The 135,620-nt window shown below is 40.0% G+C and overlaps 6 protein-coding genes and 1 non-coding gene across 9 annotated transcripts; 2 read left to right on the forward strand and 5 right to left on the reverse strand.

Moving 5' to 3' along the window:
* Nucleotides 1–6,596: 6,596 nt before the first annotated feature.
* On the reverse strand, nucleotides 6,597–66,392 carry LOC108880681 (protein phosphatase 1 regulatory subunit 29). The gene is made up of 4 exons (XM_018672313.2): nucleotides 66,281–66,392; nucleotides 48,652–48,883; nucleotides 12,836–13,526; nucleotides 6,597–12,457 (listed from the first exon to the last, which is right to left on the reverse strand). Exons 3-4 carry the CDS (start codon nucleotides 13,175–13,177, stop codon nucleotides 9,938–9,940), a joined length of 2,862 nt encoding a protein of 953 aa, XP_018527829.1. The 5' UTR covers nucleotides 13,178–13,526; nucleotides 48,652–48,883; nucleotides 66,281–66,392; the 3' UTR covers nucleotides 6,597–9,937.
* Nucleotides 66,393–72,856: 6,464 nt separating this feature from the next.
* Nucleotides 72,857–89,526, reverse strand: LOC108879161 (adhesion G protein-coupled receptor E2-like). Its single transcript, XM_051074067.1, has 14 exons — nucleotides 89,246–89,526; nucleotides 88,667–88,733; nucleotides 88,486–88,577; nucleotides 87,990–88,149; nucleotides 87,769–87,834; nucleotides 76,597–76,759; nucleotides 76,390–76,503; nucleotides 76,111–76,286; nucleotides 75,814–76,023; nucleotides 75,522–75,725; nucleotides 75,087–75,328; nucleotides 73,732–73,788; nucleotides 73,238–73,397; nucleotides 72,857–72,937 (listed from the first exon to the last, which is right to left on the reverse strand). The coding sequence occupies exons 1-14, from the start codon at nucleotides 89,470–89,472 to the stop codon at nucleotides 72,857–72,859; spliced, it is 2,019 nt and encodes a 672-aa protein (XP_050930024.1). The 5' UTR covers nucleotides 89,473–89,526.
* Nucleotides 89,527–89,608: 82 nt separating this feature from the next.
* Nucleotides 89,609–90,469, reverse strand: LOC127143023 (adhesion G protein-coupled receptor E3-like). The gene is made up of 3 exons (XM_051074068.1): nucleotides 90,239–90,469; nucleotides 89,926–90,138; nucleotides 89,609–89,821 (listed from the first exon to the last, which is right to left on the reverse strand). The coding sequence occupies exons 1-3, from the start codon at nucleotides 90,428–90,430 to the stop codon at nucleotides 89,609–89,611; spliced, it is 618 nt and encodes a 205-aa protein (XP_050930025.1). The 5' UTR covers nucleotides 90,431–90,469.
* Nucleotides 90,470–97,939: 7,470 nt separating this feature from the next.
* Nucleotides 97,940–98,022, forward strand: trnal-cag (transfer RNA leucine (anticodon CAG)). The gene has a single exon. It is a non-coding gene; the product is annotated as a tRNA-Leu (tRNA).
* A 435-nt stretch (nucleotides 98,023–98,457) lies between these two features.
* gtf2f1 (general transcription factor IIF, polypeptide 1) lies at nucleotides 98,458–103,236 on the forward strand. Of its 3 annotated transcripts, none has more exons than XM_018672344.2 (14): nucleotides 98,458–98,548; nucleotides 99,107–99,181; nucleotides 99,425–99,471; nucleotides 99,858–99,930; nucleotides 100,019–100,212; nucleotides 100,327–100,497; nucleotides 100,606–100,814; nucleotides 100,965–101,115; nucleotides 101,230–101,285; nucleotides 101,387–101,518; nucleotides 101,627–101,697; nucleotides 102,004–102,145; nucleotides 102,310–102,448; nucleotides 102,632–103,236. In XM_018672344.2, the coding sequence occupies exons 2-14, from the start codon at nucleotides 99,170–99,172 to the stop codon at nucleotides 102,834–102,836; spliced, it is 1,602 nt and encodes a 533-aa protein (XP_018527860.1). In that variant the 5' UTR covers nucleotides 98,458–98,548; nucleotides 99,107–99,169; the 3' UTR covers nucleotides 102,837–103,236. The 3 variants fall into 3 exon arrangements, with proteins under 3 accessions (XP_018527860.1, XP_018527841.1, XP_018527850.1); XM_018672325.2 differs by having other exon boundaries at nucleotides 98,504–98,753; XM_018672334.2 differs by having other exon boundaries at nucleotides 98,505–98,655.
* A 136-nt stretch (nucleotides 103,237–103,372) lies between these two features.
* On the reverse strand, nucleotides 103,373–108,269 carry LOC108880705 (GDP-L-fucose synthase). Its single transcript, XM_051073896.1, has 10 exons — nucleotides 107,371–108,269; nucleotides 106,829–106,943; nucleotides 106,524–106,652; nucleotides 106,152–106,225; nucleotides 105,233–105,366; nucleotides 105,054–105,118; nucleotides 104,844–104,910; nucleotides 104,622–104,701; nucleotides 104,344–104,443; nucleotides 103,373–104,001 (listed from the first exon to the last, which is right to left on the reverse strand). The coding sequence occupies exons 1-10, from the start codon at nucleotides 107,523–107,525 to the stop codon at nucleotides 103,946–103,948; spliced, it is 975 nt and encodes a 324-aa protein (XP_050929853.1). The 5' UTR covers nucleotides 107,526–108,269; the 3' UTR covers nucleotides 103,373–103,945.
* A 470-nt stretch (nucleotides 108,270–108,739) lies between these two features.
* On the reverse strand, nucleotides 108,740–110,755 carry alkbh7 (alkB homolog 7). The gene is made up of 4 exons (XM_018672376.2): nucleotides 110,362–110,755; nucleotides 109,448–109,621; nucleotides 109,129–109,253; nucleotides 108,740–108,918 (listed from the first exon to the last, which is right to left on the reverse strand). Exons 1-4 carry the CDS (start codon nucleotides 110,632–110,634, stop codon nucleotides 108,798–108,800), a joined length of 693 nt encoding a protein of 230 aa, XP_018527892.1. The 5' UTR covers nucleotides 110,635–110,755; the 3' UTR covers nucleotides 108,740–108,797.
* Nucleotides 110,756–135,620: the final 24,865 nt, after the last annotated feature.

A 135,620-nucleotide genomic window follows, 5' to 3' on the forward strand; every position in this document is an offset into this window, starting at 1 on the left:
CATGATGTTTTATTTCCAGAGTGCTGAGTAACTTTTTCCCAAGGCTTTTTCACTTAAAATTATCTCATGCAGTGTGTCTGTGCACCAGGAAAAAAAAATCACCCTGAGCAAATAGTTTAGCAGTGTTATGTTATTATCCTCATTATCTTGTAATTTTTTGCTTATCTGGATTTAGTTAAATATGGCATTGTTTAGTTCACTGCTATTAGCTAAATGTATGGATAAAGATTATGGATGTCCTTTTAATCCTAAACATCTCTTTAAACTCATTCAACCTTCACCCTCCTATTTTTGTGTTTCCTGCCTTTGTGCATCAAATTTTGCAGCCACATAACACCAACAGTTCCTCTGTTCTGCGTTCAGCGTGTCCAACCAGCATGCTGAATGCTACCAGCAAAGCCCAGATGCCCGTCCCTCTTTGCCTTCAGGTTCAGAACTCCCTAGTTTGTTCTCTGTCCTCCTACTCATTAAATTTGTATGTTCAGCAAAGCGTTTGCTCACACTAGACTTAAATATCTGGCTCTCTATGGAGCCGTGACTGCAGTGGACGTGTTTGTCGTTTTCATGAGTCATCAACTTTTGATTTTTTTTTTCCACCTCTGAGTACCCATCTGTGCTTGTGTACCAGGGCCCTCGAAACACTGAGAGGTTTTAATGGAGAGTATAAGTGGCCTGCGGTGTGTGTGTGTGTGTGTGCATGTGCGTGTGTGTTGGTAAAGGAAATCCCACAATCTTTTCCCATAGACCGTTCAGGTGCTTTGCAACCTGTAGTGCATGAGTAATTGAATTACAGGAGCCAACAAAAGGATAGAGTAACAAATATTCTATGTAATAATATTCTATATACACTAGACACCAGCAGACACACACATTGCTACATGTCCTGGTGAATCAAAGAGACTTTGCACATGTTTTTCATTTTTAATTACAAATTTATTGCAAATATAGAAATAGATCTTTTGTACAGAAATCGCAAAGGGAAAAAATGTCAATATCAGCAACAAATAATTAAAGAAAGCAAAAAGCCAAGTTTTGTTCCCATCATCCAAACCTTTGTTTGGTCTTTCCCTTTTGGTCTCTAAACATGAACAAGTGTGGAGCTGAAACCAGAGGGGAGAGTCACATTAGATTTGAATAGAATTGAACCATGGGACTTTAGTTAGATACAATGATGGCCCTTTTCAGCTCTCGCCTTTTGAGACCAAAAGACCTCCTGATACTGGTCGACCTGGCAAGAGCCATCTCTTGACACAAATGTTACATTCATGTCCAAATAGGAGCTAAAATCATCTAGTATTAATGTGAAAATTTGTTTTTGGCCTTTGGCCTTAGGGAACACACAGATGGTGGTTATACTTCAGCACTTCAGTAATTATACTGTTCATTAAGATAGTTGTGTTACACTGGGCAGGATCACGGAAATACTGTTTTTTTTTGTTTGTTTGTTTTTGTTATTTTGGTTTTTTTTTTTTGTTTTTAAGGGAGTATTTGCACTGTTAATACCTGATTTCAGCTGGTACAACCAAGAAGACAGTGAAATGCCTGTACTCCCAGTTCCTTAACAGTGTTAAGGGGGGGGTATGTCACAGGAAAACACATTGTATATCATAAAACTGCACAGTACTTTCATACATATGTCCTGTAGCTTTCTGGCATGTTATAATGTGCAGTGACATGTGGAAGGTTGTATCTCTAGGCTCAAAGAATCAGAAATTACTGACTGAGAGGATTTTGATACCGCTAATCCTTTTTGAATAATAGAGTTCTGCATCTCTTTGATATCACATGATTCTGCATCATGTGTTACTTGCGGGCAAACATAAACGTCAAATCCCTCTCGTGCTGCAAGGCCAAAACATTATTAGGTTTTGAACTGATCAATCCACCGACATTTAATTTCCTCAATGAGTTGAGAATGGCTCCTCTTCCCTGCCCTCTCCCTGCGAACTGACCATTTTTGGAAGCAGCTGAGTTTTCAATCTCTGGCACTGACAAGGCCAATCATTCTGGCTCTGGGAGTACCACAGCATTGGACTGTGTGTTCAGAATAGTAATGGACGCCCCAGCCTCTGCTCTCTGTGAGCAGAGAAAACATCAATGTTGATCAGAAAGATGGGCTTCTGACACCGAACGACGTCTGCTCTCACTTTTGGAAAGTGTTACCGCTCTTGAGCTGAGGTTAGAGAAATGAAAACTCTGAGTTACAGATTAGCCTCTAGTGCCAATAAAGAACTGCTTTATCTGATTACAGTGCAATTTTACCCAATTAAAACCTAACTCTACAAACTGGCTGCTTAATATAGCATAGCCATGTTGACAAACTGAGGAGCAGACTTAGCCCAGAGATTAATGCATGTCATTTACTCATTCTTATTGACACAGGGAGGTTTTAGCAAAGGCTGCACCACAGAATAGGGTATATATCTCAATTGTAGAGTCTTATATTACACTACAGAATCTAAACATGGCCTTGACCTATGACTCTTGTCATTTCATGGACTCTAATGTAATAACTAATTAAGGAGGAGAGGTGTAGTAGGTGTAGCCAGATAAAATGTACACCGGTCTATGCCTCCTTTAAAGGCTCTACTCTGTCCATCTGAACCATTTACACTTAATTTAATTGTCATCAAGGTAGTTTTAACCCAAAATTTATCTCCTCCCGAGTATTACTGTTTCTCCCTGTGGTCATACTCATTCATTTGAATTTTATTTCTCTAAAACAGATGAATATCTGATGTTGTTAAGTGCTATGGAATATAAATGTTCATCTTTTGATTATTTTCATAATAGCAAGGACTTTGACTTTAGAGGAAACATATAGTTTAAGCTTCTACATTCGTGCAGCTACTCACTCTGAATCAAGTCGAAGATACAGTCTTTTCTGTGCACACAAAAGGCTATTCAGCAGAATACTGAGTGTATAATAAACTGGCGTATGATAAAAGACTGATTTACAGCTGTCTGGACATAAGGTGAATTCAATTAACTAACTTGGATAGAAAACCAGCAGGCTCTGAGAGCAGAGGATGAGGAATGAAAATCACTGATTTAGCTAACAGCCAGTGGGCTGAGGCTGAGGGAGAAGCTGCTGATGCTGCATTGATTTGCCAGTGACTTCTAAGTGATGGATTGGGATTAGATTAAGACCATTAGATGATCTCACAGTGCATGAGCGTGCGTCACTTCAGCACTCTCTTCTTTGAAAATGTCTTTAACTGGAAAAACTTGTATGAACTTTTTCCCATAAAGGAGAGTTAATTAAGAGAAAATACAACCACAGACTGTGACAAGGCCCCACCTTAAGCCAAAGATAATAGCTTTTGCATGTCTGCTGTGGAGAATAATCTTTATAATGGGGAACAATAGAGTGCAGTTCAGTTTCTTATAACAGATGGATGTAAACAGACATTTTTACCCCCCTCTTTGCACTGCACACTCAAACCAGCCTGTGGCTAAAAGAGTAGCAATGGTAACTGCAGTGTCAGTATACAGTATAATGCAATCACCCAAATGAAAACCAATAGGTAAGAATGTAAATATAAAACGTCACAGAATTAAAAAACGGCTAAAACCTAAATGTTCAAATAAAAGGTACTTGACAATGCTGTATTTCAGCCCCTACAGTTTTTGTTTTCAATGTACGTCCACTCATTGTACACAACAATATATTTTTGTCTCTCAAAAAATACAGGGAATCATGCAAATATAACAACTTTTCTTTTATGTAGTACACTATGTTAAGCTTTCTCTGTTCTTAAACCTTTATAACATATATCATTGCAAGTACTAAAAGTCAGTCCCTTGATTCCCAATAACCACTCCCCCCCCCCTCCCCCCCTCAAAAGACCCAAAAGCAAAATAAACAAAGACAAACAGCCAACTGAAAATAGAGAAACACACAGACATATCAAGAGATCAGGCTGAGTATAAAACATCCATAGAAGCATTTTTTAACCTTAGCATTTTTTTTTTTTACTTTTATCTAGTGTACAAAATTCACAGATATTTCACAGATTCTTTAAGTCCTTTGTCCATCTTTGGAAACTAAAACTTGCAGAGTTAATGCATATTGTGTAAGTGTAAATAAACATACAGTATTCTGTATATATCTTTTTTGTGAAAAAGGTGTTGTCATGAAAAACAGGGTCCACTCAAGTTGCAATTCTTAGCCCACTGTAGCTTACTTCAGGTTTTCAAATGCTCTTCTGCTCAGAAAACCTATTATTTAGGTTTTAAATTCTTTTCCAGCTCAAAAAAGCTGACCAAGAAATTCAAAATCAGTCCCCGTGCAGACTACATGCATGTAGCTCACAGCTCATAGCTGGATTTATTAATTTATTATTTTATGTACCAGCACGGTTGTCCAATGAGATGTAAAAACATTTGAGATGAACATGTGTTGTCTGCTACATTCTGATGAAGAGTTTTAGTTGTCAGTGAACAACCTAAACAACATAAACAAACAAGGCTATTAATTTAGAGATTTTCTTTTTTCTCTCTTTCTTGTTTTTTTTTTTTTTTTTTACTCTTTTGCAGAGCGCTTGGCAGTCAGAAAGGAAGCGTTGGCAGTGCTCAGCCTGTCAGAGCTGCCTCATAAAGTGTGAAGAGTGACCGAGAAATCAGTCACACCACAATGATATTTCATTTGTCTCAACTGAAGTCCCTTTTTCATACTTTAGATAAATACAAATTCACATTAGAGCAACATAATAAATGGCATGCATTTAATTTTCATCACGTAAACCCTTCTGTGGCTATCATGAGGGGACACGCAGTATAGTTTTCCATTTATCAAATTTGGCACATTATACACACACAGGCTAATCTCCCCCACAGTAAGCTAATGGACATAATAGACTATTAGACAAAGGGTCTAAAGATGCCAAATGAAAGGATTTGCAACCCACTGTTAGTGCTAATACCTGACTGTCACCTGCCTTAAAACTGAATGGAAATGAAGCGATCCTCCTTAAGGCTTTAAAGGAGGTGCTACGTTCAGTTGCAAGAAGTTTTTGAATAGTCTGTAAGAACTGTTCCCACAATACACTTCTGTTATGTGACCACATGTGTGTTTATGCTTAGTTTTGAAGCAGTGTGCTGATTCGTGCATGGTATGTTTTAGAGTAGCCATGCTTCCACATCTCTTTTAAAATCTCAAACGTCTGCCCGCATTCAGCCAAAAAAAAAAAGAAAAAAGGGAAAAAAAAAACCTCTCTTCTCTTTGAAGACTTTGCCCATTACCTGCCTTTCAGGAAGAGAGTCAGTTTAGTCAGACTCAGTGACTCATTCTGACTCACTTTATTACGTTCCATTTTTGGTGTCTACTCTTGTTGCGTGTATGTGTGTTTGGGGAGGGGAGGAGAGGGAGAAAAAAATTTCACTGAAGTATGCCACATAATCAACAAAAAAGAATGACTTGTGTGAAGGAGTCAACACGGGTTATTCGACTCTGGTTTGGTTATTCTGCCTGGTTTCCTGTGTATTACTTTAATTTCTTCAATAATGCAACATTATCCAGTTCTTAACCACTCCATCAATCCACTTTGCTCTTTAGTAATAAATGTATATAAATAAAGAATGACAAGAGAATTACACTGATGTTTGTGTATTGGTAATTAGCATTAGTATTGCATTCTCAGATTGCTTCGAATGATGATGATCACTCATTTAAGCAACATCTCACTTTTTCTGAGAGTGCTTCAAGGACATGGGTAAAAAGTTCACTGTGTCATGGAAGGACTGAAACTTTATACTATCGTCTTTACTAATGGAACCATTTAACTCCTTTAGTAATTTAGAAACTGATTAGACATAAATCCACACCCCATTTTGAGCTTTGATTCATTATTTAAGAAACTAGAGTTCAGTTTAATTGGGCCAGGCTTTAAATACAAGACGGCATCAAAGGATTAACACGTTGGAAAGTTAAAGCGTCTGTGATTTCCAGGGGTATACAGAGATAGGGGAAGCAAACCGAGCCAGCCTCCTACAAAAGGATTAAACATTAATAACACATTAGATGGCTTTCTCACGTCTGGCTTTCCTGTGGCTCTGAGACAAACAACAGGGATGGTGCTACAAAAAGGACCATCGATCTCTGAGCGAGCCACCCTCCAGGGGGTTCAATGAGGATATAAGCTGACGATGAAGAGAGTTTTTTTTTTTTTTTTTTTTGGTTGATGCCAAAACAAAACAAGCAAAAAAAAGTATAATGACATTGCTAATGTTTTGAGGAATATTTGTGGTCCTGCTTAGGTTGAGTTGGCTATTACCGAAGAGTGTATTCTGTTTAATTGAAAGCTTCAATCCTGTGGTATGACAATTGTGGATGTAAACTGTATCCTCAATTCTCCAACAACCACCATAGAAAAGTGAATATTAAATTAAATTAAATAAATGATATTAATTTGGCTACACGGCCAATTAACACAACTGCATGATCTAAACTACCAATTATTCCTGAGGAGAACAGACAATAATAAACAACCAAGGTTTACTTGGGAGTGCAGTGCTCATCATTTAAAAAAAAAAAACCAAACAACAAAAACAAAAAAAACATTTACTATCTTTTGTTTTTACTTGTACCTGTTTTTACTGCTATTTGAAAATTGTTTTCAGATTGGCACTCTTGCTCGTCAAATCTGAATTTTGTGTAAACTTGTCTTCATTTCAATTTTACATGACTCTCTTGTGTTTAATTTGGCAGCAGGCTTTCAAGTAATTAATAATGATGAGAAACACAATATCTACTCCAACTTCAGCAACAGCAACTGAGCTTCAGCGAAAACACTGTTTATATATCATTTGAAAGATTGGCACTTCTGACACCAGCGATGAAAATGTTCTCAGTTGGGTCAGTAACTCTGTGTCATTGTGAAAGAGTCACTCAAACATCTGTGTGAATGAAATTTGAGCAGAAGAGCACTTGAACATACATCTGTCCCCCTGAAAATCTATTTCCTGAAAAATACATTAGTGTGTTAAATGTGTTAATTAAAATAGAAAATGTATGAATTAAATGTCTTCCATGAAAATGGTAATAATCAGGACTTTCTGTCACATTATATTGTATATTATATATACTGCAACTGAAATGAGCAATCCTGATATTACTGAACTTGCTGTTACATTTATCCTCATTGTCCATTTCTGTAAACGTGTTATGGCAGTTGAGGACCTGGGGAGTTTAACACATGAGTTCCTTCTGTGGGATTAGGTACTTTTACAACGTACCAGAAAGAAAATCCTTTCCTCTGATTTGGTAAAAGTCTGAGTCGATCACAGTAACAAGTTCTTTTGGAAACATTGTTATCCCAGATAACAGGAGATCAGCAGGAGACTAAAAATTCCCAAGACCGTATGTTCATCATATGGTGCTTTATAAAATAAAGAAGGCGGATGAAGTGGTGCATCCCAGATACGTTATTATTAAAAGATGACAGCGAGGCCCTTGATCTTATGTGGTCCAGTCAATAGCAAACACTCACAGCACAACATTGACTCCAAGGGATATGACCTCTGACCCAGACTGTATGCAAACATCTTAATAAAACAGGAGGGGAAAGAGACAGAGATCAATGTTTCATGAAAACAAACTGGGTGGAAGGACTACACAGATCAATGTGGAGATATCATAACACACCACCCCACCCTTTTAACATTTGCATACTCATCCCTGTTCAACACGCATTTTTTGAGAGGATGCTGAAAATCAATAGTTCAAAAAAAGCAAAGAAAAAAAGAATAAAAACAGTGTTGATATGTGCTATACAGACACAAATCCAGCCTGCAACAAAGGCAATTTCTAACTTTTCTAATTTAACAGAGCAGGTTGTGTTCAGTATCCTGCTCATACCAAACCTATATCCCACTGGACCTGTGGGAGCAGGAAGGGTGGGCCATCATAGCAAACAAGTGAGGATAAAAAGAGAGATAAAAACTTTCCTGAAATTAAACTTGTCCCCATAACTTATTTTTTGTTGAATATAGCCATGAACAAAAGTGTGGAGCAAGGACCACTGATTCTGATTTTCACATTATAAGGGTAGAATGTCTCAGATTGTGTACGTTGGCTGACAATGCGTAAATTTAACAGCTACACAGCACTTTGGATAAGCAGGATGCCTTTTATCAGAATGACAGGCAATGACACTATCATCTTAGAAAATCACAAGAAGATCATTTAAATAGAAAAGGCCAGGTGGATGGATAATACTACACACGAATGGGGATTAGATCATGACTGTGTTAGCAAGAGGCACTACACCACTGTCATATATCTGAGCTTCACGTTCATGTGATGTATGTCTGGGAAAACACATTGAACATTGTTGATATTTCTACATTTGTCCATGCCATTAATAATCTAGTATTGTTTAGACTCAGACAACCAGCCACTGGGCAAGATATTGACAACTATTAATTTGAGTCAATTTGGGCATATACAATATAATTTGATAAGACATGCCAACACCCATTTACACTGACCACTGTGCACTACACAGCCACACACAATCATGAGGCGTAAAGTGCAAGCAAACATGCCTGTCACAAATTGGCTAATAAAGTTATCAATAGACAACAAGGATATTCATTTCCAGAACAGAACAGACACGTTGGCAGTAATTAGAAGTGTCCTTTCCCTCTGTGCCTCATTCAGTTTTTAATGTTTGAGAAAGGATTTGGAATGTACTGTGGTGCTCACATTAAAAGATGCGAAGAGATTTCCCCATAACCTGTTTGTAATCTGCTTTACATTCACACATTCACAGTGGCTGCAGAAATTATTTATATCATCGCTTATCTTATCTTTTTTTCTTTCAAACCCCCTCTCACTTTCAATTTCTTTTGGTCTCTGTCACATATGGGACACACCTCTGATGGCTTTATGTAAGGGGATTGTGTGAGCTCATCTGTCACTTAGTTAAATGCCCCTATTGCACACTATCAGATAAGGAGCATATAATTACCATCATAAAGGGAACATTATTTTGCCCTCTGTACTACTCAAATTACACTCTCAGTTTTGATCATTACTCGGGCAAATGCTGTTTAGGACAGTTTGGGACATCTGCTGGACAACATTCTTTACATCACTCAATGAACCATGCAAGAGTGTAAGTCGGAAAGATGTCTTAAACACCTCAGGGTGCAATCACAGCACTATTTTAGGGTAAGGTTCCACTTTAATCTCTCTCTCATGATTTCATTATGCTGCAGGACTTTCGAGCCCACTTGTCTGTGTTTTCATTGTTCATTTGCTCATTTCTTTCCAATTTCTCCTTTCTTTCTATTGAAATGCAAATACCTCAGCTGCATTACAGATCTCGTGGAAGAGAGATAGGGCCTGCATTTGGAAAATCTCCTCACTGATCAGCATGTTGACACATATAACAGAGCACATTTCCCATCCCAGCATAGTCTATCTTCACATATCCAAGTACACACTGCAGAATGATACAGCACCCAATGCAAAATAAGGAACATCTTGGATCACACAAGCTTAAAGTGAAGGGTATCAAGATTTACCTTCTGTGATTACCCACAGATGAAAACATGGCACTGGTAAAGACGGTCCATAGGATCACAAAATGTGATCACTCAAAGAGAACTAAATTACACAGTTGGCATTTGCTCCCTGTGCTATAAATAAAACCTACAAATACTAAATGAGAATGATCCAGAAATGGGGCTACAATGAAGTGTAAAATAAAACACCATAATTACTCTCATATCCCAGGCACAGTTTCACAGTCCTTGCTCTTAGCACAATATTCTATACACCTAGCATGCCAAAAAAAACCCAAAGGCAAAATTTTGTCCTACATTTTTCTCCCCATGAACTTCAAATTGTTTCTCTGGCCCATAGGCCTATCAGGAAAAGAAGTATTCAAACTCATTTTTTTCCCCATAATGCTTAACTTTGGTCCCACAGTCACAGCTTCTGCTGTGCTGACACACCCTTCCAATAATCAAGGATGTCATGCAGGTCCTCGCCTTTGGCGAACTGCACCTTTTTTCGAAGGGCGTTTCCAGCCGTCACATAACAGGCCTCATCTCGCTGACCTTTCCGGTAGGGACGAAAGCGCTCCCAGATCCGCAGTGAGCTCTCTGAGGAGTACTCTGGGCTGGAGGAGTAGCCAGAGTAACTGGAATGGTGGCGGGCAGGTGAAAGCTGGGAGTAAGATGCTGCATCCCTGCGTGAGCGCGTCAGGGGCTTTAAGAAGGAAACCCTCTGGGCTGGGGAGCCTTGGTGGGAGCCTTCATAGTAGAGAGCTGGGACAGAGTGGCGGTGCTCCGAGCAGTGGTAGTCCTGCTGCACCTCCAGCTGCTGCTGCTGCTGCTGCTGCTGTTGTATTTGTTGCTGTTGATGGTAATGGTGTGGCTTCTGGCTGTCCTGATGTTGGGCACCAACACCACCACTGTCGCAACCACCACCACCCCCTCCACCACAGCTCCCACTCCCCACTAAAGGCAGCCTCTCTAGGGGCTCCCCACAGCCCACGGGACTGGCCCTGTCTGGGTACTGCTGCTGTTGTGGATTACAGCCATCTGGGCTCCTTGGCTCTGGAACATCCAGGCTATACACCCTAGCTCCTCCACGTTCCCTGTCCCGACCCATGGAACCACAAGAGGTGGTGCTGCACTGCTTCTTTACAGCATTTACAATAACTACAGCTGCATCTGCACTCATTTGCCGCTGAATAGGACGTACAGCAGTGGCTGGTGGAGGGGGCCTGTATGGGGGAGAGACGACAAAACCACCACCACTGATCCCTGGGCGCTCAGAGAGTGGGGCATTCAATGCAGGGAGTGGGGGTGGAGGGGGTATTTTGTTGGGAGCAATGACTTGGCAAGTCTCTGTCATCCCTTGGGAGAGTGGGATTAAGCCACGAGTAAGGGAAGATGCACTGGTGGGGGGAGGGGAGGTGGGATTGGATGAGGCTGTAGGGTTAGTAGAGGCCCCAGAAGCAGCAACTGCTGCTGCATCTAATTTAAGTGCATCAATGCAGTTGTTAATAATCTGGTTAACCTTGTCTACCTCCATGGCAATGGTGGAAATCTCTGATGCAGAGCCATGTCCATCATCATCTGAGTCATCCCCAACATCAGTTCCATCATCGTCCCTTAAGTCTTCTCCCCTCATCCCTACATGCCCTCCATCTCCCACCCTCTCCATACCTGCCCCTCCAGTTCTGACATCCATATAGTTTCCTTTACTCGTAGCCATGGCCTCTGAAAAGGCAGTGGCCATCTTTTCCACTTGTGGGATTGAAGAAAGTCTGGAGGAGCTGGTGTTGGCTGAGTGGAGCATTCCCGAGCTAGAGGATGTGGACATGGGAAGTTTGCCTCCATGATGATGCTGATACTGGTGATGTTCTCTGGACTGCTCCTGAAGCTTATGGACTGCTGATGGATCATTTGCCACTGCTGCAGCCACCTCTGGTCCATAGCGCATTTCCAGTATTGTTTTCTTGACACAGATGGATTTCTTCTTCTCATCATGCATCCGTTTCTTTCGTAGACAATAGTAGACAAAGCCCAAAACTATGAGCATGCCAAAAAGGCAGCCAACGATGGTCATTATGTAATGGGTAGTGGTGGAAGGTGTGGGAAGCATGTCATCTTGATTTTGAGCCCGAGTGGAAAACTGGAGGCAGGTGTGATTGTAACGTTGAGAGTTGCGGATGGATCCTACACAGAAAGTGTAATTGTTGTGTGGCTTGAGCTTGTTGAGGGTGATCATCTCCTTCTTGTTCTTCAAATTCATGACATCAGACACAAATGTGTTGTTGTATTGTGTTAGAATATACATTTTGCTGTAGGGCCTTGGAATCTGCACAAGGAGAGAGGCTGATGACAAAGAGACATGATGGAGCTTGATGCTGGGAACGACGAGCTCAGTAGAGGATGAAGAGGTGGTGGGCTGGTGGTATGGCCCCACACCACCAAACATCTCTGGTCCGATCCCAGAAGGACCATCCAGATCTGGTGGGAGAGAGGTCATTCCTGGAATCATCACTCCATCTCGGCAGTGATGGTACAAAATGTTTTTGGCATTCCGACCAGCATGGCCAGCAGCAATAGGACTCAGTAAGGGGAAACCAAACATCTCCCGGGGCGTCTCACACTGGAGGCGGTCATAGGTGTGTGTGACATTGTTGAAGGACTCCAACCAAGTTAGAAAGCTGTAAAGATCACAGCCACAATGAAATGGATTTGCTGCCAGTTCACACACCATCAGCCGACTGAGAACTGTGAATGTGGATGGATCGATGCGGGCAAGTTTGTTGGATGACAGGTCAATGCTGCTGAGGCTGGGGCACTCCCAGAATGCATTGCTGGCAATAACCTCAATGAGGTTGTGCTGGAGGAAGAGGCATTGCATGCGACCGAGCCCTCTCATCATACCCTCAGTTAAATTTGTCAACTTGTTGTAGCCCAGTTGTAGAACCTGAGGAAAACACAAAAGAAGAAGAATGCCTTTAACTATTGTTTTTCTTATCTATTATTAGTACAGTTATCTTTATGTAAAAACTGAGTTTACTGAAAAAAAAAGATAATGAAGCACACTATCCATCACTCATAATAGAATTTAATGAATAGCATTCAGCAGAACTGTCCCACACAATTTTAAAATAAAATAAATTCCACTGAAATGTAGTTCAATGGCATATTAAAAATTAACCATGTCATTTTCTGAAAGTACCTTTCCAAAATAAGTCTTATTCATGCTGTGACCCAACTGAAAGTGCTAGTCTCAAACTGAGTTCTAATGCAAGTAATGTTCTTGTGTTAAGATCAAAGCTTTTATCATCCATTTCCCCATTACCTGTAGGTTGGCTTGTCCTGCAAAGGCTCCATCCTCAATATAGCTGATTTCGTTCTTGGTGAGATTGAGGTCAGTCAGGTTGGTGAAGCGGTACATGGAGCTAAAGAGCACAGCTTTCAGCTTGTTCTCATTCAATCTCAAGTCATGGACCGTGTTGTTGATGTGCTGGGGGATAGTCTCGTACGGTGGCTGGTTCTGACTGCAGATAGCCAGCCACACATAGCCTTTGTCCCCCTCAATGAGCCAACAGTCCCCGTTTACCGTGCTGGGAAAATGAGAGAAGAATAGGAGAGAGGGAAGAATAAGAAGAAGAAGAGTGGAGGTGGTAGAAGCACCCTGCATGATGCCGAAGAGAATAAATGAGGAGGAGGAGAAGCTATGATTGTTAGGGAGAGAGACTCAGGGGCAGGCAGGAGAGGAGGTTGTGTTTGAGGGAGAAAGGGAAGCAACAAAGGTTGCTAGGAGGGACTGCCAAAGAGGAGAAGGGTCCGGGTTGGGTGCTTAAAAGGGGGTGAAGGCTTCACAATGCCAGTCACAGCTTTATGGCCATCATGGTGATTAGCAGGGGACCCATGTTATGTCATATCTTGTTGGGCTGCAATGTGGGGTAACGCAGCTTGTCCTCATACTCTCTCTGTAGACTTGAGCTGTGAGTGACTCAAATGGATAGACCCTTGGAATAATGGAGAATCTGTGGAGGAGATTAAAAAAAAAGAACAAAGAACCATCAGAAAAAAGCTAAAGTGATATAATGTGATAGATAATATACAAGACAAATTTTGATTACTTACTTTTTACATTATTTTTGTTACATATAGATATTATATTGCATTCACTTATATATTTTATATATTTCACGCCTATATTGCCTGTATTTTTGAACAAACATACTGAAGAATGGCAATAAACAATCTTGAATGATGAATTTAAATAAATTGTAAAGGGTAAATATATTCACTATATACTCCACCATATTCCTGTAACATTTTGTCTCTGAATTATTCTATCCACTGACCACCTGCAGGCATCCCAAAATCAATCTCAATTTTCCTTGGGGCTTGTACCACATCTTTTTCTTCAGCTGGTCTTCTCTCTCATGTTAAAATATGCATGTCACATTGCCCCAGCAGGTCCCCTTTTAGCCTACTGAATCTGCACTTAGTCATTCCCTCTTGGTCCCCCACCTTGTAAGACTATGAGGTCATCAGGCTTTGTACGTCTGCCAATCTTTCCTAAATCCTCAAAGGGATGTTTTTTTTAAACACAAAGTGCAGCATTAATCACCCAAATGCTGACAACACATTGTCTCCACAGAGATTCCTTGTTATGACACTATCCTGCCAAAACTTAAGCTCTCTATCCCATCTGCATGTCATTTGAATAGCAGTCAAGCGTTTACATAAGGAGAGGATTAGCTGCCTGTTGCATCATGACAGGCATTGTCCTCTTGCCGGCTCAGCAGCTGGCAAAAACATACTTATAATTACACACACATTACACAAACATGGACACTAAAATAGACACATGGCCTCAGACAAATAAGTGCACGAGTAGACATACACATTCAAACACACACATCTTCATATAAGAAGAGAATGTATGCATTTGCACAGGTACTACAGTCATACAAGTTAAAGCTGTCAAAATGGACTCTGAACAACACACTAATGGTATGCTGTCTATGATTCTGCACAATACTTCGTCCAGCTACGACTTTTGTCCCACATCTCTGTCTTACACTCTCTTGATTTCCATCATCATTCCATGAAAACAACAAACAGAGTCTCTCTCTCTCTTTCTTACTTGTGCTCCAAATTCAGACTTCTCTCTAATTCCGACAGAGAATTGAACTCATTCCAGTCTATTCCAGTCCAAGCTCCCTGGAGGTGCCAGCAGAGAATCAGGTCCATCCTATTTTTTAATCTATTTACTACTGCAGAAAACTTGGAATACCTGAAGCATGTGTGAAATGGTACATTATCATGCAGATCTAATGACCTTAGGCACCTGCTGGGTTCCCTATCTTTTGTTATTAGGCATCAACAGGGCAAAAGGAAATACGACAAATGTAATTTTTAATGCTAGTGTTTGATAGTTTGATATAACAGATAGCTATAACAAACAACAAAGACAAAGCTGCATCAATGTAGACAAATAGACAGCTAGAAAAGGTGTGAATGCACCCACAAATCACAAAGGATGCATTAGGTTTCAGGCAGTCAAGTGACCCTCACAAGTAGTCAGTGATCTGTTTGATTTTATTTGAGTCCAATTTTGTCCTTGAATGTACTAAAAGAACCACTTAGCCAACTTTCTGGTAGCACAACAAACATCCCAATCAAATAGTTGTTCTCTTTTTAGCTGATAAGAGCAGTCGCGGTGGAAATAACATCAGCCTAAACAGTTGAGCAAAGAGCTCTGTGACCTCTGTAAACTCTAATCAATCAAAATGGGACCCTGACACAATCTGACTGGACGTGTCTTACTACCAGACTGGTCTGAGCTAATAAACTCACAGGACTCACAGTATAATATGTGTTAAAAGAGGGCGATCTGCCAATGATACCAAGCCAGCATCTGACAGATTTCCAGGTGTTCATTTTCATGGCATACTACTACGTGTTGCACTGTCACTCTTGTGTTATTCATATGAACATAATTTTATGTTGCTCTAGCATCTTACTCCAGTCTATTTCCCTCAAAATGTGCCCAGATCAAATAGAATTATGTCATAAATTTAGATTCAATCATTTTGGTTTGCAATAATTAATAATAAAATAAAAGTTGCTAGTACAGTTTTGACTGACGTATTCAGGAAATATTTACCCCAACACCTGCATGTACTACCACAACATATTATACACAGCATATTCTTCTTTTTATCTATTCCACTGCTCCTGTAGTAAGCTCTGTTCAGCCCTTCACTGTGCATGTATTGTGACAGTCTCTTGCAATTGATTGTCTTGCTCGTTCTCTCTCATCTGAGGTTTATCCCCTCCACATGAGGCATGATCTAATTTGGTGCTCCACATAGTGAAACCCAGAGGGTTCGCAAGAGGGAAGCAGGAAGCACAGTAGGTCTGCATGTGTGCGCGTTTAGGGATATGATTACATAATTTGGAATATGGGACATGCAGAACACCTGTCTCAAAGGGAAAGAGCATGACTCATAACACTGATCCACTTGTAAGTATGAAAATGTGGGACGAATGATAAAACTTTTTCCTGCATTGCCACAGACTGCTGCTGTGCGCCCAGCATACACAGTTTGCAGATTCTTTTCACAGCAGTCCATTTATTTATTTATTTTTTACCTGCACTTGTGGAGCAACTACAGTCATCTAATCTCAGTAGGTCACAGCAGCAGAAACATTTTAAATCTAGGAAACTAACAGGTGAACAGGTGGTGCAAGGGTAGCTGCAGGTGCTTGACTGTCCTACTTATACTTTTTCCAGAAAAACATCTGGTAACACAAATTCTCCTTCAAAAGCCTCATCTTGTAGCTGAATTACTACCATGTATCACAGAGAGTATACAAATGGAGTTACTAATTGAACATCATTCCCTGGCACACCTTAACCAGTGACTGTAAGTAGGGTTTATAAACTGAAGCAGTCCTGGACCCAAACCAAGTGCATTTGTGCTATCTATCTGCTCTGGAACTTAAAAATATATTTAAAATGCATTTGTCTACATCATTTCAACAATTAAAAGAGTGAGTAAGGGGTGCATTTTCTATTAGGTTGCTTGTGTAAAACTGTCTGAAAATCTACCTGGCCTATTAGAATAGCAAAAGCAAGTCTCTGTGATTGTTCTACATTTAATAAATGTAGCATACTCCATTTTCCCAAACATACACAAGAATAGTTTTCTTTCATCTTTTTGAAGAAAAACTGATTTTTGAATATTCACTGTTTAAATCCTTGTATTTTTGTAATGTAAGTGCACACACAGAGACACACATACACACACATACACATAGAGACATACACCTGCTATATCACAATTCATCAGGCCCATCCCCTCATGTAATACAGATCTGGGTTACTCAATATACAAGCTCATATTGATCCTCATTGTTGCCACGGAAACACACTTATGATTGACAGCGCCAATTAAGCCTAATGCTAACAGAATAGGATGTTGTTGGCATTTTCATCAAATCAGTGAGTCTCTTCCGCTTCATTAGCCACGATGATGAAACTCGCTTCCCTGAATTCTAATGGCATCCAATGAGCATTGACTGTGACAGGTGTTGGAATTGGAGAGGGTCCATATCTCCTCTATTACCAACGTGACTCTTGGAGCTCAGCCACTGTCAGTCCAAATGTAAATTTATTTACCGGGACCCCTTGTGCTGCTGGCTGCATATGATGCTGTCATTCTGAATCGTGTCACCTGTGAATTACAGTATGCACCCACTGAACTGACATGTCAAAACAAAGAGAGGCAGATTTATGCACATAAAAGTGCAAGGCAAATTTGTGCTGTACCTTTCATTCAATTTGTGCTCACAATCTGCGTGTAATTAGTGAAGTCCCTGATCCATTCAGGGAGCAGCTCATTACATGATCGGACAAGGAGCATCTGCCTCTCTCAGAGTGAAGAAGAGCACTAAAGATTTATCCCTGACCAGGAAGGTCAGAGAGGAAACCAAATTGTAGCATTAATTAATTAATAAAGTAATGGCATTGTATTACATTTGCAGTACTATGGGCTAAATATTAATAATAATGATCATTCATGAGCAGGGTTGTGAATGTGGTCATGCAGTTTGGTTTTTATAACTGATGCTCATGACAGACTTAATTCCAAGAGGACTCTTATTTTTGAGTTATACAACATAATGACAAAACAAATTTTCTAAAACATGTTTTACAAATTGTCTGACTGACTGCATATCTGTACAGGTTCTTTGGGAAATGTGAATTCATGCTTTCTTGGTGAGTGTTCACACTGCATACAGCACAATGACATTTCCCCAGGCACTAGCAGCCTCAACATTCCAGTGTTTTCCTCTTGCTGGTGTTTGATTTAAAAATAACAAAATATGAAAAAATAAACACAGGCAGAGTACTATAACTAATGAATGAGAAAGGAGGGATGTGAAAGCTTAACACCTGTTGCTAAATGAGGGAAACCAATTGAAATAAATTGCTTGCTAACTCTCAAATCCACTGACAATGACAATAAAATATCTGTCGACGTTAGAATAGTTGGTGATCAATGCCCCAATCCTGTGATTATTTTGGCTGCTGCTGAGAATTCTGACTGATTCCACTTTCCGCTCTGTTTTGATGCCCCTGCGCCCAATCAAAACAACCATTCTCACAAAACTGTCACTGAATATGATACACTACAGAGGGAGATTTTCTGTTGAACGTATGGTTTCTATAGTGATCATGTTTTGCCCAAACCTGTTTTTTTCCAAGGGGATACTGATTGACCTTTCACAGTTTCACTTTCTCCATCATAATGCTAGAGGCTGAATGTATTCAGTTCATTTCACCATGAGTCAGAAGGCCTTAGACAGACTTAAAAGGCTGATTTAAAGTGGGTGCACCTAGGAATTCAAGTGCTGAGTTCAAGCAAAGGTAATAAAAAAGGAGAATAAAAACTAAACAGTACAGTATGGCCATGGGAATATGTCTATGGGCAAACAGTTATTGAAACAAATATATTCTTAGTGTGTTTCCACAAGACTAAACCTATCGCTTCTTTCTTTAATCAGCTGAAGTTGAAAAGGGTTTTGAACCGACAACCCATCTGGGTATCCTCAGGCTGATGTCATGACCTTGAATTAATCCTATTTTTATTCACTACAGTGAGGTCACTATGGTAACTGTTACGCCAGAGTGGAACGATGAGGTGTTTAGGTAATGGCTCAGTGATTTTCATGACAGAAGAAGAATACAGTACGCTGTAGCTGTCAATCACCCGTCTGCCACTGACACACATGCGCTCACACACTCACAAATTCATTCTATCTAACCCCTGCTATCAATTATCTGTAGGCGCAAAGCTATCAAGCTGCTCAGTACTTTGCTATGTTTCCTTAGATTCTGTTTTTAGGAACACTCCAGTCTAGCATAGCATAATGAAAGATAAAAATAGTTGGTAGCACACATGCAGAAACACACATAGAAACACAAAGTCACACACACACTCACAACCCTCCATGAACCTGAGTAGGAGGGAGAAGAAAGGGACAGCTGTTGCAGGAGTAAAGTGAAGGACTTGGATTACCCGCAACAAAACCGCGGGTCATACTGTAGGAGGCTGTGTGTGTGTTTGCTGTGACTATAGTGACCAGTCTGCCTCGCTGGCATTTGACTGACAAACTCTTCATCACAAACAAGACCCAAAGACAAGAATCTCCTTAAAACTCCTTGCTCCATCTACGCCTTGCTTTTTGCTCTTTATCTTTCTCTTTCAAGGTCTCCCTAGATCCATCTACTCTCTCGCTCCCTCTGTTTCTTTTCTTTTTCTGTCTCTCAGATACTCTAATCCCATCCACAAGCCTTGATATTTGTTCCTGTCTCTTAATTTCCTTCAGTTTGTCTCTTTGTCCACCTCTCCCTGTATCTCTCTCTTTCCATCAGTCTGCACTATTGTTTTTGCCTCCCTCTCGTCCAGGCCGGTTCCCTGGAGTGCAGTCAGTGTAGTGAGGAGAGGCTGGGGCTATGAGCAGAACACTGTTTCCTCTCCACTTCACACAGGGCTTAGAGATGAGACAAGCACAACTACAGACAGATGAAGCTCCTCTGCAAGCTTCTCCCTGTATATGTGTGAGTGGAGCAGATGATTTCTCGCTAGCCATAAGAGGAACCTGCTAAAAGCAGCGGCACTACTTTGTTAAGCATTGTTGAACAAAATGTTGCTTGTTTATTCTTGGCAGGGTTTGAATATATATTTGTTCACCTTCATATACAATATGTCTGCCCTGTATATACATTTTTACAGTCAGTCAATACATATAAAGCTACGTAAATCAATGTTTGGACCAGCTTGCCTCTATTCCTATGTCTTGAACAGCTATTTGTTGCTCAAGTAGGTTAGAAAAATGTAGGGAGATATAAATAAATGAGGAAGATGAGAAGGGGAAGGTGGAAAGTGAGGAGAGAGGGAGGAGAGAGAGAGGAGAGAGAGGGCAGTGGAAAAGACAGCTGAGACAGAACTGATGAGGTGCCTGCGTTTGATCTTCGATTCCTCCACAATCTTCTTTTTTTGCAGCCGCAAAAGAACAGAGACAAAGTCACACAAACTGAAACACAGATCACCTTGGATGCACCCTATTATTATGAGGATGATCCAAACTGCAAAAAAAAAAAAAAAAAAAAAAAGCCAAACTTTGGAGAGTGAGGCAGCAGCGCAAGCAGTGAGAGTGAGACAGAGGGCAGAAAGGAATGAAAAGGATAGTAGGGGGGAGAGGGTTCTAACTACCTCTCTCTGGTTTGATCTATAATTCATATTTCATCCTCACATACACCTTGAGAGGATCTTTTTTAACTTCCTTTCTTCCTCATGCCTGTCTCACTGTTTCTCTGTCCTTCCTGACCATCTCTGTGCATTTGCACCTATACGTGTTTGCCTGTCTCTGATGTTTAGACCACTGTCATCTGTGGCTGCTCATGCATGACATCATATCCATTTCCTTGATGCCTCACAGGAAGAAGAAGTGATGCAATGGAGCATGACAGAAAAGGGCCCAAAGGTCTAGGGCTAAATGGAGCAGAGCACCTTAGTGCCCCCCCACTGACTGACCATTGTATCACTACTACTAACATTGTTTCTTTTCCACCCCAAAATGATTGGGCACAAGGCCAAGGGACATGGCTCTGCGGCGGTGCTCGAGCCTGTGAGACGATGTGGTGGTTGGAGAGTTTCTAGCGCAGAACCAGGGTGCCACTGGGGATACCACCCAGAACTGGGGTTAAAGCCAGAGAGAGTCTGGGGGTTGATACTCAAGAGCTATTACGGCAACCATGTGGAAAGAAGCAGATTGTTTTTGCTAGAAGCTAGGACAGGATTTGGGGAATAGCAGCGGAGAGAAGCAGGACATGTGGCTTGGACCCCGGCCACGCGGGGGCCGAGGGAAAACAGAAATTGGATGATGTGAACTACAAAGGGCAGTGTGGATAACTCAGTGATTGAGGTCAGTGAAATGTCAGAGATTGCAGCCTGGGCAATAATGGAGTCCAGGACAGAATCACGGTCCTGTGGTAGAAAATTCTAAAAATGCTCTCTACAGTACAAACACGTGCATTTATGCCTAAATAGGTGTGGATTATAGTAAACAAAGGTCTGTCTTCCTGGCAGCCTCTTAAATGTTGGGGAGGTAAGGGGTAAACTTCAAATCCACCAGACCATGGTCAGAAAAACCTTATAAAGATCATACCTACAATATTAACAGATGTCAAAGGCCAACATGAAGCCCAGCACTGGCAATGTATCATTGACAAAGCTCCACATCTAGGAAAATAATTGTCTCCTCCTGCCTCAGCCATTCCCTGATAATAGAATCTATCATCAGCTCTAATGTTTTATGTCCCCCAGTGCTTCCAACAGATGAGAGGATCAACACATGTGAAATGTTCAAACACACAGTTTCTGAACAGAAATAGTCAGGGGATCCAACTAAAGCCCTCAAGATGTCCAACAGTCTCTGCTTATTTCAGCATGACTAAAATACATATAGAAGATCAAAAAACAATCAGGTAATCAAAGGCCATTTTTATTTATTTATTTTATTTAATTAACAGATACTGTACATGTATAGATAATCAACAATCAGCCATTCAGGAAAGCTGAAGAGGTTTTAATTTTATGACCAATTGATGCAAGTTGCCTCAATACTGGATCAATAGATGTAGGTGAGGAATCTATGTTAATTTCATTCAGCTAACTTTAAAAAAAAAAGAAAAGAAAAAAGAAGCTTGAAAGAAATGAATCAATAGGACAACTGATAAAATTTCAGGATCAGCAAATTCAACAACATCTTACTGAGAAAGTGGGCGTGGCTTAAATTACAGGATTGCAGCTAATGAAAATGACAGTGCAGTGCACAGGATAAGCTAAAGCCCCAATCAGACAGGATTTATTTCTCCAGGGGGAGGCTGGGTGCTTTTCAATATTGCATGTGCAGATCAGTAATTTTTATCCCATAGAGGTGCATATTGTGTGGTTTTCTCCTCCTACAACCCAGTATTATTTACAAATACCAGATACCTAGAGTTTTCTAGGAGCTTATTGGTTGTCTAATTTTTTTTTAAAGTGACATGAAAGCCCACTGGTGACATGGGTGGCAACAGAATATTGTTGTGTATTACATACCCTGGGTATTCTGACAACTGCCATCCTCAATGACTTTGGTTACCTGCAGCCTGCCAAATATTTTATTACCCACCTGGTTTGTTTAGTTCAATTTTTAGTATTGCAACTTTATGAATTTGCCCATTTGACACATGTGGGAGGCTGGGATTTGAAGTTGAAGTTATTAGTGTTTGCACAGGTGGAAAATGTTTCTGCAAGTTTGCTCCACTTAAAACAATTTTGTCTGTCTTTTATCAATTAATATGACAAATTCCACTGTGCGGTTGCTTTGTTGTTTTTACACATTCAAGGAGCTGTTAAAAAATATATACATATTTTATAAAACATAAAACAGTGGATAACATCTTTTATTGATCATCACCATCAGCTCCATTACCTCTCTCTTCTGCCTTTCTGCCGCATCCATCAAAAGAAGAAAATGGCTCACCAATAATAGAAGCGCATCTGCATACCCTTTCATTCATGACATAGTGTTTAATTTTTAGAAAGAACAAAGCATGTGTACCAGTCACAAAATGTGATGACTGCTAGATGCTGTCTTTAACATATGTTAATGTTATATAATGCCATCGCATTCCCTCACAGCATTCAGGCAACTACAATTATCTACAGATTATTCTGCTGCTTATAGAGTCTATTGATTCTTCTCTGGCTATACTGTTGTGGAGGGTTTTCATATACAGAAACTTAATAGATTCGTATTTGCTATCATGAACTCTGACAAGCTCACTCAGAACCTGTTACAGGAATATCACCCTTCCTCCGCACACACAAACACACATGCATATATTGTGGGGGCAGCTGTAGGTTTAACATGTATATTTCCTGACATACAAGAGCACAGGTTAAGCTGCGCTCTCCATCAAAGCACAATACATTTGCCACTATCAATGCATCTGTTATCCTCCGGCCTACCCACTTATACCAGTGCTGTCATAGCAACGATGTATCAATGCTGGAGGCGCGAAAGCACAATCATTTCATGGGAACCAATGATGCATGAAACATGGAAGAGGCAAAGGGGGATAAATTGAGACATAGAGGCTAGATAGAGATATAAGTAAATTTCAAGTTGGCAAGGTTTTTTGAAGAAGTTGAGCAATTGAAAGAAGGAGAATGGTAAAGAGGGCAAAAGCACCACAGGAGAGATGAATGTGTGGAAATTGTAAATGGAAAACGGATAGTAAGCAGGGGACGGGTGGGGTGAGGCAATGGAGACTCAGAGGGTACGACGAGTAAAAGAATAAAGAATGATGGTGCCAGCAATGATGAATCAGCAGTAACCTGAATACTGTGCTACAGTGAACTGCTGTGCTCACAAAATAGCAGCATCACAATCATATTCATATCTCTTTTTGTGATGATTTCTCACAACCCTGAGATTGAATCAGTAATCATTTGGACGACACTCTTCCATGGCAGACTCGATATGGGTGGAGTGGAACCACACTGCCACTGAAATGCGTGAATGCAGAGCCAGGCCTAAATAAATACCTTTTAAATTAGATTTTGATTCGTTTTGCCAGCCCTGTGTTAAGCTGGTGACCTGTCCAGGGTGCACCCTGCTTCTTGACCAATGTTTTCTGGACAGAATTAGAAAATAAATGGATGGATAGACAGCTGTATTGTTGATAGTTTTGCTTCCACAAAAAATCTAAGGACTGGAACTATTCCTCCTAGGGGGAAATAAAAATCACTTGCACTTGTTATCTTTTGGGATACTGAACTACAAAAGGCTTGTGTTTTCATTTCTTTGTGTATGTGTGTGCATTTCCATGAAGGCGGACCTACAAACCCACTTGGGAGAGCAATGTGCTGTGCAGACTATTTATGTGTGAGTCATGAATATTCTAGATGCCTAACTGCATCCCACAATGTTGAGGATTTCCACCGGCAAGCCTGAAGGTAAAACACCATGCTAAAGTTAGAGGAGAGAGAAGAGAGAGGGAGAAAGAGCAGGTGTGGAAAACAGTTTCAAATGAAAAAGATTTGCTTTGTTTCTAGAAGCTTAACAATCTTCCCTTTTCTTTTGCACCATTTTCCAGAATTATTGGGTTGCCTTGTTTAGTGCTGTGGGTTGAAAAAATGTCTCTAACACTGCCAGAATTTTGGAAAACGCTCTCAGTGAGCTCTAAAATTGCATTAGTATATTTACCAAAAGGCACTCTGTAGTGTCAGTTCATTCTATTTTCAAATTAAGAGGCACAAACAAATAAAAGAGCTAATGTCTCTGCTAATGTCTCTGTGTCCTGAGTGTGGTCCCTAAAACAATTGTAATGAGCAGTGAGTGAAAGCAGCGTGTTGATCTTTTTCAGTTTGTTGTATTTTTACAGCATCTCACGTCTTCCATATATTTACATTGCATTTTGAGCTACACCCAGCTGCCTTTCCCTCACAGAGAGACATCGGTTTCAGTCTTTGGACAATAACAACGATTTTACTCCTGGCTGGAGTACATTGGATTTGATATATACATAATAGAACAAATAAACAATACACCATACATAAAGCATTATCCATCTACGTATGACCCATGTTCTGTCCATACACCTTTATTCAGTGTTTGCCCATATGAACAGCTAGAGTGATGCACAGGAAGACATGAGCAGGCGAGTCTGAGTTTGGCACACATTGAACAGAGTATGAAAAGAACAAATGAAGTTTGAAACACTCCTCCAAGCAAACATAGCTTCTTGTGTATATTTTACTAAAAGCTCAGCCTTTGACTCTCTTCACTGGCTTCACATAGCATAGGATAACATAACACCTTAACTTCATAAGTCCTCACTGAAGCATTTTCTATCCCTACTGAATCCAAAGGAAACAAGACAAGACAAAACAAGTGTTTATTTACATGGCTACATCATTGAAAACATGAATAATAGTGTCAGTGGCCTTAGCCATTGCTAAGGTAAAATCATTTACATATAAACATCACCTGAAGGACATGAAGGAGTATTCTGGTGGTTCCGCCCACAGACTTGTAGATCTCATCAGTAGTACCTTGTTGGACTGTGCCTAATGATGATGTGCTCATCGTGACTATTTTCAGGTAGGAGTGTATGAGGCTATTAGTTTACATCAAGACTGGACATGTAAAGAGCTGCTATCCAAACAACATATTTCTTCTGGGCTGCTCAACTCCCCTCCCAGGTTGCTTTAATGGCTTCCTGGGAAAGCTTCTCTGTGCAGGTTTAGACACAAGCATTGATATCCAGTGGGACACAGGACAGTGTATCTGCATCAGTATTGGCTTTCCCTGGACAATACTTGATGCTGAGGTGAAAATCGGTCAATTCCCCTACCCAGCAGTGACTGACTGCCTTCAATTTGGCAGTTCTCATGAGTTTTGTCAGTGGGTTATTGCCAGGGTAAATGTTCAAGTGTTGTTGAAAAAGAGAGGTAAAAGAGGTAATCTCTGAATTTCTCACACACTGCCGATTTTAGACAGTCTCCCACTGTGTAAATTGAAGTTCCTCTCAGCTGGTATCAGGGCTTGAGATCCATATGTCTCTCACCTTTCCCTTTTGTTGCTGGCATAGACCAGCCTAAAAGACCTTGCTCCGAGATGTCTGTATGCAAAACAAAGGGCAGTTTGGAATTCATTAGCCATTCGATAGCTGCCTTTGATGACGGTTGTGGTCCTTTGCTTTTACTTTGGGTCATGCTTATGGTGTATCACAGCTTCCACATTGTTTGGTTCTACTGTGACTCCCTCAGTGGAATGTATCAGACCCCTACATATTGGACCTCCTCTCAAAACATCTTGCACTTTTTGGGACAGAGTTTCACTGTGTTGTTGTTAGGCTTGGAGAATTGGCAGAGCACCTCTGTATGAACACCAAAAGATTTTGAGGAGCACAAGACATCATTAAGGTGGGCTGGGATAACTGGTCTCTAGCCCAACTGGATCTTTCACAAAGTCCCTGGACTCCTCTTGAAACATCCTTCTGGCAGTACCTCATTGATCTTCTGGTTAGTTCTGGTTGAAGTGAGAGAGACTGCACAGCAGATAGGACATTAGCCTTGTTGAGCTGTACAGCACATGTTGCTTTGATGGGCAGATCAATATCAAAAATCCTTTCAGTCTGCTGCAGTGTTGTACAGAGCTTCCAAGACAGAAGTTATGCCATGTTTGGTATTGTCTCCAAATTGGTATACTGACATATGGTTTTGCTCTAACTGAAAACTGCCTTCTTGTGTTTCAAAACTTTGTCACTAGAGACAGGCATGATATCACTGAGCAGATTAATGAGATTGGGAATTAACCATTCAGGTTGTCCCTTTATCAGTTGTTCTAAAACACTAAAGCTAGTCACTGGTCTTTCCAAGGGCAAGCTGCTGACCAGGAATGGTATGTTGATAAAGAGCCCAGGGTTCTCAGTTCCTGGTAAATGTATAGGTATCCAACCACCAACCTCATTCTACTGGATCGGCTCCAGTTCAATTGGTTGTGCCGATCCTGGATGAGCCCACAAGATCCCTCTTCTAGCCTCACAATGCTTCTTCCAAACGCCTCTGTCCAATCATTCATTTATTCTTCAGTCAGAAACCCCTATGTTGAGGAACTGAACACTTATTGCAACAGGTTATACAGTTATATATGGAATCGGCTGGGAGCACTCATTAACTTTGGTATGTAGAATTAACAGATAGCTGTAAACAGACGTAAGATCTTAGCAGGGGTAGAGAGGTTGAGGGGTGGCTGGTAGTGGAGGGTGGAAGGAAACTACATAGCTTATTATATTAAACTCTGCTTGGACAGCAGCCATTTTATACAATGTATTACCATGTTTACTTGCTGCTTCTTGCATATGGCTGCCTCTGTGTGTGTCTGCAATCTTGCAACAGTTAATTCATTAAAAGGGGAGACACAGAGGAGAAAAGGCTGAAAAGGTTAAAGCGCTACCGCTCCACAGCCAGGTTGATTCCCACAGGGGCTACAAATGATTAAAACACAGAAAGAAAGATTAAAACAAAATGGAATGAAAAAGTGAATCATTATGACTTGGTTAAGTCCAGCATTATTCTTGTCAGGATCCCACACTATAGCAGTTGGATTACAAATATTGATCATTTTAATGTTGATTCCTTTCTCTTCCTTTCCTGTTATATTCTCAGTTTAAATCAAAATGCTAAATTGTGTACCATCTTTTATACTGCAGTATAACACAATGTGACTCTGTTCTTTCCAGTTATTTGCACCATTCTTTTACTGAAATACCTTTGGGAGCAATGACAGTCTGGTGTTGTGTTATGAAGCCCCTTCAGTGGAATATTGCTTATATTACTTAGCTGCTGTTTTAAATTATTTACTTTTTTCAGTACCATAGCAACTGAGTTCCTGCTGAATGCTGAAAGTGTGGGGTGAAATTGCTGTATTGTAAGTCTCTGCATGGGACACAGCTACTACAGTACCACACCCCAAGGTTGCTCGGGGTGCATTGAGAACACAAGACAGTTTCTTGCATCAAATATTCAATTCGACATTGTGGGAAACAGCACTCTGCCCATTTTTTTCCACTCATCGTAAGCCTGACAGGCTCAGTAACCACATAAAATCTTTTCTACTTGTAGTTTTAAACATAAAAGAAAAACTAATGCCCCATTCTCTTCTCTTCTTCTTAGACTACTTTCCTTTATATGAATCTTGAATCATTTGCTCACTGATGTTTTCTGGCTCAGTTTTCTATTTCTCATAGACCCTTACTAAGTTGTTAGATTCATCATCTGGTCGATGATGTTGAGATATTAGTAGCCGTGAGCTTAGAAGATCAGAGGACTGTGTTATTTTAAGCCTAAACATTTTACTTTATTTTCTATTATGTCTACTCTGTACTACTGTACATTAGAGAGGGTACACAAAATTATGTCTGCCGATGCTGTACAGTCACTCTGTTCTTCAACATATGTCAAACAATGAGACATTTAAACCAGACACAATGTTTCATGTTCAATACTGTTTGTATCATATTTTCCCTCAGTGATTGTTCATTGGTCAGAGGTACAGGACTATGATAGTGTATGTGTGGAATAATGTGCCCTTGCAGGTAAACAGTAGTGGGTTGGTATATTCTAAAAAAAAAACAAAAAAACAATCAGCTTGGGAAGAAAAAAGAAAACATTAAAAATAACCTTGGCAAGCAAATTATTCAATTTTCAATCTGTTTGAAATGGAAAAAAACATAAAAGCTCATCACTTTTTTTCTGTTATTTAGTAAGCTATTTCAAATCTTGAGTGTTTTTGTTGATTTTCTCTCTCAAGGGGAAGATACTACACTGTGGGTAGTACACCAACTATATTCTTCTTGTATGAATATCTTCTGTAGTGTGGTATTACAGAAGAATTTTGGGGGGTTTGACACAACTGACCTATTGCAATGATACGTACCTGTAGATTATTTTGGATACAGTAGGCAGTTTAATTTCATTGTCCCCAATATCAGTATAATCTTGCCAAATAGATCGATAAACTCATTGCTGGTGGATTTCATTATGAAGAATTGACTGCAAGTACTGTGACTCAGTTTCACTGCAAAACAAAACATTTTTTACACTTTATATTACTATTTTAACTCTCTCACTCTTGTTTTGGGGCATACAGTATGTAATTTCCTGTATATTGATTCCTTTTATTAACTATGAGTCCACAGTGAAGCCAGGCAATGAGTCATGGTTAATAATAACAGAGATGGCAAAGACTGTCTGGGGCCCCATACAGCAGCCTGCGGGCCAGGACCCTATAGGCTACTCACTGTAACAGATCATAACACGGGTCAACTGAAATTCAACACTGGTTCAGACAACTCGTGACTCATGCTAACACATGTGACTTTTGTACTTTCTATATCTATGTGTAAAATTATATATACAAATGGGAATGCATGTATGCACATACTGACAGTTTTGTTGATCTCTTTCTCCTCACTGTTATCCTCTGGTTTTATTTGAAGGTGAAGGTATGTAAAACAATTATTCACATAAATGTCCTTAAATCCAAATATACAGTATGAGCATGAGCTATAGCAAGCCTCACCTTTTGTGTCAGGGAGCAGGTGTGCTTTCCTCAAAGCCAAATATTATATGCTCCAGAGAGATTAAATTGGCAGTCATGTAGCAGTGCAAGCAAAGCAATGTGCATGTGTGAGTGTGTGGGTGTGTTAAGCTTGTTTTGTGCATGTGCTTCTACAATACAATTAGACAGTACATGTGAACATGTGAGCATCAACACCTGCACTACTTAAATGGAGGCATGTGTACAGCATAGGTGCAAAGATTTCGATTTTGCATTCTCCCTTGATTCCAGATTATTGTTGTTTTGTTTGGGGGTGATGCTAACCAACCTTCTGCACTACTAAACTAGGGCACTGCCTGACTGCCGGCAGAAAAAAAAAAAAAAAGATAGACGGGGGATTGGGGGGGGGGGGTGAGAAAGTGAGAGGGAGAGGAAAAAAGGAGATAATGAAGAAATTACATAACAACATTAGATACTATGGAGCCAGTCATTCTCTGCCCTGGTCAAAATGACTGCTTACATGTCACAGTGACCCACAGATTGCCAGTATTATGATCAGACACATCAGACAGACTGAGCAGGTAGACCAACAAAATACAAAGACAGATAGACAGATAGACAGATAGATAGATAGATAGATAGATAGATAGATAGATAGATGTCTTGGAATAAAAACACACTACTAAAAAAAGGAATGATGTGTGAGTGGTACTTTTTTGTTTGTACTTGTAAGCTGCTCAGCGTTAAGACCATCAGCTCAGTGTCTAAGAATCTGAAATGTAATGATCTTAATGCTGAGAGGCCTAAGAGGCTTTCATTCTCATCCACTATCTACTGTTTCACGTTAGTTGTGCAGATTCAACTTAAAGCCTTCTTCATTCAGAGCTTTGGTGCTAATGAAATTTATAGTGTTTTTTGATACTGTAGACTTAAGCATGTACAATGTATTACGGGGAATTTATACGATTAATATCATTATTGTTATTGACTGAAAGAAGGGCCCAAACAAATCCACGTTAGCTGTTCATGGTAAGACCAATAGGAAATGGATTTTGTCCCTGCGGCAACATTTTGCCATGAGCAGTTCAGGTGGTAGGGTCTGATTGTCCAAAGTTGGTTCAGTCCCTATCTCTTATTGTCAGATCAGTTGTGAGGACAATAGAGCAGGAACCCAGTAGGCTACTTATCCTTATGCTTCCTTTGGTTATATCTGCAAATGTGAATATCACTAGGTATCACTGTGTGATATCCAGCATGGTGTTGATGACTCAATTATCATTCTTGGATATTGCCAGATTTCTGATTTTTGAACTGTAATCTTTGTCACAGTGTGCTTCTAACTTAGTGGTGCACTGGCATTTTGCTCACCGTACAGTCATCTCTTGAGACTTGCAGGTCTTCCTACCTGGTGTTACGTGTTAAGAACAGAAGATGCAAAAATGTTAATCCCATTGGTACTGTATGGTGTCAACTGTAGTTTTGAAGTTATTTATGTCAACAGAAATGTTATAGAGATGGGGAGGTGGCATGCCATAAAGAGGGAGAAAATGGAGGCGGGGAAAAGGTGGGGAAACAGGGACATGGGAACTGAGGAACAGGGCTGAAAGAGAGAACAAAGGACACCAGATACAAGACAGGCATGTTATGAAACTCTCCTTTGCCTGTTAAATCTCTGTGACAGGGGATGTGTGAGAAATACTGGAAGAAACAGAGTGAGAGAGAGACAGAATGACAGAGTGTGAGAAAGATAGACACTGAGAAAGAACTTTCTGGTCTTGGGTCAAGAACATCAAAGTGATAAACAAGCACATAAAATGAAAAAAAGGAGGCATACAAGCAAATCATAGCAGGGGAGAAAGACAGAAAATAATGGGAGGATAGAAGAGGTAAGGACTAGAGTGTGTCAGGAGGGAGAGATAAGAGAGAACTCTTTCATTGTTTGATTCTCTTAGAAGACTTACACCGCAGAAGAAGAGGGGGCAAGGCAACATGGAGAGAAAAAGCAGCAGAGAGTGAAAGTGATGAAGAGAGAGGAAATGGAGGTTGTAGAGATTCAGGTAGAGAAGATAAAGACAGAGGGAGCAAGGATGTAGTAGCACAGGACAGCACAGGGCAATAAAGAGATGTGATTAGTGAGCAGAGTAGAAGAAAACGAGGGGCAACAGCCTTGGATAAACAACAGAGAAGCCGAAGCAGGAAGCTAAAGCCGAGTACAAACAGAAGAAAAGAAAAGAGTGAGAGCAAATTTACACAAAAAACAGATGCAAGAAATGAAAACTATAGATTCCAGCCAAGAGTGCAACAGATCTGTAACGAGTGCCGCATTGATATGATAGTCGGAGCTAATTGTAGGAGGTGTGTTGTCGCTTTTAGATGTATTACCACTGGACCGACTCTGGTGACAGCTGATGTCTAAGGCACACAGCCAGACTCACCACCGCACACAAACATCAACAAACATCTTTGGAAATAGATGGGGGGAAAAAACGCTTGAGAGACACGAGACATATGCAACACTTAACACTGTCCTATTTTCTCCCATCGAAAGAGAAGTGTGTGTGTGCACAGTAGTGTGCTCTTCAAAATCACACTCGTACAAAGATTCACACTCCTGCACAGACTCACAGTGTGAAGGAGGCTTTCAGTGGGTGCTTTCACAAGCGTATAGCCGCCTTCAACCACAATCTCTCACCTACACCTATAAATTATCCTGTGTGGCACAGGTAATGCAGCTTCTGTATCAGACACTGACCTGTGTGGACACAAGAAAAAAGAGTGAAAAATCTTGATTATGCTGTGGTGCATCAGTGGAAACACACTGCTTTAATTCTGATACTGATATGATTGAAATTCTGTTGCTGGATCAGTTCTTTAGCTCTGAGTATGAACATGTATTATCATATTTGTATAATATACTGTCGCTTGCTTTCTTCTCGCAGTCATTTGTTATGCTGTTATGGCGGCGCTGCAATGTGTCATCATTTGTCAAGTGAGGTTAAGTAATGCATATAATTTGTAATGTGTGTATTCCTACTGCGCACCTGCATGAACACTGCATGTGCAAGCCAAAACCTAGATGAGATGTTTGAAAACAGTGTGTCACCACTGTTACATCAGTGGGCACTTTGGATGTTTCGCTGGCCCCATAACTCTTTCAAAAGCTCAATATGTTGTCTTCTGAAATACAGGATACAAGGGAAGAAAGGAGGAAGTCAGGTGAAGTAGTATAGAGTGTGACTTTCACTTTGGGAAGAGGAGGTTAGGGTGCACTGTTCCACAGTGTTAACCATGTGTTTACTATTGTTATCATGATGACAAAGGTCTGGTCTGCCTGCTGCAATAGGGGTGCTATGCTCCTGTGAGTCATATTAAAGAGTAGGGACAAAGGACCTCAGTGGTCTGTCAGGCTGAAGGACTTGTCGGAGACAAAATACTCTTTTGAAGGCATCACATGTAACATAACCAGTATCATCCAGTAAAATAGTATAAAAATGAAAAATACTTTGTATCACAGCTACCTCTTGAAAGTTACCCACGTCATGTTTCTCTCCCAAACCCAGATTCCCTGCTTGCTCTTCCTCCTGCTGTCTCCCCTGATGTCCCTGAAGCACAACCCCCCACTGGGGAGTGAACTATCTCACACTGGGAGTTTTAACTAACTGCCACTTCCCCCAATTAGCATCCTTAAAACGACAAGATTTGTCGACCACAATTGCAATCCTTGGAAGATTGCAGGCATGGACTGGAACAAGATGTATGCTCTTCTAGCACTTGCACCCACCCACCCACCCACACACACACACACACACACACACACCCCAAGGAACAACACAACAAGCAGTGTTTCATTTGCTCTCTCATGTTAAGAGCTAAGACTGCTCAACATTTTCTACACACCCAATTTCAGCTTGGAGTTTAAACCTCTTCCTGATGTGGCACATATTCTGTCTGTACTTCTGGAAAAATCTGAACTTTTTCTGGTTTGCATTTTTTCCATTTCCACCTGAAAACAATTAGAATTGTTTATTATATTATATGGATTCTGTAACACATCAGCAACAAGTAATTTGGTTTGTTTTGCATCAGAGTCACTTGCTTGCCTGTTCATCAGTGCTTCACCACATATTCGGTCACACAACAGAAACTGCAACTTATCAGACTAGACAATGTTTTTCACTCTTCAACTGTCTAGTTATAGTGATTATGAGCACATTGTAGCTTCTTCTTCTTGTTCTTCACTGACAGCAATTAAACCTGACATGTACTGCTGCCACTGTCGCCCCTTCACTAACAGGTCTGGTGGGTCTTGTTCTCTCAGATGCTCTTCTTCATGCCATTCACCTCTGACATTTGATCTTTCACGGTGGAAGTAGTCATGACCTCCAGAGAATGTCTTTTTTCCCCCCTCTTTCTTGTATCCTTTCTTATTGTATCCCGTTGCTACTTGCTGTTGCCACAATCTACTTCCCCCCATGTGGCTCATTAAAGTTTGATCTAACGATATCTTACAGCTTGTATGAACTTCAACAATATTTAATACTGTTGGTAATTTTGTGTACGTGATTGCACATGCACATGTTAATGATTTATTTTATCCCTCCCTTGATATATGCATTCATATTCTGATCAGACATCTGATGTGACAGTAAAACTGTGCGCAGGTCAAGTTTGCACGTCCCTTAGTTATAAATATTTATGAAAACAAATGTAGATCAAGGGAATTATTATCATAATACCTTTCCATAGCATAGATCACATACTCAACTATACTTCCTGTAATGTTTGTGAAGCATTTGTACATCCTTTACATAAAGTAAAGTGCATACTGCTTGTGACAGCTCATCTATTTCAGCCATTCAGTTACCTTCATCTATCTATTTGCTGGTAAACTATACACAATGACAACAAAATGAATATGGAAATTAAAACTGCCATGAGCTTGCTAACAGATTTATGGATTTATTAAAAAAGAAGATTGGCATGTTTAGCAAGCAGCTGCTGGTTTCACTACTATACATTGTATTAAACAGAGGTGAAAGGGTTCAAAACTCAATCATAAACTTAACTGTTTCATTAAAAAAAAGAATAAGTTTTTCCTAAATTCTAGTAGACTATGATGTTTCTAGTGAATATACTGCAAAAAAAATGTTACAAATGACTCCTTTCACAGTGTTACATAACTGTTGACATGTGGGGTCTGAAAATGGATATAGATGGACATGATGCTCATGCTTATTATATTTTCTGTAGAATATGCACCAGGCACAGACATGGAGAAATGAAATGTTCCCACTTCATCTCTTGAGATGTTTGCTGGCTGGTGCACCTCTTGTTGCCAATTTGAAATGGGCATGTTACCTGGTGTGACATGGAGAAGATGTTGACTGTCTGGCATCACACCCCAATGATCTACAACCTGGATAAAGCACAAACAACAGACGTGCATGTAAAGCTCTTTGTGTTGTCATTGTGCCCTCCTGGTACTGCTGCCTCATAACTTACTGAATAAAACTCAGAGTGTGGATGACTCTGGTGTAAGAGTGCACTGATGCACATATAAACTTTGATGTAACGTTTTCTGGAGTCAGCAGTTTCCATTTGCTATATTTTTTTCTCTATGTCTACAGTTAAATTTGAATTGTTATTGCTTCATCTTTTGACTCTACAACCCATAACTTATTTGATGGCTTTGCTTTTTATCACTACACATATTTCAAGAAACATATGGAAATGCTAGACATACTGTAGGAAAGATAGGACAAAAATAATCTGGAAAGGAGAGAGAATAATCTGAGCGTTTTATCAAATAGGAAGATACACACAGACTTTACTATACATCTTGAATAAAGTCATAGAATGTGTAAAAGCACAGACTGAAGTCTGAAGTTTGGGATTTCTGCTTGCCATCATTTCATCTTGCTTAAGTTAACATCATATCCTTTAAATCCTGTAAGTCATGAGGTGGAGCCTCCATGGATCAGACTTTTTTTCCCCCCAGAACATCCCACAGATGCTCAATTGGATTGAGATCTAGGGAATTTGGTGGCCAAGGCAACACCTTGAGCTTGAAACATTCCTGAACCATTTTTGCAGCGTGGCAGGGTACATTATCTTGCTTTGAGAGGCTACTGACATCAGAGAGTACCATTCCCATGAAGGGGTGTACTTGGTCTGCAACATTGTTAAGGCAGGTGGTACATGTCAAAGCAAAATCCACATGAATGCCAGGACCCAAGGTTTCCTAATAGAATATAGCCCACAGCATCAAACTGCCTCTGCCAGCTTGCCTTCTTCCCATAGTGCACTCTAGTGCCGTCCACACGAAAAGAAAACATGATTCGTCAGACTAGACCACTGCTGTGTGTTCTGTCAGCTTTCTATCATAGCCAGCATTAAGGTTTTCAGCAATCAATGCAACAATAACTCCTTATGCATCAGTGAGCCTCGGGTGCCCATGACCCTTTTGCCAGTTCACAGGTTGTCCTTTCTTGGACCACTGTATACTGGAAACATCCCACAAGACCTGTCATTTTGGAGCTGGTCTGACTCACTTGTCTAGCCATCACAATTTGGCCCTTCGCCAGTCGCTAATATTCTTATGTTTGCCCATTTTTCCTGCTTCCAACACACCAACTTCAAGAACTGCTGCCTAATATATCTCACCCCTTGACAGGTGCTATTGTAACAAGATAATCAGTGTTATTCACTTCATCTGTCAGTGGTTTTCAAGTGGCAGCTGATCAATTTATCATTCAGACGTGCATTTGATGCAGTGAAATTAGATACTGAGTTAATTAGACACTAACAGTATGTGAAAATAAATGACTATTATTGTTTTTCTCGATGGAAGTTGCTGGTCTAATCAATTGTCCTCCATTCACTCAGTGTATTTTTGAAACCTCAATCCAGCAGTCATTAGAGGACCTGTGCTGGCCTCAGCACTTAGCTGTAGTGCCTGCTCCTGTATGATCCCTCAGCATAAATCTGGGGTTACATGCTGGGCTTTGTGCTCCAGCATGAATACTACTATGTTACTATCATTTCTGCAAATTAAGACAACTTTCCCATATACTCAATTACTTACTGCTTTTGCATTAACACAATGCTGCCATGCTGATTGCTGCTTTAGTACTCTGTGTTTATGTTTTATCTCTCCAGCTGCTGGAATAACTGACCCAGTGGTCCTCAATGTACGCCGATCAGCCACAACATTAAAACCACTGACAGGTGAAGTGAATAACATTAATCATCTCTTAACATTACAATATTCTGCTGGGAAACCTTGGGGTCTGACATTCATCTGGACTTTGATACATGCCACCGAATTTAACAATGTTGTAGGCCTCCAAATCCCCAAGATCCAAATTTGATTGAACATATGTGGGATGCACTGGAACAAGCCAGATGTTGGAGGCCCCACCCTGCAACCCTCAGGACCAAAAGGATCTGCTGCCAATATCCCAGTACCAGACACCACAGGACACCCTTTGAGGTCCCATTTCCATGTCCTGATGGGTCAGAGCTGTTTTAGCAACACAAGGGGGGGGGCTACACAATATTGTGCAAGTGGTTTTAACGTGGTGGCTGATCAGTGTAAATCACAAGCAGATATGGTTATATAGCATTGAGACCAGTGAGAGTGGAGGTATTGATTTTGCTAAGAGATTTCTAGATGCTTACTAGCCTTGTCAGATCTGTGTATTCACATGACACTTAGTCTCTCATATTCCATTTTTTATGTGCTTATGATTATGCAGTTTTTTGTCAAGTAAGCCATACCTACAAGAATCTGACAACCAGTTATAAGAGAAAGTGAATAACATTTGCCAGTCTGCACCCTCCTGTCCTTGCACCAAGTGCTGAGGTAGGAAGTGTATATACTTGAGCCTGAGACTACATTCATAACATTTATCATCATTTCACCCTCCCTCTGTCTCTCTCTCACCCCAGCCGGTCACTCCTCCGTTCACACAGTAAAACATTCCAGTATTTTACATTCACTCTGCCACGCTCCATCCATTCTTCCTCGACTTCCACTCTTAACCTACTCTACTCTAATATACATATGTATGGATAATTATTAAATTATTCTCTACATTAAACTTGGAAAGGGAACTTTTTTTTCCTAAATTACATGCAAACTTTCAAGAGATCCAATTAGAAGGTCGACAACAAAAATCCAAGAGTGTATATCCCAGAACAAACCAAAGTAAAAGATCAATGGATTAAGAGTCATATGAGAGTAATAGTGCAATCAGTATAAATGGTAAAGCATTAGTAAAACATGAGCATGTAGGTAAGTCAATCAACAGCATATACCAAGGTGAAAACATGGGTTGTAAGATATAATGCTTTTATCCAAAGCCCTTTACAAGTTACTTCTCACTCACCCGTTCACGCACTCTCTCAAACACAGATGGCAGTGATGCAAGTTGATGGTCTGACCACTGGGAGCAATTTGGGGGTCAGTGTCTTGTCCGAGTCCCCTTTGACATGTAGATGGAGGGAATCTGTGGATCAAACCGCCAGCCATGAGACGCCCCGCTCTACCTCGTGACCCACAGCTTTCCCCTGTTGCTCAACCTTGGTTGTCTCTTCTGTAGAATGACCAGAACTTAGAGTCCAGAAAGTCTCAAACTATGCTGAGGCTCATATGGCTTTTAAAGCTCAGCCATAAGTTGTTAGTCAACAACAGACAGAATCCCAAACAGTATGTGGGACTTTAGGGGCCAGCTCTGGGAAGCTACATAAACTCAAGCTAATTCTGAATTTGGGTTAATTACAGTTATGAACTGATTACAGTATGCCCTGCCTTAGCAAAGACTTACAGTGGTCCAGATAGGAAAATATTATGTTAAGGCATGTGCTACAATATGAGGACCAATAATTAGAAATTATAGATTAAAAGTGGATAGAAGGAAGTTAAAGACCTGTGTCTGCCTTGCATCACTAAGATGATGAGGTCAGATGGTGAGAAGTAGGCCATGGCTGGGGGTGGAGGTATAGAGAAGAGGCAGTGAAATGGAATAGATGGCAAGAAGGAAAAAAAAACGTGGGAGAGAAGAAAAACTTGTGATTAGGAGAAAAAAAGTGCAAGAAGAAAGAGAGAGAAAATGGCTGCGGAAGTGAGAAAGAGATAAAGAGAGGGAGGGAGCACAGACAGAGAGAGCACGAGATGACAAAGTTATGTTAGGGAAAGTAAATATCAAAACTTGTGTTGTCCCCTGGGCTGCTTTGGAAATTTTAGAAGCCATCATTATCAGTTTACATGCTATTCTCTGTCTCTCCCGACCTTTCTTTATCACTCTCCTGACAGCCTGGTGACAGTAAGACTACGCTCCCATAAATATGTCTGTTTTTTTTCCATCTCTCTCTTTTCTACCTGACACCATCCTGCAAGCCACAGCAGGAGATCCAATTAAAAAGGTGGGGAATCAATGGCTGTACCTTTTCTTAGAGCGGTAACAATGTCCAGCACCCACTCTTGGTGGGATGATTTACACGCTGATTTGTGCAAATAATTTACTTTTGCCTGCTCTCACTCTTTTTCCATCTCTGTCCGTGGGCGACACTACGTGTATGTAGGCATATCAGCATATTGCCTGTGATCATACAGAAACACAAGGTTGTTGGAAGAACAATGGCTTTGGTTGTGATAACAATGGTTTCTTACACCACTGACTGCAATGTTAATGATCGCTGCCACATTCTCACTGCTCTGTAAGCCAAGTCTGCCTCGGTCGCTCACACATAAATAGATCTGCAACTCGCAATTTTAGCAAAACCACACAGTAGTGACAAGAAGCATGTTTGGTGTAATTAGCGTGGCATATATGTAAAATGTGCATGTGCCATATAGTTCCTTAGTGTTTTACCTTAATTTAAATCAGATGTGATCTTCTGTTTGTCATGAGAGTTGCACATCTTTATTGCACTTAATTGTATTTAATAACAACTAATAAGTCTGAGTAGTTGCATAGGGGAGGTAGTGTAAAACGATCAAAACACAAGCTGAATAATGAGCCTGAAATAAACATTCACAAGGAGGAAAGTGATTTTTCTGGGGGCACAATACAAATTCAGAAGCAAGGTTCAGGTGTGTCAGCCACGGTTCCTTCTCTTAATAAAACTGAAAAGTCACAGTCATCACACTATGCATTTTTGTGAATAAATAGCTAAATTAGGGCAATACTAATAATGCATTTTTGACCAGCTGGCTTCTGTGAAAGACAGTGAAGCTACCAGGGCTTAGAAACAGCAGAATGGCTCTATTATGTTTAACAGTACTGCTGATTACTATAGTATAGTACCGTAATAGTGTCAGCAACAGTTGATACTGCACACCTAGCCATCACAGGACTGTGACTGATATGTCATGTTGATTGTTTTGTATAACTTATTTATTGTCACTTATTTATTTATCAATTTATTTATTTGACTGTGGCTAAGTTTTGAGTTTGGATTGTCTTTGAAGCAACCTTAAGGGCTTTACACCTATTTACCAACCCATATGATATGCGGCATGGGCTAATAGGTCACTCTCATTCTAGGCTACCTAGATAGTATAACCCTGACATGCTTCCGAGGTTTAAAATAACACTGGGCTAGGTCTCAGACGACACTGTTCCTCATTTAGTGCTCCAGTTTCATCTTCTTGGCAATGTATGTGTGTGGTGGTTATAGGTGTGTGTGTGTGTGTGTGTGTGTGTGTGTGGGTGGGTGGGTGGATGTGCATCTTACTTGAGACCCCCACTACACACACACACTATGGCCCAGTAATAACTTTCCTGTAACTATTCTAAAAATACTGTATATCCAAACTTTTTAATAGCACATTTGCTTATTTGAGTGGAAGGCTGCAGCAGAGTGACATGAAAAACAGCACAGAGGAAAAGTGCAGCATCGCTCGGGAGCTGAACTCAAAATCAGTAAGTGGCTCCTCAGTTCAGTTTTTTCACCATCAGTGCTTACCGTTTTCTTATCAGCGTCTGTGAATCTGGTATGTGTATGCTGAGCTAAATCACTTATTGTTTACTGAGCGCATCAGTGCAGCAGTCATGTGTTTTGCATTATTTAAGATTCTGCAAGGATCAAGTGTAATCCTTTACAGAAATAATGTGAACTGACATTCAAAGGAGTTTTCTCTGTGCTCAAATAGGCTACAATTTGTTTTAAAGAATCATCTGATTGTGAGTCATGGACTAAGTTGCTGCTGATTTGTATAGACAGATGGGATCAAAATGGAATAATATGAATAAATAAAAACTAAATACAGTGTATCTGAAACTGGAGTCTGATTCACTGTCACTCATTTTTATAAATAGGGTGAAAAACTCCTCAGAACTGTGGGAATACACACAGTTGTTTTCTGTTCAAACAGATGCATAATCAAATCCCAGAGTGCAACTGGGCCAAACAAAAACAAAATACACCAAATCGTTGCACTAGAACCACTTCACTGCAGTATCACGCACAACAGACACCCAAGCACATCCACTGTCGTTGCAATGAGAGCAGAAAATAAGGGTGAACACTGATGTGGATTTTTTTGAGATGGAGTGGGGTTTGAGGATGGACAAAGGAGTTTGGAGTGATGGCAGAGTTGCTAGTTTACTGTTGGAGAGAAGTAGGGAGGAGTGTCAAATGACCTGGGTTTCATGAATCCATGAATTTTAATCTGCAGTAAGGGAAAAAAGAAACTGACCATGTACTGTGACGCATTTGGTTTCTCTTTCACTAATCAGTGTTAGACCTCTCTCCAAACTGCCTTTTTATTGCGATAATAGTTTCAAGAAGACTAAAAGTAGCCTTGCAGTGGATATCTTATTAATACATACATCTCTGATTAATTTCAGACAGATTTCGCATCACTCCACAGAGCAGGTAATAATAGATTGTTTAAAGTGTTCTGCTTCTCTTTGTTGACGTTCTCCTCACTCTAAAGCTCATTTTTTAGACAACAAGAGCGCCCAAGACTGTCTGGAGAAATTGAAGATATCATTGAAACAGAAGAAGCTTGCAAAATAGCCTATTTTAAAAGGGTATTTCTGGTCCCTATGGTGGATTTAACTGTCATAGAGGCTGCTGGTCTGAACAGTCCTGTATCCATTCTGCAAAATCCTGCGACACAGGCAGTCCGCAGTGTGTGTGAACAAGGCGGTTAGTGGACATACATGGACATACATGGTCCTACTCTTACCTTCCAAGCATACACCCCCCACTTACCTCCCTCTTTCTCTGAGAATAGTGAACATTAGAGATTACGCAGACCTAGGAATATCATGGCGGTCATGAAATATACATGGTAGATACACCATAAAAAACACACGCTCGCTCACATGCACTAACCCCCACTGCGAGAAGTATCTGCCCGTGAAACAAACGCATTCAAAGAAAAAACCCCCGCTGACTGTGGATGCACAAAATCACCATGGGAGGATTGTCTGAATGATGCACTATTCTTCCTTTGATCATATTTCTCCTTCTTTCTATCTCCCGACCTCTGGCTGTCAGTCATCATGTTTTTAGCTGAACTGATGTTGTTTAGCGGTTGCTTCTGGATTAGGGCGAGCATACTGATCTGATTACAGCACTAGATAGGTCAGCTTATGCAACACGTATGGCTCGCTGTATATGGGGGATGTTTCTTTCTTTCTCTCTCATGTTCTCCTACTATTTCTTCTCCTGTGTTCTCCCACTCTCTTGGTCTGTTGGTCATAACCCTGGCATTCCTCTGTAGACTAGGATTTTTTTTTCTTTTCATCTGGTGGAGAGCAGAGCCCGTAATGTGAGTGTCAGCATAGATTATCATGGATGAAGTGCGGCCCATGCAACCTCCTACTCATCTCCAAGACAAATACATTGTCTCGCTCGCTCTTTCTCAAATTTACGTAAATGTTCTCCATTTACACATCATGGACAAGGACCATGCTATCAAAGCAGTGATGTCCTATCCTCTTTTCTGTTTTTCTCCTCTCAGATCATCCTCATTTCCCCCTTTCCCGCATCCCACCACGTCTCCTCTTCTCTCCTCTTGTCTTCTCTTGTCTAATCAAGGGTACGCTACAGGCAATTTTGCGTGTGTGTGTGTGTATGAACCATATGTGTGAGTTTATAAGAATGATAGCTGCTGTCCACTAAAGCAACCAATGTTGCACCAAAAGGGCTGAGCTCAGTACACACAGTAGGTTGTCAGTGAGATGGGGATATAACTCGAGAACCATATTTGACCCTCTCTCTCTCTCTCTCTCATACACACACACACACATACAAACAGTATACAGAAATACAGCAGTGATAATTGTAATTTTCTTTTTTGTAATTCCCTCTCTGTCGCTGGCATTCTTACACACACAAGGCACTGATAATTACTGTACTTCAAGGTTGGTGCTTCATTAGCCAACAGACCTGGCAAGCGGATTAACACTTCAAAGAGCGGAGAGAAAGAATGAGGGAGGATGTTGGGAGCCAGGAAAATGTGAGGTAATGTTTAAAAGTTGAGTTAATTGCAGGAGAGGGTGAATTAGGTCAAACCATGACATAACATGGCATAATGATGGTATACTGTATACCCGATTCTTTCATTTGCTTTAAAATCTATCAGACCTCCTCTTAAAAATTTCCATAATGACATTTTAAATGCATGTCCATGTGTCTATGTGTTACCCTCTGTGTCACTGGGCATATCTGTGCATGCATGCATCTGTGTACCTTCTGTTCTGTGTTTCTGAATGCACCCATGCAAGCGCGAATGTGTTCCAGGAGGAGGTGAAATAACACGGAAATGTCTAGAAGTACAGAGACAGAGCAACAAATGGACTGAGCTGAACTGAGAAAGAGACAAGAGACAACAGCAACAACAGATTTTACCTTCTCTCTGCATGGTGACCAGACTTGAAGAATAAGCTACGGTGCAAATACAGTATCAAAGGAGGAAAGGGCCGGTGATGTAACCCTAATGTGAGCAGAATTAGTAATTGCTAGACACAGCATACTGGCTCCCACAGTTACACAGAAAACCGAGTGGGAGAGGCAATAACACTGCAAGAGATAGAGACAGGACAGCACGACAGAGGGAGTAAGTGAGAGAGAGACAAGGAGGAACTGAGAGAACTGGAGAAGTATTTATCAGTCTATCTAGTACTAAATAGAGGATCAGGGGCTGATGTAAGGGATCAAGAAAGCAAAAAGTAATGTTAAGAGAGTACTGCAGTGGTACAGATGACAGACAGTGTGTGTGAGTGGTAATAAATGTTTCTATATTATGCATATAAACATATATCATATCACATATCTTCCATTCCTGCCCTTTATCTTGTTCTCCTCACTTGTTCTCTCCCTGTTGACTTTTAATCAAACCTGAGGCCTGCATGTGTTAGGAGGATGATAGCGAATGAAAGAGGAGAGGAACAGACAAGCGAACGAGGGCATGAGATGGGAAAGTATGTTTCACTTTGCAAATTTTGACAAACAGGCAGCAGTCTGAAGAGAAGTTCAGGAGTTCAGACCTCCACCGAGATTTAATATTATCACCAGGCTGGGTTACTTTTTTTGCACTCTAGTCGTATAAGGGTAACCAAAGCATGTGCGTGCATAGCATAAAGTGTGTCAGAGCATGATTTAGAATACAAATATTTAACCTAAACATGGTTCTAGAGACAATAGCATCACATTCATCGATTATTCTACATAAATGTGCACACCAATGCACATTCATTGTCACATATTGCTCACATACATACAGACTGGCGTAAAACTTCAACTCAGCTTGCATCACTAGATGAAGAATGTAAACTTTCATATGCAAATAATATGGCAATCAAAGAACCTGGAAAAACAGGAGTCACCACTGAGACAAAATAATAAAAAACAATAACTGACAGGTGCTATTTTTATCCCCAGCTACCTGAAATTGGTTTTTACAAATTTACTGGTAGCAGTAAAATCTAAACCCAGCTACAGTAACTCCTACCAACTCAACAAGTGCCAAGAAAGGACAATTTACAGCCACTTTGAAGTCTGAGATAATGGGAAAAGCAAACTAATGAAAGTCTTGGTGCATATGAGTCAAAATAAGCTCAGAACTCATCAGTAAAACATGTCACACACTTGATGAGACTCAAACTGTGAGGTAATTTAATGCTTCGTTCCTTCAGCCCTTCACTGGCAACACCCGCATACACAGACAAGACTCCAGACAATGCTGGCACACACTCTTACACACACATAAAAGTCTTTCCATTTATCATTTCCGTGCTGCTCTAAACTCACACATACGCACACACACAAAATACATGCACACACAGCTTAGTTGTCACTCACTCACACACACACACACACACACAGTTAGATGCAAACATACACAAAGTCTCAGTTCTAGGCTGCCACCCAATCGATAATCCCATTATAGCTGAAAAGGCTCTTTTATTTGTTCTGATTGAGTTTGGTGAGGGGGGTGGCTTATAATTAAAGCGGGATTTGCTAGATTGATGATTAAATGGGGTGGATCGGAACAGTAAGCAGACACTTTGGCTGTGGTACATATAAAAACATTAAGGTATCTGTCCCAATAAAGACATAGGCTTTCTCTCATTTTCTCTTTCTTCATAGCCCTCACTTGGGCCATCCCTCATCATGTCAACAGTGTCAACATGGCTTTCACTTACTTCTGAATGTAGTGAAGAGGTGTGTGCTTCAGTCTGTGACAATACAAGACCAGATCCATTTAAAATGAATGACTGAACAAGGGTTCAGAAATTAAATGTACTGATCTCTGAGCAGAGTCAATGTCATTGGCCGTGGGTAGTTGGACATGTGTGCCTCGTGACGAAAGACACACAGCTTACACTGTCATCCACAAATATGTGGCATGTCTGCAGTGCACGCGCACAACACGAGGATGTACACACATTAATTACTCACACAGAGAAAAATAAAGTTAATCTCCCTCAAAACACATAACATAGAAATATATCTTACTTGCATAGTTCCACATAGATTTGATTATTTGCAGTTTGTGAGGAAGAGCTTTCACTCTGTCAAAGTTGGTGCCCTTAATTGAGGCATGAAACCTAAATGCAGCATCTCTTGTTAACTAAACAATTATACTGCACAGTTCTTATAAGAATAAATGTATTGTGTGAGTACTGCATGCTGCACTGTGTCCCAGTGCAACAGATTCCTCAGGCTGTTGTTGTGTAACAACGTTGCATTCGTTGGCATTCAAAGTGCTAGCAATCACAATACAGGAATAACTGCCTCTTTGCATAGAATAGCATAGAATTCTTAGACAATTACTTTTCTACTATGTGTAAATTAAGTCTAGGGATTACTGCAACAGAAAACAGATGTGGCCACTGACACCACAAATTTAAAATATGCTGTTCTGATCCCCTGTATATGGTCCTACCAAGATTTGGATGCCACATCGTGAATGTGCTGAGTTCTTTCCAATAATTATTCATTGCAAAACCTGGAAGGCACAATCACCTGACATGATGATGCAGTTTTTTGTTGTTGTTGTTGTATTTTTTATTTTTTATTTTTTATTTTTTGCCTTGTCAGTATACCAAGTCACCAAGTTCTTTCCATCTGTACAGACACTGCTGTTTCTTAAAATACTGCCATCAATAGTACCTTAAACAACTGAATGGCCTGCAACAATCAAAACTCCCTCCCTTTCTCCTCAATTTCTTGCCGTCTTGATGGAAAATGGGCAAATCTCTGCAAGAACTAATAGTGCATAAAACATCTGACTCATGTAGATTAGAGGCAACATGTGACTGGAAGGAGCCATATGCAAACACCTGGAGTGTTAACAGAATTTTAACAATGCCGGTAATGACTTAGATCATTGAGTGACAGGCATGATGTCTTCCTCAGTCTCATCAACTAAGTCAATAATTGCCTCCCTTAACAGCCTATAACAGTTAATAGTTTCTCAGTTGGTTAACTGAAACAATGTTAATGTCTAGATATTCTCTCCTTAGCATGCTTATGATGTCAGTGCCTCTGGCTCACTTCAGTCATCCCTGCAATAGTACATTTCCACTACAGTATATGCGTCATATCTCTTTAAAACACCAGTATCACCTGGGTCAGATTTTTACTATAAACACTCTGAGAATTTAGCCTTGATTTTTGTGATAAATAGGCTGTTTGTATGCAAAAGGGGCCAGTTTTGTCCTAAAATGCAAACTAATTAGTTGATTAAAAATTCAGTACTCTATGTCCTAGGCAGCACTATTAAGTGAATTTCCACCCACTCTTGCTGGTTTGTGCATCAGAAAAGTATTTTATGTTTTGCTGCACCGTACTGTAAGCCCACAAAAACATCACCAAGTTTTATTAGTTCTCCTGTCAGACTCAAAGAGCTCTATAAGGGGCCCCTGGAGGCCACTCTGCTTCTATAACCGACTGGACCAAAGTGATTTGAAATGACTGACGAACTGACAGTGTCCTCCTCAGAACGTTTCATGAAGGGGCTAAAAAGCCTTCAAACATGAAAAGGAAAGGGGATTTACTCATATAGGCGATTATATCACAGACAGATGTAACTGTGCGACCAACCATATAAATTTTTACAGGGTTACAGCTACTGATTAAGCAGGTCACAGCTGATTATATAGGAAACATGCATGCACACAGCGATGCACATGAAGTATCATATTTACTCAGAAACATCTGATTTCTTCATATAGGCCATGTGCACACATGCACTCATACAGTACACTCACAGATGCTTTTAACAAAGTGAAACACTAACTAGAGGTACTGCAACATGACAACAGTAAATTGAAGTATTACTGCCTCCAGTTTAAATGCTTGTTTTATTTCTGGGTGTAACATTCATGATGCCACTGTCCTGTCACTGTGATTTTTGAAACAAGAATAGGGCTTGTGTTGGCTTTGGATTTTCCTCTTTTCTCTTTTAATGACTGGGCTGTTTTGTTAAGCTACAGCACAGACTAGCAAATTAGCCCTTTAGCGAGTGAACTCTGCTTACTTCTAAAAGCCCTGTGAGGAGACACAGTGTCCAATAGAGAGGCTGAAGCTCACACTGACTGGTGGTGCATATAAGGACGCTGGAAATGAATGTGCACCATGCTCAGTCTTTGCTTGAAACCACGTCTGGCATTGAGGAGCAGGGATGATTGTGTTCACACGTCATTATATTTTAGAAAACTCCACTGCAACAAAAACAGAATAACAGGTGAAAGAGACACCAGAATGTGAGGCTGAATGTGAGGGCAGGACACATCAAGTCAGCTGGTTAAACTACATATATTTGACAAAATATGCTACACTTTAAATCATGTTTTTGCCGCAGCTGAATGAACTAATTTATTGATTGTGAATTCGCTCTATAGTCACATTTTAAAGGCCCAATCTGTATTTTTTTTTTCCTACCAGGCTGATTAAGACCACTGAGCATTTTGGGTGCACTTTTTTTTGAGTCCCCAAAAAAAGGAACAGAAAATTCAAACTAAGCCCTGCATGAATAATTTCTTCTTAAAGTCCCGATTGCAAAACTAATTTGCATACAGTTACAGTGTTTATTATGCCTGGCCTTATTGTGTGTATTTTTATTTATTTATTTTTGATTGGCAAAATCCGTTCCAATGCAGTGATTACATGTGTAACTTCCCTTTTTTGTGATGCTATCATCAGGAATGCTGAGTCTACCCTTGACAGTAGTATCTATCACAATGACATATGATCACCATAAAATGGTGCTGAAACTCTTTCATGAGTATAAAGGTGGATAAACTGAGTTGCATTTTCTCTGCTTTACATTCTTCTTAGAGTAGCGAGATTTTCCTCAACGCAAGCACAGTGGGCGGGAAGAGAATGGAGAAGAAATAATTACAACAATTACTCCTTTTACTTTATCTCTGCGTGACACACACACAGCACACTTACATGTGCACACACAGACAGAATATAATAGCTGTGGTAAGTGAAGTACTGTCAGCACTAATGACAGTGTTGCCAGTGGAGTAAGCGCAATGAAAGCAGGGAAGATGGCAAAATGTATGCCTGTAAAGACACTAACTAATGCTTACACCCCAGTGTTAAACTATGCCAAAAGCCCCACTTGCTCTCTCTCACACACACACACACACTGGTATAAAGTAACATACATGACGCACAGACACACATATGCAAAGACACACACTTCAAGGGCTATTGTTAAGCTGAGCATGTGCCTAACAGTGAGGTTGTTTCAGTTTGTGTTGTTGCAAAAGATTATAATTACTGGTTGTATGTGTGTGTGACAATAAAGGTAAGTAAAGATCAAACATGCTGGGTATATCCCTGGGAACAACCACAGAGTAACACACATGGTAAATAACTTACATATGTTCAGTCAGTCAGAGGAACCATTTTCAAAAAGGAGAAACTCTCTCAATGTTCTGAGAAAATCAAAACCTCAGCTCAACACACAACAGGAAAGAAATCCCCTACCTGTTTCCTCTCTTACTTTGTTCCTCTCACTCCTCAGCTGTCTTTATTAAGACCAAAAAGTGCTGTGTATCCTATCCTTTATGAAGACTTTCCGGTGGGGGAAGGTGTTCCCAGGGTTGGCAGGTAGTCGACGTTGTACACCAAAATTAGTTGGTTCTTTTGCTCTCGTTGGACTCAGTACAGGTCCTCAGTGGTTCTGCCAGGGTTACAGGAGAGAAAACTGGGCCTGGGGCTGAAATAAAGAAAATACAAATAAAAAGGGGCGTTAAAGCGAAAAATACCTACAAGGATTTAACATCACTAGGTATTTTGCAATTTAAAAAAAGACTGCAGTTTCTATTGTTTTGTTTGCTTCGCAGATCTCATGTACTTCAAAAAGCTATTTCAAATCACATTTAAAGCACAGTCTCATCTGAGTTTACTTCACTGACAAGCAGTTTGTTTATTATGTCCACTTATGTAGAAAACCAGTAAATCTTAGTAAATCAAGTTTTATATTAGTGGAAATTATGGTAATAATAACATCTAACATATTGCTTGCTAACAGTAAACAATGAATCAATCAGCATTAAGGAATCTATCTATCTATTTATCTATTTATCTATCTATCTATCTATCTATCTATCTATCTATAATATGTCTGTCACTCTGTTTTCTCATTTTTTTCTCTATCTGTCCTTCTCTCTCTTTCTCTCCTGCTCACTTTCCCTCACTTATTTTAGCTGCTGTGGTTCACTTAAATTAACATCACCAGGGCAGACAAGCAGGATAACAATAATGATGACAATAATGGCTGATGATGCATCAGAAGGGTACAAGATGACAGATGGCTCGATCTGTAAGTGGTACTATATATAATGAGATGCTACCTATCTTCCTGTTTCAGTCACAGAGCAGGACACCTGTCACAACACACCTCAAGCCGTCAGTACACAACACACTGCATATCTATGAATAATTTGTGCAAATAACTGTCAGAGAAAGTGACACACACACAACCCCCTTTTCACTTTCTCTCTTGCTCTCACTCTCTCTCTATTGGTTTTTTTACTTTCCTCTCTGCCTCTCTTTATCTGCCTCTCTCTCTCTCTCTCTCTCTCCCTCCAGCACTTTCACCCTGTCCCTGACACAAATACACACACAAGCACAGACATACCCACACAGACAGTCTAAATCAGTTAGAGAGAGTCCGGCCAGCTGCCCCAAAGTGAGCTGAGCGTGACATCTCATTTTCAGTAATAATACTGGGCTGATCCTGCTCCTCCCTTGCCAGTAAAATGGAGCGCTGCATTACACATGATCATGACTAGGCACGGTATAAGTAGGCATGTGAGAATACAAGAGGCTCGGGCCTTGAGGAAACACACACACACACACACACACACACACACACACTGAGGAAACCCACACCCTATGAGCTTTCACTCACAGTAAAACATACTTGCAAGTGACGTGAGGGTGCTCACAGAGCATGTTTTGTATGCACCCTGCAGACTCTTAAACAAACACATGCTTATACAGAATAGCAGATGCACAAACACACACGGTTTCGAGCTGACTACTGAAACAGATCTGAAGTGTCTCCCCAGTGTGCTCTTAATGTCTGAGCCAAAAAAAAGAAAGGGTAAAGAAGACTAAAACATTGAAGACATGTATGTTCCAGCATTGTGTCTTTGCCCAGTGAAAAAAAAACAAAAAACTGGAGCATACTTAGGGTCTACTTGTTTACAGTGTTCAGATTATTGGTTTATTCCTAGACTTCCTACTATCTATATAAAAAAGGACCTTTGTCAAGTTCCTCAAAAATGATGCACAGCTGTATAATCCCCTTAAATTAATATGTTATGATTTAAAATATGTTTTAGTTTGAGCTCTGTGTTTCCATAACAGGGGTCAAAATGGATGTCCAGGGGGAAATTTTGTCTTAAAGGATTGTGCCAGGGCTGCCGGTTGAACTCAGAGGAAATATTGGCCAATTGTACAACTGTACATTCATGCTTGAACCATTTCCATTTTGGAAACTCCAAGATTTTTCCTCTGGAGATGCCCCCCAGCCAAATTGCCAACTTTCTACCCAAGATATAAAAAAAAAAAAAATAGTACCGCAAGATTTCCATGAAAACTTGCTGAGGATATTTATAGTCCCTGGGAGGATGAATTCTAATATTCTGGACGAACCCTCTAACCTTTCATGTCGAGGCAGCAATTTCCAGCTGTGTGCAAGAAATGTGTTCTGAATCGAAACAAAATTTACTGCGCAAATGCCCTGCAGACTCCATACTTACACAAGACAAAAAACTTATGTTGTTCATTTCGTCCTTTTTTTTTCTTCTTTTTTTCCTTTTTTTTTTTTTTTTTTTAACCGTACCAGCAATTTTGCCACTCTATCATGTTAAAAGGCTAGATAATGGCTTGGTATGGGTATGGGTTAGCAATGAGACAAGGCTAAATAGTAGAAAGTCAAAACTAATCCAGCATGTACTTATCTGCTTTTCATCATCCACAAAACACAGAGGAAGGGTATCATGTTTCTCCCTCACCAGGCAATGTAGCAGTGTGTTTTCTATCTAGTCTCAATGGCATTCTCAATAATGGATGGACACTATGTCTGACTACTCTCTTGGCTTCCACTGTGTATTTATAATAGCCAAATGGTGTAGACACAAGACACATCAATATTGAAACTCACTCAAACGCATCACTTGTACAACTTTAGTCGGACACTGGCATGAGCAACGCGGCTCCCTGAGGGACTTGAAACTACTTGGCTATTAGCGCTTACATTTGCAGAGGCGACACCTGTGTAGAGATTCACGTTGAGTGTTAATATTCCTGCTTATTTCTTATTTCTCTCTCTTACAGAAGTTCACTGTCTGTCTTTCCCTCCCTCTCAGTCTTTCTCCACTTCTCCCACTCATAATCACATCAAAGAGAAGCAGCTGCTGACACAATGAGAGGGTTGGAAATGAATCAGTCATTTTTTCTCTCTTCAGCTATACACACACACACACACACACACAAATACGCAAACAAGAAGCCTTACTCATAGCTAGATGCAGTCAGCATTTTTATAGCTTCCACACTCTCTCATGGGTCCATGGGTGGGTTACACAAATGGCTTACAGAATCTCATGTGTGGGGGTGGCTGTGTCCCCGTGTTTGTTTTTGTATTTGCAGCATTTCATCAAGTTGAAAACTAACCACAAGAGCAGGGGTGGAGGGATGAAGTTTGAGGCAAGAGGAGTCAAGGTACAACTAAAGCAGATGCGAGGAGTTCAAGAAAGCAAAAGAGGAGAGAGATGGGAGGGAGTCATCAAAGGTCGATCAAAAGGTAAGAATGAGATTGCAGATAGGGTTTTTTGTGCAATGAACAGTGGAACCATGAGCATGTGCAGTCACAACCTTGTTGGACTGACAGCCTGTTGTGTCAGGACCAACTGAAATTCAGCACTTTCTGTGTGTGCAGTTGTCTGTGCACATATTCAGTACTGCACTGCACAGCGGTCACACCCGCTGTATCCAGTGGCCATTAGAGTGATTGGTTAATTAAATGTAAAAGCTAAAAAAGACAAGCAACTGTTTAACAGTTTCAGCTTTTGTTTGTCTACATTGTTTTAATGGACCATCAGTGTGATGAAGGGTGTGAGTTCAAGTTATAATATCAATTTAAACTCGTAACAACAACATGTAAAAAGTTTAACTCACCTCCAACTCACTCTGCAAAGTTTGCAGTCATCATTATTATCAGTGTGTCCAACACCATGTATGATCAATTCAAATCTAAAACAGACACTAGTGTGCTCCAGACTCTGCTGGTACCTCTATAATCAGCTGCTCTGCTGCTGCACAGCTAACAATGCTAGCATTATCCCCTGTAGACAGTTACACAGTGGTCATTAGGCCTAATTCTTACAAGCATTACTAGTGTCAGGGGCCCCATGTGCCTCAGCATTACAATGAATACGAAAAACTGTAAAATGTTGTGCAGTGAAAGAACTCCACTCTAGTAAATTCACATATTTAAAGTTTCATCCATGAAATGTATGCAGGATTTCCTCTCAGTGGGCATCCTCAGAATCTTGTGAGTAATCTTATGAGCCAGCATGTGTGTTTGGAGCCTTTAATGTCTATTGTGCTTTGCTGCAAGCACTCAAGTCTCTAATTTAAGACAAATAATTTCTTCTCACAAGAAAGTCTTGACCTCTCCATCTGTATCTCAGCGTGAAAACATCTCTTAATTAGCTCGATACAATGCCTATATGATGGGAGATATGCAAGCTTGTGATCTCGCTGTATGTGATTTCTTGGTGCGTTGGAAGAGCAATGAAGGATACCTAATTATGCTTGAAATGCTTTCTAGTGCTTTTCCACATATAAATTTACAATACTAGCCGTAATCAACTAGCAAACAATGCGGGGCAAAATCTCCTTTACACAGAAGTAAATAAGAAAATCAATCAGTTGCGTGGTGTTCATCTGGACAATTCCCATTTGTACTTTGATTATGCAAACATCCAATTATCATGCCTCACGCTGCATGATCTTTGTGAGATCATCACGACAAGAAGCCAGTTCAGACTAAACCATTCTGTGTAAGCTTCTTTTTATTGCATGGACGTCTGAATTCACAGGCTGTATGCCCATACATCAGATTTTCCAGATGCCTGATTAAAACACAATAAAACAAGTCGTATGTAATGAAGCTTTAACCAGATTCATGATATCAAATTAATTTACACTGTACATTAAAATGTAACTCATAGTTCATTTGAATTACAGTAATTCTTGATAAAAAAGAAAAGTCAGAAATGCATTCTACCAGCTCAACAAGCCTCATAAGACATCAGTCATTTATGTGTATGCACCCATGCTCATGACTCGCAGCTGTGAAGCAAAAACACCACACAATCCCTAAATGTTTTAATAAACACCCCGCAAGGCAAGACATTGAGGCTGCCAAGGTTTAACAATCTGAGGAGAGCAGGTGTGTGAGTCAAGAACCAAGGTGATGTCATGAAGTCAAGGGAGGCAGGTGGGCCATCTGAGCTTAAGGTTGAGAAGGAGCACATCTGGTAAATGTGTATGTGGATAACAATGCCAAAGGCTGAGTCAAGCACCAACCAGACATTTTGGAGAACAAACTCACTGTGTATAACGTCAGGCAGAATTGAAATAAAATAAAATGATAAAATAAATTTCATCACAGAGAGTGTGAGAAAAGAGTCTGGATGACTCGTGAAACCTCAACATTACCATTAATCGACAATGCAACACCACGAAATCAGCTAACCCTCAAAGGAAGTTCCTCCATGTAATTACAATTTGGAGTAGATTGCTGGTAAATTGACAGTGTGCCCACTACTTCCTACTTGACTACACCGCTGACAGAGTGGAAGGATCGGGAAAGGAGGGACGACTGAAATTGAGCTTCTAACAAATACTGTCTATCTCCTTCGCCCACCCATCTGTCTTTCTGTCTTTCCTTCAAGGCGCATGTGTCCTTAGCACTGCCAGGCAAAATCTGCCACCGAGGCTCCTAACTGCAGAGCTTCAGGCGGGTGAGACGGACGGAGTGAGAGAGACAGAGTGACAGAGAGAGATAGAGCAAGAATAGGACGACAAGAGCATTACTGATAGAAATGAGGTGACAAAAGATAAAAAAAAAAAAATTGACATCAGAAAATGCTGTAGACCTCATTTTTTGAAAACTTATCATAGACGCCATTGCTTTGTGTTTTAGCATGAACCTGTCCTTATTCAAGGTAGTCTGCTGAATCACGAGCACCTTGAAGTTGTGTGTCAGTGCATGATTGGTTGTAGATGAAGAAAATGAATGTGTGTCTGTGCGGATGTGGATCCTTATTTGTTTCATTGTGGCGGGTCAGGGCAGCTGAAGTGCAATGCATGCTGGGATATGACTTAGATTTTAGGGCACAGTTCCACTTCTAGTAGTAGCCAGTGGCACATTTACCACCCCTTTGTCTCACACACACACAGTGGGAGTAATCCCTCTGCCATAAATAAGCTATTTCGCCTCCAGAGATATGACCACGTCAGCTCTCGGTTTCTCGTCTCTTCTCAACACTTGAGCATGTTTGTATTTTGACGGTGGCATGTTTACATTTATGCAGCAAATTAGTCTTTTCAGCATTCAAACCCTTTTTATAAGGTTAACTAAGCTGAGTCTTCCATTTTAATCACAAGCTCTCCTTAGCATCTCCAGCTGCATAAATGAGTAGTAACCCTTTATGTTGTCAGCTATGCCTGTGAACATAAAGCAAACAATACAAGTCTATGTTTTAACCAAACCTTTGGCAGCAAGGTTTAGGTTTTGGAGTGACTGCTTGCCTCTCTCTCTGGTAGAACATTGTGGATTAGAGGGAGAATGGGGACTTTGATAATCCTCCTCTTTCTCTCTCTCTCTCTCTTTCTGTCTCTCTGTCTCGCTCTCCCCCAGCCTCTACCTCTTTCAAGTGTTGAATGACAAATCTCTGTGGGGTGGTTATGCCGTCAGAGTAATGTTAAGATAATGTCACGGTACTGTCAGGACAAGGTTTCATTGTTTTTTGTTGTTGTTGTTCTCACCCAGAAAAAAGGGGGGAAAAATAGAATAAACAAAGGGGATCATCTGGGTCCCGTGTGGTATATTGTCAGTGCTAGGCAAATTACTTACAAAATTTAATCAATTGACTATTATATCAGTCAGTGAGAAGGCACTGTAACAACACAACTTAATTTCTGAATGGCAAAAGTAAATTGCCTTATTACCAGTCCAGCTAACACGTCACGGGCCAACCTGTTCATTGAATGCGAAGAGGGCAAACCAGTGTCATCAAACTCCTCATAACACAGCACACACACTATCTAACTATTTAAGGAAAGGTATTACACTGGCATCAGTAACTGTAATGTAATTACTGAATGTCAAACCATGAACCACTGCTTAGAATTCATCAATTCTACTGTTATTTAGCTTTGTGTTACTGCTTTATACTAATTATTATTATTATTATTATAGTGACGACATGTTAGCTACCTTTGAACTAAACACAGAGAAAAATACATGTTTTGCTTTAGCCAGCTGTTTCTCAGCTTGCTCTGCTATCTGCTTCTAGCAGTCACATCTGGAAACTGTGTGATACTCTGTTGGGGAGTGTGACATGCACATACATTGTTGTACATAAAGTTATGTTCAAAGTATATTGTGTTGTCTCTTAAAACAGACAACTGTATCCACACCATTATAGAAGAATACCTAAGGGAGTGACACAATATTTGTCAGTGGCTTATTGAGGCAAATAAAAATAAAACACAACATCATGATCATCTCTGTTTCTCTAAGTAAGGGTGGTTAGGGTAGATGAGAGACATAATGTTTGTCACAGCTGAATCAATTATGTAACAAAGGAAACTGTGGCTCAGTGTCCAAGTGATATTCTTAAAATAACTCGATCTGTTTTTGTCAGTTATTTATGCACACTGTTTCTTTGTGTCTGAATAGATCAGTTTATATTTAAAAATCTCAAATAACAGTTTCACCTGCAGCTTTGCTGATTTAATTTGCAACCTAAATGATTTGCTCTCAGTTCATATGCTAATACAGGTCTAACCAGTGTGGGCTATTTGCTGATACATCAGTGGCTGGGTCATTAAAGTTGTGATACACTGTAGCCTATAAGGATTTCAGATATACACACAGACTAGCAGGCAGAATATGGGGGAATTTTTCAGGCAACAGATATGTGCTCATTGTCCTTATCAACTCAAATATATGCTGTGGATTGTTTCTGGGACCAAAAACCAAGAACACTCAGAGCCCGAAAAGAATCACTCACACACTGTAGAAGGCTGAGAAAGAAGGAAAAAAAACACTCAGAGTCCCTGATCTGATCTACAACACCTTCACATTTCAGTTACTATTTTTATTTTTTGTGAGCAGTTTGGTAAAAATGACATTACAGCATAAGTAAATAACCACAACCTTTTACTTACAAATAAAATCATTTTCATATATAAACCACAACACAGCACAGTGCCACACACACACACACACTCGTATTCTCACGCGCACTCCTAAGCTTTTGTCGCCCAGCTTGTGGATTAAGTGTGAGAATTTGCAAAATCATCTGAACCCCTAGGGGTGCAAAGAGGAGTGTAGACAGTGTGTGTGTGTGTGTGTGTGTGTGTGTGTGCATACCTATGTGTGTTTATGTGTGCAGTGTGGTGTGCATTGGGCTTAACTTTGTGCACATTGTACAGTGTATGTCTGCTTGTGTTTGGGGCCTACAGTGTGTCTGTACGATTCAGCTCTGTTGTGACCACACACCAGTGAAATTGCAGTAAAAGAAGTTTTTGAAAACTACTGGAAAATGAAAAAGAAGAACAAATGAACTTCCTTTGGCTTGTTTTAACAGAGGATGTACAGCAATCAATATTGTTATTGACCGAGGGGAGAGGCAGCATTTGTTTGACTATTGATTACTTCAAGCCGACAGCTTATTTCTACATTTTAGCCTCTGTGACTCCAGACTCTCAGTCTGAGAAGCTGACTAAGCATCGCACAGCATCTGAAGGAATCTGAAAGGGAAAAAACATACACTTTACTTTTTTTTTTAAAAAAGAAATGAATGAAAGTACACACATCTACACACTATCAATGTTTAGTCACCTTGCGTTAAGAAATCAGCAGGCATACTAAAAGCTGCTTCAGTGTGCAGATGTGTGTCTGCAGGCTCCAGGTTAGGGTGAGAGATGCATTTCTAATCTCTAATCCCCTGGAATAAACTAGAATTATTCTGCCCTCCAAACACCTGTCTGTCTGTGTACCCACCATCCCAGCGATGGTTCTGACCTGCATTTTCAGTCAGCCTGCAAAACTGTGTGTGCATTTTCCTCCTGTCCTCCCCATTCTACTCACACTGAACCCCACCTCCCCTTCTTTCCCTTTTACTCTCAGTTTATTAATTTCAATTGACATCTGTGGCCTGTAACCAAAGCAGAATTCATATTAAATTGAGAGGACAGACAGAGTGGATGAATGAGACAGAAGAAAAACCCTCTATTTTAGGATACAATAGCTCAGGAAAAAAAGCTTTCATAACTCAGGGGGACTTCCAGGACCTTCTGTTTTGTTTTTTGTTTCTATCTCTCACCCAAACACAAGTCTTTTTTGCATCGCAGCCAAACAAGCTTTCTAAATTAGTGAATGATGTTACAAGTTCTAAACATTTTAGAGGATAGACAACATCATAGTGAAATGAATTATGGCATACTGTCTTACAGTATGATGACATTTTACGTGTCACATAGGTAATCTATTTTCAGCACATGACAAACTGAGCATGTGGTGTTTCAGCAAAGGGATAAAAAAGTTTTTGGAAGAATATATTCTTTATATCTGTTGTTGATACAACCATAGCACTTGTGTAATTCATTTTGCTTAGTTCAATCACAGTGACCAACAATGATGCTGGTTTCTCAGACTTTTAAAATAAAAACAATTAATTACATGTTTAGGAAGTAGGGAGGTTCATGAATATGTAAAAAGAAATTGATTAATTTCTTATCAGTACCAGACAAGACACTAGCACCAGTGTGTGGTAAACTGTGTGTTTGTCTGTGGGTGTCTGTTTGCATCACAGACATGCAGAGTAGTAAACTGAGTGGGATGGTAGCTATGTTAAAAGATTTAAGATCTAAAACACTGTCCAGTTTGTCACATTTCTGTTTTCAAGTTTTTCACTTTTGAATCTTATTGGATATAAACGGCACTTCAGCCATGACTTTGCAACTTTATCATGAATTTGTATTTTTGTCTGAGGCCATGTTCAGACTGACTTTAGCCATGTGTTTAAAAAAAACAGGCCTTTCAATCCTTTGAATGGGGTTTTGTTGGCTCAGAAATTATGCTAACGCAAAGGACTCAAAGGCTTATTTGCGTTCCCTGCATGCGTCCCTGAATACTTCGTAACAGGAATGTTGTATTTCCACTGTCTCCCTGCTACAATGATAGTATTATATAGTATAAGTACAGTGTAAATGTGATAAACTACTGTGAAGTGTTTTAGCATTTCATGAGCCCTTACACTCACCAATCTATTATTCAAACCAGTCTTCCTGAATCTTTTTTGAGTTTTTTTAGTTTACATTGTACTGCTTTGGTTAAAATAATCCAAGGGTAGGGTGACGTGGACACTGTTTTTCTCTCTGTAAAAAACCTTCCTGCTTCTTTTTGCACAAGACAAAACGGTAAATTTAAAATTCTGGATACATTTGGCAGGCCAACACATTGAAAAACTCAGTTTCTGCAAGCCACAGCACAAATTAGAATGCAGACAGATGCTTCAGTAGGACATACCACCACATACTCATCCAACTAAACTGTGCCTAGACGTACACACATACAGACACAAGTACACACACAGTGGGAATAGAGATACTGTCTCTCTGTGAAACTGCAGATGCAGAGTGGGTGACAGAGCTAAAATATTTATACCCAGATCTTAGCGGTCTGTACTAAGAGAGGGAAAGAGACAGAGGGAAAGATGGGTGAAGAGAGGGAAAGAGGGAGAGTCTCAAGAAGAGAGGCAGGCTACAAGAAAGAGGGCGATGGAAAGTGTCAGTGTGTGTGTGTGTGTGTGTGTGAGAGAGAGAGAGAGAGACAGAGAGAGAGAGAGTAAGGGAAAAGCAGAGTGATGGAATGAGAGGAGGAGAGAGATGAGTGTGCAGCACAGATGCCAAATGAATCTGGGGCAGTTCAGAAAAAAACAAGGCATTATTCCAAAATCCACTTTGTACGTGTGTTCAAGTATGTGTACGTAATTGTATTTCTATATTTGTGTGTGTGTGTGTGTATGTGTGTGATGTACAGGCAAATATGTAAGCATTCACTAACGTAATATGCCAGTGGTTGAAATCCAAGTAGAAATACCTCAGCTTTCATTTTTGCTCAATCTTTGTACTTTTTATTCATCACGCTTAAACAATTACAGTACTCTCTCCATCACACCCACTCTTCCTCTAGCATGTTCGGCCTCTATCACTCTCCATTTCTCTCTTACATATCCTCAGCAAGATTTTTTTTTTTCTTCATAAGACATCAGACTCAAACACTGAAGTATTTTGTGACTGTGAGCATGGGTGTGAGTTAATAGGGGTGGGGGGTTGGCAAAAGCAAAGATGATGGCAGATGGTGCCCTTACTTAACACACATACAGTACACACACTGAACACAAACTAAACAGATGCATCCTTATACAAAGAAAAATGAGCTTGACATGCATGGCTCATAATATACACACATCTGATGAATCAAAGTCATGTTTGATTCCAATTGAAATAAGCTGCTATTACATATATCTGTGTACTCATTATCGCAGGAAATTTAATTGCAATATATTTAAATGGCTGCTGCTACATTAACTTGTTCAAATAACAACCAGCAGATGCCCAGATATTTATCTTTGCTTTATTTGTCTGTTTTTATTTTCACTCAGATGATTATTTTGATGAAGACTTATTAGTCAAACAATTTCATATTACAGTGCACTGAAAATATGAGTAAATCCACTCATTATTAGTGCATAGTTCACTGCAGTAGGAGTCTGAAAATAGCACCCCTAACAGTAACAGCTGCATATTGTATGAGTCACGTCAAGCCTCTTCTTCCTCGGGAGATTATTAAATCCGAAAATGCATCCAAACGCTTGGTTTCATTGAAGATCAGACTAGTTGAATTAATTTCTCTTTCTTCCACAGAAACACTAAGTTCCATCTATATTGTAGTGCTACACTGTGCTTGGCCAATACAGACATTACTATACATACACACACTCCTTCACCTCCATTTTGCAGCAAAATATTTGACCCTCACTATTTTCCATGACATAACACTCTAGAAGTCAGCGTTGAGGAGTCAATCCTCAAATAAGCTAGTGAATTTTGAAGGAGCTCTAACAGACAGACACAACAGGCCTATGAAATCTGTTCAAACAGTCCTGACCAAATGTTCATGAGAAAGAAAAACAGATATTACTAGTATCTTTTTACAAATAGCTCAGGGTGTAAAAAAGGAGTCCTTGGAAGTTTTGAGGACGTAGGGTCACTGAATTTTGAAGTTCAACACCCAAGGACTCAAATGCTCTAAGAAATACAGCTAAAAAAAATCTCTGATCAAATGGCTCAGGGTGTTAGAGGGCTGTTCTGAAGTCTGCAGGTTGTGGGTTCAATCCTTGGTGAATTCTGAAGTCCAACACCCAGAAAAATAACTCAAGAACTCTAAGAAATGGACCTCAAGTGTCTGACTGAATGCCTTGAGAGGACTGCTTGGAAGTTCTGAGAATATGGGTTTGATACTATGAAGTTGTGACAGAGTTTTAAAATGAGTATAGCGCTAACAAGGTGCAAAACTATGTGATGTTTTTCAGTATATTTGTCAAAGGAAGTTGTTTTAGGGTTAGGGGTACGGGAAGAGGTTGGGGAGCACAATATGTTAATGATGGGTCCCCACAAAGATAGGTCTACAAGGAATTGTGTGTGTGAGTGTTAGTAAATGTGTGGGTTGGATTCTAGTGGCTAATTATGCATACACTAGAGACACATGCATGTCCTTCTGTACTGAAGGGAGATGTGGAAGCCCATAAAAGCACTCACATACATTTCAGTATGTCACCACAAGAGAGGCAACACCTTCCCTCAAACGGACACGCATCGCTGCACCCTCCTCTTGCTGCTCAACAGCTTTTCCCTGTCAAAAACATTATGTCAATATCACATTGCACTACTTTGTCACTCCAATTACAGTCATAAAGCACTGAGTTGTGAATCTATTAACGTGAGAGAAGGAGTAAAATATCATTGGATGATTAGCCTCAACATAAAGACTGCTGTGGGGTCACTGAACACTGGTATTTGGATTCCAATCATTCCCACTGGTGGTTATTAACCCCCACGTTGTTTACTATGCAAACAAAATGAATGCAAATTCAAAAAGGACTTCATGTCATTCTACTGCATGGTACTTTATGATGGAAATTAAGCTTAGAATGCTGAATTACACTAGTTTCTACAGATTTTCCATCACCCTATAAATATTACAGCCAGGTTGACAGCTATGAGACATTCCTGTACCTGCCAACTACAGTATCTGTCACTTCAGGGGTTGAGGCAGCACTGACGATTTGTGGTTCACTAACTTTTCTTTTCTCCTTATTCATTGCCTTTCTTCTTCCCTATATTTTTTCTTTAGTATGATTCCTCCTCTTAAATCATCATTTCATTCATCATTTCTCATTTCCTAGCCTTTGTCTGTCCTCACTCTCTAAACTCCCTTCACATCTCAGCCTACCATGGAAAGGAAAGCTGTTGTTTCCCCCTATCAACACTTTCCCACCGCGCAAAAATACTACTAATGAAACTGCATCTGAAATTCTCAAACCTGTCACTGCAATTTTGAAGCCCTGTCAGCAAATCGCTGTCTGCCATGTGTCTCAGTATCCTGCCCAAGGGGACCTCCCACAGGTTCCTGGCAGTGAACGAGTGACGGTTGTTGTGAAACACGACTGTCGTATTGATTGCACAGAGCACAGCAACAGCTGGTAGGCTGAAACAGAGCACAGTGTGCTACAGCCAAGGATGTGATGTGGAGGAGTGAGCAAGTGTGAATGTCTCCCAAGGGTTATCCCTCTCAAGATCTTTGTATAATCCTTCCTGATAGATAACCAAGATCAATTTGGAGGCGTGGCTGGGAAAAGGAGGCCAATGGAGGTGGAGCTGGTGGGTAGGTCTAAAGATCTGAGATTGCCAATTGAGGACCAGAGAACTGACAGTCCTCATTCCCAGGAATATAATTTAGGATTTTTAAAATATAAACACACAGTGTAATTCTTCCCAGCACAGCAGCCCTGAAATCACTGAATAATCAATTATAGGGTTTGTTAAACGCCACATTGAACATTTTTTGACCATATAGTAAATCTCATGTGTATTTGTATAAGTAAATTTAATTGAATTTTAGTGTTGAACTTGTTATGATTGAAGTTATGCTGCCATTTACCACAGTTTTTCAACACTGTTTATGTAATCAGACATTTTACAGCAACAGTGACATTAGTAACTTGTTGTCTGTGTTTTTAATGGCTTGTCAATCATGCTGTCAGCCTGTCAGAGGAGGTTTCAACCCTGCGCTTTGAATTTTGGGGGTGGAGTGACACATCTCTTTCCAGTTTAGATCACAGATTGTGCATATAAGGTGTCATTTGCATCTACATATGGCAAGAGCACAACAAAGTCAGCTGCTGCTAGCGCGCTACCAGTATGTGATTTAGAAACTCAGAGAGAGAGAGATAGTGAATGACAGAATCAGTCAGTCAACTAGTCAGCCAAGCAGGCTGTCACCCTCCCAGCCACCTGCTTTACTAGTCCATTAGTAATCATCAAACTAACGGAAGCACACACTACGCGTAATTATTGCATGACTACTGTATGTTGCATGTATCATATATTAGTAAGTTCAAGAGTGAGTATATATCCCTGTATTTTGGCTTACATTTAATCAGTTACAACCCATCTTCAAAATCTCACCCAGCTGATCAGCATGTTCTGCAGTGGCATTATATCAGCACATACAATGCACCACATCAATACCATTATCTATTTTACCCGCAGCCAAGTGCAAGGTGAATAAATTAGGTCATTAATGGCTTGGCCTCTCAGTGCACTAAGGTCAAGCAAATATAACGACACTAATGGCTTTCATTATTAACTATTAAATAACTACTCAAGCTCATGCTCATCTGGCTCCCACTTGTCCCAGGGAATGAATAGATTTCCAGTTGACTCTAGCTGTGGAGAGAGACTGTGAGAACAATGTTTTCACCCCAGTTATGACTACCATGCCATCTTATTTCTACCATTCATCAGACTACACTTTCAAATTCAGTATACCCACAAACAGTGAGTATTTAGTTCATATACTGTACCCATCCATCCATTATCTATACCGCTAATCCATAAAAGGTTGCAGGGGGGCTGGAGCCTCCAGCTGTCATTGGACGAGAGGCAGCATATACTGTACCATATGCATATATTTTTCAGTATTTCCCTATATTTAATTTCAGTTTTTCCTTTGCTGAATTCTGTTTTTATGTTGCTGCAGTAATTCAGTCTTCCATTGGCATTGTTGTTCAGTTTTTTTTTTTTTCTTCCTATTTCAAACACAAACTCCACTGTATCCGTTTGCATGTCTTGGATTCCACACAAGGGAAGAAAGCAGGAAGAAAATTGCACTTCAGGTTTCCTCACCTATAACATCCATCACACCTTGAGAGCAGCCCCAATAGACAGCGCTATGGATTCCCTGAATTATGGCAAACATAGTTCAATAGTATTCTGATGAACTGAAGATTACATGGTGACGAGGCAGTGGGTTTCGTATGTGGGTGGTCATTATTCAGGTCTCCCAAGCCTGCCTTCCCTACTGATTTCCTCTCCCTGCTTTTCCCGGTACACCGCTGAACTGTGATTGCAATTGATTGGAGACTGCTCATCATTCCTCCAAGGGCAACATCAGGGATCATCGACATCAGGAGGAAATGGATTTAGGGAGATAAGCAGAATGGGACAACTGCATGCAGCAGGTGGAGAAAGAATGAAACAATGTGTGGAAACCAAAGGTGTGTAATAAGAGAAGAAGCTAAGGTGGAGCATAGTAGCTTGACATGTATTCCTCATGTGTTTCCCTTTAACTCGTGTAGGCGTGGCCAGTGATTGATGGGGCCAGGCTTAGGCACCGAAGGTAAAGGCGCTGGGAGAAGAGGTTCTCCTTATTGACTGTAATGAAAGCAAATGTACTACACTGTATAGAACAGAATCCACCTACTTATCAAACTGATATACCAGACTGTCATTTTGAGCAGAACCTGATGGAGCAGTTATTAATTATTGATCGGGCGGTGACTAAAGGAATAGTGCTGTCTTACAGACATTCATGCCTTTAGTTTAAGACCAAGATTGATTGCCTTTAGCAGGTTTCTGGACATCTGTATTGAATTCAAATTAATCTATTCATAAGACATAGAAATAATGTGACAGCACTTGCATTACTTAAGTGGCATTCCATAAAATGTATTTGGATTTTTTTGTGCTGGTTTGCAAACACTCAACAGTTAGTTTGCATCAGTTCCAGTTAATATTTTTAATAGAATGTATCCACTAACTTTTCAGAGTAGAATTATTAACAAAAACCTTAAGAAATATTCCATCTGCCAGCATACCAGCCAAGAACCTCCATCCAGAAATTCAGATTCCTCTATAGATATTTCCGATTATTATTCTCTAATCACCTCAGTGAACAAGGAAGCCTTGCCAACACTGAGATTATCCATGCAGATCATGTTCAAGCATACACTTATCACATCTTATAAACCATTCAATCTCCCCAGTATGTGGAGCTTACAGACCATCAAAGCCTGTTTTGCGCTTGGTCAGCACAATGCGCTGTCCACGGTGCTGAAAAGCTGCACTCCGTCCAAGGTGCTCTGCGTTTCAGGACACACAAATACGTGCTCACAGACACCTAAGGTTTCAACTGCATACAGACTCTGTCGCTTAATATAACCAACCAGCGTAGTGACAGATAATTTTAAAACATTGCTCACAGTTGCTACGTGTTATCTCGTGCCTGGCAGTGCAAAATGTGTGGGCGAAGGAATCTGTGTGGTCCATCGGTCAGTAGTCGGACACTGTTGCTATTGCTGGCAGGAAATCTCTCCTCTCTCTCTCTCTCTCTATCTATCTATCTATCTATCTATCTATCTCTGAGAGATCTATCTATCTATCTATCTATCTATCTATCTATCTATCTATCTATCTATCTATCGAGCATAGGAGAACTGAAGGCAGTTGACACCAAAGCCCTCATTGCAGGTAAAGTGTGACAGAGTAGTCAACACTGCTGGAAAGCTGGGCCATTCACCCTCAAAAACACAAGCATGAAAACACACACACACACACACACACACACACACACACACACTCACAAGCATCGCCAGTTTTATCCCCTGCGTGATTCCTCCCTCGATACTAAATCCCTTCTCGCACATCTGTCCATGGCGCGTACTCTGCCCGTCCGTCCTATCCCCGCAGAACCCGGCAGCATAAATACCAGCCTGGCTTTATGTGACACTTTAAATCTATGGCCACAGATTTTAATCACATCTGTTTAGCATTAAAAACCAAAACATGCTGCAAAAATCACGTTGTGGTATACAGCAATAACTGTAAGAAAAAGCGAAAAATGTAGACTAATACCAGCAATTACATTTTATTCCATACACGTACATCATTATCCAGTATCACGCGTCTACTAAAAATCGCACTTAATACAATCCCCAAACAGAAAAACCAAAAAGAAATATGGTTTCGTGCCCTCGTAAAATCAACCATATGGGCTTCTGTTGCACCAAGAGGACTCAACCCAACAGAGCGTTGGAGTCTGTAGTGCAGGTGCATGCTCGCTCTGCCGTCGCTTGCTTCCATATCGCATATTATTTATCATACCAGCGCTGGATAAGATTATTTAAAAATAAATAAATAAATAAATAAGATGGAAACGTGCATTTTAATACAGTACCTTCACTTATTCCACCTCCCAAATTACGCGTCTGTTGGCTGAAGCAAAGAAGGAGATTTTTTTTTTTTTTTTTTTTTTTCCCATCCACTGCTAACGTCGCAGGCTCAGCAGCACGGCGGGAGACGATGACTGAAAGAGAGAGAGGGAGAGGGAGAGAGAGAGAGGGAGAGAGAGAGAGAGAGAGGTGGAGGATGCACAGACCTCTGCGTAGAGTAATATAGTTGAACTGCAGTGGGTAAATACCTGCGGATACACACTGTGGCAGCACTTTCCCTCATTAACTTGCGGTGTTAAACTAAAGTAGGGAATGGTATTGATCTAATATTGAATAATTAATTAAGTCTGCATAATTAGAATCATTAGTGTGCATACTCAGGCATACAGTATATGGGAGCATGATAGAGACACATACACTAGTTACAAGAGTCAGACTCATGTAACTCCATATTCTTTTCACCTTACAAAGACCAAACATTTTTCAGACACAAAGATTCAGTCAAACTGGCACTGACACAAACAATCTGATTACGCTTTTATAAATCACCATTTGCACTCATAGTGAGAAATGCTGAGGAAAAGACTATGAGCAACTGGTGTGAGCACAACACAGTGATGTATGTGAAGGGGGGGGGGCTGGGCAGTTTGCAAAGCTAGCTGAGGGAAGACAGTGCACATGGGAACGAGAAGGCCCCGGTGATGTTCTGCATGCATGTTTGGGCAGGTTGATTCTGCCTGTTTCACATGTAGGAATATGTTGGAGGTGTGATCATACTCAATTAACACTCTTCCCCTCCTCATTTCTCACTTTTTTTTTGTCTCCTCGTCTTTCTCACTCACAAAAGCGAGCACACTCAGACACATGCCAACACACGTGTATACTTCATCTCATTAACTCGCTCTCTCTTCATCTCTGTCTTTTTTCTCTGTTAGTGGAGGTCTATTAGCTCCAAGAGACTGCTGCGGTATTGAGACTCTCATTAATATTTTCTCATTATCCATGCCTGTAGTGTTAAGCAATAGCACAATGGCTTGTCCTAGCATGACACTTAACAAATCTGATATCTGTTGCTGCTCGTGCTGTTGCTGCTGGGAGGATATGTAGTCAAGTGTGATGAAATGCCTATGCCTCCACACACAATAGGGTATATTGTATACCATGAGCAAAATTACAGCTGTGCCACTATATCATTAACAGTTAATGACAATTTCTTGCATTTAAAGTCATTCACTTACTGCAGAGCCACATTATTATTTCACATCATCTGGAAGGTACCACCGCAGCCACAACACTTCTTTTTTTTCCATCATCCACACAGCCAAGTCATAGCTCTGCCTTCCAAAGGTCTAACTGAGAAAATCCTGCTCTAATAATCCCGTCTAGACTGCATTTGTTCAGTTCTGATCTGCTAATTTCCCGAGACTGCATTTATTGGCTGAATGCAATCTAGGGAAATTAGTAGATTGCGAGAGAAAAACAAGAACAGAAGGCAAGAATGGCAGCAAGGGAGAGAGAAAGAGAGAGAGAGAGAGAAACGAGGGAGGAGATTGTGCTTCCTGACTCACCCTTCATTAGCCCTGGCTAAGAGGTTTTTTGTTAAATTTTTACCTTTGCACATCCGATCCACTTAATGGCCTCAAGCTGACAGGGTGAGGTGCATGCATAAGCTGAACTGGGTGAAAAACAGGCATAGAGGACTGGATTGGAAAACATGCTTTACAATAAGGGAAACAAATCATGAATGTGGGCAATAAATATGATCTAAGGTATTGAGATGCTTGTGTCAAGTGTTTGTTATGCAATAATTTTGGTTCTAGATGGAAGATCAGTTCGGTCACAAGAACCAGGAGGAATCTATCGTTACCAAATATCACATCTTTCTAGCCATAACTTGTTGAGATACCCTGTCGTGTGTTGGACAGACAGAAGGGCTAATGTCGTGAGGCCCTGTCATTGGAGAGCCCGTATGAAGGTTGAAAAATAGCACAAATTTCAAAAGCATCACTTTGTCTGGCCACAAAATGCCAGGTCAAATGGGATCCAAAGATGCTGGCCTGTCTGCTTGCATTCTATAATAGCCTCCTCCAGCTGTCTAGTCATAAATAATTTGTCCCAACTTCCCTCTCACATACAAGAGCCACTCTGACGCATCGGACCCTTTTCCTGACAGTCAAATGATTAATAGCTTGCTCTTTTGTTCTCAAGTTTCTGCCAAGGACTTTAATTTTGGCGCCTTTTTGTGAGGCTAACTATTAGTGTGAAAGACGAGAAGGGTTGTCATCATGCCACTACTTAAGGTTTTGGGGCTATGACTGTTGGCTGCTTCATTAATGAATCTAATTTCTGTTGCTTCCCTATTCCAGAAGTCTTTCCAGCTGGGTGCTTTCCCCTCTACACTTTTCTGCTTGATTTATTTTTTATGCTTTTCCTTAGAAACTGCTTTGGTGCACCTTGTCAGCCCCATCTATTCATGTGTTTCCTCCACTTTAAGCTTACTTTCTTCAGTGCCGTTGTCTCGATCTATGCAGGTCTTTTTTTTTTTCCTTCTTTTTTCTGGCCTGAGCCAAGGTCTGCCAAACAATAATTACCAGGTTGAAGTAATAAAACTTTTGAACTGTCTTTACACCCAGTTACAGTATTCTCTGCTTTTCCGCTTATCTTTAGAATCTGTTAGCATTAGCTTCAGTCTCACATTTAAGAGTCTTTATTTTTAAAACTAAAGACTGAGCTAAATGAGGAAAATTTTCTTTGCTGCAGCACATAAAAATGTTGTGTCATCTTTTTTTCACCTTCAGTATAATAATCTCAAACACCGAAATGCATGTATTTCTTTTGCTTGAAATTGTGGTTGCTATGACAAATGGCTCAAGCTTGATTAGGACAATTTAATTGGTATTATGGTCAGTTCTGGTAAAAAGTGGGATTTGCACGGATTTTGTACATACAGGGCAATGTTTCACATATTACATCAGAATGTCTTCATAGACATTGAAGATCAGTTGACCTATTTTATAAATAAAACTTTAACTTAATGATAATTACAGGCATCAAAAGACTGCTTTACAGTCTCTAAGTATGCAGGCAACACTGTGGAGTTACTGTAGGAAGTACAGTATACCATGAAATCCTACCAATTTTACTAATAAATATGGAGAATTATGTTTAAAACCACCATAGGATTCTCTGTGTATCTTGTTTCTGACTGTATGACTAAAAAGATCTTAGGCCATAACTGCAGTTAGTTACCTGTGTCAGCTCACTTATGTTCCCAGTCTAGTGGATTAAAGTGACTCAAATCGTATCTGTTGTTTAAATGTCAGTGATATAAGACATCAAAACTTGCACTAGAGAAAAGTTTAAAGTTGTCACAGCTGCTGTGGTCCTCCCACCTTTCTGGCACTCGTGACCTTTAGCTGATGTCTACATAATTTGACAAACTCTGACGTGTACCCAGCATATTCAGTTCGGACTGCAGGATTGTTTACCAGACGTGATATCTCAGCTAACTGGCCTCATGACTCAAGCGCTGCAAGTGTGTTTCCATGGTAACCAAGTATAGTATTGAGAAGAGGAGCAAAGAGAGTGAGAAAGGGAGAGACATCGAGGCTAACCCTGAGCACTATATTCTTTCATTTGTCTCTCCTCTCTCTGTCTGTTATTTCTTTCACAGGCAGCTGTAGCTTAGAAATCATGTCAGAGCTGTGATATGATGATTGCCTCTAACATTTGTCACAGACTTAAATATTTTGTCTTGAGAACATTTGCTTATGCAACTCTGCTCTCAATCCATTACTATTATTGCCTTTTCCAGCTGCAGCTCAGCAAAGATGCACACATTTTTGATTTATATAACAAATTTGCTGGTTGTTAGAAATGCTTTGACAGAATTTGGCAACCAGTGAAGGAATAGAAACATTATGCCTAAACCAGAACCAGGAGGAATGAGCAGTGGCTGGAACACACTATTCCACATTTCACATTGCTATTCCACTGTGGAACTGAGTGACCTGATATTCAAGTTGTTGCAACTTTGTAAAACAAACAGTAGTCCATCTTTCATTTGCAATGTCATTGTCAATGTCAGTGATGGATTAGGTTGTTTAACAACTGAATCAGAATTCTCTGAAGTCGTTTTCCATGCTGCAGTATTTCTAGGAACATATGAGAAAGCTGTTGTACATTTATCAGTTGTGCTGCATGCTTGTGAAAACTGTCATAATCACTATTAAATTGATTCAGTGTTTAAGACATTCTGAATTGACGTTTGCGAAGAGGGTTTTTAGAGTGTGAATGTTGGCTGTGTCATCAGTGGCCTCATGCCTGGACAGAGTTGAGGGCAGCATCACTAGATCCAACTGGGACGCAATCAGCACTCAAGCAGACGGAATGCAGAGTTCCAGCTGATCCTTTCAGATACTACGCATCATTAAACAGAAGTTGGAAAGCTCAAAGTTTCTTTTATACATTCACATGCATGCATGCATGCAATCACACAAACACATACAAATATTTTTGAATAACAGACAAAGCAGATAAAAGTCTACTTGCTTAAACATAGTGATTGGTTGATTTTACACACGTTGATGGGCACCCCCATTCCCACTGCAATAAATAATATTTTCTGAGTATATGCAGAGGGTCAAGGTGGTAAAATGCAAATGATATCTCAATGTCTGATGCTCTGCTTTAATGTGAGTAAAGCAATGGCACAAAGTAAGCCTGCACTGCTTTACACAGCCAACAACGGCTGTTGAGATTTCACACCAGGAACAGCCTGAGGTATATTACACTCAGTTTAAGTTACAAGCAGTAAAATATGGCCTTTTGGTAACATCTAGTGGCAGTCAGTGAAAACTGCACCAACATCAGCAAATGTGTCATGTGGGATTTGACTTACAAATTTCAGGCTCAGTCCTGATAGGTAACTGATACCTATCTCACTAACTGCAGTTCTTTAGAGATAAGACATGGGGCTGCTGAAACACTGTTAATGACACTGTTATTAAGAGTTAATATCCAGCCTTAACAGTGTTTCACATACAGCACTGCAAAATTGAGGATTCTTTCATAAATGATGTCATGAATAGTTTTTATTTATCCATTAACTTTATACAAAGTGCAGTAAACAGACAAAACCTAGATCACATCAATATATAATGTGGTCAATTTTGCCTTTATAACAGCACCAGTTCTCCTTAGTACTTGGCGAGTAAGAGAACCACAGTTCATTGGAGAATGCACTGCACTAAGCTACGTGTTGTCTGTATACAGTACAGCAGTAGTAGTACAGTCTGCAATGCATGCACACTTTACTTTATGGTAGCATCAGCAGTGATACCCATCATTAATTTATTTCCATAATTTATGAGGACAGACAAAAAGCAGCACATACAGAAATTCTGATGTCAGCGATAGAAATTCCAAAGAAAAGCTCACCATTTTGCAAATACTCCCATAATAATATTGACTAATGTGCATTTTCCCTTAAAATAAACTTTTAAAGTAAACAGATTTTTATTCCAAAGACATAAGGGATATTAAAAAGGAAAGTGGCTCTCTGCCAAAAGTGGAGTGCATGTTAGTGTTGCCTTCCAAAGATGAAAAACAGCTTTTTTTTTTCTTTTGCTCTAAAATGCTTATATAACATGTGCTGCATTCCTCATAAATACCTCACTGATTCACAAAGAAGTGGGTTTAACTAGGTTGATCTCTGCCCTCCATCACCAGTCTGTTAATTCAGTCTTTTGGTAATTCAATCTTGTTTTTGTGTATGTTACTTTGAATTAGTGTGACACGTGAATACGATGTAAATGATGGAGAATACACTTGGTTTTGCCTGTCCCTTGAATTTGTCTTGTAAAGTCTGACACACGTCAAAGTGTCCCAGCTCTTATGTAAATACAATACAAATGGAAAGAGAAAGAAACAACTGAGACACGAATGTTTTTACTTTATAGAAAGTTTGTTTTTTTTAGACAGTGACTAACTGAGGGTGTGGGCAGTAACATGTTTGTGAAAGCTCCCACACCCAAGCAAATGAATTAGGTGGAGAGATGGTGACAATTTCAACAAGTCTTCCCAGTGCTGTATAACACTGACAGGACTTCAGTATTCAGTGTGTGCTGCATTCCATCTGTTAAAGGCAATTTATTGTAACTTACAATGACATTATGAAGAAATCAACTAAATCCAGCAGATATCTAAAACCTTCCAAATATGTACTATATGACTTAAACTAAAATTCTACTGCTACATTACCTACATCTCAAATGTATTCAGCATAATAATATTAATGATGCCATTAATATAACAACCAACTAAACCTACAAAACCCAACTAAAGTTACTAGAGAGAGGATGACATTCACTGTACTCTGAGTTAATTTAAAACATTTGGCTTTCAGCCCTTGGACATCAAAATAGGCAGGTAGAACCCTGAGATAGAGAAATGATACATTCAAATTGTAGATCTCTGTGTTGAAATACATGCCAAATTTTGAACCGTAATTTATAAAAACATAACTAATAACTTAATATAGATTATTCTGTTTCTTTCCTCTTTGATTTCTGTTGGTTTCATCAGGACTCATCATCCTTCTTTCTTTTATCTGAATCTTCCTCCGGTTTGTCCAAGTCCTCAGAGACTGATGGTGCATCTTTCTGTTGAAGCAAATTATTAGCATTGGTATCACTGGGGGTGATCATACTTCTCACATACAAAACAGTGAACAGTGAAGATTTCTAGGACTGCTTGGGATAATGTGTTGTATTTCCAGGGACTCACCACAGATCTAATAGAGCATGTCAGCCATTTTATGTACTCCTCTCGCACCTGGAACACAAAAATTAAATATATATATATATATATATATATATATATATATATATAGTAATTTATCTATTTAAGAGATGCCAAGGAAAGGAAAATGAAAAGAGAAGTCTGATCTAGAAGAGGCCTACCTCCTTATTGAGGAGGCAGTGGACAATGAAGAGGAAGGTGCCCTGCTGGGAGTTAAGGACTATGAAAAGGACCTGAAAGAAAAGATTTGTCTGATAGAAGCCCAGAATCCAGGTACAACCCAGTATGACAAACTGGGCAAGGATCTTGAACACAATCAACCTGGAAACAATGACAATTTAAGAGTTTTTATGTTAAGAGTCTAGTTAATCTAACTCTAACCTGGGTCTATTTCAACTTCTACATTCTAACACCAAAATTAACGCCACACGAAGAATATATATATACTTTTCACTCTATATAAACTAAAGAATAACAAATTGTGTGTCTGCCTCAGACTATCAAATACATTCAGCTGAACTGAACTGAACAACTTCAACCTTCTCTGAAAACTAAAAAACTAAAAAAATATAACAATATAACAATTAACAGTATAATCCAGACAATGATTTCAGATTTGTTATCTCTATGCAAAGACAGTCTTGAACACTCATACCTGGTGTCTTTGGATTGAGAAACATCACTTTTCATGTTGGCCAAGGTGGGTCTCAGACTCCACAGAGTAGCACAGAACAATATCCAATTAAGCTTTAAGAGAAAAAAGACAGAGAGGCAGAGCTGAGATCACACAGGATAAAATGTGTAAAAAACACAATATAAAGGCCTTAAATATGGGGCACATATGCCATTAGTAGAAACCGTAGTCCTAGTCCTTGGCAGTGACATACTCAAACCAACCTACTGCAAGGGAATAAACTGAAATATCAGCCAAGGGCATGTTAACATTTGCAAGCTAGTAGGTCACTTCCTCCTTGGCGGCAAATATTGTATAAATAACCAAACTTTCCAACAGTTTCTATGACTTTGTATCAAGAGCCACTATTTTTTTGTTTGTGTCAAGAATATTGAAGTCAGATGGTATACAAAAGAGAAATCTCAGAAACTACACTTATACATTCCCACAATGCTTTAAAAGATCACCCACCATCAAAGACCAAGTCCTCACACCTGAACAACCATATAGGTCACTTGTCCTTACCATGGGATATGACTAATTTGACTGTACCAACAGTAAGTTTACTGGACCTCTGTCATCATGGAACAATAATAAGCATGTGGTTAACGTTGTGGAACGGTCATGGTTTGGTTAGTACTTCCTTTAGGTTAGAGGGCCTTAGTCGGCATCTAACTATAAATGGAGAAACAACAATAACTTTCGGTTTAATATGGGAAACAAACAGTGGTGTCCAGAATGAAAGTCCTTGATTTTGTTAAGCCATTCTTTCACCCGAACCTTGCCCCTAACATGAACTTTGTTACTCCGTATACTACTTCATCACACTTCCGTCTTTGCAATCTATGGTTTTGTTTTGTTTTTGTTGTTTTTGTTGTTTTTGTTTTTTTGTTTTTTTTACAGGAGAACAGTCTTAGATTGCACCACATTCAGCTGGTCTGCACTGTAAAACCAGCAGGGCATTGAGAGAGTTTCAAAAGATGTATCTAGTATCCACCAAGTCCAACAACAGTAATTTGTCAAAATGTTGTCTTAAATTGCATGTTGGCTTGTTGTTCTGGGTTTTCAGTTGGCTAAAAATTGGTCCACACAAGTTAAAGTTAGAGAACACCAGCTTGAGCAGACTGTTTGAAATAGACGCAACACAACTGGTAATATGCAATACTCACTCCAAGGAGGAAAATGACAGGGCCTGTTAAAGCCCAGTTGAAATTATGCTGTCTTGACAGCCAGCACCTGCAACAGAAGTAAACAAATACACAGTCCTTTCAACCTGGATACACATCAGACATACAGGGGAATTTGAGAGAGCCTGGTTTACTGTTCATGCTACTTACACTCCTGCCTCAGTAGCACCATATCCATCAGAATACACCAGCGCAGAAATACCCACAATCACAAATGGAACGCCATAGCCAATCAAGTAGAGAAGCAGCCTTGGGAGGCCATCTCTCTGGATGACCTGCACCTTATTCAACCTTCTGACCAACAGATAGAGCTGCAGGGCCTCCAGTGACATCCACACAAAGCTTGCAACAACTAGGAAGTGGAGAAGCCCAGCCATGACAGTGCAGGCCAGCTGTGGAAACATGCAAGTGGAATCTTGGAAACAGTAAATCACTTTCTCTTTTCATTTAGGCTCCAAGGTTCATGCACAAATGTTAACACCTTCAGTTCTTAGCTCTAGTATGGTCACATTTGATACATGTATGAGGGAGCACTAAGCATTTTTAAAAGCAAAAACATCAATTTGCATTTTAATCTTGCTTTACCTCATGTTCAAGATATCTGTCGTTCCACAGCAGCAGTAGATGAGATAAGCCCAGGCTGAGACAGAGGTGAAGACGGGCTGTGTGGTTGATCTTGGGGTTCCAGCTACACAGGAGGAAGGTGAAGACAGCTAACGCAAAGAAGAATAGTCCAACCATCACACACATCCGGTTCAGCCAGTCTAAGAAAGGATTCTCTGGTGGAGGCTGAAAAGGCAAAAAAAAAAAAAAAAAATCTCATCAATCCCTGACCTTAGCAACACATTTTTGCCATGTACATAGAAATCTGATATACCTCCCCAATCTGCATGATGAGGGCAAAGGTAGAAAGGTGAGAACAGCTGCACACTGTGTAGTTTTCATCAGAGTATGCAACCCAACAGCCCTCTACTGACCAACGCATAGTCTCACCCTCTTTTCCTCCCTCATTTTCTTGTTGATCTTCTCGGTTATTGCCTTTGTCTTCCCAGAACACACAAGTCACTATTCCAGATTCAGGTACTTTCTGACAAAGAAAAAAAAGGAGTTTTAATAAATGAAATAATTTTTTGGGATCGATGGAAATGTGTCATTAGTTTAGTTGATGCTGCACCTTCTTATGTTGGATGGTAAAGTTGACAGGCTCAGTGAGGTTAGTGTTGTTTACTGACGGTAATACTACTGTGAAAACATCCGAGTACATCTCAGTCCTGTTCTCTGTTTCAAAGTATTGATGACTAAGAAGAATCTCCATCCCAGTCAGTGTCATGAGAGCAGCTGCGGCTGAACCTGGGTGTGTCCACAGCCCAAAGGAAATCAATATGAATAATAAAAATGTTCTTGGTTATTTTTTGACACAGTAGCAGTCATTATCTCTTTTATAGTCTCTAACCATTGTTGGCATTGGCTAGAGCCTGCAAGTTGATGTCCATGGCTTGTCCTTTGGTGGAGAGAGGTACTCTCTTTTTTTCATGACTCCCTGGACCAATGGCCAGTAGGCTCAAATCTTGCACATGGGTAGAGAATGAAAGCAAGTTCAGTTGATATTCACTGAATACTCAAATGTAGTTCATCTGCACTATAGGGGAACTTCTCTTACCCACTGTTGAAGTCTGCATTACTTTTTTGGTTTGTTTCTCAGTTGGAGAAATCATTGCAGAAACTAGGCGGTCTGAGAGGCCCAGGATGACACTGCCGGTCTCCCCATCTCCTTTGCTATTCACAGTGCTCGGTTTTGCCGGTCCTCCAACACCTGACACTTCCTGTAAGAATTTAAGTTGTTAATAACTGAATAGACAGACATATAAAATATAATGCTCAAACTTTGTTGGATGTTATGTACCATAGATGCAGACAAGCTGTTTGCCACTGTCTGCAAAGACATCAGGGAGAACAAAGGGGAAGGCATTAGATAGAATGTAATTGCAGTTTCCTCAGCACATTACATTTTCAAACTTTTTTTTTTTTAATTAACCATAGTCTCAATAGATAACATCAAATAATACTCTCACTGATTTTGTATTATTTGTTACTAAGAACAATCAACACTTAAGTGTTTTCTACCTACCGGTTCCGATAAGATGACGCCTGTATTGTTCTTAAGATCTTGATCCATGTTGCCAAGGAAAGCTCTTTCTTTTGTCTGACCCTGCAATACATGCATGTGTTGAGTATTTGTTGACCATACTACACTATTACAGACTACACTATACCACACTAAAAGAAAGGTACAGTCCAGCTTTGTATGATCTCAATGTTTTCACTTTATAATAGAGAGATGTCTTTTTTCATGGAACTAGATGTCTTTTGATCAAGATCCTGAAACACTGCGACAGTATTTGAGTGGTACTGAAGAATTTGTTTGTTATGCATTACATGGTTAACAGAATTCGTCGCCTTTAAAATGAGAATGTCAGTGCATCTTACCTTTGGGGGTACTATCTCATTCAGAATATCTTGAAGGCCTGTCAGTGATTTAAAAATATTGTACATGAATATCTTTACATTTCCATAAATCTTAATTATCCTTAAACTCGACTATGCTCACTTCTACAAAATGAGATGTCCATCTTCCACACAACTCCTGTTGAAGGGTAGAATCCATCAGGACAAGAGCAATAGAAGGTTCCTGGTGCATTTGTGCACACTGTTTTTTTCCCACATATATCAGCTGTCTCACTGCACTCATCTATATCTGTAGAGAAGAGAGCACATACAGAAGGGTATTTGTTCTTATGGGTCACATAATCCATGTGCAGTATATTCAAATAGCAAAGGCACTGTGTATGTCACGCAGGTACCGAACAAGAGCACACACCTGTGCATGGGTTAGCGACACTGGCTATCACATCTGGTTGGTTCTCCTGATAACCATGGAGGCAGGTGCAGAAATAAGATCCAGCTGTATTTGTGCAGTTGGAATTAGGTCCACAGATGGTAGCATCTTCGACACACTCATCAACATCTGTAAAAATGCATAAATTATAAAATACATGAATCACGGTCTATTAGGCTATGTGTAACCTTACCAGTTTTAAGTTCATCTTTGCACAACTTCTAAGTTTTGCTTATGCAATTAATTTAGAATAATCTGTTTGGATTTAACCAAGACCCTGCAGTAAAAGATACTCTTTCCTAACCCTAACCACCCTCAATACTTTTAAGGAAAAATTATGTTCATTTGGTATAAATCAGCACTGTGCAGCAGTCAGTTTTCTCTGATTTACTTCATCTTATCATCAGTCTTTTGGTATACTAGAGATCTTGTGTGCTAGACCTGAGCTTCGCACACCAGTCAAGACTATGAAATAACAGTATTGTACCGAATACTTTGAAAAAATGTCTCCAACAAAGATTTTAGCTTTTGTTTAAATGTTAATTTCTCAAATGAACATCAAATACAAAAAGTAATCCATGCACATCTCTACTCTAATGTTTTTTATCATGGTGTCTGCAAATACCAATACAGATGTTGGCCTCGCTGGGTTCTGTGGTTGGTAGATTTGGTACGTATCCCACTTCACATTCACAGGTATAAGCTCCAGCTGTGTTGTTGCAGACAGAATCAGGACCACAGACGGTTGAGTTGAAACACTCATCGATATCTGAGGAAGGGACAGTTACAATAAACAACAAACAATGCCATTCAGTGTATCATCTCAGGTTTTGATGATAGGCTTTAAAGGACAGTGTTAATTACATTTGCCTGTTAAGATGTGTTTCCACTGCAGGAACTTTCCCTGGGCAACAGGAACCATTTGAGGGACTCAGATACCCTATCTGGCATTTCCAAAAGAGGAACCATGGTCTGAATTAAGTAGATAAGTTTTACTTCCCTATTTGGGAAATTAAAGTTTCTGGAACTTTTGTTGGAAAGGCGCCTTTAGATTAAGTACAGTCAGTTTCCCTCTTTGACTCAAATCTAACCCATTTTTCCTAGCTACCCCCTCCTCTGCTCAATGGGTTTTTTATGTTCCTAAGGGGTTTTTGTTCACATTTTGCTAAATATGTATTCACCACTATAATGGATTACAATATTTAGACAGCTTGTTATATTTGCAAAGATAAAATCATTGACAAATTCAAGATTTGTTCATGTAATCCACTGTACTTCCCTAGCCTGCTGCACTGCAATGTAAGTACCCTTGCCAGTTAAGTGCTGTTTATTGGCCCATGGTGTGTTGCATGGTGATGGATTTTGATATTATTGATGGTTTGCAGCCTTCAGTACCTGAAGAGCTCAACATTTTCTGACAATTATAGTATAGGATAGTATAGAATAGCATGTGTTGTATAAAATAGTACAAACCTTGGCAAAAGGGGGTTGCATCAGGCACACCATGGTAGCCTTTATCACACTCACACACATAACTTCCAACTTCATTGGTGCATGTCCCATGATCTCCACAGATATTGTCAAGACATTCATCAATATCTATAGAAAGCAATTGACAACAGACTCATATCACACTGTGAACAAATTTTGCAATCTACATAAATGTAATTTCAACAAAGACAGATACAGATTTATAGAAGTTTTACCTTTGCATGGGTTGGACTTGTTAGGTGGTAATGTTGGATCTGTTGCATTGAATCCATCCAAACAGGTACAGAGGAATGATCCATTGGTATTTGCACAGTTGGAATAAGAACCACAGTGTTCTGCAGGCTTCAGGCACTCATCTATGTCTGACAAGATATATTACAGACAAGAGTCAGAGTTTTGAAGAGAGTACATGAGGCCTCATGATGTAATATCTGCCTGGGAGTAATTGTCTTGTATTAAAGGACTGTATCAATGGCCACACTGGATACACTGCATGTGCCATTAATTAATTACTTGGTAACTATGACTGATACATTTTCCTATGTTGATATGAAATAAAATGTACTTACCAACACAGCCATATGAATCTGGTTCTGGTAGGTGTGTTTCTGGGATTTTATAACCAGCAACACAAAAACAGCTCCCACTAGTACACCGAGCTAATGGTCCACAGGAATCTGGCTCACAGTTGTGATGATCTAAATAGAGATATAATTATTAAAATATGATCATAATAAATGATCATTTTAAAAGCTGTGCAACCTTCACCTGCTGTTTAAAAGTTTGTGAGTAACAGCAGCTAAAGCAAATTTGGTATTATTATTATCATTATTTACTCCATGTAGTACCACTATTTGAAAAAAAGACAAATTACAAAGAGCCATATCAAGATATTTTTATTGTAACTCAAATGGTTTCTATAATAATTGTATGATATTTGAACATGTTTTTATGAAGCTTTTTTCTGGGAGTTTTGTAAAATCACTTGACATAGCTACATATTATAATATAGCCAGTAAAATTTGTTTAATACACACTTGACTTTAGTCATACTCTGTACAGTTCTATACAACCCTTTCATGTAGGCATAAATGAGGAAGAAATGTATCTAAATTGAAAACATAGGATTACAACACTTAGCTGCAACTCACAGGTCATGTATCCCATAGTAACATATGGGTGTTATTTGGACACATAGAATTCAGCAAGACACAGAGTCCACACACAGTGAAAAACTTCTATCAATACAGAAACCAGCATATGAATCTGCAGACTCAGTAGTTGGATGTAAATAATAGAATATAATAATAATATAAATAATATGTATATACATGTGCCACCACAATTTGGTGCACAGCCTGTAATGACCGTCTCCTCAATCCCTGTGATGCACCACAACTTTATATCAAAATTCATATCATCTTTAGGAAAGCCAAGGAAAGAAGTAGATGTAATTTTTTTTTTTTTTTTTTTGCCCTGTGATCAGTGTATCCATCACAAGAACCTGTAAGTAACAAAGAAACATTGTCAGCAATAATGATCTGGTGGATATTTCACCCATTGTTTGAAGGTTTTTTGTGTTATTTGTTAAAATGTTAATGAACATCATCTGTACCATGAGGAAACTCACATGCGACAGGGATGACAAGTAAACCTGACAGAAAGCAAAACTGGACATTTTAGGAGAAGCTGTCAGTGCCTTGAAAAGAAATTTGCAGAGCACTGTATTAACTATGAACATTTTCAAATAACAGAGATGGTGAGCATCTCAACATATTTATAAAAACTTAATTCACACTCATTTTTTAAAATACATAGGATATGGTTTTAAAAGAAATTTGACAACCCATATTATATAATCTATCATTTCTGTATAAAAATTTAGATAAAAGACATAAAATAACTATTATTTGATTAGAGTGATTTGTCTTCACTTTCTATTCAAAACTTTGATTCAGAATCAATTATGTTCCTTTTTAATATCAAATTCAAAATTAGTAGCACTTACTTATATTTAAAATCAATTTCATAGACTAATATGTTTGGAGATTCTCACACATCTATACAAAAACAAGAATTTACTTACCCAGGGAAAAGCGATGACTCATAGTTGTTCATAATGACATTATGACTGCATTGTAAAATTGTTTTCAAACGGTAAGATGAATTGCAATCGTTGTTGAAGGGCTCTTCAATAGGAAAGCAAAATGAAAGTCCGGGTGGAGGAAAGAGGAAGATGCAGTCATCAAACAGATGTGTACCAGGACAACATCTATGGTACCATGGTTTAACAAGCCATTAATTCTGCCCATGCTGCTTGCATTTGAAGACATCAGGCTTATGTCATTAAAATTCATTACAGCACGCTTTATGTGTTAACAGAAACATTGAAAAAATAGGACTACAACAATTAGTCATTACTCACATATCACATATCCAGAGTAGACATTCTGGTGACTTAATGGTTTATACACATAGAATCCTCCAGGACAGAGGGACACACTCACTTTAAACACTGAACTAGTACATGAATAACCATTATAACCATACGCAGTCCCTGTTGTTTGGGTCTCAGACTCAGTAGTTGGATATGTAAATAGAATATAAATAGTGTGCTTTGTGCCACCACGATTGCTCGCTATACAACTTGGAATAACTCTGTCTCCTCCAATCCCTGTGATACGCCACCAGCTGTTAACAAGCTTTGCATCATCTCTGGGAAAGCCAGGGAAGGAAGTAGACGTAAAAGCATGGTTCCGCAATGGTTCAGTTATGTTGGTGTATCCATCACAAGAACCTGCATGTAGGCAAACATTTGCAATAAAAATAACTTTGTTGTTGTTTCAATAATAGATAGAAACTTTGTTTTGTTTCAAGTAAACATCATTCTTACCAGGAGGAAAATCACTGATCACAGGGATGACAAGTAAACCTAAAACAAACAGAGACAATGGGGAATTAATGAAAAATCTGAATCAATATCCTAAAACAGTTATATCTGTAAAACACTCTTCTATGTCTTGATAAGTCATTATAAGGTTGTTTTATTTGATCAATGCAATAGCAGTTTCATTAGATATAGATTCAAAGTAAATATAAAGACAGATCCAAAGTTTTACTTACTTTTTAAGATGTCATGAAGTATTAACACTGTTTCTCTAAAAAATAATATTAAAGCATAAATTAAAATGTAATAATATTTACTGATTCTAATAATCTTCCAACAGAACACATCTCTTTAGAGGCTAAACAAAATTTTAATCAAAAACATATTTTATTTTTCAAGTTGAAAATGAATTGCACTTTTTGAAACTTTTAATTTAATGGGGACAACTCTAACTTTAATTTATCACTATGGAATCACTCACTCATTTGTATGGAAACAGGTATTCACTTACCCAGGAGAAGTGATGATGCACAGTAGTTCATCACAACAGATCCAGTGCACCCCCACCCCCAATTCACCTCAAAAACAGAGAGAGATGCTGTGTACCATGACAGCAATTATAGTACCAAGATTTAATAAACTAATATTTGAATGCTTCTCATATTCTATGTCGTGTCATTGTGCTGATTGTGTCATGTACTGTATATATTATGTACATAGATATTGGTACAGTAGATGTCAATTTCTTGTCACCACGTTGTATCTTCAGCTAATGACATTTGATAAATCTAAGCTTTGTTAAAGTTGAACTTTTTTTTAACAATGACTGTAAATATTGGTGCTTGTGTCATTCAAGTTTACAGTGTTTTTGTTTTTCATTTGAAAGCTATTTCCTCCATACAATGTTAAAATTTAAAGTTGATTTTCAGATCTGTTAGCTCCTGTTAAGTGGACATTCGGGATGAAATCGTTATATCCATGTTGACAATCCAGTGGATCAGTGATAAATATCAGTAGCCATCAATGTCCAGTGTAGCAACTTTTGCATCATTAAACACAACTAACCTCAACTTTTAGCGTTCCCTGAGGATTAATTGGTCAGGATTCAAAATCCCTGTCATTCACAGCTTTTGTTGTACCTAAGTTTTTGTGACAGGACAATAAATATAACATTGTTTTCACCAAAAATAAAAATTTAAAAGACTCCTGCCAAATCAGACAATATTTTGACTCTCAATAATATAGATCTATATAGACCTTGTTCTAAGTTGAGTATTGAATCTAGGTTGTCAGAATTGTACTGACCCCTCCATCAGACCAAACCTTTAGTTTGTACTACATTATTTTACATTAGTTTGTTTTAGTCCTTCTGTCATCAGTGCAACACATGCCTGTAATGTCAATTTCTAAACGCAGAGAATATTGCATTTGAAGACATCTGGCTTATGTCATTAAAATTAATTTCGGGGGCCTTCATATGTTGAAAGAAAAATTAAAAAGATTGAATTACAACAATTAGTCACAACTCACAAGTCACGTATCCCGTATTAGCAGAGGTATGACTTAATGGTTTATACACGTAGAATCCTCCAGGACAGAGGGCCACATTCACTGCAAATTGTGTGTTATAACAGCCATTCCAACTACCATACGCAGACACTCTTGTTGGGGTCTCAGACTCAGTAGTTGGATACGTAGATGGAATATAAACAGTGCGTGCTGTGCCACCACGATTGCTCGCTATACAGCTTGGAATAACTCTGTCTCCTCCAATCCCTGTGAAACGCCACCAGTTGTTAACAAGCTTTGCATCATCTCTGGGAAAGCCAGGGAAGGAAGTAGACGTAAAAGCCTGGTTCCGCCATGGTTCAGTTATGTTGGTGTATCCATCACAAGAACCTGCATGAAGGCAAACATTTGCAATAAAAATAACTTTGTGGTTGTTTCAATAATAGATAGAAACTTTGTTTTGTTTCAAGTAAACATCATTCTTACCAGGAGGAAAATCACTGATCACAGGGATGACAAGTAAACCTAAAGACAAATGGGGAGTTATGAAAAATCTGAATCAATATCTTATAGTCTTTGATATCTTGACAAGTTACATTTCTTATCCTATCCAAATATCAATGCAATAGCAGATAAACATTTAAAGTAAATATAAATGAGAGATCCAAAGTTATACTTTTAAGGTGTAAGCTGTCTCTCAAAAATTAATATTACAGCATAAATTATGATCTAATAATATTTACTGATTCTAATGATTTGCCAACAGAACACATCTCTTTAGAGGCAAAACAAAACATATTTGATTGTTTCTTCTACTGCAAACACTTATTGTCAAGTTAACAATAAATCACACATTCTGAAACAGATTAAATTTCATGGGGACTAGTCTAACAAATTGACTTTTATTTATAAGTGTGCACATTATTTATATGAAAACAGATATTCACTCACCCAGGAGAAGTGATGATGCACAGTAGTTCATTGTGACAGATCCAAAGTCGAATCTGCTCATCAGTTCTGACTATCCAGCATCTAAATCCCAAAATTTGCACAGCACCCAAAGAAATGTTTTTAAAAGGTTTGGTGCACATGCAAAAAACTAAAACAAAAAACAATGCAAATTCACCTCAGGAACAGAGAGATGATGTCACTGAGCACCTTGATTACAGATGTGTACCACTACTGCAATTGTGGTACAGAGGTTTAAGAAACTAATATTTTAATGCTGCCCATATTCTGTACTGTGTCATTGTCTGAATTGTGCCACATACTGAATGTACTGTGCAGATAAATATTGGGACAGTGGATGTAATTGTCTCTTGACCATGTTGTATCTTCAGCTCATTTGTTTGTTCAGTCTAAGCTTTGGTAACATTGCACTTTTTTCAACAATGACTGTAGAGATTAGTGCTTCGTCTTTCAGTCTGTCAAAGTTGTTCTTTCAAGGAAGGGTCTGAACAATGGCCATCTGACCTCCATTTATGATTTGTTACCCGAGATGTATTCAACATGTTTTGTCTCAAGTAAACATCATTCTTACCAGGAGGAAAATGGGGAGCTATGAAAAATAAGAATCAATATCCTAAAAACAAATTATATGTAAAACAGTCTTCTACATACCCCAATTCCAAAACAGCTGGGATACTGTGTAAAATGTGAATAACAACAGAATACAGTGATTTGCAAATCAACTTATATTCAATTGAATACAGCACAAAGACAAGATATTTAATGTTCAAACTGATAACTTTTATTATTTTTTTGGAAATATAGACACATTATAAATTTGATGCCTGCAACACTTTCCAAAAAACTTTGGACAGGAGCATACTAGGGTCTTTGTTGTCATATTTTGTGCTTCATAATGCACCATAGATAGACAGGCCAGTCTAGTACCCACACTCTTTTACTGCGAAGCCATGCTGTCATTACTTGTGCAGAATGTGACTTGGCATTGTCTTACCAGAAGTTGGTGGCATTTCTGGATGTTGTTGATATATGGCTTTTGCTTTGCATGGCAGAGCCTTAACTTACATTTGTAGATGCATTGATTCACTGTGTTAATTGACAATGATTTTCTGAAGTGTTCCTGAGCCCATGTTGCAATATCCATCACAGAATGATGTTAATTTTCAATGCAGTGCCGCCTGAGGGATCAATGGTCATGATGGTGAAATCTCTAAATTCCTTGAAATTGCGTGTTGAGAAAGTGGAGAACTTCGTGTCATGGTTGCTTGAGAATGACTCAGTCTTTCAGGAGTGTTCCTTTTATACCCCAATATATATACCTACCTATGGAATATTCCAAGTCTTTTCTTCTCTGTCCCAACTTTTTTGGAACATGTTGTTGTCTGTCAAAGTCTTGTGGATGACTGCAGTACTTAAAACTTTCAGTCATCTGGAATGCATTCAAGTTTTGCTCTGGTTTGCAATTTTGCATTTGTGTTTATTGTGAAAACAATGGAGGCAGACGCAGTGACTGCTCTCTGTCTGAATGTACCATCATGTACACACAGTATATCTGGTTAAAAAAATAATGAATAGAAAATGGTAGAGGCTGCACACTGTATACTCATTCAAACCACACAGTTTTTACTTATTGGCAAAAAGCAATTATATAATTATTTGGAAGTTGTATCACTTATAACCATGATCTGTTCAACAAGTGGAAAAACTGTTAATGCTTAGATCACAAGAGAGACTCAAACAGTGTTTTTGTAACAAATCTGGTAGATGAATTTGAAGGCTGATATTTCACCCACCACCTGTTTTTTTAGTTTGTTCTTAGTGGGATGATTTGTCATTCCATGTGGAAAGACATTTAAATCTCACATAGATAAGCATAGTTCAGGGTCAGTTCAACAAATTGAAGCTTTGGGTGATAGCTCTATGCAATGCACCACGTACACTAACACGGGACTGTCACAGCGCACCATAATTATAGAGAAGGTGGACACCAAGCTGTTTTTGCTTTGGGTTGAGTTGTGTTTTTGTTCATTTGTTCATCATTTCAATAAACAACTGAGAAAAGTCTGATGTAGCAGAAGTTTATTTTGGACCCAAAACATTAGACAAAGCACCCAAAAATACTGTGTATGTGTCATACATGAACCATCTTAACTACAAGCTAGAAATTAATCAGAGCTTTTATTTGTGAGTATATGCTGTCCTACACTCTATGTCTTAAAAACTTTTGGACTGATACCAGACCATGTGACTATTTGATATTTTAGTCACTCATGTATTAGAAAGTCCCCAAAGCTATCTACTTACATACATTATAATGCATGATGAAAAAAGTAGCCAATTAAATAACCAGATGAAACTCACACAGAGCAAGGAAAATCATGGCAATAATGATGATGACTCTATGATTACTTTACGTATTGTTAAAAGCTTTTTGTGTCATCTCCAAGTGACATCATCCAGAGAATAACACACATACATGCACACACACACACACACACACACACACACACACAAACAGGTTTTTTTAAATGATTAACAACAATGAGGTATAAACATGTAATGACTAACGGTTGAAAAAGTGAATAGGGCTTTCATATCGCTTCTCTGTCTTCCATCTCTCTTTGGCCATTTTATTATCATTAGCCATTAGTCTGTTCTTCAGCCTTGTCCAAGTCCTCAGACACTGACGGAGCATCTCTCTGTGGAAATATATTGTTTATAGTTTTTACTAGTCATTAAGGTAAGAGGTGAAATTCAGGCAACATTACACAAATTTGAATTTTTAAAGAAAACTTTCCACACATACTTATACTATGTACATTTTTTACAATTACACAACACCTTTTGTTTAATGCCTTGTATACAATATAGATTCACATATGCAGGCAGTTGTTGGATTAATTTGTGGTTAGGGTTGTTTTGCTTGCTCACCATGCTATTTTGTGTTTTTGTAGTTTTGATAGCCATACAAAAGCTACAAAGCATAAAAAGAAAAAGAAATACACTAAAATAGTTGTGAATGTTGTTATTAAAATGGTCCCTGATGTAATGCATAGATTTTTCCTTATCAAAAAACTCACCACAGATCCTCTTTCTTTGGGCTTATTGAAAGAACAGGTCAGCCATTTGATGTATTCCTCTCTAACCTAGAAAACACAATGATATACAACTTGTTTAGGGTTATGTGTTAATGCTACTAAAAAGAAAGAGGACTGTTCTTACTGCTGACATTGTTAACAGCAGTGAAAACACATCAGAAAGCACATTAAAGGGAGAAGAGTGATCTGCATAAAGAGCCTACCTCCTTATTGAGGAGGCAGTGGACGATGTAGAGGAAGGTGCCCTGCTGGGAGTTAAGGACTATGAAAAGGACCTGAAAGAAAAGATTTGTCTGGTAGAAGCCCAGAATCCAGGTACAACCCAGTATGACAAACTGGGCAAGGATCTTGAACACAATCAACCTGGAAAAACCAAACAAATACAAAGTGAGCGCAGCATGTCTGCCAACTACTCAGTCACTCTGCAATTAGAATGAAATAGCATTTTTCTGATTTTAGGGTCAAGTCAAGTTAAGTCAGATTTTATTATATAGCGCCAATTCACAACAGAAGTTATCTCGAGACGCTGTAGGGATGCAATGTATTTTTAAGATTCTCTTTTACTCTAATGTCTAGTCTCTCCTACTGTCCACAGTTTTATTTCAGTAATCTCTGCACCCCTGCCTACAGTGTTCTCAGTTCTCATCGTTGCACTTTGTAGTTAATGTTGGAATAAAAATGAAGAACACGCCCACTCACCTTGTATCTTTGGACTGAGAGACATCACTCTTCATGCTGGCCAAGGTGGGTCTCAGACTCCACAGAGTAGCAAGGAACAAGATGCAGTTGAGCTAAAAAGAAGCGTAAAATGAATGACTTTGGAGGTCCCACAATTACCCTCATTGCAGCTGCTTATATTATAACACAGCAACAGACTCACAGCAAGGACTGTAATGACTGGCCCTGTTAAAGCCCAGTTGAAGTTACGTTCTTGTGACAGCCAGCACCTGTAATTCACACGACACACTACTATTCAGTCTAGAACAACAAACAATCCATTTACAGAATCAGTGTGTAGGATTTAATGGAATCCAGTGGTGAAGTTGCAGATTGCAACTAACTGAATGCCCCTCTCCTCATCCCTCCCTTTCTAAGCATGTGGGAGAACCTAAGGTGGCCTTCAGGTAATGTAAAGGCCCAGTGTTTGGTTTGTCTGTCCTGGGCTACTATAAAAACTTGGCAGTGCAACATGACAGGCTCCATGGAAGAGGAACCACTCCTTATGTAGATACAAAGGGCTCATTCTAGGCTGACGAAAACACAACAATTCTTAATGTCAGGTGGTTGTACACTCCTAGCCAACCACTTATACACTCATGAAAACATAACTATGAATATTATATTCTATTATTGTCAATAGATCCAAAATCCTACACACAGGTCCTTTAAATACAGAGGATAAACACTAATCATAAAAACACAATGAATCAATTTGTGTATCACTGTTCATGCTACTTACACCCCTGCCTTAGTAGCACCATATCCATCAGAATACACCAGTGCAGAAACACCCACAATCACAAATGGAACGCCATAGCCAATCAGGTAGAGAAGCAGCCTGGGGAGGCCATCTCTCTGGATGACCTGCACCTTGTTCAGCCTTCTGACCAGCAGGTAGAGCTGCAGGGCCTCCAGTGACATCCACACAAAGCTTGCAACAACTAGGAAGTGGAGAAGCCCAGCCATGACAGTGCAGGCCAGCTGTGGAAACACATGAGTGGAATCTTGTGATCAATAAAATGCCTCTGGAAACAGCCTTAGCAGAGAATAGTTATCTCGAATTGGGTTACATTTAAGAAAAACAAAAACTTAACTCTTAATCTTACTGTACCTTATGTTCAAGATATCTGTCATTCCACAGCAGCAGTAGATGAGATAAGCCCAGGCTGAGACAGAGGTGAAGACGGGCTGTGTGGTTGATCTTGGGGTTCCAGCTACACAGGAGGAAGGTGAGGACAGCTAACGCAAAGAAGAATAGTCCAACCATCACACACATCCGGTTCAGCCAGTCTAAGAAAGGATTCTCTGGTGGAGGCTGAAAAGAGACAGCACATAGGCAAACATATTCTGTGATCAACCTGACGTCAGGTGTGGGAATCTGTATTAGCAAATACGTATTCACACACAAATCTAACATACCTCCCCTATCTGCAGGATGAGGGCAAATGTGGAGAGATGAGAGCAGCTGCACACTGTGTAGTTTTCATTAGTGTATGCAACCCAACAGCCCTCTACTGACCAACGCATAGTCTTAGTCTTTTCTCCTCCTTTTTCACTCCCTTCCTCCACTCCTGTCTCCTGTGTTTTGTCCTCCCAGTACACACAGGTTACCAAACCAGATTCAGGTACTGCCTGATGGAACCAGACAAACAGAGATTGATAGATATGTTGAAAGATCACACACCACATTTTATCTTTAAAAAAGTAGATGGATAGATGAATTGTGCACCACCTTCTTGTGATGGATGGTAAAATTGACAGGCTCTGTGAGGTTGGTGTTGTTCATTAAAGGCAAGATTGCAGTGATAACATCAGAGTTCATCTCTGTCCTGTTTTCAGTTTCAAAGTATTGATGACTAAGAAGACTCTCCATCCCATTTAATATCATGAAGGCAGCTGCTGCAGAACCTGGGAATGCCCACATGGTGGAGATAATCAACACCTATAACATCACAGCATTTTGTTTAAGGTTTGTGAATATGTATTTCACATTGTGCATGCTGATTTTCTTGAGATTCTCTACTGTATTAGAGTCACCTTTAAAATTAATCTATCCTAAGCACACAATGATCACATAAAAGGTGCAAAAGGTGTAAAAGCAAAGCAGAAATATATCTAATTGTATATAGATACAACATTGCTGGTATAATTCTTTATGCTTTGTTAATCGCCATCATCTTTTTAATTGTGAGCTTTTTCTCACCATTATTGTTTTGGGCCATACTGTCCAGGTTGATCTGCATGGTGTTGCCATTAGCTGAGAGAATGGGGCTCTCTCCATTGTTGTTTCCAGGTCCGATAGTTTCGATACTTAAATCTAACACACAGATGATTGATTTAATATCTACCCAGTGTGTATACAGTAAATGTCTACAGTAGGGTAAGATTAACCTATCTTACCCACTGTTGAACTCTTCACGGTTGTTTTGGTTTGGTTCTGACCTGGCTGCACCATCGCTGACACTAAAAGATCTGAGATGCCCAGAATCACACTGCCGGTCTCCCCGTCACCTTCACTACTTACTCTCGACTGACTTGGCACGTGGTCCAACACCTGACACTTCCTTTAACAATTAAAATGTTTGTGATAAATAACTGATCTGGCTGGTGATACAAACACAAATCAATATTTTAAAAAACATCCCCCATAGACTGCACTGTTACAGTACAGTGACAGAGGTTATTTATGAAACAAAATGTACCATAGATGCTGAGAAGCTGTTTGCCACAGTCTGTAGAGAAAGCAGAAAAAAGAGAGGGGGAAGAATAAAGTAATGCTAGCTTGTTATTTAGTAATAAAGCTTGTTGTTTTAATGAAACCAGTTAAAACCGATTAATTTTAGCAGTTACATTCTTGTCTTTGTAAGGGTCTCTAAAGGGGGACCACCACTCTATGTTTCCACTTACTGGTCCTGGTAAGGTTATGCCAGAATTGTTTTTCAGTTGTTCATCCATGTTGCCAAGGAAAGCTCTCTCTTTTGTCTGTCCCTGCAGAAAATACAAAAGCATGCCCTCATCTTAAATATTGGAATGTAGTTTGCAGTGTAAAGTGTTCAAACTTTGACATATTTTTGGCAAATATTATTAACATTTATCCAACATGAAATATCCCAACATTTTCAGCTCTACCTACTTCAAATTACAAGTGTGGTGGTTTAGTGCATCTATGTGTGGTGCTAACCACACAAAGATGCTACTATTGAAAAGATGTCTCTGTATAAGTCGGTATAAGACATGTGTAATTTGTCAGGTTAACTGCCTTGTTTCATGGGTAACATGGATCTATCCCTAAGATAAATCCAATAAATCAATAAATCCTACATTTAATTAAGGCAAAAGCCTAAGATACACATTTTGTCGGTTTTAATGATATACTGTATTATCTTACATGTCTTTGTGTTTGCAAAATTGGTTGGCTAGGAAAATGTTCTGACTTTGCCAATAATATTTACCTCTGGAGGTTTTATCTCATCTAGAATATCTTTAAGACCTGTTGGATCAGTGTGAGAGAAAATGAAAAAGTCAGCATGTGCAGGTCATCCAGCACATCAGAAAAATCACTGTATACAGTATATAGTACAACCGACTGCACCAAATTCTTACTTTGACAAAATGAGGTACCCAGTATCCACAAAATTCCAGTTGATGGGTAGAATCCATCCGGACAAGAACAATAGAAGGACCCTGGTGCATTAGTGCACACAGTGAGTTTACCACATATTCCTGGTGTCTCACTGCACTCGTCTATATCTGTAGAGCAAGTAAACACACATTTAAAGATAGTAAAAGTAGAATATACAACAGTAAAATAATAACTCAGTAGTGCACACGCACCTGTACATGGGTTGGATGTGCTGGCTATCACACCTGGGCTGTTTACCCGATAGCCAGGGAAGCAGGTGCAGATATAAGATCCGATTGAGTTAGTGCAGTTGGCATCAGGACCACAGATGGTAGCATCTTTGACACACTCATCAACATCTGCCAAATAAAAGATACACAAGTGAAACAATAAAACAGATGTTAGTTTTCCATCTGTTTCTAGATGCTGAAAAACCCCCTTGCATCTGAAAACCATCCGTGCAAATACCAATACAGATGTTGGTCTCGCTGGGTTCCTGGTCTGGTTGAGTTGCTGCGTAGCCTAGTTGACACGCACAGGTATAAGCGCCAGGTGTGTTGGTACAGACAGAGTCAGGGCCACAGATGGTGGAGTTGAAACACTCATCAATGTCTAAATAAAGAACAGTTAACACATTAGCTATGGAAAAAGGGTCAGGATGTGTTGCTAATATGTGGTTTTACCCCTAAGTAAAAGCAAGGAACCATGTTTCTTCCTCACTGTGTAGTGAAAGTGGGATGTTGTTCACTGACCTGAGTGGAAGAAATCAAGTATTTTGAGTCTTGCTCTTGAGGGAGAGTTACTGTACATACATTGTGACACTAACAGCTGAACAGGTGGGCATCTCAGTTCAAGTAAGATGTGTATTTGGTATTGGCTTAGAGATCACACACACAAAAAGAATATTTTTTATCCAGTGTATAATGTTATTGTCAACAGACCTTGGCAAAAAGGAGTTGCGTCAAGGTCAATGTGGTAGCCTTTATGACATTCACACTCAAAACTTCCTGGTTTGTTGAGACAGGTCCCATCATCTCCACAAATGTTGTCAAGACACTCGTCAATATCTATTAAGGAAAAAAGTGACGTATTAAATAATGCCACTGAAACTTAACAGAGATACATGAATGTGAGATTGACAGTGAGACAAAATACTACCTATGCATGGGTTGGATTTTCCAGTTGGTAATGCTGGATCTGTGGCGTTGAATCCATGCAGACAGGTACAGAAGTACGATCCAAGGGTGTTGGTACAATTGGAATAAGGACCACAAATTCCTGAAGTCCTCTGACACTCATCTATGTCTGCCAAAAGATGTTACAGACAGGAGTTTAAGGTGGGGAGTACAGTACATGCTCAAAAAATGAGACTATAAGCATAAATGAAGCATCCTAATGTACTACCGGCAAGAGATAAGGAGATAGATCATTATAAATTCAACTGTGATTCACAATAGTTTAGATGAAATAAAATATACTTACCAACACAGCCATATGAATCTGGTGAGGGTAAGTGTCCTGAAGGGATTTCATACCCACTAACACAAGCACAGCCTCCTCCTGATTTACACTCAGCAAGTGGTCCGCAGACATCTGGTTTACACTCAGAATGAACTAAACAGAGATAACACACAAAGAGAGATAACACACAAACACATAGAAACAAACAAACAAATGGTAGTGAAAAGATAAAAGAAGTTCTCTTCTGCAGTTAGCAGCGCATTATTGAATAAAACATGTCAATGTGAAGGAAAGGATGTCAGTAAGTAGTAGTTCCTTACAGGTTATATAGCCCATATCAGTACGTGAGTGACTTAATGGTTTGTATATGTAGAATCCTCCAGGACACAGGGCCACATTGATTCCAAAGTAATGAGAAGGACAAGCTCCAGCAGTACCATATGCATTTCCTGTTGTTGGAGTTTCAGATTCAGTTGTTGGATAGGATATTGATACATACATAGGATAGTGGGTTCCACCCTTAGGGCCACCATAGCACCCTTCATTGAGTCTGTCTCCACTGATCCCTGTGAAGCGCCACCACATATTAACAAGATGGCCATCACCCTTTGGGTAACCAGGGAAGGATGATGATATAAATAAAATGTTGCGCCATGGTTCAGTTATGTTTGTGTATCCATCACAAGAACCTGCACAGAACAACAAAACTTACTGAATGTCAGTAATCAATGACCATACATGTAAAGAACCTGTAGCCACAATCTGTATCTGATGTTTACAATTTAACACAATCCATACCAGGGGGAAAGACACAATGGCCAAGGATGAAGAATGAACCTATGAAGCACAAAAAAGAGATATTGTTTCTAATTATAACTGTCAGCTGTTCAACAAAACGTACACTTCTCAACATGATACATACATTGCATATACACAGAAGCCTAATTTTAATGCCCTCTTTGAAGTCTTCTCACATAATCTGAAAAAGGATTAAATAAAACATGTATTATTGCTCTATGCAAGACTGTTACAGAAAATAGCTTGATGCTATAACTGGTGACAAGAAACAGGCATCTGTACTTTTAAAAGGCATCTCATAGTAAATAATAATAGTAAGAAAAATAAGTTATATCAGAATTTGTCACAACAACATACTGTACATTATAACAACATTTTGTGGTTCAAAATGCTTATATTTCAGTCTACAGTACTTGCACAAAAAAGTATTTTTTAACTTTTAAAATTTATATACATTTGCTTTTTAAAAAAATGACATTTATCCTGATTTTCCATTACTCTGGATGCAGATCTGAATCCAGATGCTGATATTAAAATAGCAATTTTGGAGGATTGTGCAGGTTTGTACTAAGTGAAGGTATACACTCACTAAATGATCTCTAGTTTTACTTACTTACTTTACATTATCAGCTACAGTGGCAAGAGAAAGTAAGCGAACCCTTTGAAATTACATGAATTTTTGTATTTTAGTGTATCTATTTTAAAATATGGTTATATCTTCATCTAAATTAGAATTATGAACAAACACAATTATTTTACCTAATAACACATACATAATTATATTGTTCATATCCATACTGAATACATCATTCAAACCTTCACAGTGTCATTTGGAAAAAGTATGTGAATGCAGAAGCTAATGACATCAATAACAATAAGTTCAGGATTTAGAAAACCTGGAGTTCAATTGATGAAACAAGATTGAAGGTGTAGGTTAGAAATGAAAAACACTATATATTTTGATATAACTGAATATTTTGATTGGGCTATTCATAAGGACCTGGACAGCTCATCGTCATCAAGGAGAAAATGAGTCAATTAAGTGACCTCAGGTGATAATGTAAGGGTGGCTTCTGAACCTCAATAGAAGTTGAATGCCTGAGCCTGACACAGACCTGAACCCAATAGAGATGCTGTGGAAAGACCTCAAAGAGCTGTTCACACCAGAGCTATGGCAATTCCATTAAGAAGAATGGTCCAAAATCCCTCCTGAAGGTCTGATCCACAGCTACTGCAACTGCTTGTTTAGGGTTGTTGCTTGTTTGAGGCCAACCAGTTATTAAATCCAAGGATTCACTTACCTTTTCCATTAGCACTGTGAATGGTTAGTGTTTGTGTTCAATAAAGATGATAAAGATAGTAGATTATCCCGTTCACTTACTTTTTGCCACTGTATAGAAAATATGAACTAACTCACCCAGGAGAAGTGAAAAGGTACAGCAGTTCATCTTGACAGGTCCCACTCTGCCAAAGATCAATCGCTACTGCTTAACCCTACATATATGTACATTTTTTAAATTTGCACAGCAAACAAAAGCTGTTTTTACAAGGTTTAGTACAAATGCAAAAAAACTATGCAAATTCACTAGTTTGTGATGGAGAGGCTATACGGGTTAATGCTTAAGGCTTATGTCAAAACATGGGGAGGGGAAAGAGCTCTGAGTGGCACACTGCAGTACTTTTGCATAACTATACACAAACTACAAACCCCAACTCCAAAAAAGGGTAAAGTAGTGAATACAGTGATTAGCAAATCCGTTTCAACATATAGTCAGTTGAATCCATCACAAACACAAGATATTTAATGTTAAAACTGATAAACTTTATTGTTTTTTGTTTGTTTGTTGTTTAGTTTTATATATACACATTCTGAATTTGATGCCTGCACTTTTTGGGACATAATTGGGACATGGGCAAGAAAAGACTAAGAAAGTTGTGGAATGCTCAAAAAATACATGGAACATTCCACGTGTTAGCAGGTTAATTGGTAATGAGCAATATTACCATCACTGAGAATAAAAGGAGGACTCAGTTGTTCACAAGCAACAGTGGTGTGAGGTTCTTCTTTGTTTTTGTAACAAATCTGGTAGATGAATTTGAAGGCTGATGTGTGATGTTTTGTCTTTCCATTCAGAAAGGAACCATCTCACAGAAACCATCTTAACTACAAACTAGAAATTAATCAGCGCTGTGAGTGTATGTTGTCCTGCACTCTGTGTCTTGAAAACTTTTGGACTGATACCAGACCATATTACTATTGACTGTATTTGATATTTTAGTCACTCATGTATTAGAAAGTCCCCAAAGCTATCTACTTACATACATTATAATGCATGATGAAAAAGGTGACCAATTAAATAACCAGATGAAACTCACACGAGAAAATCATGACAATAATGATGATGATACTTCACATCTTGTTTTGCTTTTTGTGTCATCTCCAAGTGACATCATCCAGAAATAACACACACACACACACACACACACACACACACACACAAAGCATAAAAAGAAACAGAAAAACACTAAAATAATTGTGAATGTTGTTGTTAAAATGGTCCCTGATATCATGCATAGATTTTTCCTTATCGGAAAACTTATCAGCCATTTGATGTGTTCCTCTCTAACCTAGAAAACACAATGATATACAACTTGTGTAAGGTTATGTGTTAATGCTACCAAAAAGAAAGAGGACTGTTCTTATTGTGGTCATCGTTAACAGCAGTGAAAACACATCAGAGACCACAAACCTAGGAAGGAGGGAGCTGACAACTGAACAATAATAATAAGAATAATAAACTTGGAAAAATAAACTGCTCATAACAATTTACTTACTTGCAAGAATATTAGAAACACTACTATCTCTTGCGATTATTTTATTTTGAAAGTCACACAGGAAGCCTTCATATAGTTGTGTGTCTACCTTGACGCTAGTTGTAATTGATGATTAACTTGTGTTTGTAAAACCCCCTCCAGTGGCTACAGTGAGAAACTGCAACATTGCGCTGAATTGCTGCTGCTTAGCTAATTGTGATTGTCACAATCTATAACATTAGTATTTGTTATAATTGTAATAATGTAATGTTATAATTGTTATAATTTGTAAAAAAAAAATGTAACGTGACCATTTACCATTGTCTCACTTATTTCTAGAAGCTTCATCGTCCAGTATCACGTATTCCTCTTTTATTATTACTTCTGTTATTGGAGTGAAGCCCCTCAGAGAACTGCTAGGGTCTTTGATGGTAACTAACACAGGCGACTAAAGGCCTCTGTAGGTGCAAGTCTAGCCAATCGTCAAACAGTCATACGGGAATCACCAGCTGCGTTTCTCTTTGGGCAATGTATCAACTCAGACGGAAGTAGCTTATTAACGGGAATGAACGTATTTATACTTGGGGAAAGTGATTTTAAAGAATGTCAACAAGAAATGAGTCGTGCAGTGACTTACGCTAATTTGACACATTTACACATGTGTTGTAATGCTATGCTGGGGCCACTAGATGGCGGTTTCGTTTCAGTGGAAGGTCGTGATACCTATTACGTTTTGTAGTCAGGATGGCCGAGCGGTCTAAGGCGCTGCGTTCAGGTCGCAGTCTCCTCTGGAGGCGTGGGTTCGAATCCCACTTCTGACAGGATTGTTTTTCGCTAGAGAACCCCCTAAACTGTAATTCTGCAGACGTCAGCCTCTGTCCGAGATTTCAGTGTTTGGTCTCTTACATAAATTAGCTGTTTCCACCCCGGTGAAAATGCACAGGTCTGCGTCTGTGCTTAGTATCGATGCAAACGCACATTGTAACTTGTTCTTTTACCGTAGATAGAAGAGTTGTTGCGTTTTTAGACCACTGCATAACAAAGGATGGAAGTTACCGTGTGGAGTTCTGGTACATTCAAGATAATACCATCAAACTGGAGGAGTTAGAAACGAAATAAGTGAACAGTATTGTAAAAATTCATTCATTGCTCTAGTGGTCACAATAATGGCATTTCCCCGTGAAAAACAGTAGCTGGCTTAAAAGTAGGGCCAACTCGAGCCCACACGAGTAACCAACACAACGAAAAGGGAGGTGAAGTGGGTTGCTAGGAACCAACGTTACTAGTCTCAGTTTCTTGTCGACTACATAAGTTAACAGAACGAGTTCAGTAGGAGTGCGCGCAGCGGTAAATCAACGAGAATATTTGTTTCTGTTTAGTGTCGTAATACTTTAGATTTATACCGGTTTTTACAGCCTTTAACTGCTCGTCCTTTCATTTCACATAAACGCACCGTGAGTTTGACGCTGTGATTTCCTGCTAATTGTTAGCAGGCGCCGTAGACTGTAGCTAAACTTGTAGCTGCTGTTTATTTTAGCATCAGGAGCTAAAGGTAACAGTACAGTGTCTTTCAGACGTTATCAACTGTTATATTGTGTTCACTGACTGCTATATTAATAGTTTAAGTCAATTAACTTAATAAAAGCGGAGAGTCGCTGTTCTCTGGTGCTGCTAAAATGGATTAAATGTACTTTGTAATGAGAGTTGTCATCTCGTTCACTGTAGCTCATTGCTACTCCCAACAAATATAGTATATAGAGTTTTACCTACATCAGCACTCTGTAGGCAGCTGCTAAGTAACCGTACACATACTGATTAGTTAGCTCTGTGGGCACTTTGTCTTTAATTCACATTTAACCTGGTTATTCCTATTGTTAACACAGGTTTTTTTTTTTTTAATTATAGTACATCCAACCAGTGGGAAGCAGCTGTTGATGTGAGTAAATCCAGAGAGAGAGGTGACCAACCATGACTTCACTGGTAAGTTCTCACTGTACTCTGTGACAAAGTCTAACTTAAATTCCCATGTCATCCAAGTGTATAGTATCTGTTTTTGTGCATAGCTTTCACATATGGTAATGTCTTTAGTTACTATTGTTCACATCAGCCTGTCACTGTTCTGTTTGGTACCACATATCCTTCAAAGTGCATTATATTTAAGAAAAACAAAGTGCTGAGACAAAGTTCTCTAAAAGAAATCATCTGGATCTGTTTGTTTTGCAGGGGAGCAGCAGTTCCTCAGCCACAGAATACACTGTGCGAGTCCCCAAGTGAGTAACATGGACTGACATACAGATAGCCACAGAAAAGTGTTGGGACAATCCTTCTGATGTATCACCACTTTGTTCTATAATTACAACTGAGAGGGAACAGCCAGAAGGATTACATGTCTGACAAAAAGAGAAGTGGTGATAAAAACAGAAGCAGTTACTTGTGCTTTGCAGCCGTTTGCAGTAAAATATATGAATCACTTCAAGATGAACTCTTATGAGTGGCGTCTGTAGAGTGAGGAGCTTATACTGAAGGAGTGAATGCTGGTGTTGGTGTTTTTCTGTAGGTGTTTAGTTATGATCCAGCAACTATTCCCACTACCCTCAGTAGAAATTTTTTTTTTTTAAAGAATAACTTTTTGTTTATGTTTTTGTTTGCTCCATAGAAACACCAGCAAGAAGTACAACATCATGGCTTTCAATGCAGGAGACCGAGTCAACTGTTCAGCATGGACACAGGTGGGCTTCATATTGGCGCGTCTAGCACAGGGTCAGTACTGAGAGAAATCAAAGAATACAGAAAATACAGTATGGTCTCTCTTTCCAGGCTCGTATGGAGAGAGACATGAGTGCCCGGCGGATATACGGGGAGGAAGAGACACCGGAGGGTGCAGCTGGGAGTGAGTTTGGCAAAAAGCAGCGTGAGGAAGCACGGCGGAAGAAGTTTGGTATTGTGACACGTGAGTTTAAAGTGGAGGATCAGCCCTGGATTCTCAAGGTCAATGGCAAGGCTGGCAAGAGGTGAGGAGGGAGACGCTTCTTTACACTCTGATTCACTCTCAGTTACACTACCTAATACCTAGTGTTTGATCCATATTCACACTCTCCCTCTGTCTGTGTACATGTATGTGTCAGGTTCAAAGGTTTAAAGAAGGGCGGTGTTACAGAAAATGCATCCTACTACATCTTTACACAGTGTCCTGACGGAGCTTTTGAGGCCTTCCCTGTTCATGGCTGGTACAACTTTACACCACTAGCCAAGCACCGAACTCTCACCGCAGAGGAGGCTGAGGAAGAGTGGGGCAGGTGGGAGATGGGAGGAAAAGGAAGTGGTGGCTGTTTGTGCAGCAAGAGTTTACCCCGATGGTGTAGGCTTGTCAAAAAGTAAAGACAGACATTCCCATCTTCTTACAGGAGGAACAAGGTAGTGAATCACTTCAGCATCATGCTCCAGAGGCGCCTTCGGGAGCAGGAGCGCGGCGAAGATGAGGAAGATGAGACAGAGAAGTCGGGGAAGAAGAAAAAGAAAGGGGGCGGTGGCAGAGGGGGCGACCTGCGTATTCACGACCTGGAAGATGACCTGGAGATGAGCAGCGACGACAGCGACAGCAGTATGGGGGAAGGTAAGGGGGCAGAAACTGCGACGGACCGAAGACAGCCACCAGATTCAGCACTCCTTTACCCCGTCGATACATGTCCATATCTTCTCTAACTTCATCATGTGATTTTTTTTTTCTTCTCAATTGCTTGGTACGCCTCTCTTCATCGGGCAGACGGAGAGAGCAAGACAAAGGCGAAGAAAGACACAGGGAAAGGAAAAGCAAAGAAGAAGAAGAAAAAGGGCAATGAGAATGAGGCCTTGGAAGACAGCGATGATGGCGACTACGAGGGTCTAGAGGTGGATTACATGTCGGATGAAAGCAGGTCAGATCCACTGTGATGTGGCACACAAACAACCCGTCTTTACTGACATTATATGTATCTTTCTTTCACGTGTTTCATCTTTGATTAGCATGTATTTTTGTTTTTTAAATGCAGTTCAGACGAAGAGCCAGAAAAGGGAAAGCCCAGCAAAGGAGAAGATCTCCCTAAAGGTATCTGATCACTACTGATCTGTCTATTGTGAAATTTAGAAAAGAAGACACTGATGATTTTGTCTATAAAACATATCGTCCCAAATGTTTGTTCTTTGTAGGGATCGATGAGGCATCCGAAAGCGAGGAGGAGAGTGAGGAGGAGAAGCAGAATGACGAGGAAGCAAAAGAGGAGGAGGAGGAGGAGGAAGGAAAGAAAACCCCAGTCCAGGTGGAAAAGAAGAAGAAAAAAGGTGCAGATAATTTGACGAAATGTGCACTTGAGGCGCTGATGAACGTGACGAACATCAAATAGTACTCCTTGCTGCTTGATTTGAGTTTTGTTGATTTGTGTGTCACAGACAGCAGCGGAGAGTCGGACAGCTCAGACGACAGCGACATCGAGGGAGAGACGGCCTCTGCTTTGTTCATGGTGTTTAGTGTGTGTGTGGTTGAGGAAATGGACATTAGTGTGTTTTATAGGTTGCTCATGCTCAGAATGTGCATTTGTATTAATTTGTTTTTGGGCCATCACCTTCCATTTGATCATCAGTAAAATTCTGAATATGTTCAGTCACTATGCAGCTAATTTTGCACACTAACAGAGCTCATACCGTTGAGTTTTAGCAGCTAATTAAGTTTGGTGGTGAGTGTGTGAGTGGTTCTGTGTTTATGTGTTTAGCAGTGTTTTTCTTTTTGTTCTAATCAAGCATCTCTTCATTTCTTCCCCCTCTCTCAGAAGAAGCGCACTCCTCCCAAACGCGGAGGCGGGCGCGGCTCCGCAGGCAGCTCCAGGACCGGCAGCCGTCCTGGGACGCCATCCATAGACTCTGCCTCCACCTCCAATACACTCCGTGCTGCAGCCAGCAAGCTAGAGCAAGGTGTTTGCCCATATGCCACAAATGCACATACCCATCCAAAACTACAATTAAACAAGACACAAGACAGAATGTGTTCATGTTAAACTTTCATATGTGGCCATCAACTAAAACCTGAGCTCCCTCCTTTGTTTTTCCACTCCAACTAAAACCTCCCTCTCCTACAGGTAAGAGACAGCCTCAGGGTCCGGGCACTGACTCACCAGCTGCCAAAAGGCTGAAGATGGAGCCCAGCAGTCAGAGCCCTGTTCCCTCTGGGAAGAGTACACCTCAACCTCCCTCAGGAAAATCCACCCCCAGCTCAAGGTACTTTATTTATTTATGGCTCTAAGAAATATGATGTTATTTATTTCTTCTGAGATCACAGTCAACAGCTGACAAAATACAAATTGACATTTAACGTAAGCCTAATAAGAATTAGTTTGGATGGGTGTTTACAGGTGTACAGGATAAAAGCTGTGTTCTCTCTCTCATTCATCTGTCCCACAGTGATGTGCAGCTAACAGAGGAGGCAGTCCGGCGCTACCTGATCCGTAAACCGATGACCACCAAAGACCTGCTGAAGAAGTTCCAGACCAAGCGCACAGGTCTGAGCAGCGAGCAGACCGTCAATGTGCTGGCGCAGATCCTGAAGCGCCTCAACCCAGAGCGCAAGAACGTTAACGACAAAATGCACTTCTACCTCACCGAATAACTGAAGGAGGCGAGGGGCGGAGAGCGAAGGACTAAAGGTGAACACTCTTCAGGTGAAAGGTTTTGGTGTTTTTGTAAACCATAGCCCCTGGAAGAGAGGTTTGTGTCCATTTTAAAACAGCTTGTGTTTTGGCATGCCACAGGATCAGAGGTTGAAGCTGTCTTCACAGGTGGCATTTATCAAGAGGTATTTTGTTAAGCATCTTGAATTTGTTTTGCATAGTCTGAAATCTCACATTAAATAACAGAAACTTTGTAAATGTTGAGTGAAAAACAGGCTCAATCTCTATGATTTCTCTCCACGTGTAAACAGTTAAAACTTAGAACTTGATAAATGGAGAGAAAAGTCTTTAACAGTGTTTTTCCTAGGTAGAAGGTTTTCTAATAAAATGTAAAATGTGTGTATAGTTTCTCTTTGTCTTTGTCTCCCTTTCAACATATACGTTTTTATGGCATTAAAAATTACTGTCCTTTGCGATCTTTTGTCCTGTTCGAGACATGTTAAAATAGGCTTTTAAGTTTTTTTCAAATTATTATACCAACACTGGAAATGTGAGATTTTATTACATGGAAAGAACTGAACAAAGATGCTTCATATAGAAAATTAAAATGACAGTTATCAGTTATCTGCAAATATGAAACAAATACCCTATTATTAGGATTATAGAATTATAAACTCTTTTTATTTTGATTGCTCTGGAGATGTACTGACCATACTTCAGTCTGCAGTAAACAGTACATCCACCTTTGTGTAGAATTGTTTCCGTGCACTTTTGGAGGGAGGGTGTTCAGTTGACATCCATTTGTTTGTGCTTTGTTTGCTCCTTATTTGCATATGAAGTAGAAAGGGATTACCCTGGACTGTTTGTATTATTCTGCAGTGATTAGATAATGGTATTTCTCAGGCCCTTTCTAAATAATTTTGAATGATAAAATGTTTCCTTAAATATTAAAGAAAAGTTTAGCTAAAATAACCCCTGTAATGATCTTAAAGCTGAAGAGGCCCTTACATTAGAGAATATATACAACTTTGTTAACAGAAATCCAAAGTAATATTAAAATAAACAGGATGCAGTTGGTTCATTTTCAGCTCAGTATGTTTTGGTCACTTCATGTCCGGGCAATGTTGTAGTTGGCCACGAACCAGTCGCAGGTCATCTTTATAGCTAGTAGGACAGACAAAAACACAAATCCATTACCCTCACTGGGCTGAGTATGCAAATGTTAATTCAAACTTCTCATTTGTATGCTGAGAAGCACAGTCTTGCACTGAGGCTTTTTGTTATTGTTGTCAATCATGTTTGTGTTAGGTATCAACAAAAAAGCATCACTTAAAGCATATACATTATAGAAATAGTCTTAAATAGTAAGATAAATAATTTCAGATTCATTCTGCTGCCTCATCTGTCACATACACAGCATCATCAGATAGGATGAAATATTTTGTAGAAATTTTTACATTTTCTACCATGAAGTTGGTAGTACATTACAGGACAGTGAACTCTGACCTTCTTTGAGGGGCGTGAAGGTGAAGTCAGGAAGGTAGCGTCTTAGCTTAGCGTTGCTGGCTGTCTTCTTCAGCTGGCCATCAGATAGGCTGGTGTCAAACTGATGTGAGGTGTCAAGGGGAAATGGTTTGACTTCAAGCCACGACGATAGAACCATTTATTCTGAAAAAACAAAGCCTCCTGGAAATCCATTAGCAGTTCCCAGTTACACCAAAGCTAAACTGTTAACTGGTCTATAAGTGCAGTTGTAGGATTGTAGGGGAATGTTTGGAGGATACATGTATTTCGCCTTTGAAGTCCAGAGCTTGTGCTATCATGTCCACAGCCTCTTTGATTGAGACTTCATCCTCCTCTCCCACTGAAATGAAATCAACAGTGAAAAATTAATGAAGTGTGTTTTGAAGCAATAACTAATTTTCCACATTTCTTACGGTGGATGACACAAGATACCTATCATACGCACATAATACATTATGGGTGTAGTGCTGCACTGTACTCACCAGAAGTGATAACGGGGTCAATCTCTTCATATTCTCTCAGCACCCAAATGATTAAACGGCCCAAGTCCTGAGAATAAACACAGACAACTGCACTTTGTCAGTGTAGACTTTCACTTTGACAAGTTAAGATTCTCGAAGTTGGAACATACGTGTTTTTTTAATCTTGTAGTGTACTCTCACACAGCTGGTTCTTGCACACAAATACTATACCAGGGAATAGATGAACTGTCTTCTAGGAGCTCCAGAACCACACACATTCACAGGAGTTCCTTCCTCTGTGAGAGACACAGGAGAAAAGAGACTGTTACCTCGTTATTGTCTGTGATGTGTTGTCTGCAGTCAAGGTGGATTAGTGTGTGTGTGCATGTGTGTGTGAGAGAGAGAAGCACTTTTGGCTTTGTATGTCTTGTTAATGAGCGCTGACAGCACGTGGCCGTTTTCTATGCTGAAGTTGTCGTGGGGGCCGAACACGTTGGTCGGGATGACCGCTGTGTAAAGACGTCCATACTGCTGGAAGTACGCCCTGTCAACACAGACACAGACACAGACACACACAACACGAAGGAAGAATCAGATGTAAGTTAAGTTGAAGCATTTAGAGCCTTGTAGTGGTTGTTTTCTTTCTTTTACCTAAGCAGACATTACATAAGCATCCATTTCACGTATTTAAGTGTTGTGAAAAGAGAGCAGTAGTGTTGTACCACATCAATTGTAGACAAATTGTGTGCAGGCACGCAGCAAATGGTGTATGTGCACCTGGCTCACTATTACAGTGATTATGGTGTTTTCACAGTAGCAGAGCGTGAAATGTGTTGTGCTTCGTCTCAGAGCACAGCGTAGATTAAATAAAAATCAAAAGACAAAGTAGAACACTTGTCTGATCATCTCAGCATATTAAAAAGATGCAAGCATGAGTTGCAAGAGTGTGATGTAGACTGATAGGCAGCAGCAAAATCATGCATCGATGACAGGACATGTAAATCAACTTCTATAGCATTGCATTGTTAGTGTTGTACCACATCAATTGTAGACAAATTTGTGTGCAGGCACGCAGCAAATGGTGTATGTGCACCTGGCTCACTGTATTACAGTGAATTATGGGTGTTTTCACAGTAGCAGAGCCTGTGAAATGTGTTGTGCTTCGCCTCAGAGGCACAGCCGTAGATTAAATAAAAACTCCAAAAGACAAAGTAGGAACCACTTGTCTGATCAGGTCCTGCCTCCTCTGCCCTTTCTTTAAGATGAATGCTTATTGTATTCAGCCATGTGTCCACAGCCCAACCCTGTGTGCACTGCACACCTGCTTACCTGTTCTGAACATCAATCATCCTTTTAGCGTGTGAGTATCCAAAATTAGAGTCATGAGGTGGCCCGTTGTGGATCTTGGAGGGTGGAGAATCACAGTAAAAGACAAAGTTAAACCAACAGTCTTTGCTAAAGTGATTGCTGTACTTAAGTTTGTGGCTCTGAAGCAATACTGTGTCCTAATAATCACTGTCAGGGTTTGGTGTCATTGAGAGAAACAGGTATTGAGAACTGAGTTCACCCAGATATTTTTGGGTGTTTTTACCTAAAAAAAACATAAATCCCCCTTAAATTACGGTTATTGGTTACTAAAGATAACATATTCATATTCTGATGACCTACAGTGGGTAAATACAAGTTTTAAAAGCAGCTTACCATGGTCTCATCAATGGGGTATGTAGTTTTGTCAGGGAAGATACAACTGGACAGGCAAGACACAACCTTGGTAACTCCCATCTCATGGGCTGTCTGTAGTACATTGTCATTGATCTTGATGTTGTCCCTCTGTGAATGCATGAGACTGTCACTGACTGGTCATTAGAGTTAAAAGACAATGTAGGTATTTGCCATAGACTGCACTTTTCCTGTATGGGGAAAATAGATTTTCCTGCAGCCGTTTACAGTTTGCATTTCTTGTCAGCTTTGATTGGTCATTTTAACATATGGCAGCATCATCTCACCAAAAAGTGCAGGTTCTCTCTCATGTGTAGATAGAGTCCTCCCACTTTGGCAGCTAGGTGGATGACATGAGTGGGGCGGTGCTTCTCGAACGCTGCCCTGGTCTGCCCAAGATCTCTGTTCATATTTAGCACGCTGTTTTAATAACACTCTTTCTAACATCTGAGGCACGTCTGCTCTTTATTCCACTGCTGTTTATTCCCAACAAATACAGCACACTACATATCTGAGTACGTTGAAGAGACAGTAGCTGAATAAGAGCGTACATTCTAAAAAAAATTTTTGAATGTATTGGTAGCACAATTAGCTTGGCTGTGTTTCCTCCAGCAGGCTTAAAACAAACACCCCATCTCAGCATATTAAAAAGATGCAAAGCATGAGGTTGCAAGAGTGGTGATGTAGACTGATAGGCAGCAGCAAAATCATGCATCGATGACAGGACATGTAAATCAACTTCCTATAGCATTGGCATTGTTAGTGTTGTACCACATCAATTGTAGACAAATTTGTGTGCAGGCACGCTCCGGTGTCAGAAGCAACTTACACAAGATCTGCATCCTTAGAAGAGAGGAAGATCCATTCTTCCCCCTCACGCTTCCCACATTCCTGTTGCACCACATGCTCAATGGCTTTGCCGACCAAACCAGATCCACCGGTCACCAGGACACGCATTGGTCCTGCTTTGATCTCTGACCCCATCCGCTATATCTTAGCTGTCTTTAGGGAAGCAAGTGAAGATAAAACAGAAAAGATGTGTCATATTCCCAAAAAGTATATTCCTCAGTGTATAAATCTGATCAAAGTAAATACATTACCTTCATATACTTCTGTAAAAATAGGCAGTGAACCAAATGATTACATAAAGTCAGCTACCATATTGCCATAGTTTAAGACTCTCAGCTAACATCAAAGTTTCAAGTTTCTAATACTGTCATGTTCCTTACCTGTGTTAGAAGGCTCAAAGAAGAGTGGACCTCAATGGAGAGAGTTTGTTTAAACTGGTGTTGCCTAGGCAGTCCTGTTTAACAAGTACTTTGACTGCCTATATACTAGTATTGTTTCTGTGACTTTTTTTGTCCCCTTGTGACATTCGAGTAATGAGCAGGATTTAGGTGCATGAGATAATTTGTGACTCCTCCTTCGTCTCTCCCGATTCACAGAAATGAGCTGCTACCATCTACTGGTTGTCATGTATTTTTGACTGACGTTCACAAACGTAAATATCCGTGTGTGCGGACAATTGCACAAAGCACTAGTGAAAATTTCAGATAAAAGGCGACACACATTATTAAGTTTAAACATTCTGATAAAGTCAAATAATGGTAGCTGACAACAATTAATAGGACAGTCAGTTGGAATTTGTAATTAATAAAAAGTGACCTGAACCTGGTTCTGCATCTTGAGATACATTTTGAGCTTGTTGGGAGAAAAAAAAGAACAGAATTAAAGACTTTTTAAATATCAGACCTAAAATTAAAAAGCTGTTTGTGTATTATCACCTCACAGTACTTATGGAAGGAGGTGTATTTCAAAGCATTGTGATCAGAAAGAGAACAGTACACACCTGACTGAAATTATAAAGGCTTTCCTTCTTACCTGTATTTATCAAAATTAAATCAGCACTCAAGTTCACTTTTAGTTTATTTGGTAAAGTGCACTGCAAATGCTTCACAAAGCCGAGGAACACACCAAGGTGATGGTCACACACAAAAACACAATTTAGAATCAAAGGATCCTCCCTGACTTTTACATAAACATATGTATAAACAAATATTCTATACATTTAAAGCTGATATCATTTCCAGCAGTGAGTGTGCCAGTCAATATTTCTCTATAGCACAGTATAGAAAGTGTCATAACTACATAATATTGTGAAATATAAGCGATATCAGCTTTAATATCTTAAATGAGTTCACTGACACAATCCTTTAAATTCAAGATATGTTCTGTAAAGCCGAGTCGATGTGTGAATTAGCCCGGAAGGTTCCGACAGATGACGGAGATACGACGCTGTCGTGGCACTCTCTGTCCATTGAACACAGACTCCTCATCTTTCAGGATTTCATGAGTGAAGTTGTATCGGGCCCGGTCCCTGTACAGATGTCAAGAGAACAGAATGAAAACACATTACTAAATAAATGTTAGGCATCCTGCAGAGTAAACAACCACAGTGCACTCCATATTTACAGTACTTCAGACATTTTCAGCCATTCATCCCTGTATTGTAATCAAGAACCCAAATAATTCATGTTCAATAAGAAATATTGATCTTAAATCAAGTGCAGTATACAATATACTCAACCTTAGGATGTAGAGGGAGCGTCGGGGCAACAGAAGGTCCAGCCACTCATTGCTGGTGTTTTCCCTCACCAAACGCATGATACTGTCTGATAGAAGACTCAATCCAGCAATTGTACTGCCACAAAACTGAAACAAACAAACAAAATGAAATGAAGAACACAGCTGGGATAACAACTGACGATCACAGAAAAGGTCAGGGTGAAGAGGATATTGATATTTTTGAAACCTAACCTTGTTTTGAAATGATGCATTAGAAATGTCTTTCATGTAGCCTCTGTACGCAGCACTGTACATACAGAGAAAAGAAAGTAGAAACCTACCTTGACACTGTCTATGTGAGGCTTGATGTAACCAGTCTTGTCCAGATCTAGAACGTGCACAGGCCCGAGGAGTGGACTGCCCTCAGGAAACGCAGCAGATCGGACACGATTCAAGACCTCCTCACATGCTGCCCCCCACCTCAGACGTTCAGTCTCTCGGTACCCGTGAATAGCCTAAATGTGGGTAAGTGAACAGAGCATGCGTCAAGTCAGCATCACTGTCACTTCAAATACATTCATGCTCTAAGTAAGTGCACAAGTACACAGTAAGTATTTAAAGGCCAGCATTTTGACAGACTGCTCTTTGTGAACAGTTAGTTTGTCAAGAGTGTCCAGCTTAGTTTCCTAATTATGAGCTCAAAAATTTGGTGAAATGATTTTCAGAAACAATTTCACAGCCTGTGGTTGTACTGTATGTAGTGTTGAACAAGTAAAAACAGTTTACCAAAGAATTAGAGGTATGTAAATGTGTATAAAATTAAACTTAACTAATATTAGCCTACATGTATATGTTTCCTTCTTGTGTAAGTTATGATTTTGTCACATGCATTGGCTGTAACAAAGGACACTCTTGAATAAGATTTATTTTTTAATGGTGTAGGATTTTGGCATGAAAATACCTTTCTGTTCGTTAACTTCCTGTGCTACTTTGGTCCTACTTGTTTCTCATCTGTCATGCCAATAAAGATAATCTGAATTTGAATCCATAAAGATAAGCCTTGAAATTTAGCGAAGTGGTACTTTAACTACTCGTACCAACATTTTAGCCTGTACTAACTGGGCTAAATTAACTGTTGGAATCAGTAACAGGTGTGCGTTTCACAACTCCACGTGCACCTTTAATACGTAAACACGCGACAAACTTATGTAGACCCGTTGTAACTTTCAAGCCTGTACTTCTGAACATGACTTACATCATCCCAGTGGTCGAATTCGTAGCGTTTTTTCTTTAACCCTGGCTCCAGCTCTCGTAGAAAAGCACCCTCCTCCTCCTCAGTGACGAAGGCCGTCCTCACCTCCACCTGTGAACCGAGTCCCTGCACCAACTCTCGACTGGACCCCAAAATTAGCGCCTCATCTCGGAGAGGTAACAGGCCGCCGCTAGCACAGGAGCTCAGACAGCGCTGGCGACTGGTGTAAACAGGCGGTTTGTGGGTACGTTTTATCACTGTCAACAACAGTCTCATCCTCCTGTCTGAAATATTGCGAGTCAACCTCGCTTCACAGTCCTATTCACCTTTAGCTACGTTTTGGTCTTGTTGACACAAGTTAGACGGTTATGAGAGGCGCCATGTTGAAAACGCAGTGCATTGTGGGGGTTATAGTCCTTCAGCAGTACAAGCTAATAATCATGTAGAATATTTTTCTGCGAAATGTGTAACTGACAAATAATAGCCTTTGAAGTTTTCCCCCAGAAAGATGCACACATTTTTTTCTTTACATGTATTTTTTTTTTTTTTTCATTTGATATGGTTTGTGGCTTCTGGTTATAGGCCTACTGTATATTTACCTCTCTCTTCACCCTAAATCCTATATCTGTGGTTTTTTTTCCAGCAAGTCTCTTTCTCATTTTTCCTATTTATATTTCCAACACAACTAGCATGTTTTGATTCTTTTATGAAGCCCCATGTATACACATGTATACAGTCTTACCCAAGAAATAGAAAGGGTCTAATTTTCTACAGTTTATGTAGACATGAAGATTTTCTCATTGTTACTTATTGGTAATGATAATTATCTTTAACTGTGAAATCAAGAGGAGTGGACATCAATCGGCAGATTTTTACTATCCTAAATTAATGTTGACTCTATAATTGTCCACCAACAGCCTTGCATCAGTGTATGTGTTTGTATATTATTGTTATGTGCAGGCTTCCGGGCCTTCATGCAATGCTCAGCCTAAAAAAAGATTACTGAGTGCAATGCTTCTCTTTGCTCTCTCTTTCTCTCTCATAGCTTTGGGATATGAGCTCACAAAGGCGAGAGTGGCAACATGGAGTGAAGAGTGAATGTGGATCCTGCAGTTCTTCACTGTGAGCACTGGAGGGCAGTGAACACTAATGATTGTAAGTACACTCAGGTTAGTTGTCCACTCCACCTGTATCGAAAATCTGGCCAAAATAAAACATCCAGAGAGGAAGCGGTGTTTCTTATTTTCCCACTGCCAAGTGTGTAAATGAAGGTGGACAAAACATTCCTAAAGGTCTTATTCATTGCAGAGCGGCTGGCTTTAGGGATGTATTACATGGCAGTAGTTTTCAGCTGTAATGTGTGTAGTATATATAGCAACTTCATTTTCAGATTATTCATTTTGTTATTATTTTCAAGTTATTGATAACTTAGTGGTACATAACTCCGTTAAGTGACACCCTGCATCATAATCAGAGAGAAGAGAGAAATACAGGCATAAATCACTGTTCGTACATTTGGTAAAAAAAATATTCAAGAATATTAATCTATACATAAATTACTTAATTGAAAAATAAATAGAAAACAGAAATAGAAACCCAACAGATACAGAGTAAAATTAATAATTACAGAAAAAATCAATATGATACAAATTATTAGTTTTTCTTGTTCCATATGTGCACTCATAGTGAAAAGTGGGAGATGGGGAACTTGTTTAAAATACTGGAAGGATTGAGAAAGAAATGGAGTATGAAAAAGCGAAAGAAAAAGCAGATGAAGTGGTGACTTCATCCTCACCAGAGATTCCCCCAGAAAAAAAAAACAAAAAACGTTGGCCTACTTACCACTAAGGACAGGTTACCACCCTCTCTGTTCTGCTCCCTCTTTTGCTTTCTTTCTAGGTGAACGCTTTGTCAGTGAAATGTTGGTGAGGCATCTCTTTTACCCTCACAAGAAATCTCTGAAACCTATACTGAGGTTTAAATTCTGTATCGGATTGATCAGATATGAAAAGGGTAACTGTCAGGGAACCAGGACAAGAACGGGAAACAGATAGAGAAAGAAGATTTTGCATGTGCAGGACCGGCTGTGTTACCCTACTTATGACTAGGATAACAATTCTAGATGCTAAAAAATGCATGGTGCATAAAACAGCAGGCTGAAAACTTATTACAATGGTGTAGTGCTGTGTAATTCACTGTGGTCTATCCACTATATTGACAGATGCATTTTGCTTTTGCTATATGTGAGCCACGGCCCTAAATTCATAACATGTACATACAAATACATCCACTGCATATATAAGGATTATTAGTGCTCCTTCTGTGAGCCTGCTGTTGGTCTCGGTCAGTGAGCATCCACAATAAACCTAACTCACACACTCCCCCTCCTCCAACACACACACACACATATACGACTGATGTGATGCCCATTTCATTGTTGGATGCCATGGTGCTGCCCCCAGCATTACATTCATTCAGCCATGATGAGTGTTTTGGGCTCATATTCTAATTCCCAGTTGGTGCACTCATTTAAAGTCTCTATGATTCACTGCTTTATCATCGGTCAGCTTGTCCTGGAGGCATCATTATGCCTTCTGTTGAATCATGCAATTAAACAGAAAATCACCAGGAAAAATACTTGGCAGTGGTCAGTTTGCAAGGTACTGTAAATGTGTGGATCCTCTCTTCTGTCACTGTGAGAAAAAGTGAGAATGTGATAGGATTTGTACACACGAAAGCATATGAAATAGCACAGAGCAGTTGTTATTGTAGCACATTGGTCAGATAAATACAAATACCCAAACACTGGAGCACATAGACAATATTTAGATTTTAACATAAAGGCTAATAACTTATTTGGAATGCTGAGGGAATGGGTATGAGGTGTAATAAACCTCTGTTAAGCTCACACATTGAAATGAAATGGACCATAGGACACACACACAGGGGAGAGAGCAGTGAGAAGAGGAAAGGAAACTTCCGTCCATGTGCATCTGTAAACATCTGTAAATCTCTGTGGTCAGTCCCGTCAGTCTCCTTTTCTTACCACTCCTTCACCTACTGTTCCACCAGAGTTGCTTGTCAGGGCTGTTCCTTTGACTGTTGACTGCAGGCACTTGATTTAGGTTTTGGAGCACTGCATCTGAACATTGTGGCTTCCCACGTGTTCTGTGTCCGCCTTGTCTGGCGCTGTCTGTGGTGATGAAGTGGCTGGAATGCCAACTCTCCACTGTGTGTATGTGTGTATGTGCACATGTTCAATTCATTGACATTAACCAATTATCCTTTAAAGCTTGTGACAATTTTGATACAGTATGTTTGCCATAAAACCATCTGTTAGACTACTTCTTAGTTAGGTCTAAATTAAATGTTGTTTTAACTCCGGCATCTGACCCAATTTTCTATGGTCGGGCACTGGAATCTTCACCTTCCTTACTTTTCACTCTGGTTGTGTAAAGCTGTATGTTTCTTAAATGGCAAAATAGCATTTTCCACCTATGATGTAATATGTCATTAACTCGGGTTTGGCTATCAACCACAATCAGCCGCTTTGTTGTTTGTGTACGTGGACCTATCCTGCAGAGGTTCACATGTTAAGTCTGCATCAGGTCTGTGGAGGACCGAGTTCAGCAGGGGCGGAGTGCTCTACATGCATCCAGCCATTGAATTATTCAGCCTTATGAATCATTGAGTCACGACACTCCTTTTTAGGTCCTCGCCTCAGAGCTCCAGCCGCACAGCTACCCACTATTTGAACATCTGACAGAGAAAGAAAAACAACAGAGAACAGTCCTGACACTTTTAAACTCTAGAGATGGAATGAATGGTTTTTAAGCATGTTAGAAATCTGAAGTGGGTTCCACCATGTTTAGACATTTATTTGAGTTTACACAACATGGGCGTATCCAAATCTTAGCATACAGATACCTAAGCTTATAGCATAGATCTTTATGGGTGATAGCAAATAATTCTCTGTCCTGTTGGGATCAATCATTTGATAGTTCTCCCCTTTTTAGTAAAGTCCTCACACATTGAATTACTTTCTACCTGTCCTGAGTCATTCATTTTAGCAAATGTGGTTGTCATCACTACTGCTTCCTCACAGATTTCAATAGATGACAATCATCTACATACTGCGCGTTTTATCAAAAAGCGAGAGCAATGTTGTAAGATTTTATGATTCTATTGCAGTATGAAGAGAACTGTGACACTAGAGACACACTACAGAGTAAAGATACAGAACTTCATCGAGTCAGTCATAATGTCATGACAGCAGATACTAACAGACCAAACTTCTTGTCCCTCCTACCCTTCTTATGAGACCCATTATCAGCTTGAACACGTTATGAATTTTTATGATTTGTTATATTTGTATACCCCTGTCTTAGACAAGATGTTCTCCTTGTCTCAAATGAGTCAGAGGGGCGTGGTTTCACTCACTGTCAAATGCAGTACACTTTACATTCGCTCACAAAGGCACTGCTGTAGGACAAAGATCCCCTATCATGATGCATTATTTCCTCAGCCAAATACACTACGTGCAGCTACGCCATGTTTATTATGTATCTGTATCTCTATATAGAGACGGTGTATGCGATCTTGTGAGGTAACGATGTTTTATGCATGGGTGGCCTTGGAGCTGCTGTTCTTCAGTGCTTCTTGCTCTGGCTGTGTGGAATAACAGGTTTGGACAGAAGGCTGCTGCTCCTCAAAGGCTCCAGCTCTGAAGGGCAATGGATAATTTCACAGATCATCACACCCAAGTGTAAACACACACATTTGTGAAGCACACACACAAGATACAACAGTCTATAAAACTAGGAGACAATTTTTTTAAAAGCAAGAGCCAAATAAATTTCATATGTGCTTACTGTATGGACGATTTCTTTAAACAGCTGAAATGAGACAGTTTGGCTTTTTAACACACCCACTGTGAAACGTGCAACACCATCCAAATGTAAAACAGCCGTAAACCAGCAAAAGGCTGAACTGTGAGACATCAGACAAGATTCAACAAATCCAAGACTCTGTGCGGTCACCCCTCAAACTCTCCAGAGCGCCCCACCCCCACCCCCCACAGAGTCCAATATATGCAGTTCAGTCATGTAGATGCAGGACACAGTGTTAATCATCCTTTTAATCTGTATTTGATTCAATGTGATACCAGCTGTGGTGTTGGTAGTTCCTGTTTTGGTAAAAGCAACAGTGTATTGTTGTTTGATAATTCTGGTCATATTAAGTAGCTGATAGATTGTTGGGGTGCTGTCCATGGTCCTGACATGATACTGTACTAGTCTTGTCAAGGTTGTGGTACTGTCCATGGTCCTGAAATGATAATTTTAAGGTTAGCAATATGGTACTTTTCCATGCTGCCACCTGATCTCAGTACAAGATGCCATACAAGGTATTAACGTGGCATCAGTTCTGTTTCTGGAATTCATTGATGATGATCAACCTGCAGCTGGATGTTTTACTGCTGTTTTTATAAAAGTCATTATACATTCATCCATCCATCCATGGTTATGATCAGGTATTAAATATGTGTTCTTGCATGCCCTTGTGGTGGGCTCAGTCTCACTCTCACATCCGGAAGCCTTGCTTAAGTGGACACAAAGCAAAACGATCCCTTTCTGACATATCGGATAGACGTTTAAGGTCGTGCTGTTATCGATCGGCGTTCGCACGTGCAAGGTTTCTCTCCTGATTTAATCTCTTGAGGAGGCGAATTAATTCTCCCGGTCACCCTTAAATCTGTATATGTATGGTCATTTCCCTTTCACGGAGGCGGCTATTTCTGGAGTAAATCTATCACATAATAGATTAAAAGAATGTCCTGTGGTGTGCTCGCTTCTTCTCCAGGGCTTAACATGGCACCAGTCCTTTGCTCGCGGTGTAGTTAAGAGTGACCCACGACAGTCACTGAATATGAGACCACTCTTTGCCATCGTCCCCTACTCTCCATAATCAGAATATCCAATCATTCTGTATAATCAAAGATGGAAATATAATCAGACTTCAAGTGTGTAATTTCAGTTTGAAATCGCCGAAGTCAAAGGAGTTTTATTTTTACCTACAGGAAGTGACAGGCAACTAGCATAGAATTGGTGGACTGTATAGCTATGTTATAGCAAGAAAAAAAATTGTGCAGTTCTTTTTTATCTATCGGCATTGTCCATCCGCCTTGCCTTTGTTTCTTCTGTGTTATGTCACTGAAAATCTTTGTTTTGCTTGTGCTTTAGCGCAAACCGTATGGTCGCACCTTGAACAGGCACCAGTGTTTTGGTGAAGCGACGAGAAAAGCCTCGAGGAGTGGAGAGGAGAGGAGAGGAGAGGAGAGGAAGGGGAGCCAGAGAAGAAGATCCTCGACTCGTTTTCGGGGAGGGAGGGAGCAGAGAGCTCTCTTCGTCCATTAATTTCCAAATGTCTGTTGCTAAGAATAGCCTCCCCCCTCCACCTTCCCTAACAAACACACGCAGCCTCGCGCGCGCAGACTTTGACGCGCATTTACTCTACACACGCGCCCGTGTGCGCGCAGTCATTGTCAGCCCGGGTTGCAGCTGTATTTTTGCACAAGCTGCATGATGCCAACACCCCCCACCCCTCCGTCACACTCACACACACGCGCGCGCGCCCACATCTGGCTATAATAAGCTTACTTACTAAGTCTTTACGAAATACACACTTAAACAGGGGTGGAAGGAAATGAATAACACAGTCACACAGTTTTCGATGTCAACGCCTATTTTACGCATTTCTTGAAATGGATTTGGAGTTTGACGGCTCGAGAGGTCCAGTCCAACTGGGCAGGGCTATAGCCCGAAGCACCTTAAAATAAACAGGCGATAGACAGTGCCTCAGTCCGTGGCATACGTCTGGAAGTTGGACGAGCTGCGTGCGTCATGTGCTGCGGCTGCAGAACCGACCAAGCTCATTATAGTTCACACTAGCTGAAAAGACAACGGTTTAGCGCGCGGTGCGGTTTATTCAATTTATAGGCAGACTCTGGCCTGAATTCCAAAGAAACACCCGGCCCCCTCCCTTTTCATTTTTGTCTTCATCCATTCACCGATCCATCTATCCATCCGTTCGTCTGTCCCTCTCCTCCTCCCCTTGGGGCCGCTGGACGAAAGGAGAGAGAGAGGGAGGAGAGAGAGAGAGAGAGAGAGGAGGCCGTGAGGAACGCACTACCCTACTCCAATGAGAGAGAGAGAAAGGACGCGCTGCCAGGACATTTGGGTTTATCAGTGCGGACGAAGGTAGACTTTTCGGGGCGGGGATGGTGAGGGACTTTCTCGGCACTGCTGCACCTCGAACAGCCAAACCAAGATCATGAGAGGGTGTAAGACGGCGGAGAAGCGGCCGTCATACCCTTGTCTTTGACGACGCTGTCCGTGTGTCCCTTGCTCAGCTTCTGGATGGCCGCGCAGGTGACGGACAGAGGATGATTGTTGCAACGAGGGAGGATGCTACTGAATTCGTTTGAGAAAATTATTTCACCCACAGCGCACGACAACAATGACACCGACATTTCAAAGGAAAACGGTATTTTTCTCTCTCCTTTCTACTCGAGATTGTGCATTCTGAAATAAGACTCATTAATAACAAATGCAACAATTTTCCTGGTCTCAGGGCTTGTCAGAGCGCACTGGTAAAGCAATTGTAAGGTGGCGGGAGCCACATTATTGCCACATACTGTACCAAACATTGCGGATGTTTCAAAATAAATAAATAATAGTAGCTTTTCCCTTTTCAATGCCTTTTAAGTCTTCGGAAACGCGACTGTTTCCAAAATGCCAACTTGAACGTCACTGACGGCCGTAGGTATAGGCTGTGAATTATCTTCAGATTCATTTTTCGACAGTCTGATTTATTGAGGCCTGGGTGACATTAGAGGCGTTTAGATTGTCATTACATGCTGTCATGAGAGTAAAGAAATAAATCGTCCAGAGACGTGGAGGAGGCTGTGGTGCGCTCTGATACAGGCATGAACCATGGAGAACATGAAACATTCATGTTAACTCGCTACAGACTCCCCATGATTTCATGTTGGGGGCGAATCCTGCTTCATACGGACATAAGAACGGACTAAGACCGAGACACCCCACAGCACTACCCTACAGTGCAACCAGTCAGCCAACCGACCACACATTTAATTTCCTCACATCCACAATTGGCCGTTGGCAGAGACGCACAGAGAAGGAGACGGTACATGGGCGTCCTCGTCTGCTAAAACCAAGAGCTGCATAACTGCTCGCCGGGTGCAGGTGTTCAGCATAAGCTTTACAAGACAACCCGTTGTGCATATGAGACGTTCTGATCCAGATGGGATGTAATGTTGTGTGGCTGCACAGCTGAGCATTGGTCTCCTTCTCCGCTGCTTCGTGAAGATTGGCTTTCGGTGTCCAGAGAATGGCGCGGTTTGGAGACGAGATGCCGGCCAGGTACGGCGGAGGGCCCGGCGGAGGGGGCCCGGGCGGCCGCGGTGGTAGCAGGCAAGGAGGACCTCACGGACACGGTCACGGTCACGGCCACGGGCATGGCCACGGCCATGGCCACGGCCCACCTGGAGGGCCCGGGGCCCAGAGAATGTACAAGCAGTCTATGGCGCAGAGAGCCCGGACTATGGCCCTCTATAACCCCATCCCCGTGCGCCAGAACTGTTTCACTGTCAACCGCTCGCTGTTCATTTTCAGTGAGGATAACTTCGTGAGAAAATACGCCAAAAAGATCACCGAATGGCCATATCCTTTGCCTGGCAGTGTATAGTGAGTAAATGCTGATACTGTAGACCATGCCTCAGGATCAGGTAGGCCTAATGTGCAGACAGATGTCTGATTGAATGATTCACAGTTTTTTTTTTTCTTATTCCATGAGTTACAGGCTGTACATTAAGTCCCAATGACAAAGGTGTCAGATGCATCAGTGTGAGCCCACGTGAGGTAGCCTAGGGTACAGGGGGTGACAGGAAATGCTGGACATGTAATTTATAATTAATTAAGAGGAGGGGGGTGGGGGGGCATGAACCAGCGTCCCCTTTCATGAGGCTGTTGATCACCGTCAGTCACATTTGTTAGTAATTTCATGTCACGGTCGAATGGGACTTGCTTGATATACGCTCCCTGTGTGTGTGAGAGAGTGTGTGGTGGTTGAGCTGGGAAGGGGGTGTCTAGGGGGCGCTGCTGTTTGCTGATGTCAGCATGTGCAGCATAGGCCCAGCATCTAGCGCGGGTATAGAGAAACAGGAGCGGGAAGGGGGAGAGACAGAGAGAGAGAGAGAGAGAGAGAGAGATGAAAATAAGCAGCTACAATATTTGTGTGTGTGTGTGTGTGTGTGTGTGTGTGTGTATTCTTACAGTGATGCACACACAAGCTCCCATATCAGCATGATGCAGGTGTCTTTTTAGATATGGTGTGTGTGTGTGTGTGTGTGTGTGAAAAAGAGAGAGAGAGAGAGCAAGCAAGCAGGTGGGTAAGTGTGAGCATAGTAGCTTATTAACTTGTGCATTGACACATTATTTATTTTTTCCCCCATTTTTAGGCTCCTCCTCTGAATCATCCAATATGCAGGTGCCACTGAATGAATGTGCCATCATTTCAAACTGTGTGCACGTGCGCGCGCATGCATGCTACAACCACTGAGTGTGACAATGTAAAAATTTCCAGCTTTCCCCTGCAATTTCATCTTTGAGAAACCAGCACATATTGCGCCATTCTGGGGAGAAAGAGCGAGTGATTTCAGTATTTCCATTTCCAGGATTTGTGTTTATTTGTGTGAAAGCATGCAAATGTGGAAGTAAGTTTCTGCGTGAGTGTTAATGACAAGAGAGGAAATTGGAGTAATGATTGTATTGATCCATTCTGATGCTTGAGCCGTGACATAACTACACACACTAATTGGGCTGCTCTGGTGAAATGCAGGAGCTACTTATAGTGCCTCTGAATCATGTCTATTCACCATCTAAATGACAGAGGTGTGTTAGTGAGAGAGGGGGCGAGCGTTTGCAGGGAATCTGGTGTTGTATAGATTTCATCTCCAAGATGCTCTGCAGCCATTGAATGACAATAAGACTTAAATAAGTAAGAATAAGGGAATAAGCAAGTTTTGCACAGAAAACTAGTTTTCCCTTGTTCTGGCTTTTAAAGTAATTACGTGGCTCCTCCTGCACTCCTTAGACTTTCAGAAGACGTTTTGACACGTCACAGTAGGAAAAGCAGTGTAAATAAAGTGAAAATAAAATTAATGGCCGAATTCCACTTAGCTGATTCACTTTCAGAGTTCTGACGTTGTGCCTGCTGGCTCACCATCACACCGTTATGGCTTACTGGGATGTGAATAAAAATGAGCCAACGTTAATGTTATTAGTTACACCTGTGCTTCTCCTACCATGACAGGTTGTCTGCTTGTGAAAAACTGCACAAACTCTCTCAAAGCTGTTCTCAGATAGCTTCAAACATCTTTAAGTAAAGTACGCAATCGTTTATTTTTTTCTGTCATTTCAGATTTTATTCATGACATTTTTGGGGTATTTTATGCCTTTATTGGATACTGTAGCTGACTGTAGAAGGATGAAAGGGAGAGACAAACATTGCAGACATTGTGAAACATTGCAGTTTATGGCTACATGGCACCCATATCCTCCAGTGATTCTTTTCTTTTTTTTCCTTTTTTTTGTGAAGAATAACTGTAAACAGAGGCAATGTGTGTTGTATTGTGCAAAGCTGTGGAATGAATGAGCTGAGGAGTGTTGTTGTTTGTAAAATTCTTTGGTCAATTTAATCTTTAAATAGCTTTAGGTGTAAAACTGTATGTAATAGTTAATTTCAAGATCTCATAGCCGTGCTCAGATGTTATTACCTTAACTTGTAGTTATATGAAACAGATGAGGCTGACAATGTTTATATAACACCTCTGGTCTGCTGACATTAGTGAGTCTGGTTGGTTTCCAGGAACTTGACGGTTGGTCTCTGCTAGGTCAGAAAAGCAGCTGTTGAGGAGGGTTTCATATTATACATATATTTTTTATTCCATTTTTTCTGAATTTGCAATTGCCATGATGTATCTATCTGGCATACTTGCATTGTCTTTCAGGTACACAGTCCCAACACCAACATAGAAGTATTTGATACAATAACATGAACACTAGTACAATCTAATAATCCAACACAGTAGCTCTGTAATAACTCCTGCTATTGTGAAGCTCATAATGTTCAATATTTGCTGAGACTGTGTCAGGGTGTTGATTCAGTTCATTGGTAATTTCTGAAGCTGTGCTTTGTGATGTTGTTGTTTATTGGATTGTAATAAATTGTGTACCCACAACAATATTTTATCCCCACTCCCTCCCAAGTGAATACATTCATGTTATAGGCCCACTGTCCACCTTCTGTATACTGTGATCTATTGTGGCCAGGCCTTAATAAGGTTGCAATACAGATGATATTATTATGTGGCCTAATGTGGGGAAAATATGCTGGGGTTAGAGGAAGGAATAAAATGGGTTTCATAATGAAAAGCTATTTTGAGATTTTCATAAACTCTTTCAAATGATATTTCAAAGACAAAATTGCCTCTTTTGAGACTCTATCCAGTAAAAGGTCTCATTAATAATAAGGTATTAAATCACTCATTTATTGTTAATGATTTAGTCATATCTGTCTGATTCATGTTTAATCGTCCTTTGAAAAGCTTAGGTCCTACTAAATTACCTCATGAGCTAAAACTTGAGTCAGTTGAGAAGTCCTCACTTTGCAGGATGTGCTGTAGTCACAGTGCCTTTATCAATCATAAGGTCATCTCAGGTAACTTCAGACTCTACTGCACAACTGTGGACTGTGTCAAGGTGTCCAGTATCCAACCAGCTGATGTGCATTCAAACCAAACCAAAAAGGAACAAACAAACAAATAGACAAAACAAACAAAAAAGAAGTTTAAAGTAATTCCATTTCTTTTTCATGCTGGGGTCAAAGAGTGACTTTCTGTCTAAATCTTTTTTTACACATCTCTAATTTTAACAGGTTTTCTTCTCAGTATAATCTGCTGTTTGCCGTTTTTTGACTGTTGATAGTCAGCATTTAAGTAAATCGTACTGCCTAACACAATGACGAAAAGAATTCAGAAATATTAGTGTTTTAGTTCATTAAAATATGGAGGAATTATGGTTGATTCTTTACAACATACAGCCAGCAGAAGTGTTATCAGGTGCATAGTGGTTTGTGGATTCAACTAATGTTACACTGAATAGGGAATGAAACAGCTTTTTGATTCACCAGATGTATGAGTCTTAGTGGAAACACTATTCAGCAGAATTATGACCTGCGGCTTTATTTAGTTGTGAACTGACTCTGGACCCATGGGAGTACCATATAAATAACTATCTGCTCACATCCACATTTAGATACAGCAGACAGATATTTGGTTGTTTAATTAGAATTAGCACTACAGAGTTCAGGTCCATTACTGTGCCATTTTCTTTTTTGGAAACAAGTGGTAGACAAATAGTTCCTTGTTGAATACAATTAGTAGCAGCATTTTTCTTTATCACTGAGTTTGATAAACAGTATTGTGCTTCAGATTTGCAGTGTATACTGCTCAGATACAATCCAATTTTTTTTTTTTTCATGATCATAATTTACATTTACATATATAACACAAAAATCTAATTTTAAAAAAGCATAAAACATATATTTACTGGACTGATTTTTAACATATAATTTCACTATTCTCAGTCCCAAAAAAATGACAAACAAATTTTGACGATCATAATCCATTTACATTTTATTTCTCAGTTCATCAATTTATTAGACTTAAATGGTGGGAGCAGAGAGGTGAGTTTGACATCTGACATATTAACAACCTGAATGTACCATATGAGCCACTGAGGTAGGCTACAGGTAATTAGCCCACACCCCTATTATTTGAGCCTCTGATATTATCTGAAAACTAGCTTTTATTTGGTAATTTACGGTAACTCCGTGGTGAGCCCCTGTGTAACCCGCCCCTCTCCTGCTTTGCTTAGAGAGATACGTACCCTTCAAATACCTGCCGTTCACTCTCTGATAAAAAAAAAAAGCCCGTGTTGCAAGAATTGTCCGACTCTACTGTGTCCAGCGCTGCCTGTAATAGACAAAAAATATACAACAGTCTCATCTACTATGCCAGCGGCACCACAAACATCACTAGCGATTTAACAAGACCACAGGCTACGCCTCGGCAAGAGCAGTCTACCACAAGTGAGTAATGCTAATGTTAGCATCTGCTTTCAACTTGTGACAACCAAAGGCAGTGACTGAGGCTATGCGGTATTTTCAAGGACAAGCACCCGTACAGATAGCACTGTTGAAAATGCCAAACTTCAGATGAATGGCACTGACTGTCGGTAAGGTTGAAACAACACCCATTAGCGGTATTTCAGTGAAAAATCTTCCTTCTTGGAAACTAGCTAAAGTGTTATCCAGAGTGCCTCTGCCTGTGTTTACTGCTTCTGTTGTGGCAGGAGAAGAAAAATTGTGTGACATTTCAGATTATGATTTTAAAATTTGGTCACTATCATCATGGATGCATTATGAGAAAATGCATTCATAATGTACCCTTCCTAGACAGATATATGAGAGACTCAAAGCAAGTGTAAACAGTGTCATTTGTAGTGGTTTTTTGGGTTGTTTGTGTCTTTGTATTGGTAGTTTTGTGTTGCTTTGTGGTCAATTTTGTGTCTTTTAACCGACCTCTTTGACTTTCAAACAAGAAAAATTAACAGTAACTTCATTCAGAGGCATACACGAAGGGGCCCCCTGACCACTTGGGCCTCTTGACATGAGCCCAGTAGACTCATTTGTTAATCCATAGTGATTGACTACCAGCCAAAACGAAATTGCAGCTGAATGTATGACCTTAAATCAGTTTGAATTGCAGTTTGCCGTATTATTTGAAATTTATCTGTAATGTTGTATCTAATTGTGGACCGCATTTCTAGAAAGATAATAATCAGAGGAGACACACATAAACTGCTACAGCATTGTGAGCTTCTTTGAGAACTCCTGTATGGGTATGTAATACAGCATTTGACATAAATAGTGATTGTGCTGTTGTTGTTCTTATAATGTGTTCAGAAGTAATATATCATGTTACTTTCTGGGGGAAAGTTGAAACTTAATGGGATCTTTGAAATGAAATCCCCATTAGCTGTACTTCTGACCTTTGACCTTAAATACCCATTTGACCTTGTCAAATCCATATCAGGTGTCATACACTGGAGTTACTGTAAATCCTGTGACCCTGCAAATGCATTTTTCATGTATTCATTTGTTTGTTTCGATGAACAGTAAATATGTATGGAGTGTCAGCAAAGTTCCTCTGCAGGACACTAATGTTAATACCTGCGAGCACGTACGTAAACCCACAAACATGCACATCATGTGGTGCCGTTGCCTGCGTCATCGGCGCACACTTAAGTGTGTTCTCCCCTGCTGTTGTAAATGGAGAGGAAGTCAATATATGTTCTAGCTATCTATAGTAAGAATGAGCTCAATATGAAATATAATACAAGTAATGTGTGAGTGTGAAAGATATTCATTTAGAGAACTTATTTAGAATATTCTTTGGACCATATAAATGGCATGTCATCGGTCAATTTGTGCATACAGTACAAACCATGGGTTTCGCCTGTATGTGCTTGTGTGTGAGTAATGGTGCCTTAATCTCCTTCTTCCATATCTGATCCTTTAAAACCCAGAATCAATGAGAGAACAAATGACCATTCAAGACTAGTGAGTTTAATCTCTTTGGTTTCACTGAGCAGTCAACCTCCATTTCCTGTGTCTTAAAAATCTTTACATAGGATGTGATGAAAATCAAAACATTTGTTTGGAACACTGGTGTCCAGATCATTTGAGTCCAGATGTCACAGGACGTTGCGTTTTTCTTGTGAATTGTGTTAACTGCATACACATGCTGCTATCAAACCAAACCACACTACAGTATAACAAGCGCTACTAATATTTAGATGTGGCAGTCATAAAGGATTTTTAGTATTTTAGGTGATGTAAAATGTGATTGACGGACCTTTTTCCTGCAGTTGCTGACAGATGCTGGTTCAGTATGATATGTCGTATTTGTCACTTTCTGAATGTGTCGACAAATTGCCGAGGGGAGCGCTCTAGCATTTTTCAGGTCTGAGCAGACCCCCCACCCCCACCCCACCCCACCCGACATATTTACTGTACCTGACCAGGCCTCCTTCGAGAATAGTCAGGACTCTCACTTCCTCTACAACCATATGAGTTGGGGTCAGAGACAGACATAGCTGGGGTATATATATATATATATAAGTGATTAAGGGAGACAGATAGAGAGAAAGTGAGAGACATGCCCATAAACAGAGAGAGAGAGGGGGGAAAAGAGAGAGGGGTCTTGGTGTTTTTGGGTGGATGTGGAGAGTCAGTGATCTACGTTCACTGCAGAATCTAAATTATTTATTGGCCTTTCTCCAGCTTGCAACTGTCAGCTGATAACTACACAGACTTAACATCAGCTTTTCTTGCATGTGTGTGTGTGTTTGTGTACAGGATTTGTGTGTTTGAATGATACATGTGCTTATCAGTTCTTTTACAAGTCTATCACAGTCTGTTGGTCAGTCATTCTCACATAGCCTATTTGTTCTCTCCTTCTTCATTTACTAAACATACATAGATATCCACTCTTACAGTACAGACTCTGCTCATACGGAGTCTCTGTCTTTCCTCAGTCTGGTCATGTCCATGATCTTTCCTGTCAGGCCAGCCCAAAAATAACAAGTCCACTTTTCATTAGCAATACACTGCAATAACAGAAGGAAGAAAGTTGTGGGGATGTGTGTTTTTATGTATTGTGGGATACAATGATCTTTTCCAAAGCAGAGAACCAAAAAGAGAAAGGTGAAAGAGAGAGGGAGAGACAGAGAGATGGAGGTAAAAGGCTGTTTCTGTTCTGCTTCTAATGTGCAGCCAAAGTAAAGAGACAGAATAGAGAGATGGACTATGGAGAGACAGAAATAGAGAAAGGAGGGGAATAGTCAGTAAGACATAGACATTATAGAGAGGGATAGACTAATGAGAGACAATGGAGGGAGAGAGAGAGTGAGAGAGAATATCAAACTGCCTGTCTGCATATAAATCATTTAACACAAAGTGGTGGAGAGACAAACACTCAGGGTTGGCCAGCTACACTGCAGCCAGAACACACACACGCAGACTTGTTTTTGTCACTTAGACAGACACTGCATTGACTTATATTTATTCCTTACTGACCCTACCATAACAGTGACATGCCTAATCTCAATCAAAGCCCCATTTTTAACCAAAAAAACAAAGTCTTATCCGTGCTTAACCATAAAATATTTACCTTATGGGGACTAACCCTAACCCCAGATGGGAGGCAACTTTCCATAATGTTTGAACAGATTTTCACAACTACACACATACACATTGTAAGTGCTAATGCCACCCCTCAAACACAAAGACACCCCCCCTTTCCTTTTTCCTCTCCTCCTCTCTCACCTCTCTCTCTCTCTCTTTCCCCCTCTCTTTCTCACTCTCTCTTTGACTGATAGGAAGTGAAGTTTTGTCATCTCCTCTCACGTTTCACTACCTGTACTTTTTCTCTTTCACTCAAATCCAATCCATCACCTCCCCCCCCACCCCCACCCCTCCTCTCCTTCCCCTTCCTGCCACTGCTGTTCCATTCGCTCTCCCCCACTGCATCTTGTCCTCCCTCTAATTGGCCGCTTCTGCCTTTTGTGAAGCTAATTTAAATTACTTGTTTGAAGTTTTGGGGGTATTTTGCAGAACATCCCGACAGCTGCAAGTCTTAAGTTTGGTTTTCCTCGTAATTGTTGGAAACAAGAAGTGCATGTGTTTGTGTGTGGCTGTCTGCATATGTGTTACGAATCCTAGTCTGTGTATGTTTGTGTGAGTGTGTGAGTGTGTGTGTGTGTGTGTGTGTGTGTGTGAGAGAGAATGCCCTCTGGACTCAATCTGCCTACCTCATACCTTTTGACTGTCTGGTAATAAATGTGTGAATTGATCCATATCCTGAGTCCCTACGGGCAGACTCGACACTGGGGTTTGCATGAGCACACACACACACACGCACAATACACACTCATAGAACTAGAAACAAAATTGAACTCATAAGAAAACCCTAATCCATTTAAATTGTTTTTCTTCATGTTTTCCACACTTGGAAAAAAATACTTTCTGCTTTTCTTATTATGTGCTGTGTGCATTTTTCCATCTGTAGTGTTGTCTTTGTAAAAAGTGACTTGATTAATCAGTCAATGTTTTAGGATATAGGGAATCTGGTCATTTAAGAACATTACTTATTTAACTTAAAATCCCCACTTTGCATTTCAACAGGAGCATTTTTTACTGGATATCTTTGTGATATTGATCATCAACAGAGCAGTGCTTTACTTGCACTTTGTCTGGGTGTGTGTATGCGTTTGTGCATGCGTTTGTTCTTCACTGAAATATATCTGTCTGTCCTCCCACAGTGTTCTTACATAGAGGTGGAGGAGCACAGAGGTAATTTGAGGTAGTGAGGAATCTACATATCTCTTTCTCTCCATTTTCTCTGTCTGTCTCTCTCTTCCTTCCTGTTGACAAGATAAATTGATATTTTATCCTCTTTTTTTTTAATTCCACAGAAGGCAATAACAAATTTACTGTGTGATCCAATGTAGAAGCACGTATTTATCATTAAGACCAAATGTTTCACAATGTTATTTTGGGTTTATTCTCTAGATTAAAATATAACATTGAAGTATGAATATTTTTTAATAATAACTTAAGAACATTTGAAAATAATAAATTAATACATGAATTTGTTAAAAAATAAATTGATGGCAGGTGTGTACATTTTTTTTATTAAGAATGCATTTTGTGATTTTTGACCAGTGAGAAGAAGAAAGTCTCCAAGACAACTTACACCCACACAGCATTGACATTCCACTGGCTTATCAAGTTTTTATGGCCAACATCTCATAAATGAATGTAAGTTTTAGTGTTGGGGAGGAACGAGTCACTTATAGCAACTGAAAATGAAAAGCTACACTGTCCTCAGATTGTAAATTGAGCCTCCAAAATCTGATAAATGCATTGTGTTAGCTGTTTTTTTGATATACTGCAGATGGTTGCCCTTGTAACATATATGGACAATTGAGCAATGGAAGCAAAATCAATATGGAAACATGCTGCTGTATAGCAACTAGGACATAAATCACGTAAGAAATATTGGTAGCGGTAGCTGCTGGCAGAATTTGCTGATCCCGCTGCCCGAGTCAAGCCTTTGCGCGTGCAGATGTTTGACACTACATCAAATTAATTTAACACAGTCTTAGTGCATTGTTACTTCATTTCTGACAAGACATTGCCTGCTAGCTTCATTTTAAAATCCCTGCTCTGATGTGACATTTTGGATCGATGTGGTCTGAAGTTAAAATGGAAAGTTGAAACTTTTACTCCACAGAGATCAGTCTGAAGGTTTAGCATGGAGGACATTGCAGTCTTATCCTTGTGTCATGTCACCTTGCATTGCCTAAAATAACTTATAATACAGAAAACATTGTTAAATTGATAGTGGTCAGTTTTTTGAGTCTAGCATGGGTAAATAATATCAGAAAACCTATTTAAAATATGATGTAAACAAACATTCTGATCATAATTTTGATGGATACCCTTTAACCTCTTGGCCATAGAGCTAGTATGTGTCTGGCCATCCGTATTTACTGTATGTACACTGAACAGAAGAGATCAAGAAGATCTTATCTTTCTTTTTCTCATTTATCTTTGTGTCTCTCTCTCTCCCTCCTTTCCCTCTGCATTTTTTCTCATTCCCTTTTCTCTTAGCTGTGCATTCTGGCTCTGTTGAATAATTCAGTTTCAGTTGCAGGCTAGTTTGGACGTGTGTGTGTGTGTAGGTGTGTGTTAGGTGTGTGTTTTTGAGAGTGCATGTGTCTGTGCCTGTGAGTGAGTGTCTGTGTGTGAATGTGTGTGTATGAGGGGGGGTGGCGCAGTGACGTGGGGTAGAGCTATTTTTGGGATTCGGATACGTGGAGAGAGAGAAAAATAGAGTGAGAGGGAGAGAGTCTGTGATGGATTGATTTTTTTCATGCCCGTGTTCTTTAGTCACGTGCTGCGGCTGTTACTAGACAAACCCTGCTGGAAACCTGCGCTCTACCTGCAGGGTGTGTTGGCATGCACACGCTCACATACTGTCACACACACACGCACGCACATTTACACAAACACAATGGCAGTGAAAGCAGGCAAGTGCACACAGGTAAATCAGCAAGTACTGTCAGGTATACAAACACATTCATATCAACACACCTTCACCGCCTTCCTGAACTTATGGCTAAAAATGTCACATGCTACACTGATGCATTACACATAGCCAGTGGTGAGCACACATACACACACACACACACACGCTGCTGTCAGCATCTTGTGCAAAGTGACAGCTCGGCTATATGTGGGTGAATAGCAAGAGGCGGTGGCAGGGGTGAGATAGAGACACAACATATGCTGTATGGAATAACGAGCGAGGAGGAGAGGGGCGACTGTAATGCCTATACCTACTGACTGATGCTGAATCAGACTGAAAGAGGCCAAACAGGGCTAAACTGGCCTTCAGGCGCTCCCATTTGTTTGGCAATGCAGCAAAACATGGTGCCAAAGTGGGATGAATGCAAAATCATCACATTTTTATTATAGAACTGAGGACATGAGTTCGGTATGGGTTTCATGTCAGATCCTGTTTTGATCCAAGTTGTCGTCATGCTTTTGGTCACAGGTTTGAATGCAACGGCAATTTAAAAAAAATGTTTATCACACATCACAGTGCTTCTCAGTGGAGGTAATTTCCTGGCTGTGGAGAGCCTTAACTGCCAAATGAGTGTGCTGTAGAGAGACTCAAGCAAAGTGAATTATTTCATATCCTCATTCTGGACATAGACTTCATATTGTCCCGTGAATTTATTTCTTTTGGCTTAAAAATAGAATCATTTGTAATTTAAAGACTGTTTTAGATTCTTGGCTAAATGCAGGGGAAAGCTAATTATTATCTATTCAGATTTTACACATAAAATGTTGCTGACTGTGAAAATGTAAGGCAATATTGTATAGGTGAAAAACTTCACAAGTTTCATAATATTCTATTCAAAATGTATAACCTAGGAATAAAATGAAGCGCTTCAACCATGTCTCTTATCTTTTATGGCTGCTGATTATCAAAATAATTAGATAGGTTTCAACCACAGCGCTTAATCCCATTCATTTTATCAAATCAGTGCTTCTGAGGGGAAAATGACAAGAAAATGAAGTAATCATTTGAGCTGTTCTGCCAGTGCTCTGCTGCATAATGTAACAGGACAGAGGGAGAGAGGGGAAGGGAGGGGAAAGGAGTGAGGGATATGAAGAAACTGACAGAGAAAAGGGGAGGTTGCTAAGTTATGAGTACAGCTTCTTATTTTCTTCTTCCTTTTATCTTCTAATCTTAAAAATAACACAAAAGATTCACAAAACCTCTTCTAGCATGTATCCTCTTTTAAAACATTCTGAATGGACATACGTGGAACAAGCAAAGTACATGTTCGTGTACAAGTAGTACAAGTTAGTGGTATCTATCTATACCTTACACCCACACACACACATAGACACATACACACACGCACGTGTGAGGATAAAATATATTAGTAGCAAAGGTGATTATTTTGTCTTTGTTCTTGTAGCTCCATTAGTTTTCATAATTGCTAAGCCAGACTCCCGTCACTCTGAAGTTAACTTTATAAAATATGGATGATCATAATGAAATTCACACTATTATTGATCCAATTTTTTTCCTAGCAAACATTCCGAGTGAATTTATTACACTGTGAACAAATAACAATTGTGGTTTATTAGAAACAAACTGAATAGCTAGTGAGTGTCAGAGCGAGAGAGGCCCGTCGTGCCATCATGCTTGGTTTTATTAATAGGAAGGCTGGCACCTTCCCAAAGGGTAGCAGCTGGTCTGGACTCCATTGGCAGACAAGTGTAGTGTAGTGAAGTCTAATGTTGGTGTATGTGTGCACAGTACATATATGAGTACATGTGCCTGAATGGTAAGACAGTGCATGCATGGATACGGTGGAGAGAAGGGGCAGGACTATAGAGGCTATTGAGGGGTTGAGATTATTTGGAATAGTGTGTTCTGTTGTGGTTGTATGTGTATGTGCCTCCATATATATGTGTGTGTAAGCATATGTATATTTTCATACATGTGTGTACTTGCTTGCATCCTGTGTGTTAGGAGCCGAGTGAGATATTAAAAAATATTTGCACATATGCTAACATGGTGGTGCTAAAATGCATTAATTTTGTCAATATATGGAAACACATGAAGGTTTTATTACCATGCTGTGACAGTGGCACACATACATACTGTATGTGACATTATGATGTATAGTCTCCCTCCCACTCTCTTCTATCTTCCTTTCATCCCCCCTCCCTTTATACAGTATACTGTATGTGTGTGTTCTGCCACTAACCTACTTTCCACAGAGCATATATTCTGCTCCGGAGAAGAAAATACCGCAATACTTTCACACCACTCTCTCATTCTCTCGGTTTATCCCTCATTCAGCACTCCTGTGCTCTTCGTCTCTGCCCTTCTCTCCTCCTCACTGTTGTTTCCCCTCTCTCTCCACTACGTTGTCCCACCATCTCTCTCTTTTATTCCTCACCACTCATTCTTCTCAATCATGTCTGTGCCCACAGGACAGTTTCTTTCTTTCTCCATTCCTCCTCCTCTCTCTTTCATTTAGTCCTTCATGTATTTCACTGCTCTGCAACCTTCCTTTTCCCTATCCCCTCTCAAACTCTGTCTCTTGCTGTCAGTGTCCTCGTGTCTTTGCTGACGCCGCATCTCTCTTTTCCTTCTCTCTCTCATTCGATATTGAATGGAGATGGCATGATAGAGATTGGGATGATTGATGGATGTGCTCAGCGAGAGAAAGGTGGACTGAGGAGAGATGGGAGGGAGGGACAGAGAGAAATAGCGGAGGAAATAGAGAGGAAGACAGATGTGGAAAAGAATGAGAAAAAGATAGAAGAATGTAAGACGGTGTGGGGATTTGGAAGTAGAGAGGTATAGGAGGAAGAGAGAGAGAGGGGAGGCTTAATGGGGCAGAGGGAGAGAGAAATCTATCAGTGTGAAACAGGCAGGGGCTTTACCGAGGAGGAGAAAAGGTAGGTGCAGGACTGTATGGAGCAGTGATGGACAAGGTTAAGAAAAGGCCAGTAGAAGTGTGGTGTGCGTGTGTGTATGTGTGTATGTGTGCACGCACTTGCGTCATTTGGCTCCAGTGGTGTACTTTAAGGGCTTCACTTCCCTTTTCTTGGCGAGACATCTCCGTCTACGACCTACTACTGTCCCCATTACAGTGTATACACACATACACACACACACCAGACACACACACCTAGACAGATAATAAAAAACAAGCATATGCAGAACCAGGGGTAGAGAGAGAGAGACACAAGAGAAGCAAAAGAGAGAGAGAGAGAGAGAGAGACTGAGGACAAAGAAAACATTAGAGAGATGAAGGGTGGGAGAATGGTGAGAGAGCAACATATTTTCATCTCTCTCTCTCTCTCTCTCTCTCTCTCTCTCTCTCTCTCTCTCTCACTCACCCCCAATTCTTCCTTTGCTTTTAACTCTGTCATGTTGCTATATATAGCCATTGAGGAAGGAGGAAGAGGAGATTCATTATTGAAAGTTTTATGGCACAGTGTGAGTCATTTATTCATATGCTGAATTTGTATGTATGTGTATGTGTGTGCATGAGGTATCTTTACTTGTGCCTCTGTGAGTTTCACACATCTGTACAGACACACACACACACACACACACACACACACACACACACACACTGCCAGTGTAGAGAGGGAGCGAATCATGCAGCACCTTGAAACATAACGCAGGGACAAAATGTGCCAAATGATTGTCATACACATCGAACAGTCACTCCTCATGAGGGGCATTTCTAATACACAGCACACACACATTTGTCCCTTCGTCCCTGTGTTTCTATATCAGTCTCTCTCCTTCCGTCTCCCCCTCTCCTTGTTCCTCTCCGGCTCTCTCTCTCTCTCCTCCTCCTCTCTCTTTCCCTTTTCCAGTCAGCTACATTCTGCCCCCTCAGAGCCCGACACATACGACACACACATATACATACGTACATGGACACACACTCACATTTATACACACACATAGCTGGAGGGGGGCAGGGAGGCTAATTGAGCGGTGCCCTGGGTGTTCTAGTAATGGGTTCCTGTTAGGAGCGGTCAAACACACACGCGCGATCGCAAACAGGCACGCACTCGCACACATCATGGGTTAGGATCAGGCCAGAACAGCTTTTCCTCGATCATGAAAACAAACAGACACGTGCACACCAAGGTCTTCACACATGCACGCACATGCATACACACAAGCATGTATATGTAACAGACGTGTCTTACACATGCACATGTACGTTGTATGTTTCTATAAATAGCTTCCTCTTTCTTTCCTCACCATTCAAATTTTCCCTTCCTCCCCACTGCCATGGGAATAGTTCCTCCCAAAGGAAGGAAGCAAGTAGGAAAAAGGTGAAGAGAAGGAGAGAGAATAGAATAGAGTAGATTAGAATAGGAAAGGAGTCATATTAATATTTCTTCTTCATATTCTGTTGATATCAATACTGTATATGCAGTCGTATTCATTACGAGAGCCAAACTCCACTTTTTTCCCTTATTCTCATCTTTTTGTTCTTATCATCTTTTTCTTCCTCTATCCGTTCCTCCCTCTCCCTCTCTCTTGAACCCTCATTCATCTCCTTCACATATGTGCGTTTGTACTCTTTCACTCAGTCACTCTCTCCTCTCACTCTCGCTCCTCTTTTAAATGTAACTATTTATCTTGTGACCTTAACCAGACAGGGGGATTGATTCAAGAAGACACTGCCAGCGTGTGTGTGTGTGTGTGTGTGTATTAGACAGAATGTGACAAACAAAATTAGATATACAATGAGATACTCCCCCTTTCTTTTATTTGTCTCTCTCTCTCTCCCTCACTGAGCTAGCCCTTAGACGTTATGTACATAGAGCCAAACGGTGATGTCACAGTAAATCTCACTCAGTCTCCAGGCACGCTATTGCACACTAACACTTTAATATAGCCTGTGTCTGTTTTTATGTGTGTCTGTGTTTGTTTGCTTTGTTTGTCCATGTGGGTGGTGTGTTACCAGAGCATGCACTTAGCAGAACATATTTAACTGACTCATAATGATGGCTTGTGGGCGTGTGTGTGTGTATTTGTGTGTGTAAACAGGCGGCAATGGCTGTGAGAGGCCAGACAGCAGTCCATTTGAGCTATAGGCTTACTTCAAATAGCATACATTTCACCTTTGACATGAGAGGGGATATTATCTTACTTGCTGAAAATGACTGAAAATGCTTCTTCTGAACCCAAACACATCTAGCTATCGATATCTAGAATCTAGAATTTTGTCATTTAATTTACAGTGGGTTTTTGAGCCTGACCTCTCGGATAACTTCATAGTTATACCTAGGATTTACCAAGGAAATGGCATTCAGATTTTTTTAAATGCTTAAAAGGCTTACTTTTCTATTTATACACAATGTTGAGGTTGTATTTATTTGATTTCAATGTGTTAATAATCATTTTTAGAAGTTTTGGGTCCTATTCCTGCCACCATGATGCAAGGCATGCAGGATGCAAATTGCCATTTTTTAGTCTACCTTTTAGTTTCCATGGACACATTCTTGTCAATGCAGTAACTAAAGAATAGATGATAGAAACTCACTATTGGCTAAATATTCTGATTTGAACTTTATAGCACTTGTGATGCATTCATTTGCATATTAATTTGTTATTTGTTATGTTTTGTCTTTTAGACAGAATAATAAAAGCACTTTGACTGTGTGTGCAACTTTACGTTTGCAGCTATCTTGTCCATCTCTGCAATCAAAGTCTTGTCTGATTTGCACCCTCACAGAAGTGCCAACCTCCTAATTTAAGAAACATCTATTGACAATGACATATCTCTCAGAAAATACAAATCAATATACTATATAAATTGTATATGGTAGGAATAAATCTATAATTCCATATCTGTGCCACCTTTTCTTGAGGATAGATAGAGGTGAACTGAAATATACTGAATCTAAGGTTGTTCTTTGCCTTT

Source organism: Lates calcarifer, linkage group LG11, assembly GCF_001640805.2.
Source record: "Lates calcarifer isolate ASB-BC8 linkage group LG11, TLL_Latcal_v3, whole genome shotgun sequence".
Lineage (NCBI taxonomy): Eukaryota > Metazoa > Chordata > Actinopteri > Centropomidae > Lates > Lates calcarifer.

Excerpts from the sequence above, each read along its gene's own strand:
- LOC108880681 (XM_018672313.2), bottom strand. The coding sequence starts at position 13,177 with ATGCAGGGTGCTTCTACCACCTCCACTCTTCTTCTTCTTATTCTTCCC. Across the intron at positions 12,458-12,835 it reads CAGGACAAGCCAACCTACAG|GTTCTACAACTGGGCTACAA; the intron begins GTAATGGGGAAA and ends TGTTTTCCTCAG.
- LOC108879161 (XM_051074067.1), bottom strand. The coding sequence starts at position 89,472 with ATGGCTGGGCTTCTCCACTTCCTAGTTGTTGCAAGCTTTGTGTGGATG. Across the intron at positions 76,024-76,110 it reads TTACCATCCAACATAAGAAG|AAAGTACCTGAATCTGGAAT; the intron begins GTGCAGCATCAA and ends TTTCTTTGTCAG. Across the intron at positions 75,726-75,813 it reads TCATCATGCAGATTGGGGAG|CCTCCACCAGAGAATCCTTT; the intron begins GTATATCAGATT and ends TTGCCTTTTCAG.
- LOC127143023 (XM_051074068.1), bottom strand. The coding sequence starts at position 90,430 with ATGTGGGCATTCCCAGGTTCTGCAGCAGCTGCCTTCATGATATTAAAT. Across the intron at positions 90,139-90,238 it reads TTACCATCCATCACAAGAAG|GCAGTACCTGAATCTGGTTT; the intron begins GTGGTGCACAAT and ends TGGTTCCATCAG. Across the intron at positions 89,822-89,925 it reads TCATCCTGCAGATAGGGGAG|CCTCCACCAGAGAATCCTTT; the intron begins GTATGTTAGATT and ends GTCTCTTTTCAG.
- gtf2f1 (XM_018672344.2), top strand. Across the intron at positions 99,472-99,857 it reads TACACTGTGCGAGTCCCCAA|AAACACCAGCAAGAAGTACA; the intron begins GTGAGTAACATG and ends TTTGCTCCATAG. Across the intron at positions 101,519-101,626 it reads GGAAAAGAAGAAGAAAAAAG|ACAGCAGCGGAGAGTCGGAC; the intron begins GTGCAGATAATT and ends TGTGTGTCACAG.
- LOC108880705 (XM_051073896.1), bottom strand. The coding sequence starts at position 107,525 with ATGGGGTCAGAGATCAAAGCAGGACCAATGCGTGTCCTGGTGACCGGT. Across the intron at positions 106,944-107,370 it reads TCTAAGGATGCAGATCTTGT|AGATCTTGGGCAGACCAGGG; the intron begins GTAAGTTGCTTC and ends AAATATGAACAG. Across the intron at positions 104,002-104,343 it reads CTTCACGCCCCTCAAAGAAG|CTATAAAGATGACCTGCGAC; the intron begins GTCAGAGTTCAC and ends CTGTCCTACTAG.
- alkbh7 (XM_018672376.2), bottom strand. The coding sequence starts at position 110,634 with ATGAGACTGTTGTTGACAGTGATAAAACGTACCCACAAACCGCCTGTT. Across the intron at positions 109,622-110,361 it reads AATTCGACCACTGGGATGAT|GCTATTCACGGGTACCGAGA; the intron begins GTAAGTCATGTT and ends ACCCACATTTAG. Across the intron at positions 109,254-109,447 it reads CTCACATAGACAGTGTCAAG|TTTTGTGGCAGTACAATTGC; the intron begins GTAGGTTTCTAC and ends TGTTTGTTTCAG.